This window comes from Sorex araneus, chromosome 1 (assembly GCF_027595985.1).
Source record: "Sorex araneus isolate mSorAra2 chromosome 1, mSorAra2.pri, whole genome shotgun sequence".
Lineage (NCBI taxonomy): Eukaryota > Metazoa > Chordata > Mammalia > Eulipotyphla > Soricidae > Sorex > Sorex araneus.
Window position 1 is genome coordinate 194,947,223 of NC_073302.1, and position 137,914 is coordinate 195,085,136.

The 137,914-nt window shown below is 60.8% G+C and overlaps 7 protein-coding genes across 15 annotated transcripts in view; 3 read left to right on the forward strand and 4 right to left on the reverse strand.

Annotated features, from left to right (window-relative positions):
* The first annotated feature begins 31,772 nt into the window (after window positions 1–31,772).
* On the forward strand, window positions 31,773–51,239 carry GAS6 (growth arrest specific 6). 2 transcript variants are annotated; one of them, XM_055147578.1, is made up of 15 exons: window positions 31,773–31,938; window positions 32,253–32,419; window positions 37,537–37,561; window positions 38,218–38,280; window positions 40,940–41,062; window positions 41,396–41,518; window positions 42,144–42,266; window positions 43,024–43,145; window positions 43,437–43,555; window positions 43,943–44,132; window positions 44,468–44,632; window positions 45,380–45,548; window positions 48,869–49,041; window positions 50,324–50,552; window positions 50,920–51,239. In XM_055147578.1, exons 1-15 carry the CDS (start codon window positions 31,869–31,871, stop codon window positions 51,072–51,074), a joined length of 2,016 nt encoding a protein of 671 aa, XP_055003553.1. In that variant the 5' UTR covers window positions 31,773–31,868; the 3' UTR covers window positions 51,075–51,239. The 2 variants fall into 2 exon arrangements, with proteins under 2 accessions (XP_055003553.1, XP_055003559.1); XM_055147584.1 differs by lacking the exon at window positions 31,773–31,938 and adding an exon at window positions 31,967–32,027.
* Window positions 32,456–37,529, forward strand: LOC129399114 (serine-aspartate repeat-containing protein I-like). Of its 2 annotated transcripts, none has more exons than XM_055118087.1 (2): window positions 32,456–35,537; window positions 37,020–37,529. In XM_055118087.1, the coding sequence occupies exon 1, from the start codon at window positions 33,129–33,131 to the stop codon at window positions 33,852–33,854; it is 726 nt and encodes a 241-aa protein (XP_054974062.1). In that variant the 5' UTR covers window positions 32,456–33,128; the 3' UTR covers window positions 33,855–35,537; window positions 37,020–37,529. The 2 variants fall into 2 exon arrangements, with proteins under 2 accessions (XP_054974062.1, XP_054974068.1); XM_055118093.1 differs by having other exon boundaries at window positions 37,191–37,529.
* Window positions 51,240–55,361: 4,122 nt separating the features above from the next.
* On the reverse strand, window positions 55,362–69,766 carry TMEM255B (transmembrane protein 255B). The gene is made up of 9 exons (XM_004621378.1): window positions 69,706–69,766; window positions 67,589–67,731; window positions 66,441–66,503; window positions 64,076–64,165; window positions 61,747–61,827; window positions 60,805–60,890; window positions 60,044–60,203; window positions 59,142–59,282; window positions 55,362–55,523 (listed from the first exon to the last, which is right to left on the reverse strand). Exons 1-9 carry the CDS (start codon window positions 69,764–69,766, stop codon window positions 55,362–55,364), a joined length of 987 nt encoding a protein of 328 aa, XP_004621435.1.
* Window positions 69,767–74,390: 4,624 nt separating this feature from the next.
* On the reverse strand, window positions 74,391–84,541 carry GRK1 (G protein-coupled receptor kinase 1). Its single transcript, XM_004621404.2, has 7 exons — window positions 83,843–84,541; window positions 80,697–80,824; window positions 78,241–78,398; window positions 77,553–77,636; window positions 76,090–76,214; window positions 75,576–75,777; window positions 74,391–74,809 (listed from the first exon to the last, which is right to left on the reverse strand). Exons 1-7 carry the CDS (start codon window positions 84,539–84,541, stop codon window positions 74,511–74,513), a joined length of 1,695 nt encoding a protein of 564 aa, XP_004621461.2. The 3' UTR covers window positions 74,391–74,510.
* A 3,497-nt stretch (window positions 84,542–88,038) lies between these two features.
* Window positions 88,039–90,098, forward strand: ATP4B (ATPase H+/K+ transporting subunit beta). Its single transcript, XM_004621379.1, has 7 exons — window positions 88,039–88,150; window positions 88,237–88,365; window positions 88,462–88,575; window positions 88,643–88,842; window positions 89,136–89,192; window positions 89,518–89,619; window positions 89,910–90,098. The coding sequence occupies exons 1-7, from the start codon at window positions 88,039–88,041 to the stop codon at window positions 90,096–90,098; spliced, it is 903 nt and encodes a 300-aa protein (XP_004621436.1).
* A 704-nt stretch (window positions 90,099–90,802) lies between these two features.
* On the reverse strand, window positions 90,803–105,127 carry TFDP1 (transcription factor Dp-1). Of its 7 annotated transcripts, none has more exons than XM_055117924.1 (12): window positions 105,061–105,127; window positions 104,256–104,327; window positions 99,583–99,649; window positions 96,107–96,213; window positions 95,316–95,437; window positions 94,639–94,804; window positions 94,031–94,174; window positions 93,864–93,932; window positions 93,313–93,464; window positions 92,987–93,153; window positions 92,704–92,779; window positions 90,803–91,510 (listed from the first exon to the last, which is right to left on the reverse strand). In XM_055117924.1, exons 2-12 carry the CDS (start codon window positions 104,265–104,267, stop codon window positions 91,360–91,362), a joined length of 1,233 nt encoding a protein of 410 aa, XP_054973899.1. In that variant the 5' UTR covers window positions 104,268–104,327; window positions 105,061–105,127; the 3' UTR covers window positions 90,803–91,359. The 7 variants fall into 7 exon arrangements, with proteins under 7 accessions (XP_054973899.1, XP_054973917.1, XP_054973900.1 ...); XM_055117942.1 differs by having other exon boundaries at window positions 104,256–104,330; window positions 105,061–105,075; XM_055117925.1 differs by lacking the exon at window positions 105,061–105,127 and adding an exon at window positions 104,909–104,974.
* Window positions 105,128–112,383: 7,256 nt separating this feature from the next.
* Window positions 112,384–137,914, reverse strand: part of TMCO3 (transmembrane and coiled-coil domains 3) — a 28,687-nt gene continuing 3,156 nt past the window's right edge. Inside the window, exons 2-13 of the mRNA XM_055147570.1 lie at window positions 133,846–134,345; window positions 129,047–129,226; window positions 127,845–128,036; window positions 126,447–126,575; window positions 125,179–125,271; window positions 123,706–123,892; window positions 122,021–122,138; window positions 118,923–119,118; window positions 114,334–114,484; window positions 113,929–114,008; window positions 113,690–113,839; window positions 112,384–112,931 (exon numbers count right to left, since the gene is read on the reverse strand). Of these exons, the coding sequence (XP_055003545.1) occupies window positions 112,818–112,931; window positions 113,690–113,839; window positions 113,929–114,008; window positions 114,334–114,484; window positions 118,923–119,118; window positions 122,021–122,138; window positions 123,706–123,892; window positions 125,179–125,271; window positions 126,447–126,575; window positions 127,845–128,036; window positions 129,047–129,226; window positions 133,846–134,289 (2,034 nt within the window). The 5' untranslated portion in view covers window positions 134,290–134,345 and the 3' untranslated portion in view covers window positions 112,384–112,817. The remainder of the gene's footprint in view (window positions 112,932–113,689; window positions 113,840–113,928; window positions 114,009–114,333; window positions 114,485–118,922; window positions 119,119–122,020; window positions 122,139–123,705; window positions 123,893–125,178; window positions 125,272–126,446; window positions 126,576–127,844; window positions 128,037–129,046; window positions 129,227–133,845; window positions 134,346–137,914) is intronic.

Consider the following 137,914-nt stretch of genomic DNA (forward strand, 5'->3'; position numbering starts at 1 on the left):
TGGCCACACGAGGGGCAGACGCCAAGGGGGAAGCCTGCTTTCCTGGAGTGCTGCGAGGACAGAAAACCGACAAAAGCACGGGGTTTGGCACGGGAAAGGCGGCCCAGCCCAGCGTGTGCCCAGGCCTGGGCAGGGGTGTTCTGTAATGGGAAGGTTTCCAGAGGCCAGGGAGAGGACGCGCAGCCACCATGGGTGGGTGCCCCGAGCCACAGAGGGTCTCCCAGAGGCTCCCCCAGCTGCTGAGACCTGGCTGAGGTGCCACAGACAGGACTGGGCGGCCCAGGAGGAGGAAAGGCGCTTGCAGGGAGGGAGCCCCCCGAGGGAGGGGGCCCGCAGCAGGGGTGCTGGAAGCCGCTTCCCTCAGGCGCTCACAGGGGGGCTGCCTGGGCTCCCAGCCCTCCCCAGGCCGCTGCAGCAGAACTCTTCCTGCTGTCCTGCTGCTTCTGCTGCTTCAGAAGCTCCACCCGGGCTCCAAGACAAAGACCTGTCCCCGCTGGTGGTGAAGTAGCGCGTGTGGGAGAGCCCAGGAGGGAACTGAGGCCCACCAGGAGGCCCAGCTGAGGGCAGAGGGCTGGGGTGAGAGGCACAGCAGGGCTAACTGGACGGTCAGTCCCTGAGAGCAGTGGGTAGGACCACAGAGTCACTGCAGGAGGGGGGCGGGTGGCAGAGCAGCCCTCAGCCTAGCCATGATGTCAGGGGCACCAGTGGACAGTGTCCATGGGACCTCATCTCCAGGTGACTGCTGGGCCGAGAGTGGCCAGCGGGAGCCATGCGTGTGTGCCCCCCAGGCGGGACTTTTCCCTCAGGTCTGAATTGGCTCAGAAAAACTGTAGCTGGACACGATGTCTGGATTTCAGCAGCTGGGGACACATGTAGGCCACAACATCTAATCAAGTGTCCCTTCCTGAGGCAGCCGTTGCCCCGTCACACCGGCCACTTCTCAGAGCCTGGGCAGGGACTTGCCTTGTCTTTTGCTGTCCCAGCCCCTGCGTGGCCTCTTGGAAAAGCCCTCGAGGCTGCTTTCTGGGAGGCAGGTGGGCTCACACCCCAGACCACACCGGGACACCATGGGCACCAGCCTTGAAGGGCAGAACCACCGCCAACATGACCGGTGGTGGCAGAGACTCTGCTGTGTGGCAGGGAACAGTGCAGAGTACAGTGCAACAGAGAGGGCGCTGGCTTGTATGGGCAGAGGTGAGCTTGATCCCTGGCACCACGTATGGACCCCACGTACCACCAGGACTGATCTCTAAGCACAGAGCCAGCGGCAGCCTCTGAGCACTACTGGATAGGTGCAAGACACTGAAGCAACATTACAGTGTCAACCTCCCAATACTAATCTCTGAAACTCAACCCAACCAACTCCGTGTAGGGTTGGTGTGTTTATATGTGTACAGAAATTGACAGGATCAATGTAAAGTTCGGTTTGTTTTGTTCTTGCTTTTTTTTTCTTTTTGGGTCACTCCTGGCTCTGCACTCAGGAATTACCCCTGGGGGTGCTCAGGGGACCATATGGGATGCTTGGAATCAAACCTGGGTCAGCCGCGTGCAAGGCAAATGCCCTCCCCACTGTGTTATTACTCCAGCCCCCAAGTTTTTTAATATAAACATTTAAAAATAAAAATTAAAAGTTGAAGTAATTGAAACAAACCTGAGAAAGAACAAAGCCAGAGGATTTATATTGCTTCTTTTCAAGGCAATTGAGCAATCAATCACAATCCAGTGTGAAATCACTATATACTGGTGGTCCAGGCAGAGGCAGGAAGAGACACCTCAGGTACAGCCAACTGCCTTCTAACTTAAGAGCCAAGGAAATTTGCTGGGGAAGGAAGGATCTTTTAACCAAAATTATGGATTGTTTGGACACTCGTTGCTGACAAAACAAAGATCCTCACCTGTTCAGCTCCATGCCACATACAACAAATTAAATTAAAACATATCAAGATTTACTGTGATAAAGCTAAGATCTCTTAGAAGAAATATAAGATATGGTCATAGTGATCTTAGTTTGGGAAATATTTTATAAACGCCAAAGTTAAAATATACGTTATGGGAAGCATCATAAATTTCATCCACCTTAAAATTTGCCTTTTGAGGGCCCAGAGAGAGCACGGTAGGTATGGCACTAGCGTGCATCCCTGGCTCCCATCTGGTTCCCCAGTGCCTGCCCACAATGACCCCAGAGCACAGAGCTAGGAGTAAGCCCTGAGCACCACTGGGTGTGACCCTAAAACAAAACAAAACATTGCCTTTTGAAATAAAAGGAAATAGAAAGAGTAGTTACAGAAAGGGGGCAGAGGGGTCTTATCTGTCCGACAAACCAAAGCATGACTCAATCTGGGATGCATAGAGCACAGTGGGAGTGAGTCGATGTAGTTAAAAATAGGCAGGGAGCTGAGGAGATTGTATGTCAGTGAGGGCATCTGCACACAGCAGACCCAGGTTCGGTCACTGGCACTGCACATGGTCCCTGGAGACCACCAGGGGTGATCCTTGAGGGCAGAGCCAGGAGTAAGCCCTGAGTATCGCCAGGTGTGGCCCAAAACAAAATGAAAAATAGGCAAACTTTTAAAATAGGTATTAACCAAAGAAGATGTACTGATGAGAGGTGGTCCCGAAGAGCTGGGTGGCACCAGTTGGATGATACAAAGAAGAGCCATAGGCGCTGTTGCCAGGTGGCAAAGTCACCCCCGGGCCAGGCTGAGAGCCTCGGGCTGCCGGGAGGGAGTGCCAGCCCCCGGAGAGTAGTCACAGTATCTGCAAGGCAGCACACCCCAAGCAGCGCCCGCCCGCAAGCCCCTACGCTGGCCGCCTGGCCTGAGCATCCCCACGAGTGACCCTGAGTGGCCCCTGCGCACTGCTTGGGAGCCCCCAAACCGACCCGTCTGTCCAGCCCCTCAGGCTCTGCGTCTCTTCCCGCCCCACTGAGAAGGACTCAGCAGGAAACGCCACATTGTTGCGGTGAACCCTGGTGATCTGATCTGCGCAGCTGGCCGGAGGGTCCCGGCTGCCCATCCAGCTCACACAGCTGCAGCCTGTCCCCGAGCCCTCGGGCCCCCTGCACACCCCAGCCTGCTCACCCTCGCCGGGCGCCTCTCCAGGGTCCTGGAGACGGGGACAGGAGGTGTGCTCTGTGCCGACGGCAGCCTCCTGCCTTCTCCTGCACGGCAGCCTCCTGCCTTCTCCTGCCTGTGTGGAAGTGTGGGCCTCTGATGCCCAGACCCGGGCACCTGCCAGGCACCTGCCAGGCAGTGAGCATCTCCAGCTTTAGGGGAAATAGACTGTTAGAAGCCCCCAGATGTCCACCTACCAACACCAAGCAGGTCCGGCCGGTATGTGCGCATGTGCGTGTATGTGTGTGTGTGTGTGCGTGTGTGTGTACATGTGTGTGTTGCTATGTAGCGGTGATGTGTGTGCATGTGTGTGTGGTGCTATGTACTGGTATTTTGTGTGTTGTACTGGTGATGTGTCCGTGTGTGCACGTGCGTGTGTCTGTACATGTGTGTGTTGCTATGTACTGGTGATGTGTGGATGTGCATGTGCCTGTGCATGTGTGTGTGTTGGGGTGGAATGTGGGGCCATGTGACTGCCTCGAGAGAGACCGGAAGGAGCGGCCTGGTGGAACTTGCCCTGGCCCTGGCCCCGGCCCGTGTGACTCCCACCTCCGGGCTCTTGGATGCTTCAGAGACCAACGAGGCTCATTTTCTCTGACCTTGGCTCTCCCCAGCCCCAGAGGAAGGCTCTGGGTTTCTCCCTGACCAGGCTTGGCCGTGTCCCTGGCCAGCCCTCATCCTTCTGGAAGGAACAGCGGGGCCCAGGGACCAGGAACACGGCGTCCAGAACTCAGCAGCAGGCGCGGGAGGGAAGGGCGAGAGGAGACAGGTGCTGGCCGTGGGCCCCTCGGGAGAAGCTGGGGGCCTGGAGGCTCAAGCACTGGACCCGGAGCCCACGGCTTCTTTCCTTGAAACTGGCCCTGGCCTCACCCTGGCCACACCTGTGGGAGCCACTGAGCCTGTGGCCGGCTCCCATCCCTTGTCCATGCTCGTTCCTAGGGAGGGTGGGCTGACCGCTCCCACCCTGACCCCTCGAACAGTTCAGTCTGCACAGACTTCCTCGGGCCCCCCCGGGCCCCGCCCCTAATGCTTGCCCCCAGCGGGTGGGACTGCTGCCCCACGCAGACGTCCTTGGAAACCAGCCCTAGGAGCCCTGGGAAGGGGCGTGCCCTCGGACCCTCACGGGACCTGGAGCTGGGCACAGGCACCCTGGCAGAGTGGCCGAGTCGTGGGGCTAGAGCACCCAGGCAGAGGGCGGGGGAGAGAGGCAGCCCGGGCCACCAGTGCGGGTGAGCAAGTGGCCGGCCGTCCTCAGGCAGGGGTGTGGCTGTACAGGGTCCGTCTCCCCCAGTGCAGGCCCCACAGGGGAGGGGGAGCTGGGGGGAGCTGGCAGGAAGAGCCTGGGCGGACTCCAGCGGCCTTTCCTGTGTTCCCCAGGACGCCTGGGGGGGCGGGACCCCGCCAGCTGGGCCTGCTGGACAGGCCGGGGGTCACATTTTCCTCCAGGTGAGCGAGACAGTCCCGGACTGGCCACAGACGGCAGTGGGGCCTTGCGCGGCGGTCTCTGGCTTGGCGGGACAGGGCTTCAGATGCTGCTGCCTCGTCCCGCGGCCGGCCTGGGGCAGGTCTGCTTCCTGGGGAACAGTCTGCTCGAGGCAGAGATAACCCTCGCAGTGTGGGGTCCCTGGGGAGTAAGCCTCCACAGGCTGTGGGCGGAGCACAGGCAAGCCCCCCGCCCCCAGCAGCTCTGGAGAAAGTGACAGCTCAGCAGCCTCCGGTATTGTGCAACCGACTCTCACTCTGGTTTCAAAACATTGTCAAAACACTCACCCAGAAAACACCCAGACCACGAGGCGGCCCGTCCTCCCGCCCGCCCCTCCCTGGCACTGCCGACAGGCCTCTGTCTCAGCAGGTCTGTGCTCCGCTCGCTCCCTGAGAGGAAGGCACAGGCCGCGGGGGCCTGTTTGGGCGGCTCGCTCGCTGCCGCGTGAGCACGAGCCTCTGGTGTAAGGAGCCCCGGCCCCTCACCAGCCCTGTCTGCGTGCGGCTGCTCCCACCTTGGCTGAGGGTCCCGGACGCAGCTGTGGACACTCATGAACAGGAGGGGGGTGGTGCTGCTCTTCTTCATGTCTGCCCTGACTGCAGGGCGGGTCGCGTGGGCGTGTCCCTGCCATCCCTCTGGGGACCACCAGGCTCTCCGACCGTAGCTGTGCCTCTGCATCACTAAATACTGCGAAGGGCCCTAAGGGGCTATTTTTAAGCCTTTCCTACTGGAAACAAAAGAAAACAGAACCAGTCACGCTCATGGGTTTGAAGCCACGTGAGGTTGTGGCTGGATTTCATTTACTTAACGACCAGTGAAGTGAGCCCCTTTCCGTGTGCGTGTGGCCACCCAAATATCTCCCTGGGGAACAGTCTGTTTGAATCCTCTGGCAACTGAACGCCTTTTGGTGGTTAAATCAGAAGAATTCTTTAAGATTCTCTGGACCAACATCCTTATCAGATAAGAGCGCAAATGTTTCCACCATCCTGAGGGCCATCTTTACTTGTTCCTGATAATGTCTTTTAATGTTTTAATTTTTGTGAAGTCCAGTGCATCTAGCTTTTTTTTTTTCTCCTTTTTCTTGCCTGTCTTTAGGTGTCAAATCTAAGAATCTAAGACAAATCCCTATTTTTCTCTTTATTGTAGCTTTATCTCTTTTGTTTGAGCCACTGGCCACTCTGAATTCTTCTAGTGTGTGGTGTGAGTTTGGTGTCTGAGCTTGTTCCTCTGCATGTGATTACCCACCGATGGAAAAAACCGGAGAAGTCCTTGTCTCAGTGGGTCCTAGATGTCTGGATTATTTCTGGGCACCAGTTTGAGTCCACTACTCTGAGTGCCTAACTTTACGCCACAATACACTGTTTTGATCACTGTAGCTTTGTTCAAAGTTATGAAGTTGGGAAGTGTGAATTTCCTAGTGCTGAGCTTTCTCAATATGATTTTGGATGTTTAAGACCTTGTACGAAGATGAGGGCTGACTTTTCCATTTCTAAAAAAAAAAAACAAAAACAACCTTCTGGAATTTCAGTAATGTGTGCATGTAAGAGGGGGGCCGTGCGACACAGTCCATCTCGCCAGTACTGCCTTCCCGTCCTTCCAGAGCACAGATGTTTCCCTTACTCATTATTTCAGGAACAAACTAGTTTTCAGTACAAGTCTTTCAACTCTTTGGTTAAATTTATTTCCGGGTAACTAATTTTTATTTTGGATTATTCATGGAATGTGTGCAGAAACACAATTCATTTTTGTGGGCTGACTCTGCACCCTAAGGCTTTGCTGAATCTATTAGCTCTAGGTTTCTGAGGGTTGTTTTGGATAGACAGCTATCCTGAAGGTAGAGGTAGCTTCACTCATTCTAATTTTCGGTGTGTTTCACTTTTCTTGTCTGATTGCTCTGGCGAGGACTTCTGGCCCCTCTGGGAGAGCGCCCAACCCTCGTACTGAGCTACGATCTGTTGTGGACAGCTGGGCACCACCACTCCCCTGCCTTCTGGCGGTCATCTCTCCTGTGCTGTGAGTGTCACGGAGGACACGGACTTCTGTCCACTGCCTCATTGCACGGAGACGCCCGGGAGCCCTTCGCTCACTGACAAGGTGCAGCCTGGCTGGTTTCCTGGGGTGGTGGCCCTGATGCTCGACCAGCTCCACCTGGTGTGGCTGTGATTCCTCCTAGCCAGCGAGCTATAGGCATGGCTGGTTAGCGTCTCCTCTGGGTTCTGCCCTCACATAAAGGAAGGGGCATTGGTCAGAGTTGCCCTCGTCGACCAACCACTTCTGATGCTGAGGAAGCGGGTCCTCTTCTCCTTTGTGCAGTTTGAGAACCAGGATTCCTTGTGTCTAAACGTTTGGTAGAAGCACCAGGGAGCCCCTGGTCTTGTGAGGAGAGCTTGGTTGGAGACCCAGTGTCTCTTATTGGGGGCGGGGGTGGAGCTGGCAGAGCCACACCTGGTGGTCCCGGAGGCTACTCCCAGCTCAGTGCTTGGGGCTGCCCATCGCTGGGACTAAACCCACCAGGCCACTAAATAAAGGGGCACCAAGGCCTGACAGAACAGCTGGAGAGTCGGAAATAGGCGTGTGTGGAAAAAGGAAAACCCAGCTTGGCAGCGGGCGTGGGCTCACGTGGCTTCCAGACCGAGGGCCGAGGGCCTGACTCTGCTGGGCAAACAGCATCTTGGCTTTGGACTCAGCAGAAAGAATCCAATCCCAAGTTCCTGAAAAATGACTTTCAACTTTGAAATCCATTCCAGAAAAATTGTGAGTTGAGTGTGGAGGTAGAATAATGATGTTCTGACATCCTTAAAATACTCATTCCTCCACGCTTCCTGAGCAGGCCACCTGGGCAGGGGAGACGCGGGAGGACTGGAAGGAGAAGCACACTCAGAGAGGTGCGGCCAGTCCTGGAGGAGGCCCGGGGAGTCCTGAGCGGCTGCTGGAGCAGGACCAAGGCAGCCCGGGGGCAGGTCTGGGGGCAGGAGAGCTGGAGCCAGAGATGGGCCTCCAAAGGTGCCAACTGGAAAGCCCAGAACCATTTCCGGGTTTCCCTGGAAGCAGCCAGGGAGCAGGCATCTGCGTGGAGCTCCACCTGCCACAGCAGGGGGCAAGCAGGCACGTCCATCGGTCAGTCAGAGGGGAGACGGGGAGAGCAGGAGCCTCAAACACGAGCGGAGCCACGGGCCCCTCCCTGGACGCTGCAGTGGCTGAGCCCACACACCACAGCCAGCGTGCAGCAGCTCACGGCTCAGACACGGCTGCAGCAGAGCAGGACGTGGCTCCCCCTGCGCCATGGACAGCACTGGCCAGCCCCACGTGCACAGGTGGGCGTCTCTGCACCACCCCCACAGGGCATGGCACAGCGGGCTCAGCGGTGCCACACACTGCCAGCCCCGACGAGGCCCCAGACTCAGGGGGCCGCTGTTGGTGTGGCCTGGAAACTCCTTCCCAGGGCTGAGCTAGGACCTATGCCAGGGGCTGCGCTGGGGGCCACAGTCTGGAGTGATTTCGTCCAGGGCTGCACTGTCCGAGACGGAGCTGACCAGGGCTGACCAGGGCTCCAGTGACGGGATTGGTTCTGCCTGGGGTGTTTCTGGGCCGGGGTGGTTCTGGCTGGCGTGGTACTGCCTGCAGTGGTTCTGGCCTGGGCGGTTCTGGCCGGTGCTTCTGGCCGGGACCCTGCTGGTGGGGCTGTGCCCGCTCCCCAAGTCTCCCTGGAGAATTCCTCCAATCTCAGGGAGGGGGCGGTGCGTGCTGGTCCCTAGCGGGCTGTTTCCCTTCCCAGAGGGGTCACTCGCCTAAAACATTCACGTGGACAAAACTGACATCCACCTCATCTCCCACTGTACATGGATCAACCTGGAAACGGGCCATGGCTTCAGATATTCCGGGAGAAGCAGAAGGAGGCTCCCTGGGGACCAGGAAAGAGAACAGCACTGAATCAGAGGAGTAAGGCCGGGAAAGCGTCCCTCAGGAAACAGAGGAAGTGGCTCGGGAAGGAGCTTCCCTTTTGGCCTGGGCGCAGGTGCTGACGGGACTGGGCAGGTGTGTCCGGCTCACACCAAGGGCTAGAGTGAAGGGGGCACTGACACGTGACTTCCCTCAGGGAAGGCGCTCGGGACACGCCAGCACCAGCTCTTTCTCCTCAGCAGCTACAGAGCCGGTGTGCTCGGCCCCTCCTGCCCAGGTGCTCATGAGCAGGACAGGCTGGGACAGGCAGAGAGAGGCCAGTGCTGCGTGTTAGCAGACACGCCTCCTGCGGGGACCAGGGAGAGTCAGGGGAGGGAACCAAGCTGAGAGCACCAGCAGGCGTGTGCTCCATGGGGGGGGGGGGAGGAGGAGGAGGAGGAGAGCATGGAGATAGGAGGAGGTAGAGGAAAAGGGGGAAGAGCAGGTGTAGATGGAGGAGGAGGGGGAGGAGAGAGAGCAGTACACGGTGGAGATGGTGGGCGTGAGGTACAGGGGAGAAGCTCACAGCACAGTCTGATTCTGCCTCTGCGGGATGCGGGATGCGGGGTTAGCAGCCGTGTTCCAGGAACGGGAATCTGAGTGTTGAGGACTATGAGCGTCCTGGAAACGGCACATCGGGGTGCAAGAGAACGATATGGGTGCGTTAGTCCCACAAACACTCGCTGCTGGTGCGTTCAAGGTCCAACACAAGACTTCCCAAGGAAGCCAGGGAAAGCTCCTCGCACGCCCGGCAACCCTGCGGACTCGACACCAAAAGCAAAAACTACAAAACAAGCAAAAAAGCAAAAATGAAGAGGCAGAAATTAATCAAAGAGGAAAGTTCTGCTCAGGCTAGAAATGATTCACATCGTGAAATGCAGAGCATGGAAGAGGGCTAGCATCCAGGACAGGCCGGAGAGAAGCGACGGGGTTAAGGTCCTTGCTTGCCAGGCTTGGTTCCGGGCCCTGCACGTGGCCCAGAGCACTGACCAGAAGTAAGTCCTTCAAAACAATCCAGAACAGATGAGGAGCGCATCACTCTAAAAGAAAGAACCCCATCTGCGGGGACAGAAACAGGCACCCACGGCACTGCAAGTGGCCACAGCCCCACGCTGTGTTCTGGCACTTCCCAGAGATGAGACGATGTCTGGGGGTCCCTGAGAGCTCTCTGTGGAGCAGCTCCCAGGGAAAAAAGACGAAGCTTTTCTGTTTTGTTTTGTTTTGTTTTGTTTTGTTGGGGGAGTCACACCTGGCTCTGCACAGGGGTTACTCCTGGTTCTGCACTCAGGAATTATCCCTGGCGGCCCTCAGGGGACCATATGGGATGCTGGGAATCGAACCCGGGCCGGCCACGTGCAAGGCAAATGCCCTATCCACTGTGCTATTGCTCCAGCCCCCCCAAAAAAAGACGAAGCTTTTCTAATCGCCTTTACCGTGTTCCCAGCCCACCGAATGTAAGCTCTCGGTCCGCTGTGACGTTGTGACATCTGCACACTGACAAACACGCACCTGCCTGCGTCTCTGGGCAGCACCTGTGGCATCTGCGACCTCAGGTCGGTCTCCTCGAGGTGGGTGGAGTGCACCCGGAGGTTGCTGAGCAGCTGGCAGGGAGGGTCTGTGCCAGGCCACCCAGCAGCTGGCTGGCAGCACCCACAGTGGATGAGCCTCTGTGTGCACTGCTGCCTCGGCGCTGCGTCCCAAGGCGCTGGATCATGTACATTATGTACATTGAAAACCCTAAAGACTATCAAACACTCTTAGAGACAATAAGCCAATATAATAAGGTAGCGGGTGACAGAATTAATAGGCAAAAATCTGTCACATTTCTGTATGCAAACAATGAACAAAGAAAAGTGAATTAAAACAATCCTTTGAAAGACAGTTCAAAAAGTTATCTAAGAATCAACTTAACAGAGGAGGTGAAATATTTATACACTGAAAACTATAAATCACTGCTAATAATCGAAAACAGTGTAGGGTAGCATTGGCTCACCCTTCCTCCTCCACGCGAGAAGCTCAGGTTGACTGGTAACCCCGTCACGATGCTCCCGAAACGCTCCCATTTTCTCGGTATTCATGAACTTCTCCTTTGTGCTCTGCTTCCCCTATCTGCTAATCGTTCATTTCCCCCTAATCAGATCCTGTGACTTATAAAGCCAGATTCCTCAGAGATCTCTGGAATTTGTGTTTGTAAGTGAAATACTGCTTTTCTCTTTTCCTTATGTCCTTTGCAGTTTGCTTTAGAGCAACGTCCTTTTTGTACAGACACAGGAAGACAGTTGATGCTGTGCTCTTGTAATTTGGGAGTTAATTGACTCCAAATAATATTTACTCCTGGGAATCTCTCATATTTACTTGACGTAAGCCTCAGTTGCCCGTAGTTCCTAGCACCCCAAAATGAGGGTCCCGACGAAGGGACTGGATGAACCCAGGGCAAGTTGTGAGCTACTCTGGCATCAAAAAGGGACAGGCCAAGCACCATAAAACTTTTAAGTTAGGATCATGGTTGTGGGCGAATTCTGTCATGACCCAAGGAGAAGTGACTGGACAAGGACCCTGCAGGAATTAGGAAGGACTAATCTGGCCTGAGGACTGCAGTCTGGGATCTAGAGCGAGATGTCCCCAGGAGAGCCATTCTATAAGCTTATATATCTCCTACTGTGTCATACAAAATGACCAGAAATATTATTAAGAAGTAAATTTAAGGTGACTGTTTAAATGGACATGAGCTAAGGAAAGGAGAAATGCCCCTTTAGATAAAATTCCCCCCCCAGCAGATCTCCTAGCAGGATGAGATCTTTGTCTTAGAGCTTCCCTGAAGGAAGGGCTTTCTATATGATTGTGCTGTTCTCTATAACTAAGGCTGTGGTAGGGGAATAGAGGCAGGGTGAGACTAGCACAAGGGTTGGTGGGAGACGGGAATGAGGAGATGGGGGAACTGGGATGGGGCATTCAGTGAGGGTAGAGCAGGCACACAGGGAGAATGGCATAGAGGGCTGGACGGAGATTGGAATAAACAGCGACTGATCACCAACCAGCCTGGCGGCCCTGTTCCCTCCTTCTTGCATCTGTGGCCAGGGTGGGGAAGCGTCTCATGGCCACTGAATGCACACGGCGAATGCCCACAAACACACTTATGTGAACTCACACCTGGGGTCCCTGGGTGAGTCCTGGGCGTGGGCCTGAGCCGCCAACTGGTGGGCCCCTAAAGGCAAGGACAGCGTTCGGTGGACCCTCGCTCTAGGAAGTGGGTGGGAGAGCAGGCTTCGTGGTGCAGTGAGTCAGAGTTCAGCCGCACGCCCCACGGAGATGGGGCAGAAACACAGCCGTCCAGGCTCTTTCAGTGCGTCTCGAGCCAGGCTGAGAGGGCCAGGCCACTCACGGATTTGCTTCAGCATCTCTCCCACGGAGCAGGAGACCCCCTGTCCCGAGACCAACTCTGGGCCTGCTCTAAAACTGTTTACGAAACAAAGTGTGTTTCCTCTAGAAGTCAGGGTTTAGAGAAAAGCCAGGGACAGTGCCTACATGGCACCTAGGGAGGGGACTCCACCCCCTCAGAATTCTGGGTTACATGGGAGATCATGAATTCCATTCTCCAGTCTTGGGAAAGTCAGGTTGAGAGGGAAGAGAACATTAACGATAAGAGAGGAGATTTTTCTCAGGAACAGGAATTCAGCAAACAGATCTTTAAGAAGACTCTAGGTGAGACCAAGCAAGTTCCCTCTGCTGTGATGGCTATGCCCTGGCTCCTCCCTTACCCAAAGCCCTAAAGACGGTTAGGGCTTTCCCAGTGAAAATGCGCTCAGGACTGGGATTCCTCTAATGATGTGGGCTCGGCATTTCCTAGCACCGGCACCGGGCCAGAGAGACCCCCGGCCCCACCGTATACTCCATTTCCAAGTGATGTGGATGACGGCCCACTGCCTCTTCCCCAGACTCTGAGTCTGGGAGCTGCTCGGTAGAAGAGGCACGTGTCTTAGCCCAACGGCCTCCAGGACATGCTCCCGATAGACGCTTACAGCTGAGACCTCGAGACTGTTAGTGGTCGATCCCACCCAGACCACATGAGTTCTGTCTGTTTTCTCCATTCAGCTGGAGGAAGATCAACCCCCATCTTATAAAGGGTTAAGGATGGACTCACTCAGCCATTTCAAAAAGGCCTGTGCCTCGTTTGGACCTACATCTCCGTACTATAGGGAGGACCTTAGGGGCTGGAGTAAAAGTGCCTATTGAGTACCCCAAAATTTTCACGTGGTCGCTAAGACGTGCTTAAGCCCTTCTCGGAAACATGCAGTGGAGGATGTGGTTCAGTGATGAGGCCAAGGCAAAACTTCATGACTTAGGTCATTCTAGGTGAACATTTTCAGGGTTTAAATTGACTTATGGGATGTTAATAGGTGAAGAGAAATGGCATGACCCAAAAGAAGTGAGTGACTTTGCCTTGTGCCATTTTTGCTCATGTCCTGCGGGCCTGCCCTGTGGGCCTGGGAGAAGTTTGATGCAAATGCTGAATTTAAAGGAATCTCTAAAAGGATTGTTTAGGGGCCTCGAACCATATGCAGACTTCATAGGGAGTTTGACCCATGCTACTGAGAGGCAGGTTAAGTATAAAGTGACTCAGCAAAACCCGCTGAAACAATTGGCCTTTGAAAATGCCAAGGAGGATTGCCAGGCTGTTCTGCGTCCCAGTAAGGAGAAGGAGGACTTAACGGGGTACTTGAAGGCGTGTCGGAACGTCGGGTCTGTCAAGCATCAGGCACGTATCAATGCTGTTGAGGCCTACGCAGTACGGAGGCAAGATCAGGGCAAATGTTTCAGTTGTGGGAAACCAGGCCACTTCTGTAGGGGCTGCAGGGCACCCCCCGACCCTGCCACTGTGAGACCACCTGGACCTTGTCCACAACACTGTAAGGGAAACCATTGGGCCAGAGATTGTCGCTTCCATTTTGATATAGCTGGTGACCCAAATTCGGGAAACTAGCAGGGGGCAGCCCCAGCCCCACCAGATCAGGGGATGTTCCCACTGCAGCCCTTCCCCCAGTGGAGCTTCAGAGCTCCAGTCAGGAGATTCACTGCACCAGCACCGCAGGGAGCACTGCCTTGGATATTCCCTGCCCTGATACAGTTACCGTCTCTCCCACCCAGAGTCCCTACAGATTAAATTCTGGGGTAAAGGGACAAGATCTGAGCCCCCAGGTAGAAAGGGAGCTTGCTCTCGTGACCCTTACAAGCAGCACATCAGGTTTCCATGGTTGTCTAGAGGATTCCCTGATAGTGAAGTTAAAGGCGTCTCCGATCCCTGACTCCGTTCCTCAAAGAGAGCACCTAGAGGCTCACCGACAAGCAGCTGAGTTCAGGGGACAAGAAGCTCTCCCGCGTATGGGATATGCGGAGCTGAGTGCTGTACCTGATGGGCATCAGGTTTTGAGCGAGGACAAAAGTGAGGAACTTTGGAATAAAAGAGTGGTGTTTACTGGCAATTTTTTTTTTTTTGCTTTTGGGGTCACACCTGGCGATGCACAGGGGTTACTCCTGGCTCTGCACTCAGGAATTACCCCTGGCCGTGCTCAGGGGACCATATGGGATGCTGGGATTTGAACCCGGGTCGGCCGCGTGCAAGGCAAACGCCCTACCCACTGTGCTATCTCTCCAGCCCCTTACTGGCAAATTTGCACTGGCAAACCAAGCAGAAATTCGTGTGAAAGGGCTCAGCTACCCCGAGAGCCGGAGAAAGCCTTGTCTAGTTTCTTTCTCAAATCCCAAGACCATCTGCCAGGAACTCAATCTGGACAACCGACTCTCAGACTTTTTCTCAGACACAGTGGTGATGTGCTAGTTCCAAGGAAGGTTATTCAAAGGCTCAGGCTGGTAGTTTTATTTTGGGGAAGTGAACTTCCACTTCTAGTTCATGAGATGCCACCTCTGGGAAAACAGCTTCAGGGCCAGTGGATACGTGCTTATTCTCCCACTCAGCACTTGCTTACTGATGCCTCTTTCCTGGGTGCTCACCCACTCAGCCACTACAGATGCTGAGTCTGGTGAGGTACAAAAGGCATTGTCACCAGGATACTTCTGCCCGTGTGTGTGCATGGTCATGAAGCAGGTTATTTCTGATATCAGGAAACAGCTTCCAGTGAAGGCTGTAACTTGCCACACTGGTTTCTTCATTCACCCCTGTGCCAGGGCCTGCTAATATCATCTCAGACCCAGCTTATGTGGTTGGACTCTTCCCTGGTATTGAGATGGCTTCTCTAAATGCCCCCAATCCTATAGTTCAATAATTGCTTCAGCAGCTACAGTCTCTTTAACAAGAGCACTCTGAACCTGTTTTTATTACTCACATCAGATCTCATTCTGGTCTTCCTGGACCTATGACTTGGGTACAATTATTGTAGTCCCACTTGATCTTCGATTTGCTCAAGCGGGCACCAGTAACGTCTCCACTTGTCTCTGTTGGGAGCTAGTGCAGCCCAATGATACCTGCTCGCTCCAGGAACAGGAAGAGCCTCAAATCGTTCATTCAGGGATTTGACGAAGAAGTCTGACCATTTAATTGGTGGGCGGCCACGAGGTCTTCTGACGTCCCGTGGAATCCAGTCGGTAACAGCTCTAGTCCAGTGGTTGTCTCTGAATCACATTACATGACCGGCCCATCTAATTTTTGATGCCTTGGCAAACGAGACAGCATCCCTGATTTTTGACTGTCGACGGAGGTCAGAACTCCGGATTCCTTCTCTCACTTGAGTGAGACATGATATTCCCAGCATAGCTCTTTTGATTCCTCTTTGGGATACCATAATAGCATTCTCATCCTGTTTGAGTAGGGCCCAGGTCTCTGAGGCATATGAGGAATCAAAAAGATGTGCCCGGAGTCGGAGGTTCTTCGTTGTCTTAACCACCTCTTAGATGCCCTTGAATGCATTCCACGCTGCTCTCTTCCTCCTGCGCAGTTCTGACGCCAAGTCATTCCTCATGTTGATTTCTTGACCCAGGTACACATAGCTGCTGCATTCGGAGATGTTCGTTCCATTGAGAGCAAATGGAGCTTCAGGGACCAGTTCGTTTTTCATGAACATCATCTTATTGAGATTCAGCTGCAATCCGACCTTTCCACACTCGTGGTTGAAGTTGGCCAGCATTTGTGCCTCTTGGCTAATGTTTGGTGTTATGAGAACGATGTCATCAGCGAAGCGGAGGTGGTGTAATTGCTGACAATCTATCTTCACTCCAATTCCTTCCCATTCCAGTCGTCGCATGATGTTCTCAAGGGCAGCACTGAAGAGTTTCTGTGAAATGGTATCACCCTGCTGCACCCCTCTCTTTACATCAATGATCACTTCCCTGTAGAATGATGAGATCCTGGTGGTGAATCCACAATACAGCTCGAGGAGGATTTTGATATACTGAGTTTGAACGCCCTGTTTGGCCAGGGCTTCGATGACCGCCTCAGTCTCAAAAGAATCGAAGGCCTTCTTTAAGTCGATGAATGTTAGACAGAGCAGCATCTTGAACTCTCGCAAAACATCAATGAGTTTGGTCACTGTGTGGATATGGTCTTTCGTGCTGAATCCCCTTCAGAACCCGGCTTGCTAGCATGGTTGTCCTTCGTCTAGTGTTCTGCCTATTCTATTCAGGATGACACGAGTGAACAATTTGTAGACCACAGACAGCAGGCAGATTGGGCGATAGTTGCTGATGTCGTGGATGTCTCCCTTCTTGTACAACAGAACGGTCCTACTGGTTTTCCACTGGAATGGAACCTTGCATTCAGACAGGTAGTGTGTGAAGAGTCAAGCCAGTGTATTGATGAGTACTGGTGGCAGATTCTTCAGGTGTTTGGGTCTGACCTTGTCCGGACCAGGTGCTGTTTGCATCTTTACCAGCAAAATGTTGTGTCGGATTTCAGAAGGGAGAATGTTGGGAACGACATATCCATCCTGCAGAATTTGGTATGTGGGCAGGTGGACATGGCTGTCAAAGAGATCCGAGTAGAAGTTGTGAATAATTTTCTTCATTGCCTTTCTGAAGGATGTGATAGATCCATCGGGACGTTGGAGGGCAGTCATCTTGGTCTTGTAGTTGGCGAAGGACAGGCGAGTGTTGCGAATACTTTTCCCGGCTTCTGCTGCACTGGCCAACACTGCTGCTCTTCTCTCTTTGAGGTCTTCCTTTATCGCTTCTCTGCACAGCTTTGTGAGCTCGGACGTTAGCTTGCGGTTGCCTGAGGCTCACGCCAAACCACGTTGACAAATGAGCTCGAGAGTTTCCAAAGACAGGCGTCTGTTTGTGGCTTTCTCACTCTCAGCATTCTTCGCACAGAAATGGAGGTGCTGGACCAGTCAATCATATTCCTCGTCAATGTTGTCAAGGATGGCATCTTCCCACGTTGCTGCAGTAGTGCCAAAGAGCTCCCAGTTGGTGGTCATTCTGGGAGTTGTCTTCTTAGACTTAAATTTTGCAGACTTTTCTCCTTGCTCTGTGAAGTAGAATTTCGCACGAAGGAGACGGTGGTCCGATCCCGTTTGGAATTTTGGAACAACAGCGACATCGGTCAGGCAAAACCTTCAATTGAATATGATGTGGTCAATTTCATTGTGGAACTGTCCACCGGGAGACTCCCATGTCCAGCGTTTAGATTCGGCCTTCTGGAACTGTGACTTACCATAGATGGTCTTGGTCGACATGATGAATTCAGACAATCTCTCACCTTGATCGTTCCACTCCAGGCCATGTGTCCCAATGTGGAGTTCTTCGGGTGACCTTCTCGGACCTATTTTGGCATTAAAATCACCAACAGTGATCTTGTAGAAGGTGTGATCTTCTTTATAGAACTTCTCCAGTTCCATGTAGAACCTCTCAATTTCATCTTCATCATAGTTGGAAGTTGGTGCGTAGACGACGAAGATAGAAACTGCAGGCAGTGAGCCACATCTATTCCAGCGTAATAGTCCGATTCGGGTTGTTAGGCATTCGCCACCCTCCAGACACTTGGGCCGAGCCTCATGCACGAGTGAAGCCCCGCAAAGCCAGGCTGCTCTCTGGACACTTGGGCCGAACCTCACGCATGAGTGAAGCCCCAAAAGCCAGGTAAGCAGAGCTTTGCGACCTTAGCTCTAGGTTCAACTGAAACCTGGAAACAAGATCCTCTGTCTGCATCCTCCAATCTCCGGCATCTGAGGGAGGGGTCCAACCCAGACACCCCACCCCACCCAAGATAAATACCTCACTGGCCGACCCCACTACATCCACTACCCAGCCACCGCCACCCTCCAGGCTGCTCTCTGGACCGCACGGCCGCAAAGCGGCAGTGGCAGCGTGACACACCGTAAAACACTTAATACCTATTATTCCCACACCATATTTGATAGGGTTCAAATTTGGTGTGAACCATGGTAACACCTCTGGGGGTGATCGGAGGCCGCCCTAAAAGCCTCCGCCCCTCTCGGAGAGCCCGGCAAGCTACCGAGAGTATCTCGCCCACATAGCAGAGCCTAGCAAGCTACCTGTCACTTCGATACGCCAACAACAGTAACAACAATTGGCCTCATTCACCTGTCACCAAAAGAGCCCCCCAATATGGCAGCATTAAGAAAGATGAGCAAAGAGAGGCTGAAAAAAATCTCGGGGACGAACTAGACTGCCAAAACGAAGAAAGACTAAAATAATTGTCTGTACTTTCAATGCATGAACACTGGCATCAGAAGCATCCATCGAGAACCTGATGGTGCAAGCGCAGAAGATCAAGTACGACATCATTGGTCTGACCGAAAAGAGGAAACATCAATCACATCACACCATTTTCAACAATGGAGAAGAATTGTTCCTCGGAACATGCGACAACAGAGGCGTTGGTGGCAGATAGTGTCCTTGTGAACACAAACTTGGCCATGAGCATTGATTCATTCGAATGCCTAACAATTATTTAAAATAAAAAATGAGGGGCTGAAGCGATAGCACAGCGGGTAGGGCGTTTGCCTTGCATGCGGCCGACCCGGGTTCGAATCCCAGCATCTCATATGGTTCCCTGAGCACCGCCAGGAGTAATTCCTGAGTGTAGAACCAGGAGTAACCTCTGTGCATCTCCGGGTGTGACCCAAAAAGCAAAATATATATATATATATGAGGTATGCTGTGTGTTCACAAAAGAAGACGGGCGCAGGGAGGGGCTATATCTCTCCTGCCTCCCGCGTTTGATGGTCTCACGCCGATTCCCCCATCCCGGGAGGCTGATGGAGATGGGCAAGCAAGCAGGCGAAGGAAGGAATGAGTGCTTGCTGGTCGGTATCAGTTGCAGTTTATTCCAGTTCATTCCAGTTCCCATTCTGCTTCTCTCTCTCTCTCTCTTTCTCTCTCTCTCTCTCTCTCTCCCTCTCTCTCCCTCTCTCTCTCCCTCCCTCTCTCTCTCTCTCTTTCTCTCTCTCTCACTTCTTTCACCTTGTGCTCTGCTTCTGTGTCTTCCCTGCTTCTGTCTCTTCCCCTGTGCTTCTGTAGTGTCCTCTCATGTGTCTCCTTCTCTGTCTCCTCTGTCTTCTTCCTCTGTCTTCTCCTGTCTCCCTTCAGTGCCCCACAGTCTTAGTTTATATAGCAATCACATAGGGTAGTGACAAAACGGTGGGTTGAACATTAACAAATCAACAAAGAAGGGTAAGACCATTTCTAGAGGAGATTAACAAAATCTCATCTAAGGAAATTATTAAGAGATCCATTCAAGGGTGGGATCCAAACAAGGCTGTGTCGCTTTCTCCTTTCCTAAGCTAGTAATCCACTTACATAGTTGTAGTAAACCTACTTCTAATATTTCTGGCAATGTCATTCTGTATGAGCACAGTCACAGTCACTGTCACTGTCACTGTCATCCCGTTGCTCATCGATTTGTTCGAGCGGGCACCAGTAACGTCTCTCATTGAGAGACTTATTGTTACTGTTTTTGGCATATCCAATACGCACGAGTAGCTTGCCGGGCTCTGCCTCGGGCTTGATACTCTCGGTAGCTTGCCGGGCTCTCCGAGAGGGGCAGAGGAATAGAACTCGGGTCGGCCGCATGAAAGGCGAAAGCCCAACTGCTGTGCTATAGCTCCAGCCCATGAGCAAAGTAAGAGATATAAAGTTTGGTTCTTCCTGAGGACATCTCACTATACATTCCGGACCACAGTCCCCGGGCCAGATTAATCTCCTAACCCCAGCAGGGTCCTAGTGTCATCATTACCTTTGGATCATGACAGCAGTAAGAACATTGCGTATACCCTTCTTCTACAGGTTGTGGATTGGGCAATGCCAGGACCCCGTGTTTGGACTCACAATTCCTTCCTTTTACCCTGTCCTTGGAACTGACAAGCGCCTCAGTTCCAAAGAGGAAGGAATGACTTTTAACAGGAATACCTTTTCATTTCTCTCTAGGATATCTGATTGTATTGGAGCTCCCCCTGTCTCTTTCTCGGCCCCCAGACATGGAGATGTACAAACCCCGATGCTCAAAGTCTCTGATAACTTACAAAAAGTGTTTTTTCTCACACATATGCTAGGTCACATGTAGAATTACATAGCCTCAGGTAGGTTTATTGGGTTACTCCCATTACAGTGCTCCCATTCCTCTGTGTTTATTCGTAGCTTCTTTCTTTTTTTTTTTAAATAGAAGAGCTATTTATTTATTTATTCATTTATTTATGTTTTTGGGTCACACCTGGCGATGCACAGGGGTTACTCCTGGCTCTGCACTCAGGAATTACTCCTGGCGGTGCTCAGGGGACCATATGGGATGCTGGGGTTTGAACCCGGGTTGGCCGCGTGCAAGGCAAACGCCCTACCCGCTATGCTATCACTCCAGCCCCTGTAGCTTCTTTCTTAGTGTTCTGTTGACTTGTAAATGTTGTTTTTCTCTTCTCCTTGAGTCCTTTGCATAGTTTATTCAGAGTCAAGTCCTTTTGTATGGACACAGGAAGACTTAGCAAATGCTATGCTTTTGTAACCTGGGAGTCATTTGACTCTACATGATATTTTCCTCCTGGACATCTGTTCTCTCGACCTAAGCCTCAGCTGCCCTTACTTCCTAGTGCGCCCAAAAGCAGGGTCCCGACGAGGGACGAGACGGACCCAGGGCAAGCGGTGAGCTGTGTGCTACTCTGGCATCAAGATGGGCCTGGCCAAAGTGCCTAATGCTTAACTATAAGTTAAGAGCTTGATCATGGACAAATGTTGTCATGATCCAAACAATGATAACTAGATTTGTACCCTGCTAGGGTTAGGAATGATTAATCTGGTCTGAGCGCTGTAGTCTGAGTCTGTGGCAAGATGTTGCCAGGAGAGCTGCCTTGCCAGCCTCAATGTATCTCTTGCTATGTCCGTACAAAAATAACTAATATTAAGATGTTAATGAGTGTTTGGACTAAGGAAAGGAGAAAAGCACCGTAAGAGTCAGGAAGGGCTTTCTTATGATGATTTTGCTGCCTGGCTCTGTGTAGCCTAGGGGAAAGGGGGAGAGAGAAAGAGGGAGGAGAGAGATAAGAGAATCCAGAGATGCTGCAGTAGATCCAGAGAGAGGACGGAGCTGGGAGTGCGGGAGAGGAGAAAGATGAAAGATTGAATAAACGGTAACTAATCAGCAACCAGCTTGGTCCTTGGTCTTCCTTTGCCTGTCCTTGGCCAATGGCCGTCCCGATCCAGTCCACACACAGCGGCTCCAGAGCACCGAACAAGGGTGGTGAGACAGAGACACCCGGAGAGCCCTCGAGTGCTCATGCCCTTCGGCGTGCCTTAGTTTTTTACAGTCACACATCTATGGCTGCCAGTGAACCTGACCAGAGAATGGCAATGCTCCCCTGCTGAATGACTCCTGACGGAAGTCGTGATGCTCCTGTTCCAGTGCTCCCTGAAGTTCACTGGACACCTGCTAGCTGCTCCCCTGGGACTCATTGTTTTATTGCTGTTGCAAGAACAACTCTTCAAACCCGATCCAGACACATGATTTCTTCAAAATGTGACTACATAATTCTCATCATCTCTGGACAATGCAGGAAAATTGAACACTTTACATCAAGCACTGCTCTCGGTTCAGGAGCAGATTGAAGTTCTAGGACAACAAATGAGACTGTTTTGTGACTGGAATTGTTCCTCTTTCTATTTCAATTTTTTGTAATTTTGTAAACAGGAGACTAGGACATCAGGAAATAGAAAGATAGTTGCTATTCATGAACTGGAAGAATCAATATTGTTAAAATGACCTTTCTAACTAAAGCGTTACCCAGATTCAAAGTATTAAAATTCTAATGATGTTCTTCAGAGACTTAGAACAAACTCTAAAGTTTGTATGAAATCATAAAATCTCCTGATTGTATAAAAAATGTTAAGGGGGTAGGGGAAATGGGAGGTATTGTATTTACCAACTTTGAATTGTACTATAAAGCCACCATTATCAAAACTGCACAGTACAAGAATAAAGATAGACCCATAGAACAGAACTGGTAGCCCCGAGCTAAGCCTCTAGGCTTGAAGGCAGTTAATCTCAGACAAAAGAGCTAATACATGAAGTGGAACAAATAAAGCCTCTTCAACAAATGGTGCTGGGAAAATAAGATAGCACATGGGGAAAATGAAATTGGTACCATATCTCACACCATTCACAAATGTTAATTCAAAGTTGGGGCTGGTGTGGGGCTGGAGTGATAGCACAGCGGGGAGGGCGTTTGCTTTGCACTCGGCTGACCCGGGTTCGATTCCCAGCATCCCATATGGTCCCCTGAGCACCTCCAGGAGTAATTCCTGAGTGCAGAGCCAGGAGTAACCCCTGTGCATCGCAGGGTGTGACCCAAAAAGCAAAAGAAAACCAAACAAACAAAAAAACAAAGTTGGGGCTGGCGAGATGGTACAGCAGGTCAGACGCGTGCCTGGCATACATCCCATATGGGCCCCGAGCCACAGAGGTAAAAACAACAAAACCAAAAATCAACACCGGCTCAGTTCCCCTGGGAGACAGAGCAGACGGGAGGGACAGGAGCTAGAGACATCTCACCTCACCTTGGGTCAGGGGTCTGAGCTGCAGGAAGTAGGAGGAAGGAGGAAGTGTGGGGGAGGAGCACTGCCAAGCCAGTCCCCAGAGAGGGCTGGGCGGGCTTCCCGGCGGAGAGGTAGCTTTCTCCCTCCAGGGTCCAGGTGAGGACTGTCGGTACTTGCTCTCTCCCCACTGTTGTTGGGTGACCCTGCGAGGGGCTCGCAGTGGGGTGCTGGGGTCAGTAGAGCCCCGGGTCAGCTGCCCTGGGACACCCGCCCCAACACTTTGCTCCTTTTTTCTGTTACAGTTCAGAACAGGGCCCTGCTACTTTCTTCTTCGATTTTTATTGAGTCACCATGAGATACAGTTACAACTTGTTCATGGTTATACAAGTTCGGTCCCTGCACCAGCGCACATATCCCAGCACCAGCGTCCCCAGCTCCCTCCTGCCCACCCCCCCACCCCAGTGTGCCTCTGCAGACACCCCCTCTCCCTCTCTCTCTCCCTCTGTCTTCTTCTCCCTCTCTCTCTCCCCCCTCTCTCCTTCTCCCTCTCTCCCTCCCTCTCTCCCTCCCTCTCTCTCTCCCTCCCCGTCTCCCCCCTCTCCCTCTCTCCCTTTCTCTCCCTCTCTCCTTCTCTCTCCTACCCCTCTCTCCCTCGTTCCCTCCCTGTCTCCCTGCCTCTCTCCCTGCCTCTCTCCCTCTCTCCCCGTCTCTCCCTCTCCCTGCTTCTGGGACATGCTCATGTTTGTCTGACCTTGCGCCTCGTGAAGAATCCTCTAACCCGCACCATCTCTATTCACAGGAGGGAATGTGTCGCTTCTGGACAAATGTGGGTTTTCAGGGCTGAGCTGCCACCAGAGAACGGTGACATGTCACAGAGACAGTGATGTGTCCTTCAAAGGGCATTCGGGCGCAGAGACCTGTCGTCTCTGAACTGAGCTCCTCTTGGGGAGACCGGCACGGTCTCTGCTCTCCCGCCAGGTCCCGGGCGTGCACAGTTGCCAACTCCCCGTCAGACGTGGTGCCGATCGCTTGCGCAATGTGGGGGGCAAAGGGGCCTGAGCGTGCCCCCTGGGAGCTGACGGGCTTCAGGAGGAGCACGGCTGCTCTCCACTTGGAGTGACACTGAGAGTCGAGAAGGAAGAGCGAGGGAGAAGCATCCTGAGTGGCTGAGGGCCTGCGGGTCCCTGAGAGAGGCGTGGGCAGCACCTGCGTCTGCCTGCCGAGCCCTTGGGAAGGGTGGCCAGCCTCCCCTGCAGCCCCTGCCCAGTGCTCCTGCACTGGTGTTCCTGGGGCCCTGCACCCCCTGCCCTCTATGGGTGGCTCTAGGGGCCTTGGCCGGGAGCAGTACAGACCTGAAGCGTGAGGTGTGGTTTCCTCACCTGCCTGCTGTGGATGCTGGGCCTCAGGCTGTGGGTGCTGATGCTATAGGCTGTGGGTATTGATATCCCAGGAAATGGCATGGAATTCCTGGGCTGTGGTATGGAATTCCAAGGCTGCGGTATTAATACTCCCGGGCTGTGGTATTGATACTCCCAGGCTGTGGGTATTGATACTCCCAGGCTGTGGTATTGATACTCCCAGGCTGTGGTATTGATACTCCCAGTCTGTGGTATTGATACTCCCAGGCTGTGGTATTGAATTCCCAGGCTGTGGTATTGATACTCCCGGGCTGTGGCATTGATGCTCCCGGGCTGTGGTATTGATACTCCCGGGCTGTGGTATTGATGGTCCCGGGCTGTGGTATTGATGCTCTCGGGCTGTGGTATTGATATCCCAGGCTGTGGTATTGAATTCCCAGGGTGTGGTATTGATACTCCCGGGCTGTGGGTATTGATATCCCAGGCTGTGGTATTGAACTCCCAGGCTGTGGTATTGATACTCCCAGGCTGTGGTATTGAATTCCCAGGCTGTGGTATTGAATTCCCAGGCTGTGGTATTGATACTCCCGGGCTGTGGTATTGAATTCCCAGGCTGTGGTATTGATACTCCCAGGCTGTGGTATTGAATTCCCAGGCTGTGGTATTGAATTCCCAGGCTGTGGTATTGATACTCCCAGGCTGTGGGTATTGAACTCCCAGGCTGTGGTATTGAACTCCCAGGCTGTGGTATTGATACTCCCAGGCTGTAGTATTGATACTCCCAGGCTGTGGTATTGATGCTCCCGGGCTGTGGTATTGATACTCCCGGGCTGTGGTATTGATACTGCCGGGCTGTGGCATTGATGCTCCCAGGCTGTGGCATTGATACTCCCGGGGTGTGGTATTGATACTCCCGGGCTGTGGTATTGATACTCCTGGGCTGTGGGCTGTGTACTCCAGGTCACTCCTGCTCTGACAGGGAGACTAAGCCAGTGTCTGCTGAAGATCTAGGGCTGAGTCCTCAGCATGTTCTATCCCAGGCCATTTGCAGCTGTCTCTGCTGGCAGAGCTGAGAAGCCCCGCCCCTGGACAGTGAGCTCTGACCCCTCTTGCTCCCAGAGTGGGACCAGCTCGGACGTCACTTGCCTGGGCCGTGGCATGGAGAGTCCCCCTGACTTGTCACCCCAGCGGTTGGCACTGGGTGGTATGGTGTGCTGGTGGCTGTTCTGCGCCCCACACCCCCTTCTATCCGTGTGCTCATGCAGGGGCACAGCGTGTCACGGCCATGTCATGGTCCTCAGAACTGTTCCAGGACACAGCCAGTCTCTCATCCTGCCTCTGCCACAGGGCAGACACACGAGACACGGAGCCACATGGAAACCAGTGACTGTGTGTGCTGGATGCGTTGGTGGTGTGCGAACTGTGTGCACAGGCACCTCCACATGGCACATGTGGGGCTTCCAGGTGCGCACAGCACACCACACAGCACACCAGCGCGCCCCTCACCCACAGGGTGCTCGTGGATCGGTGGGTCCCCTGAGGAGTGTGAAGCGCATAAGGCTGGGCACTCTGTCTCCTCCTGGCCACCCCCGTGATTGCCTCTCTGTCGCAGCCATGGGATCACGTGAACCTCTTCCCTGGGGCGGACCTGTGGGCTGCAGTGCTACTGGTAATGGACACCGTGGCCCTTCTGCCCCGTGGACGCAGGAATCCGTCATCACGCACTCTAGCTCCCATGAAGCGTGTGTGGGGTTGCTCAGCACTCCAGGGCAAGGCTCCCCTGCCTGTGCACCCACTGGAGGCGGCCCCCACGCTCTGGGTACGCTGCTCTGCCCCACAGAGACGCCTCTAAGCTTCCTTCCTCCACCTGGTGGGCACAGACGCCGTGGTTCTGGTGGAGGCACAGCCTGCCGCCCCGAGAGAGCCTGGGAAGTGCCCGGTGCAAAGGGTGGGTCCAGCAGCCCCCCGCCACCCCCAGTCAGCCGTGCAGCCTCTCTCACCGTCAACAATCACTAGCTAGTAGGGGACGGCCCTACATGTGGCAGGAAGTACTCTCGAGCATCGTGTTCAGAACCAGAAATTGCTCAACCCAGGAAGTGCGAGGCAGCTGGCCAAGGTGCGAGGGGGGGCAGGTCCCCAGAGACTCCAAGGAATCGCACCATGACCTGCACAGCGGGAAGGCAGCCAGGCCACCATCAGCCCCACACATGACCCACAGGGCCATCACGAATTCCATCATTAATCCCACGTGTGGGCCACTTTATTCCTCACATGTGCCACCACCAGTCCACATGTGTACCACATTAATCCACATGGGATCCACCCTAATTCGCATGTGTTCCACCGTCAATTCACACATGCTCCACAGTAATCCACATCAATCCACATAGGATCCACATTCACCCACAGTAGCACCATCTCTAATCCCATGTGTGGTCCATGTCAATCCACATGTGCACCACAGTAATCCACATGTGTTCTACCGTCAACCTACATGTGTTCCACGCTAAAACACATATTACAGTGTCAATCTACACGTGTTCCACACTAAAACATGTGTTCTACCATAAATCTACATGTGTTCCACACTAAAACATGTTTCACCATCAATATTCACATGTTCCACACTAATCCACATGTGTTTCACCATCAATACACACGTGTTCCACACTAATCCACATGTGTTCCACCATCAATCTACACATATTCCACACTAAAACACATGTGTTCCACCACCAATCCATACGTGCTCCACCATTAGTCCACATTTCCCGCCATCAGTATGCATGTGATCCACATTTATTCACATAAGCATCATAATTAATCCTATGTGATCAACATTGATCTACATGTGCTCCACACTAATTCATGTGTGTTCTACCATGAATCCTCAAGTGATCCATTTTAATCCATGTTGACGCCACATGTGATCCACACTGATCATGTATGTTCTGATGTTAACCCCACGAGCCACACTAACCTACCTACCGAGAGCCAGGTAGTACCAGGCCTCGGGAGCAGCAAGTGTGCGGACATGCCCCACTCAGTGCCCGTGCCTTTCCCCTGGGCGGAAACGCTCCTCGTCCTGCACGGCTGCCCTGCGTGGATCCGGAGGCCACAAGACACATCCTTCCCTCAGGGGTCTCTGTCCTTCTACTAAGCCAACGACTCTCCCTCCGCCTCCTATCTTGGCAGAGCACTTCGCCCGCGAGCTGCAGGAAGAAGGGAGGAATGCAGCCCTGCAGCCAGCTCCATCTCGGCTCTGCTGAAGCATGTGGTCTCGTCTCTGCCCAAGTTCCCCAGTTGAATCGCTGAGGAGAAGCTCCACCCCCAGGAAGCCCCTGGGGTGGCTGGCTCCTGAGGGTCTTCTGGGTAGGATGCAGGGAGAAGACTGTCTCTCCGCACCGCAGGACCTCCCGGAGGCAGGTGCAACTCTGGGGTCTGAGCACTTGTGCAAAGGCAACTGGAACTGCCTCTGGGGTCCGAGGGGCCAGGCTGCTGTCTTTCCACAGTGTCCCCAGTTGTAGGGCCAGGGGATGAGGACACGTCCTAGGAGGGTCCCCGCTGCTGCTGCCTGCACTCCCGGTGCCTCCTCCACTGGCCTCTTCACCCCGGTCACAGCAGGTGTCCCCAGCCACCCAACCTGTGGGGGAGTCTGCCCCATCCTGAGTGGCCCTGCCTAAGTGGTCATGTGAGTGCATGCGCATGCACACACACACACACACACGGGAAGGTGCCTATGGGTCAGGGCCTTGGACCTGGGAGGAGGTCTGCAGGAAGACACAAGGGAGCTTGTGCATGACTCCACATGCTGGCCAAGAAGCAAGAGGGTGCAATGTCCCCCAGGAGGAAGTGACACTAGGATGGAGTGACCCTAGGAGGAGGTGACACCCAGGAGGGGTAACACTCAGGAGGGATGACACCGAAGAGGGGTGACAGACAGGAGGGTGGCACTCAAGAGGGGGTGATGCCCAGGAGGGGTGACACCCAGGAGGGGTGACAGACAAGAGGAAGTGACGTCCAAGAGGGCTGACACTACAGTGGGGCCCTTTTGGACCAGAGGTTCAGGGGCTCCACAAGCAAGTCCTGGTCTGGACTCTGACAGGTTCTGGTGCCCTGGAGCTGAGGTTTGAGCAAGGAAACTCAGGGCCGAGAGGTGGGAGGCCCAGAAGGCTGCCAGCCAGGCTCCACGCTGCCCCTGGCCCTGGGTGACCTTCACCTCTAACAATGCGGAGTCAACAGCCTGAGGCTTAGACTCGGAACTGGAAGCCTATATGGAAAGGAGCTTAAAGGAGCCCCAGGCGAGGTGGCAGTTCAGTGGGAAGATCTCTCCAGGGAAGATCAGACAAGCTGGGTCCAGGCCCACAACCTGAGCATTGTGACCTCTCGGTCCCAGCTGGACACCGACTGCCAGAAGTGGCCCTGTGGTCCCGAGGACTGCTCAGGAGACCTCCAATAATGAACTAGATGAGATCTGTTGTAACAGCTGTCTTATGCATTTGCTTTCTTTTGGGGCCGCACCAGGCAGTGCTCAGGGGCTGCTCCGGGCTCAGGGGACGTGTCCAGCAGTGCTTAGGGACCATGCGGTGCCAGAGATGGAATCCAACCTCCTGCCTGCCGAGTGTCTCCAGCCCACTGGGCATCTCTCCAGCTCTTACAGCATGGGGTGCAAGTTCAGGCTTGTTACAAGAATCGAAAAGTTTAAAAACGAGGTTTGTCGAGTTAAAACATGGCAGTTCACTGAGGTGAACAACGGTCGACAAAAAAGAGATGGTGGAATGAGCGGTCAGGGTCCAGACGCTGTACAGCAGCAGCGGGTGCACGCAGGCCCTCGGTCCCACAGCCCCCGCCAGAGCCACTGCTTTGCACACTGTGCTTCTGTCCCCTTCTCGGCCAGCCCTGCAGGGACACAGGTGCCTGATCACAAGAGCCCACAGTGTCCAACATGGCAGTTCACCACACGAGGGACAGGACAGCCCCAGAGCACAGGACAAGTCGGTCCCCAGAGTACAAGGGATAACAGTCCTCAGAGTGAGGACAGTCCCCAGAGCACGGGACAGTCCCCAGAGTATGAAACAGTCCTCAGAGTATGGGACAGTCCCCAGAGTATGAAACAGTCCTCAGACTATGGGACAGTCCTCAGAGTATGAAGCAGTACTCAGAGTATGGGACAGTCCCCAGAGTATGAAACAGTCCTCAGACTATGGGACAGTCCTCAGAGTATGAAACAGTCCTCAGAGTATGGGACAGTCCCCAGAGTATGGGACAGTCCCCAGAGTATGAAGCAGTCCTCAGACTATGGGAGAGTCCCCAGAGTATGAAGCAGTCCTTAGACTATGGGACAGTCCCCAGAGTATGAAGCAGTCCTCAGAGTATGAAGCAGTCCTCAGACTATGGGACAGTCCCCAGAGTATGAAGCAGTCCTCAGACTATGGGACAGTCCCCAGAGTATGAAACAGTGCTCAGAGTATGGGACAGTCCCCAGAGTATGGGACAGTCCCCAGAGTATGAAACAGTCCTCAGAGTATGGGACAGTCCCCAGAGTATGAAACAGTCCTCAGACTATGGGACAGTCCTCAGAGTATGAAGCAGTCCTCAGAGTATGGGACAGTCCCCAGAGTATGAAGCAGTCCCCAGAGTGCTGGACCGTCCCCAGAGCACGGGACAGTCCCCAGAGTGCTGGACTGTCTCCAGAGTACGGGACAGTTCCCAGAGTATGGGACAGTCCCCAGAGTATGAAACAGTCCTCAGACTATGGGACAGTCCCCAGAGTATGAAGCAGTCCTCAGAGTGTGGGACAGTCCCCAGAGTATGAAGCAGTCCTCAGAGTATGGGACAGTCCCCAGAGTATGAAACAGTACTGAGAGTATGGGACAGCCCCCAGAGTACGGTATAGTCCCCAGAGCGCGGGACAGTCCCCAGAGTGCGGGACCGTCTCCAGAGTATGTGACCGTCCCCAGAGTATGGGACAGCCCCCAGAACGAGGGACAGTCCCCCGAACGCGGGACTGTCCACAGAGCGTGGGACCGTCCACAGGGCGCTGGACAGTCCCCAAAGTTAGGGACAGTCCCCGAGCATGGGACAGTCCCCAGAGCATGGGAGAGTCCCCGAGCATGGGTCAGTCCTCAGTGTACAGGACACAACATCCCCCAGAGTGCAGGACAGGACTGTGCTGGTTCAGCGGTGGCTGATGAACTTGCTCCATGAATGAAGTCATCAATTTCCAACTGCTCCTAAGTCCAGGCTGTACAGGACCCCACAGGCCAGTGGCGGAAAGTGACCACCTGGGTGACCAGGGGTAAGGGGCCCTGAGGACCCTGGACTTCTGATTTCCATGTGGGAAGGTCCTGAGGGAGCCTGGACAAGCTGACCCCAGTCAGGAAGACACCTTTTACAGACGGAGCAGCAAGCATGCAGCAAGCAGCAGTGTCCAGGGCTGACCGGGGCCCACTACACAGCCACTGCACACTCGGAGCAGACCTGGGGGTGGCGGGATGCCTTCCACCCCTCACAGAGCACACCGATTCCAAGGCCTGCCAGAGATTGCAAATGTGGTTCCCAAAAAGCAGCATCAGGGGACTGGAGAGAGAATACAGCAAGGAAGCACCTTCCTGCACACATCCAACTCGGGTTCGATCCCAGGTCCCTGAGTCCTACCAGGAGTGATTCCTGAGCTCAGAGCCCGGAGTCAGTCCTGAGCTGGCCCCAAACCATACCCAAACAAAAGTTGTATTAAAACTTGGCGGGCAAAAAAAAAAAAAAAACTTGGCGGGCAGGCCTTGTGGGGTGGGGCAGGGGGCAGGGCAGGAAGCTTAGGTGTGAGCAGCTCCCAGTCTGGGGAAGGAGGCCCCGCCCACACGGCTCAGATGATTGATGGGTGAAGCCCAACCTGACCATCCAGGAGCTGGACACCAGCCCCCAGCACATCTGTGGAAGGGCCTGGCTCTCTGGGAGAGAAGTAGAGGCAGAGCTGGCTTTGCTCCGAGGACACAGAGCCTGCAAGCCTCCAGCCCACAGCAGAGTGGGAAGATTTCCTGGACATCTGCCCCAGGAAAGGCACCTCCGGAGGTCACGCGCCTGCTGAGCAGGGCAGCCTCTATCTGGGGATCAATTGCTAAAGATGGGGGCCGCCCACCGCCAGGACCCACAAGCGGCAGAGCTGGTAGGGCGAGCTAGGCGCCCCACCTGCCCGCCCTGCTCCGGATGGCAGGAAGACAGCCAGGACATCACTAATTCTCTTTGAACATTCTTCTGCACATTCATCTCCCCAATCCGACCTCATCAAGCTCCTTGGCTCCACCCTCAAGCCAGTGACCTCAAAGACTCCTGCCCTCCCCCACCTGGCGCTCCCTGCCCAGCCCTCTGCCTGCTCCAGGCTCCAGCCAGGTCCTGGGAAGCCCCCGGGGGTGCCTCTCCCCCGCCAGATGCTGGGGGCTTTGCTCTGGTCTGGCCCCTCCGTTTGGGCGCTTTGCCTGTGGTTTTGCGAAAGATCTGGGCGCAGAGGCCGAAAGCGATGGGGTGCGGGGGCAGCCCCGCGCCCGGACGGCGGGCCACCCGGCCAGGTCACCGCGAGGACAGGCGGCGGGGGAAGCCCCTGGTTCTCACGGCCCCACGGCTTCGCAGGACCCGAGCGTCCGCGCCCTCGGGCGGGCTCTGCGTCCGGAGAGAGCGGCCGGCGAAAGCAGCGCCCCCGCGGCGGTCCTCCGGGACGGCCCCGCGCCCCGCCCGCCTTTGATCCTGGCCCCGCGCCCCGCGCCCCGCGCCCCGCCCGCGACGCCGCCCCGCGCGGCCCCCGCGCCCCGCCCGCGCCCGCCCCGCGCGCCTCCCCCGGACGGGCCCGGGCGCAGAGGTGCCGCGGCCGTCGGGATGTGACCTTCAGCGCCGCCCGCTCGGGATGACCGGCGCCCCCGCCCCGCGGCGCCCGCGGCTCGCCACGGCCTCCCGGGCGCGCTGACCGCGCTCCCGGCCCTGCCCGCCCGCCGCGCCATGCCGCCCGCGCCCGCCGCCGCCCTGGGCGCGGCGCTGCTGCTGCTGCTGGCCTCGGAGTGCGCGCACGGTGAGGCGGGCGGGCGCGGGGGGCGCGGGCGGGCAGGACGCGGGGCGGGCAGGACGCGGGGCGGGAAGGGGCGCGGGAGCGCGCGCACGGTGAGTGCCGGGCCGGGCAGGGCGCGGGCGGCGAGTGCCGGCCGGGCAGGGGCGCGGACGGGGGCGCGGACGGGGGCGCGGGCGGCGAGTGCCGGCCGGGCAGGGGCGCGGACGGGGGCGCGGGCAGGGCGCGGGCGGCGAGTGCCGGCCGGGCAGGGCGCGGGCGGCGAGTGCCCAGCCGGGCAGGGCCGGGCAGCGGCCGCCGCTCACCCGCTCTCCCTGCAGCCGTGATGCTGCGGGCGCGCGAGGCGGCGCAGTTCCTGCGGCCCCGGCAGCGACGCGCCTTCCAGGTCTTCGAGGAGACCAAGCAAGGCCATCTGGAGCGCGAGTGCATCGAGGAGCTGTGCAGCCAGGAGGAGGCCCGTGAGGTGTTCGAGAACAACCCTGAGACGGTGAGCGCGGGGCGCGGGGCGGGGCGGGCGCGCGCGCTCACCTGCCGGCCGGTCCTCCCCTTGGCCACGTCCTGGCCTGGGAGCGCGCGAGACTCAGTGCGGAGCGGGCTGCAAAGGACGTGACCCCAGTGCCGCGTGCAGGGGCAGCTATGATCCCGGTCTTCGTGGCCGCGGGCTCTGGTGACCCAGGACCTCAGGACCAGCCACGGGCAAGTGTGTGGGGGATGCTCCCTAGGAGCCGCCGCCCCCCCCCCCCCCGCCGGGCGGGCCACCCTGCCCCTAGCACAGGGTCCCACACCCCAACGAAGGGGCAGTGCAGAGCAGGGCAGGAAGCAGCCCCTGGCCTTCAGCTCCTTTCTTGGGCATCAGCTGCCCCCCCCCCCGCCCCGCCCAGAGCATCCTCTAAGGTGGCGGTACCCGATGCGCCTCTGCAGGGGCCTTGCTGTCCCCAAGGGGTTGCGCTGGGGGACAGCCTCCTAGGCCTGGGAGTCCACATACTTGGCACCAGAGGGCCGTCTGCAGGGAGTTCGGAGCTCCTGGCACACAGGATCCGAGGGGGCTTCCGTCACTTCTGAGGTGCGGCCTCATTGGTACGTCAGTGTGGCCACTGTGGAGTCCCCTCTGGAGCACTTTCCTAACTCGGGTTTTCTCTCCATCCCTGGCACTGCAGGTGGGGGGCGGGCAGGGAAATCAGAGACAGAGACACTGTATGGGGCAGCAGCCCATTTCCCCGTCCCCACCTGTTCTCTGCTGCCCTTGGCTGCAATTTCCCTTCCTCGGGCTGCCGCTGCCCACAGAGGATGAGGCCATAGAGCAGGAGGCCACGGAGGAGGAGCCCACAGAGGAGAACCCCACAGAGGAGGAGGCCACGGAGGAGGACCCCACAGAGGAGGAGGTCACGGAGGAGGCCATGGAAGAGGAGACCACAGAGGAAGCCACAGAGGAGGAGGCTGCCACAGAAGAGGAGCCCAAAAAGGAGGAGACCACAGAGGAAACCATAAAGGAAGAGCCTATGGAGGAGGCCACGGAGGAGGAGGCCACGGAGGAGGAGGCCACAGAGGAGGAGCTCACAGAGGAGGAGACCATGGAGAAGGAGGCCACGGAGGAGGAGGCCACGGAGGAGGAGGCCACAGAGGAGGAGACCACGGAGAAGGAAGCCACAGAGGAGGAGACTGCGGAGAAGGAGGCCACAGAGAAGGAGGCCACAGAGGAGGAGGCCACAGAGGAGGAGTTCACAGAGGAGGAGCTTACAGAGGAGGAGGCCACAGAGGAGGAGGCCACGGAGAAACCCCCAGAGGAAGCCACAGAGGAAGAGCCCACATATGAGAAGTCCACAGAGAAAGAGCTTGTGGAGGAGGCCACAGAGGAGCCCAAAGAGGAGACTACAGAGGAGGCCACGGAGGAGGAGGCCACGGAGTGGTCACAGTGTGCTTAGGCAGGCTCTGTGCCCCATGCACTGGACCCTCAGGCACTGGTGTCCACTGCTGACTGGCACACAGGGGCTATTTCATGTGAATAAGGGGCTTGACGGACCGGAGCTGCGAGCTGCCTTGGGCCCTTTCCTGAGGCGGAAAGGGCTGCCACCTGTCCTGCCGCTCGCGTTCGTGGGAAGCTCTGGCAGGGGCTGCGCGGGGGCTGAGGGCTTCAGGCCTCGGGTCAGACTTGGGCTCGGGGCTGGCGTCCAGGGTGGGGTGGTCAGGCCTGGACTCCTGCCGCCTGGCATGTCAGCTGCTCTAGCCGCTTTACCCGGAACCGTTTCTGCTTGTTTAGCACTTGCTGTTGCTGGGCTGCTCTGGCCTCTTCCTGCTTAATCTAGACCTTCCCCAGTCGGGTTCTGTTCCTCTTTGGGGGGAGGGGCGCGGGCGCCTGACCTCCGAGCCGTGTCCTCCAGGGAGCAGCCACCTCCCCTCTCAGCCGTGCACCTGTGCGGTGGCCCTGTGCTGCCGGCCACTCCCCCACATTCCTCGGCCCGAGTGGCCAGGCCGCCTGCTGTTGCCACTTCTAATCTGAGTTCCTGCCAAGCCCTCCCGCCGGGGGTCCTTAACCCTGTTCAGGGCTGAGTCCGCAGGGACCCTGTGCCAGCCCTCCCGCTCTCGCAGGACAGGCCAGTCCATCCCCTTTCACTCGCCCTGGCAGGCGGGCGGCAGCCTGACGCCGATGCCTTGCTCTAATCCCCCGCAGCTCCCGGAAGGAAGCACGCAGGCCGTGGCGTGGCCGCTCCTCCCGCTCCCGCTCCCAGACAACGCTGCCGCCTCGTGCCAGTGCCTGCTGAGTGTGCTGAGCGCGGCCCCCGGGCCAGCTGTGCCGTGGACACCCTGTGCCCGTCTCTGCTTCCTCTGAGCATCCTCCCCGCCCCCTCACACCCGGCTCCTGCAGATGTGGGCAGTGGGTGCTCTGGGGCTGCACAGGAGGCGGGTGCAGTGGCCGTCCATCCCTGTCACTGTGGCTGAGCACCCGTGTGCCCACCCTGCCTCTGCCTTGCCAGCGGCCGCCATCCCAGACACACACGGGCACAAACTCAGAACCAGACATGGGATTTACATATGGGCACACATGCACACACAGGCGCCCGTAGATGTATGTGCACAACATAGTCACGTGTGTGAAGGAGTCCTTGTGTGTGCATGCACAGCACAGGTCACACGTGTGTATGCACTCGCAGCCACCAGAGGGACACACCCTTGGCTCACTCTCAACCCTGGGCATTGAGACCAAGGACAGGGCCTGCGGGCAGAGACCTGGGCACAATGAGAGGCCCTGTGTGCTTCCCGGGCCCCTCCCAGGTGCCCACTGCCCTCGGCCCAGGGACTTCCCTCTGGGGACCAGCGGTGTGAGGTCAAGGGTCTGAGGCCACCTCCTGGGGCCCTGCAGCCGGGGCCCAGCCGGGGCCCAGCCGGGCCAGGTGAAGATGCTGTGCGCCTGGCACCAGGCTGCTGGCTCCGTGTCTTGGTCCCGGAGCAGGGAGCAGAGGGGCTCTCGGGAGTAAACGCCAGCGTCCGGCCACGCCTCAGATTGTGGAAACACGAAGGGCACTTTGACAGCACTGAATGTGCGCCTTTGTTTGGGGAACAAAACTCCCCTTTCAGAAGCTAAAGCTCTGGCCTGTCCCAGACTCCAGGTGAGGGCCCCTGAGGCTGCTCTCTGACCCTCACCCCCCTGTGTCCTCCTGACCCGGAGCCGCCTGGGGTTGCGGCCTCGGGCTCCAGCACCACGCCTTTCCCAGGGCCCCGGGGCCCTGTGGGCGCCCACCCTGGGCAGCCCTCGCTGGTGCCCACTGTGCCCCCGGAGGGAACTTGTCCCTGGTGGCACCGTTGGGGTGAGGGTGTTCCTGTGGCCCCTCCTGCCTGGGAGCAGGGCCGGCCTGGACTGGCCCTGTGGGCCGGCGGGAGAGTGGACAGAGGCCACGTGGCCACGCGGGAGCCCTGCAGGGCTGCCTCACTGACTCCGCAGTGAGCTGTGTGGCCCCCGCGAGGCCCCTCCCCGGGCTCAGAGGGCGCAGTCTGCATCCACTCAGCCCCCCTGCCGGGTACTGTCACCAGCTCTGCTTGTTCCCAGCAGAAACCCACGGGCGAAGGGAGGCCTGGCCACTCTGGAGACGGGGTGGACGGTTCTCGAGCAGAGGCACGAGCACTTCCTCCCTGGGCTGTGGGGCGTACCCGTCCCGTGCTGGATCACGCCGGGGCCGGGAGGAGGTGCTGCTGGACCTTCGGGGGTGGGCCACAGACCCGCCGCCCTGTCCCCAGGGGCACCGCCAGGCTCCACGAGCAAGGGCGTCTTCCTGCCTGCCAGGACGCCCTGCTGAGCCCGGACCCTTCTCGGGAGGCAGGCCCATGTCCCGAGCCCTCCGCTGGCCACAGGACGACGTGGGGGCCCAGCCCTGGAGCCGGCGTGGGGGCTCACGACCCCTCTGGCCCCAGCGCCGCGGTGGGCGGGGAGTCCTCAGGGCTCCGCGGCCCGTGCTCGGCTGCTCCCCTGGGGGCGGCCGTGGGGGTGTCCTGTGGCCCAGAGCACACACGCCCTGTGTTGGGAGCTCGGGGCCCACAGCTGGGTGCTGCACACTCCCAGCCCCCGTGACTGGGGCCGCCGCTGGCCGACCCCCGGGCCCTGGACGATGCCCTGGGAAGAGACAGCATCGATGTTGATCTTCCCAGGCCAGTCCCGCCTGCCGTTAGGACTGAGAGCTCAGAGCTCTGTCCAGCTGTCAGTGTCCACCTTGTGCCTGCTCATCCGCCCACCTCATTCCTCCATCCATCTGGGCAGCAGCCCACCCGCTCAGTCCCCCAGCCATCCCTCCTGCTCTCTGCCCACCCCCCCGATCTCTGCATCCACTGCCCTCCCATCCCCCACTCTGTCTCCCACCCACCTGCCCTCCCATCCCCCACTCTGTCTCCCACCCATCGCCCACCCACCCTCGCTCTGCTCACGCACACATCCCCTTCCTTATCTGTTCCCCAGCCGCTGTTCATCCCTGTGGCAGTGGCTGTCCAGTGCTTCTGGGGTCCTCCTCAGGGTGGGTGCTGTTCGGGTGGTGCCGTCCTGCCTGGCTCAGACCTTAGCTCAGGTTGGTGGTCTCAGACTTCGCTTCCTTCTTTCTGCTTAGCTTTTCCGGCAGCGGGGAAGTCGGGCCGAGAATGGCTGCCACGTGTGCTCATGGCCTGTGTCCTGGCTCCGGCAGGGTCCCTGCCCTGTCTCAGGCCGTTTCCCAGCACCCGCAGACTGCTGGGTCCGTCACCTCTGACTCAGGGGTGCACGTGGCCTTTTTCACACACAGCCGGACACACTTAAGAAGTGACGCCGTGCAGTTCCTGAACAGGGCGTGCCCAGAGGCAGGACAGCCCTGTGACTAGCCCCATCGGCGCGTGCTCAGGACTCGCTCCTGCCAGGACTGTGTCTGAGGCCGCCTTTGGCTCACGTGTCGGGGCCGCTACTGGACGGGCTGTGTGGAAGGGGCCGCACGTGGCCGGCTGTGCTGGGGAGGAGAGGGACAGCCCGGCAGCCTGCAGGCCTGGTCGTCTCCTCGCTCGCCGAGAGCACTGCCCGTGCCTGCCCCGGCGCCTCTGCCAGCAGCTCCTGTGTCGGCCGTGGCACCAACGGTGCTTCTCTCCCTCTCTCTGCAGGACTATTTCTACCCTCGATACCTGGGTGAGTTGAGCGCGCCCCCTGCCCCGTTGTCACGGAGGCCTAGCTGGGGAGAGTGTCCCCGCTGCAGACGGTGGGTCAGTCTCGGTCCCGCTCCTCCCGTGGGAAGGGGCCCCCCAGCACGGTGAGTCTGGCACCGCGGGGCGTGCAGGACACGCCAGCCGTGCCCACACGCGGCGGCGTGGCCCCCGCCCAGAGCCGTGGCCGGCCCCTGAGGCCCTGGCCCCCGTGGCCCGCCCTGTGTGGTCTTGGCCCCGTGGTCTGCCCCGAGCTTCCCGGATCCCGGCCAGCTCCTGACTGGGCAGGATTTGGCGGTCAGTAGGGCTTCAGTGGCTGTTGGTCAGCAGATTGGGCTAGACCCACGGCCAGCATGCCCGGTGCATCACCGCCACTGAGCTGCGGGACGGGGCTCCCCTCAGCACGGCACGGCACTGCCCAGAGAGCCTCCGTCCGTGTCCTGCCCTGGGAAGGGGCGGCCCCGGGGCTCTGCTGCTCCCCAGAGGGGGACGCGCGCGCCCCTCAGCCCGGCAGCGTGGATAGAGGCCGTGGGCAGGGAGCTGCTCACAGCCTCTGCTCCAGCCCACCTCGGGGTACCCCATCAGCCCCCGGGTCCCAGGGCGGTGGGCCAGCGGCCGTCTGAGCCCGTCCCTCTCTCGCAGAGTGCATCAGCAGGTACGGGTCTCCGTACGTGAAGAGCCCGGCCTTCGTGACCTGCGTGCAGAGTAAGTCTGTCGGCTTGTCCAGAGGGAGCGGCCAGCGGGCAGCCACAGTCTCACGGCCGATCCCGCGGGCTCCCTGCGTGCGGTGGCACGCTGTCTCCCGAGTCTCACTGATGCAGCAGGTGTCCCGGTGTCGCGCCCACCACGCGCTCATCTGCAGGATGACCCCAGCCCCGTTGCGGCCCACTGAGGACCCGCTCAGAGTCGGTCCCCCGCCCTCCGCCCCACACAGACAGGCCAGGTTTCCACAGTGCCACTGACGTCAGGACCCTGTGACATGAAGTGCACCCTGCCCTCCCTGCGCCTGTCCCTGCCCTCCCTCCCCCATCCCTGCCCTCCCTCTGCCGTCCCTGCCCTCCCTTCCCCCTGTCCCTGCCCTCCCTGCCCCTGTCCCTGCCCTTCCTCCCCCATCCCTGCCCTCCCTCCCCCCATCCCAGCACTCCCTCTCCTGTCCCTGTCCTCCCTCCCCCTGTCCCTGCCCTCCCCGCCCCTGTCCCTGCCCTCCCTGCCCCTGTCCCTGCCCTCCCTCCCCCTGTCCCAGCCCTCCCTCCTCCTGTCCCAGCCCTCCCTCCCCATCTCTGCCCTCCCTGCCCCTGTCCCTGCCCTCCCTCCCCCGTCCCTGCTCTCCCTCCCCATCGCTGCTCTCCCTCCTCCTGTCCCTGCCCTCCCTCTCCCGTCCCTGCCCTCCCTCCCCCATCCCTGCCCTCCCTTCCCCATCCCTGCTCTCCCTCCCCCGTCTCTGCCCTCCCTCCCCCGTCCCTGCTCTCCCTCCCCATCGCTGCTCTCCCTCCCCCTGTCCCTGCCCTCCCTCTCCCGTCCCTGCCCTCCCTCCCCCATTCCTGCCCTCCCTTCCCCATCCCTGCTCTCCCTCCCCCCGTCCCTGCCCTCCCTCCCCCGTCCCTGCTCTCCCTCCCCATCGCTGCTCTCCCTCCCCCTGTCCCTGCCCTCCCTCCCCCGTCCCTGCCCTCCTTCTCCATCCCTGCCCTCCCTCCCCCATCCCTGCTCTCCCTCCCCCCGTCCCTGCCCTCCCTCCCCTGTCCCTGCCCTCCCTCCCCCATCTCTGCCCTCCCACCCCCATCCCTGCCTGCCCTCCCCCATTCCTGCCCTCCCCCATCCTTGCCCTCCCTCCCCGTCCCTGCTCTCCCTCCCCCATCCCTGCCCTCCCTCCCCTGGCTCCATTTAGCGGCCAGGGAGGTTGTTTCTTGGCTAGTGTCCACACTCACCCAGTCACCTGCAGCTCTGTGCCCTGCACACAGCACATCTCCTCACACAAACTCACCCCTGAAGTGACCACCTGGTCTCCTCCCTGTGTGGCCTCGGGAGAGTGGGCAGCCTGTGGCCCAGTCCCAGGGGTGTGGATCTCGCCCCCTTTCCCCGGGGTAGGACAAGTCAGTGGCTGTGTCAGCGCCCCAGAGCTCCCAACCCTATGGCTGGGACGGACGCCCAGCCCTCGGCACCCCACGCTGCCCCGACCCAGAGATTCAGCCCTGCCCAGCTTTGCGCTGGCCCTGCTTCCCGCACCCCTACCCGAGAGCTGCAGGTCTGCGGGCACGTTCCTCTCACGGCCTGGGCTCCGGCCTACTGGCCCCAGACACGCCCTCTGCTGTGGGGTTGTCGGGGACCCCGGGGTCTGTGCATGTCGGGGACCCCGGGGGTCTGTGCGTGTCGGGGACCCCGGGGGTCTGTGCGTGTCGGGGACCCCGGGGGTCTGTGCATGTTGGGGACCCCGGGGGTCTGTGTCGGGACCCCGGGGGGCGCTGTCAGGACCCCGGGCATGTGTGTGTCAGGAACCCAGAGCAGTTTCTTATGCTGGGGGTCTCAACCCTATGTGGTCTTAGAGGCCAGGACTCTTTGGCCAGAGTAAAGGACTGTGAGGAGGTGGCCTGGGACATCGCAGCCTGACCTGGCTGCTCTGCCGTTCTGGAAAGGCCAGGACAAGTGCCCGGGGCAGGACTGACCCGCTAGCCAGGCCCAGCAGCCCGGTGCCTTCCACATGCCAGTTTCTGGGGCCCAGCAGCCCTCTCAGGGGTGGCTGTTGGGGGCTCGGCCTGAGCACGCTGCTCGCGGCCCCGCCTGAGGTGCCCGCAGCCCTCCGGGTGGCGGGGGTCTGTGCTGTGACCTTGGAGGGGCTCGGCGCCCCGCCCTGTGCTGACGGTGTGCCTACCTCGTGCTCTGAGGTGGGTGGCCGGCCTCCCACTCGCTCTCGGCCTGCGAAGGGGCTGCGTGTCTGCAGAGGTGGGCAGCTGCCCTGGCCTGTGCCCTGGGCTGGGGGGAAGTGACCCCCGATGGGTGTGTGAGCACAGCTCTGAGGAGTCCAACCCCTTCTCTCTCTGCCCACGGCCCAGAGGGGCAGCTGAGGAGCTGCTGGACTCTGGGGGAGTGGCGGGGGCAGGCGCCGGGTGTGTCCATGTCTGCGGGCAGCTGGACATCTCTGCACAGGCCTGAGCTGCAGGGCGGCCCCGCGAGGGTCAGCTCCCCAGCCCCAGGACAGCCCCAGTCCTGGGGCACACTGCCCGGGGGCCAGGAGGAGGCTCTCCGCTGCCCCTCCCAGGGGCCCCCACCCGAGAGGGCGCCCTGTGGCCAGCCCAGCCTGGACTGTGTCTGGGTGAAGGTCGGCCACTCACTGCAGTTTCCTCTTCCTCCTTCCCTCCCTGCCCTGCAGACCTCCCTAACCAGTGCTCTCCGGACCCCTGTGTTGCTGAGCGGACTCTGCTGTGCCAGGACCTCAAGGGCAACTTCTACTGCCAGTGCCATGCGGGCTGGGGCGGGCAGCTGTGTGACTCAGGTGCGGGGTCTGGGCGGGCAGCTCTCCGCCGTGACCACCGGGCCCGGCCTCCTCCCTCCCTCCCCGGGGACTGCACAGACAGCTCAGCTCCTGGCTCCTGGGGTCAGGAGTGGCGGGCGGGAGGGACGTGGACCCTGCACGTGGCCTGTGCCCCGGCTGCGGGGGGGTGGCCTCTGCCCCCACCTCTGCAGCTGTGCCAGACCAGGCCGCCTGCTCCTGGACACGGCCACGTGGGCCAGCGGGCCGAGCGCAGGGCCGTCCTGGGTCTCCCCCGGCTCTCAGGGCAGCGTCCGTGGGTGACCCAGCCCGCTGCCCCCCGTGTCCCGTGCCCAGATGTCAACGAGTGTGCTCAGCAGAACGGGGGCTGCTCGCAGATCTGCCACAACCAGCCCGGGAGCTTCCACTGCGCCTGCAACAGCGGCTACGTGCTGGGGCCAGACAGCAGCAGCTGCCAAGGTGGGCCCCACGCCCCGCGCCCAGCCAGGGCTGCTGCATCCGTGTGCCGGGACAGCGCCGGCCGCCGCGTCTGCCCAGGGCACCAGCTCCGGGCGGGGCAGGGGGGGCAGCCTTCCCGCCTGGAGCCTGGTGGGCAGGGCCGGGGGGCAGCGTCTCTCCCCCGCCCACCCCCACACTCTGGCCTGACTGAGTCGGCTGTGCAGGGCGGGGGCAGTGTCTCTCCCCCGCCCACCCCACACTCTGGCCTGGCTGAGTCGGCTGTGCGGGGGGGGGGGGTAGTGTCTCTCCCCCGCCCACCCCCACACTCTGGCCTGGCTGAGTCGGCTGTGCGGGGGGGGGGCAGCGTCTCTCCCCCGCCCACCCCCACACTCTGGCCTGGCTGAGTCGGCTGTGCGGGGGGGGGGGGGCAGCGTCTCTCCCCCGCCCACCCCCACACTCTGGCCTGGCTGAGTCGGCTGTGCGGGGGGGGGGGGGCAGCGTCTCTCCCCCGCCCACCCCACACTCTCTGGCCTGGCTGTGCGGGAGCAGGGAGAGGACCCTCGTCCTGCACTGAGCCGGGGGCACAGACTGGACGTGCTCCGGCCCCTGGTCCTGACGTGCGGGTCCTGTTCTGGGTGCCCTGCAGACGTGGACGAGTGTGCAGACGCGGGCACGTGCGGGAGCGCCCACTGCAGGAACCTGCCCGGCTCCTACTCCTGTCTCTGCGAGGACGGCTACATGTTCAGCGCCCAGGAGAAGGCTTGCCGAGGTGCCTCTCCGGACCACAGGGGGAGGAGCCCCTGGGCAGGCCCCCAGAGACACATGTCACACGCACAAACATGTAGGCAGTGTGTGCATGCTAGGCGCACACGCATGCTGTGGGCAAGCACCCAGGGCATATGCACGTACACACCTCCATGTGCACACTCCATGACATGCACCCTTGTGTGCACACTCCATGGCACACACATGCACACACCCTCGTGTGCACGCCCCATGGCATATACACGCACACACCCTCTCGTATGCACACTCCATGACACACACAGTCACTCAGGCCCCTTGATGGGGTGGTACTACCCCTCTCATCTCACCTCCCCTCTCAGGCCCCTTCTCAGCCCCTCAGGACTAGGCACTGCCCCAGAGTCTTGTCCAGACCCTCAGGCTGACGCTGGGTAGACCTGTGGGCTGCAGCCTGCCCTGCCCTTCCCCCTCCACTCGGGGGTCTGGTGACTCCGTCCCCCAGCAGGGGGAACAGATGCAGGCTCTGAGACTGATGCCAGGTCCAGTGGGGGCAGGCAGGAGGATGGGCTGCTAGGGACATGTGCGTGGAGGTCAGGTGCAGCATGTGGGGGGGTCAGGCATGGACAGAGGGCCAGGGCAGCGTGTGGCAGGGTCAGGCATGTCCATGCACATGTGTCACAGTGCAGTGACACACACATGCACATGCAGATGCACACACACGTGGACAGAGGGCCGGGTGCAATGTGTGGGGGTCGGTGCTGACCCCAGTCCCTCCTGCGCAGATGTGGACGAGTGTGCCCAGGGCCTCTGCGAGCAGTCCTGCACCAACAGCCCTGGGAGCTACACGTGCCACTGTGACGGCCGCGGGGGCCTCAAGCTGTCCCCAGACATGAGCACCTGTGAGGTAGTGTCCTGGCGCCAGCTCAGGGCCGGGCTCCGTGTGCCCTGGGTGGGGATGGGCGGGACAGACGAGCCTGTGTGGGTGGGACGGTGCCGGCCGGCTGACCCCAGACGGGCCGGCCCCTCTGGTCACAGGGCAGGCGCGGCCTCGGGCGACACCGGGCACCACGTACTGTTGGCGTGTGCCGTGTGCTCCCCGTGCCTCTGGACAGACGTCTGGCTGGGCAGGAGGGTGGGGGGCTCCTGGGTGGGAGAGAGTCGCGGCACCCGGCGGCAGCCCCGCCCTGCTCCCCAGGACATCCTGCCATGCGTGTCCTTCGCCGTGGCCAGAAGCGCCAAGTCCCTGTACCTGGGCCGCATGTTCAGCGGGACGCCCGTCATCCGCCTGCGCTTCAAGCGGCTGCAGCCCACACGGTGAGCGGCGGCTCCAGACACGTGACAATAGTGCCAACATGCATGCAACATGCCACACGCAGCACCAGATACATGCATACCACACAGCACTACACACATGGACAGCATGTGTGCACAGAGCACTGACTTGCACACGTGCAGATGCACACATACACGCACACACGTGTATACACCACACATGCATGCCCACAGATGCACACATATGCATCTATGCACACACACTTGCATGCGCACATATGCATATACATACACGCACGCATGCACACAGACACCACATGCCTGTGCTATGCACTGGCTCAGCCCCAGGGCCTGGGTCCGGCAGGTGGGCAGGGCCCCAGCCTCTCCCCTGGCCAGTTTGTGCCTTCAGTGAGGCTTTGTGCTCCCCAGGTTCATGGCCGAGTTTGAGTTCAGGACCTTTGACCCCGAGGGCGTGCTCTTCTTTGCGGGGGGCCAGAGGGACAGCAGCTGGATCGTCCTGGGCCTGCGGGCCGGCCGGCTGGAGCTGCAGCTGCACTACCAGGGCGTGGGCCGCGTCACGAGCAGCGGGCCCTTCATCAGCCATGGGGCATGGCTGACGGTGAGTGCTGCGGCCAGCGTGGCCATGCCCACAGCCAGCGTCCCCCAGCCCATCGGGCACCTCACCAGGAGCACACCGCCCGGCTGGGGGCGAGGTGGTGGTCCCCGCCCCTGTGCGGCACCTCAGAGCAGGACAGCCGGGCCCGGCCCCGTCCACAGCTGCTCTGGGTCGCCCGTGGAGAGCAGCCGCAGTCCCAGGGGCCGCCCGGGCACGGCCCTTGCACAGGTGCCTCTGGCTGGACGGCGAGGGCCGTGCCCGGCAGGCTGAGGGCGGTGTGTGGCCCTCGCAGTCCCGAGGGCGGGGCTGGCCGCCGGCCCTGAGTGCAGCTGTCGCAGATCTCGGTGGAGGAGCTGGAGCGCAGCCTGGTGGTGAAGGTGGACCAGGACGCCGTGATGAGGCTCGCCGTGTCCGGGGGCCTGTTCCAGCTGCACCGGGGGCTCTACCACCTCAACCTGACCGTGGGCGGCATCCCCTTCAGCGACAGGGACCTGGTCCAGCCCGTGAGTCGCCGTCCTCCCCAGCACACGGGGCGCAGTGGTGACATCTCTGCCAGCACCAAGGCTCAGCCCACGCCTGGAGGCCGTGTGCAGAGGCTCCTGTCACGGACACACACATGCCAGAGCCTCGTGCACACACGCACAGACATGGACACATATGGACACGCACATGCCAGAGGCTCCTACATGCATGCACAGACATGGACACGCATAGACACACAGTGCCCAGAGTCTCCTGCACACAGACACACACACACACACACACACGGACACACACATGCCAGAGCCTCGTGCACACATGCACAGATATGGACACACACAAACACGCACAGTGCCCAGAGTCTCCTGCACACACAGGCACACACACACGGACACGCACTTGCCAGAGCCTCATGCACACACAAACATGGACACACACGGACATGCACATGCCAGAGCCTTGTGCACACATGCACAGACATGGACACACACATGGACACGCACATGCCAAGAGCCTCGTGTACACATGCAAAGACATGGGCACACACGGACACACAGTGCCAGAGCCTCGTGTGCATGTGCACAAATACGACACACACAGAGACGCACAGAGGCCAGCAGCCCCTGTCTCTTGGGGGGCCCAGGTGCCCACAGTAGTTGGCCCCCACGTGACACCCGTGTGGTCAGGGAGGACCCTGAGATCACCCGCAGAGCCAGCCTGGTCGTGAGTCGGCCGCTGGGTGCTGACCGACCCACGTGGTCCCGTTGCAGATGAACCCGAGGCTGGACGGCTGCTTGCGGAGCTGGAACTGGGTAAACGGGGAGGACACGGCCATCCAGGAGACCGTGCGGGCCAACAGCCGCATGCAGTGCCTCTCGGCCGCTGAGCCCGGCTCCTTCTTCCCGGGCAGCGGCTTCGCCTTCTACCGTCTGGACTACGGTGAGTCCACGGCCCCCTCGGGCTGACCTCACAGGCACCTCTGTCATGCTGGGGGTACGTGCTGAGTCTGGGCAGGCGGAGCCATGTCCAGCAGGGCCAGGAGACAGCGTGCGAGGGGCCAGGCCTGGCGCTGCCCCCCCCCGGGCAGGTCCCTGAGGCGGGGGCCAGCAAGCCCACTGCCCAGCGTCTAGGGACCGTGGCTGCAGGAGGGAGGGTCTGGTCAGCACCCCTCTCCCGCACACCCGCAACAGCCCCAGGACAGACGCTTCTGGTGTGACTGAACAGGACACACGCGTGCCAGGATAGACCCACGGCCAGGCCTGAGCCATTGTGTGGTTTGCCCACGCGTGCAGCTCAGTCCCTGGTGCTCAGCCCGGCTGTGCAGGCCCGCGCTGGTCCCCAGCTCTGCGCAGCCACACACCCGGGTCCCTCAGTTCAGACTTGCGCCTCTCACCTGCTCCTGCCCATGTGCCACCCAGCCCACCTTCCTTCTGCTGCACCCACCCCAGCTTCCACAAGGACGTGCAGACACGGGTCTCATTTTGCCGTCCGTGTTCACATGGGCAGGCTTCGGGGTGGGTGCCTGGGAAGTTAGGCCCCACGGGGGCTTGGCAGGACATCTGGTCCTCAGCCTCCCCAGCTCGAGGTCCCGAGAGACCCCTCGACGAGGGGGCCCTGCCGCACGGGCCAGAGCAGGGAGCACCCTGGCCCGTCTGGGCCCACACCTCGGAGGCCACCTGACCCCAGTAATTGCACCTGGGGCCCACACGAGCAGTCCCCATGGACGAGAGAAATGCACCCCAGGGAGAAGGCTGGGCTGGGGTCAGGGTTTCCCGTTGAGCAGAGTGTGGAAAACTGACCAGGGGTCCAGCCAGCAGGAGGGGGACTGGGGACCAGCACCCAGCACTGGTCTCGCCGGCAGCTTCCGCAGCACAGGAGGGAAACGCAAGGTGGAGGCCCAGCCCTTCCCCCTGCTCCTGGCCTGGCCTCTCCCCGTGGGCTGCGGCCCCCCGTGAGGGCGAATGGTCTGTGCTGGTCAGCAGCATCCCCTCCTGGCCCTCCCACTCTCTCTGACCTACCTGTTACAATAGCCCTGACCTGAGGCACCGGGAGGCCGTGGGCTTGTCCACGGGCCGTTCCGGAAACCACTTCTCTGACAGCAGAGTCTGTCTAGCCCACACCTATGCCAGACCACACCTGTCTCCGACCTACACCTGTGTTGCGCTTACACCTGCACCGGACAACTCCTGTATCTAGTCTACACCTGTGTGTGACCTACTCCTGTATCTGACCTACACCTGTATCTAGTCTACACTGCATCTGACCTACACCTGTATCTGACATACCCCTGTATGTGTCCTACATCTGTATCTAATCTACACTGTGTCTGACCTACACCAGTATGTGAACTACACCTGAATGTCACCTACACCTGTACCTAGTCTATACCTGCATCCAGACTACACCTGTGATCTATACCTATATCTGATCTACACCTATATCTGACCTGCACCTGTATCTTGTCTACACCTCTATGTCACTTACACCTGATTCTAGTCTATACCTGTACCTGACCTCTGCCTGTATGTGACCTACTTCCCTATCTACTAACCACCTGTATTTGACTTAGACTCCTGTATCAAGTCTACAACTGTATCTGATCGATACCTCTGTCTAGTCTACACCTGTATCTGATCTACACCTCACCTGTATCTCACCTACATCTATTTTTGATCTACTCATGTAGTCTATACCTGTATCTGACCTACGCATATATCTGACTTATTTTTCTCTCTACCTATACTTGTGTCTGATTTATACTTATATTTAACCTACACCTATATCTGACCTGCATCTCTACACCTGTAGCTAACCTGCATCTGACCTACACCTGTATCTAGACTTCATCTGTATGTGACCCACATCTGATTTTGACCTATCCTGGTATCTCACCTATTCCTGTATCTCACTTACACCATAACTGACCTACACTTGTATGTTGTCTACACCTGTATCTAACGTACTCCTATATCTGACCTACACCCTATATCTAATGAATTGAGATGATAACAAGCACATATTCACCCGATCTGTATGGGATATGGGTCATGCATGTATGTGCATGTGTACAACCACCCTACACAGAACATGATGTGTGTACATGCATGTGTACCCCTAACCAGTATAAGATATGGCATGTGTACACATGCACATGTACCCCTACCCTCTACAGGATATGACATGCTTGTATGTGTACATGTACCCCACCCTGTACAGCATATGAAATGTGCATATATGTGCATATGTTTACCTATCCTATACAGGATATGATGTGTATACACATGTATATTCACCTTGTACAAATATGATGTGTATATGCACATGTATACTCACCCTGTACAGGATACATGTGCATGTATATGCATGTGTACACCCACACTGTGCAGGATATGACATGTGTGTATATGCATGCACATGTACCCTGTATGGGATTATGTCAAGTGTGTACATGCACATGTATCCTACCCTGTACAGGATATGACGTATGTGTACATGCACATGTATATCCAACCTGTGCAGGATCTGATTGTGTATGTGCACGTGTATACTCACCCTGTATGGGACGTGGAGCTTGCAGATATGTGCAGATGTACGCCCGTCCTATAAGGATATGGTGTGTGTGGCAGGAGCACATGTATCCCCACTTGTATGGGATATGAAACGTGCAGGCCAGAGCACCTGCACCACCCCCTGTTCTGGACTTGGAGCACAAGCGTGTGCCAGCTCTGAGAGTCGCCTCACTGGCTCTGCGTGGTCAGGGGTTGGTGTCATGGAGTCGCCTCGCCCTGGGCCCAGAGCTCCCCGCCTCACAGCTGTGAGTCTTGTGCCTGTGCCTGTCTGTGGCCTTCACAGGCCCACAGGGGAGTGGGGCTGGCTTTGTGGGAGGAGGGGTCCCGCCCGAGGAGAGCTCAGGCAGTGGCCGGCGTGGTCCGGGAGCAGGGCACCCCAGCCCTGTGGGCTAGGCCTCATGTCCCCGGGCACCCCCAGCCCCGTGGGCTATGCCTCGTGTCCCCGGGCACCCCCAGCCCCATGGGCTAGGCCTCGTGTCCCTGGGCACCCCAGCCCTGTGGGCTAGGCCTCGTGTCCCGGAGGGGTGCTGTGAACTGGCCGCCGCGTGGCCACTGCGGGGCTGGTCGCCGCGGCCCAGGCCCAGGCCAGCTGTCCGCTGGGCTTGTGGGCTGTGGGGCGCGTGCCGCGGGCCGCTCACTCCTGCCTCTGCTCGGCCCGGATGGCCTGGTGATGCGCCGCCTTCTTCGCAGCTCGGACCTCCCCGGAGGTCGGCACGGAGACCACCTGGGGAATAGAGATCGTGGCTCGGATCCGCCCTGCGGCCGACACGGGGGTGCTGCTTGCGCTGGTGGGCGAGGACCGCACCGTGGCCCTGTCCGTGGCCCTCGTGGACTACCACTCCACCAGGAAGCTCAAGAAGCAGGTACCCGCCCCCGGCCGCCGTCTGTCTCGGGGCCGTGAGTGAGTGCTGTCAGGGTCCATGCTGCCCCCTCACCCCTCGGCCAGCAGCTGCTCCCAGCACAGCCCGGAGCTCTCACAGTCTCCGGGACACAGTGCTCATTCCCACCAGCACTGGCCCCAGCCCACAGGGAGCACTCGGGAGTCTGCACCCAACAGCCATCTCTCAGCAGGGGGGCAGGCCTGCCAGTGTTGGCATGACCCCATTCCATGTCAGAGCGTGACCCTGTTCCATGTCAGAGCATGATCCTGTCCCGTGCCAGAGCATGATCCTGTCCCATGTCAGAGTGTGATCCTGTTCTGTGTTTTAGCATGATCCTATTCCATGTCATTGCATGATCCTGTCCCAGGCAAGATCATGATCCTGTTCCATGTCAGAGCATGGCCCTGTTCCATGTCAGAGCATGGCCCTGTTCCATGGGTTGGAGCACGGTTCTGTGTCCACGTGTGTTGTCAGAGCATATGCCTGGCCCTGGAGTGCAGCGGTGTGTTCTGTGGCACAAACACACTGGCTGTCTCCGGCTGGTGACACGCCTGGCTGGGCTTGGTGCCAGAGTCGCATGTGGCCGGTTCTCTGGCAAGAAGCTCCACATCTTTGTTCTTGGTCCCAGAACACCCGTGTTCTGTGACCCGTGACTTTGGTCTGCTGGGCCTCGGTGAGAGGAGCTCTCCGCAGCCTCCCGTGGAGCCCCCAGGCTCCCTCTCTCGCGGCCCTTGTGGGACACCTAGAGAGAGCCAAGCTCCTTGTCCACAGGGAACAGGTCACTCTCCTCCTGCGACAGACTCCTCCCACACCCGAGTGCTCACAGCCCCCACCCTAGTGCTCACAGCCCCACCCGAGTGCTCATAGCCCCCCACCCGAGTGCTCACAACCCCCACCCGAGTGCTCACAGCCCCCCACTCGAGTGCTCACAGTCCCCCACCTGAGTGCTCACAGCCCCGACCCCAGTGCTCACAGCCCCCCACCCGAGTGCTCACAGCCCCGACCCCAGTGCTCACAGCCTCCCACCCGAGTGCTCACAACCTCCCACCCGAGTGCTCACAGCCCCCCACTCGAGTGCTCACAGCCCCCCACCCGAGTGCTCACGGCCCCCACCCCAGTGCTCACAGCCCCCACCCCAGTGCTCACAGCCCCCACCCGAGCACTCAAAGCCCCCCGAGTGCTCACAGCCCCCACCCGAGTGCTCACAGCCCCCCCACCTGAGTGCTCACAGCCCCCACCCCAGTGCTCACAGCCTCCCCCACAGCTGGTGGTGCTGGCTGTGGAGAATGTCCCCCTAGTGCTGATGGAGATCAAGGTCTGTGACGGCCAGGAGCACGTGCTGGCTGTGTCCATGAACAGCAGCCTGGCCTCCCTGGAGGTGGACGGCACGTGCGGCCAGCGTGAGGTGAGCCCTGCGGGGCTGCAGGAGAGACTGGCCGTCCTCGGGAGACACCTGCAGGGCCCTGTGCTCACCTTCGTCGGGGGACTGCCAGGTAGGACGGGGCCGCCCGTGTGTGCGTTTCGCGTTTCTGAGCCCACCGGGCCCACATGCGCGGAGCTGGCCCGGGTTCGCCACCCCAGGGGGACGGTCCCTGAGCTCCAGGGCGCCGTGCCACCAGTGGGGGCTAGCCTCAGGTGCAGGCGGGCGGGGGGTCCCAGGAGTCCAGGGCAGGGTCCCCCGGGCTCCCGCAGTGTGGCGTGGTGTGTGTCCCTCCTCCTTCTCTGGGGGAGGGCACTGACCAAGCCGGCCCGCAGTGCTCGACACCAGCCCCCGTGCTGGGGTGGGACGGAGGAGGCAGGCCGAGGGCTCAGCGGGCAGCGCCACGAGGGGCTCTGACGTGGCCTTGTTCCCCCGCCCAGAGGTGCCGGTGACCTCAGTGCCCGTCACCGCCTTCTTCCGCGGCTGCATGACGCTGGAGATCAACCAGAGGACACTGGACCTGGACGAGGCTGCCCACAAGCACAGCGACATCCTGTCCCACTCCTGCCCCCCGGCCACCCCCACGGGCACCTAGCCCGGGGAGGGAGAGGACCCAACCCACCGCGCCCAGCACCTGAGCAGCTCAGCAGCACCCACAGACACAAGAGACCGTGGGAAAGAAGTCTGTTATTTTTATTACCAAATGCTTCTTTCTGATTGAAACTACGGGGAAATTAAATATTTACAGCCACCTTTTTAACTCTGGGCGGTCTCTGCTCCCGCCCCCTCAGCACCCGGAAATGGGACCGGGGCGGCAGACAGGATGGGAGGTGGGGAAGCCTAAGGTCACAAAGGCCAGGGGTCAAGGACTGAGGTCGAGGGAGGGGGTTGGGGGCACCCGGGGGTCACAGAGGCCAGGGTCAGGGGTCAGGGGGCTGAGGGTGATGGGGGCTGGTGTCGGGAGGCCCTGGGGGTCATCGAGTCTAGGCCATGGGGTTACAGGAGCTGGGGTCATGCAGGCCAGGGGGGTGGGGCTGGGGGCGTGGGGGCGGGGCTGAGCTGGGCACCCGTGGGACACTCAGGCCAAGCCTGGCCCACGGTGGCACAGGCCTCGGAGCAGAGGGTTCCAGAGACGGTTCCAGTGTCGAGACCGGTGCCCTATGTCCTGTCAGCAGCAGGGGACAGCAGGGAGACTGACTGCTCGGCCCAGCAGCCACGTGGCAAACGCCTGCGTGTGAACTGCGGGTGCAGGTGTGCGCGTGTGTGTGTGTGTGTGAGCTGCGGGGGAAGGTGTCTGTGTGAGGTGCGGGTGCAGGTGTGCACGTGTGTGTGAGCTGCGGGGGAAGGTGTGTGTGTGTGTGAGCTGCGGGGGAAGGTGTGTGTGTGTGTGAGCTTCAGGTGCAGGTGTGTGTGTGTGTGAGCTGCGGGTGCAGGTGTGTGTGTGTGTGAGCTGCAGGTGCAGGTGTGTGAGTATGTGTAAGCTGCGGGTGCAGGTGTGTGTATGAGCTGTGGGTGCAGGTGTGTGAGCTGCGGGTGCAGCTGTGTGTGTGTGAGAGCTGCGGGTGCAGGTGTGTGTGTGTGTGTGAGCTGAGGGTGCAGGTGTGTGTGTGAGCTGCGGGTGCAGGTGTGTGTGTGTGTGTGTGAGCTGCGGGTGCAGGTGTGCGTGTGTGTGTGCTGCGGGTGCAGGTGTGTGTGTGTGTGAGCTGCGGGTGCAGGTGTGCGCATGTGTGAGCTGTGGGTGCAGGTGTGTGTGTGTGTGTGAGCTGCGGGTGCAGGTGTGTGTGTGAGCTGCGGGTGCAGGTGTGTGTGTGAGCTGCGGGTGCAGGTGTGTGTGTGAGCTGCGGGTGCAGGTGTGTGTGTGTGTGTGAGCTGCGGGTGCAGGTGTGTGTGTGTGTGAGCTGCGGGTGCAGGTGTGTGTGTGTGTGAGCTGCGGGGGAAGGTGTGTGTGTGTGTGTGTGTGAGCTTCAGGTGCAGGTATGTGTGTGTGAGCTGCGGGTGCAGGTGTGTGTGTGTGTGAGCTGCGGGTGCAGGTGTGTGTGTGTGTGTGAGCTGCGGGGGAAGGTGTGTGTGTGTGTGTGTGTGTGTGTGAGCTTCAGGTGCAGGTATGTGTGTGTGTGAGCTGCGGGTGCAGGTGTGTGTGTGTGTGTGAGCTGCGGGGGAAGGTGTGTGTGTGTGTGAGCTGCGGGGGAAGGTGTGTGTGTGTGTGTGTGTGAGCTTCAGGTGCAGGTATGTGTGTGTGTGAGCTGCGGGTGCAGGTGTGTGTGTGTGTGTGAGCTGCGGGGGAAGGTGTGTGTGTGTGTGAGCTGCGGGGGAAGGTGTGTGTGTGTGTGAGCTGCGGGGGAAGGTGTGTGTGTGTGAGCTGCGGGGGAAGGTGTGTGTGTGAGCTGCGGGGGAAGGTGTGTGTGTGTGAGCTTCAGGTGCAGGTGTGTGTGTGTGTGTGAGCTGCGGGTGCAGGTGTGTGAGTGTATGTGAGCTGCGGGTGCAGGTGTGTGAGTGTGTGTGAGCTGCGGGTGCAGGTGTGTGTGTGAGCTGTGGGTGCAGGTGTGTGAGTGTGTGTGAGCTTTGGGTGCAGGTATGTGTGTGTGAGCTTTGGGTGCAGGTATGTGAGTGTGTGTGAGCTGTGGTGCAGGTGTATGAGTGTGTATGTGAGCTGTGGGTGAGCTGCAGTGCAGGTGTGTTTGTGTGTGTGTGAGCTGCGGGTGCAGGTGTGCGAATGTGTGAGCTGAAGATGCAGGTGTGAGTGTGTAAGCTGTGGGTGCAGGTGTGTGAGCTGCGAGTGCAGGTGTGTGAGTGTGAGTTGCGGGTGCAGGTGTGCTAGTGTGTGTGAGCTGTGAGCTGTGGGTGCAGGAGTGTTAGTGTGTGTGAGCTGAAGGTGCAGGTGTGTGTGTGAGCTGTGGGTGCAGGTGTGAGTGTGTGAGCAGTGGGTGCAGGAGTGTGAGTGTGTTTGTGTGTGAGCTTCAGGTGCAGGTGTGTGTGTGTGAGAGCTGTGGATGCAGGTATGCAAATGCGTGTGAGCTGTGGGTGCAGATGTGTGTGTGTGAGCTGCGGGTGCAGGTGTGCAAGTGTACACGTCTGTGTGTGTGTGAGGTGCATATGTGTGAGCTGCGAGGTTCGAGTGTGCACGTGCGTGAGGTGCAGTGTGTGCGTGTGAGCCGTGGGGTGCAAGTGTGCACGTCTGTGTGCGTGTGAGCTGCAGAGTGTGAGTACACGTCTGTGTGTACATGTGTGCATGAGGTGCAGTGTGTACATGTGAGCTGTGTGTGCAGGAGTGTGTACACGTGTGTGTGTGCACGCGTGTATCAGTGTACATGTGGGTCTGTGTGCCCTGGGTGGGCCATGTTGTGCGGGGTGTCTTGTGCGTGCTCAGACACCTACACACCCTGGTTGCAGGTGTGCGTGCACCTCCCACACCCTGGCCGGCCGCTGCCGCATCAGGGGCTCCGAGAGGCTCTTGGTGAGGGGAGGGGAACAGGGGCGTGGGGCTGGGAGCCTCGTGAGACCCTCACAGGTGCATGGGGGACCCCGCGACCAGCTGGTCTTGCCGGCACCTTGGGACTCTCCCCAGGCCCTTGGCACACAGCGTCCCACTTCCCGGGACTCGGTGGCTGTGTGCTGGGTCCCGACTATGGGCTGGCCCGGCGTGGCCGGCAGCCGGTGTGTGTGTGGCGGGCAGGGACCCCTCAGCTGTCGTGCCCAGGGCCGGGAGGGCCCAGGGTCCCGGGCTGAGCGGACGGTTCTGCTTCCCCGGCCCCTGGGGCTCACTTGGAGCCTGGTCCTCCCTGCAGCCTGCTGTCCTGCTCGGAGGCGGCTCCGGAATGTTCTGTGGAATGCATCCCTGGCTGCCGGGAGCGTCTTTGCAGCCAGCCCCATCTCTCGAGTCAGTGGGTGGCCGAGAGCAGCGGACACAGGCGGTCCGGAACCCGGGACCCCTGGGGTCAGAGTCGGGGGAGGGACCCTGACACTCTGGGCAGGCAGGGACCCTCCCCGAGGGCAGAGATGGAGCCCCACGGGGCTGCACCAGGGCAGAGGGCAGAGGGGAGCCGAGCTTCCTGCCGGGGGAGGGGTGGGCTGCGGGTCTGACTGCAGGTGGGAGGGGAGGAGAGCGGGTCTGACTGCAGGTGGAGGGGGAGGAGAGCGGCTGCAGCCTGGGAGAGGGGCAGGCGCCCAGAGCACAGGCAGGGGCTGGTGGAGGGCGTGTCTGCCCGGTGCTGCCACCCAGTGGTGTGTCCAAGGAAGAGTGCCTGGCCACCCGCCTCACACAGCAGCCCCCACTTCCGCGGCCCCTCCCTCCCCTGGACTCTGCAGCGGCCCCCGGGGACCCAGGGGCCAGCAGGCTCCCAGCCTCGGGGAGGGTGGCGGCTGGCCCAGGACGGCTAGCCAGCCCGGGGCTCCTCTGGGTGCACCCGTGCCCAGGCCGAGAGACGGAGGCTCTCCTCCCCGTTTCAGGTCCTGTCATCTGCCTACCAGGGGTGGGGGGCAGAGGCCAGCCCCGGCAGAAGTGGGGGAACGGGGGGGCCCACAGGATGAGACGCGCACAGCCCTGGGGACAGGCGGGAACAGCGGGTTCGAGCAACGGTGAAACCCGGGCAGCAGCTCCAGGGGGCGGGGAGCTGCCTCTGGCCCGCACGGGCACTCATGGGCAGTCGCAGGGGCTGTGCCCGGGAGCAGTGGCCGGGAGGGCCAGCTGGACACCAGGCTCCCCCGCTGGCCCCCCTCAGACTTCAGTCAGTGGGACCGGCTCCTGCCTCCCTGCCTCCCCGACGGGCGAGGAGGGGTGCGACAGGGGCTTCTGGAACTCGGGGCTGCTCAGAAGGGCGTGCCAGATGCTGCTTCATCCCCCAAGGGGTCAGCTGGGTCAGCCGTCTCTCCCACCCACCCCGTGTCACGGTGCGTAGGGCGGGGGCTTCTCCCCCGGGAGAAGGCGGGCCGGAGCATAGAAGGGGGGGGCGTCTGGTGGAAGCCCGCAGCTGGAACTGGACGGACGTGGCATATTCTCGGACAGGGAGAGGCCAGGGGCCAGCGAGACTGGGCAGTGGCCAGAGGGCTGCAACCAAACAGAGAGGTGTCCTCAGACGCCGAGCCCGCTGCTGTGGGCACGGGCCTCAGACATGCCCGGCTCAGCTCCTGGGTCCTCCTGCACCCGCAGGGCCCGAGCCGGAGCCCCGCCCGCTACATCTGACAGACACCAGCCCCCAGCGCCCACACTGGGGCCACTCCTGGGGGCCCACTGGACCCAGAGCACCGGGAGGGAGGCCCAGGTCCAGCTCCCTGGACCTCCTGGGAAAACTGTGAACTTGGCCCCGGGCTCAGCTCTCCTGACACCTGTCTGGGCACCCTGGGGGGCAGCACGGCTGACTCTAAACCCACCAGTCCACGTCAGAAGACACCCTGCACCTTGGTGGGGCTCATCCAGCCAGATGAAAGAACTAAGGTGGACGGGCCCCCTGACCACGCCTTTGCCCTGGCCTTGGGCTGGCCACAGGTAGGCTTGGACTCTGCCACCTCACAGCACCCTCCGGCCACCCCCCCCCCACCATCTGCACGTCCCACCGTCCAGCTTCCCGCGTGTTCTCTCTGCCATCTGCAGCCCCGGGGTCTCTCGCCAGCCTGCCGCCCACCCGCAGCCGTCCCTCTGTCCCCCCTCTCTCTGCCCACTGGCCTCCCGTCTGCTCGCTCTGCCAGTCACCCCCCAACCCGCCTCTTATTCACCCCCATCCCTGGGCGGCCGCGCCTCACTGTGTGAGTCCACCTGTCACATTGGCACTCTGGGTGAGCTGCAGGCACCTTGACTGGGCTGAAGTGACGTCAGTTTTCAGGGCACAGGTTGTGGGTCAGTACAGTTCTAGTTTTCCCCATGTGCCAACGACTCCGTAGTGTTTTCCTTGCGTCTCAGTGTCTGGGTAAGAGTTGCCTTCGTGAAGCTGGTGTCAGAGCAGTCAGACACGCCTTCCCACAGTCCAGGCGAGCCTCCCGGGCCTGTCAGCGAGAACCTTCTCTCTGCCCGAGTCCCCCGTATTCAGAGCCAGCAACGCCAGCCTGTGGCCACTCCATCCCCCCAGCCCGTCCCCACCAGGGTGCGGTATTCCGAAAGGACCATCACAAGCTGTAGATAAGCCAGGAACACCACCTGCTCAGTTCCAGGGCCCACGGTCCCCGAACTTTCTGTTTCTCCTAACCTACTGCCCTTTCTGATCACAAAAGGCACATCTGACCCCACGAGTGCAAGCACCAGTGAGCTAGCAGCTTCCGGCTCCAACCACACAGTAGCTACTCAGTCCTGGCCGGAAATGAGAAAGGCCACTGTGGTGTATACAACAGACACGAGGAGTTGGCCATAAGCAAGGCTCAGTCACCGGGAGACACAGAGTGGGCGCCACAGGCCCCAGAGGATGCCACAAATGACCCTGGGTGGCCACACGGACCATGGAGTAGGTCATCATGGGCCACGTCATAAGGACCACTGAGAGTGAACGAAACCACCACATGTCAGCCACCACGGGGGACAGGGTAAGCGTCCTTGGCCCAAACTAAACCCCTGAGGGCTACAGAATGGAAGCCGCAGGCCACAGAGTAAGTGACCACACACAGGCTCTAGGCCACCAACAACCACCGAGTGTGCCAGCACAGCCAGAGCCAACCGCCACCGACGATGTAGTAAATGGTCATGGAAGATGGGGACACCATAGACCACAGGTGACACCACCACAGCACACCAGGGAGTGAAGAGCCACAGGCCACAGGGTGGGCCGCCATGGACCACATGGAGTTAACTGCCCGCCAGGCCGCACCGGGCAGGCTGTCCCCACGGTCACCTATCACAGATGCCCGGTCACGGGTCTGAGCCAAGTCTCTCACTGGTGCTGAGTCCTGAAATCAGGCCATGCAGTAAGCTTCCGGAAGGTTCTCTTCTGACTGACAATGCAACCGGCAGTAACCCTCCCCCTCCCGGCACGGGGAGACTTCCCTGCTGAGCGTGGGGGTCTCCCCCATGGCGGGGGTGGTCTCTCCCCCTACCACGTGTGTGGAGCTGACCCTTTCCTCCCTGCTGTGGGCAGGATGGGCGCGTCTGAGGGCCCTCGGGGCCTGGTGTCTGCCGTGAGGAAAGGGGGCTGCGGGCCAGCAGAGCGCCCAGGGCCTGGCCGGGGAAGCGCTCTGAGGGGAGTCGTGGGTGAAGACTGGCCCAGCCAGTCGCTCCCCGGCTCTGTCGCTCGGGACAGGAGACCCGGCCCTCCCCAAGAAGAACTACACCTGTGAGCACTCTTCACAGGACCTCCGCGACCCGCCCGAGCAGCACGAGGGGCCCCCACAACGCCCCCACAACCCAGCACAGGCTCTGCTTCCTCGCGGTACTGTTGGTCCTCTCCTGCCCTGACAGCACTTCCTCCTGTGTGAGCATCGCGTCCCCCCCACACGCATGGTAGTTCCTGCTATGGTAGCACCACTTCCTCTCACACTGACATCACTTCTCCCTTCCACGGCCGTCATTCCTCCTCACGTGATGTCCCTTCCTCTGGTGTAGCGTCATTTCCTCCGTTCAGTGATGCCACTTCCGCCTTGCCCAGACATCACTTCCGCCTTGCTCTGATATCACTTCCCTCTCGCACTGGCACCTCTTCCTCTCTCCGAGGTGCTGTTTCCTCCTTGTGCTGGATGCCTCCCCGGTGTACAGCTGGCTCTCGCAGGGGCATCACTTCCTCCTCGTAGGACCTCGTTTCCTCTTTGTCGTGTCTCGCTTCCTCCCTCTGGCTCCCAGCAGGAGCACTGGGATGAGGGCGGCCACAGCCTGCCCTGCATAGCGGTGGTTCACCTCGGGGCCAGCTCCCGTAGCTGGGCGCCCTGGGGGTTAGCTGAGGTCCGGGACGGGTCGTGGCCGTGCCAAGGTGGCCAGAGGCTGCCGCTGGAGAGGGAGTGCCCTGCGCCCAGCCCAACTCCTGCCCCATCTCAGGAGACTGTCCCACAGGGCAGGGGCAGAGACCATGGCAAGATGCTGCTCAGGGCAAGATGTGGCTGAGGTTGGGAGAGCACCGGAAACTGAGGCAGGGGTGGCTGCCCATACACTCAGTTCCACAGACCTTGTAGCACCTGGCCCCACCGCCATCTAGTGTGTGTGCCCCCCCCCCGACCCAGGACCCCTCAGAGGCTGCACTTTTTTTTTTTTGCTTATTGGGTCACACGGCGATGCTCAGGGGCTACTCCTGGCTCTGCCCTCAGGAACTGCTCCAGGTGCAGGGCAGAGGTGCTCCCGCCATCCTGTCGTGCCCCCCCCCCCAGAGGCTTCGCCTTGGCCTCTGCCAGGTGCAGTCCCCGAGCCACAAGCAACCTCCCACGGGCCCAGCTCCCTGCAGACTCAGAGCCCGAAGGGGAGCCCAGGGCTGGTGGCGGGGCAGGAGCAGGCCTCGGGGGCCCCCACAGGACTGCAGAGCAGGGCCCCCGGCCATCACCGGGCGCTTCCTACAATGCGGAAGGGCCGGGTGGAGCCCTGTGACCCGAGCCAGAGGCAGAGCGAGCAGGTCTGTGGCCTAGGTCGACGGACACAGTGCGGGAGCAGCAGTGGGGTGAGGGGCCCCTGCCGGCCCCCCAGGAGTCTACATCTGTCCAGCTGCCAGCCCCTCTCTGGAAGGGCCCGGGTGGGCCGCCCCGGCACTCAGCCCTGGGTGCCTACCTGGAGGGGCAGCGGGTAGGATGAACAGGTGGGCAGTGCAGGTGCCGGGCAGAGGTCCGGGTGGGCCAGAACCTGGCGGGAAGGGCCATGGAGGGCCTGCAGGGAGCAGGCCAGGCCAGAGGCCAGCTGGTTCCAGGGCACCTGCCAAGAGGAAGTCAGGCTGGAGACCCCGCCCCTGCCGTCCCCAGAGCCAGCCCTAGCCTGTGGTATGCCCCAGTCCCCCCACCCAGCCCGCCTGGGGCTGCCTGGCCCCCTCCCAGCAGCCGAGCCCCCACACACACTGGGCAGCAGGGGCCATGGAGACCCCAGGGCACAGCCTTGGCCCCAGCTCCGGACCCCTCTCTGCGGCCAGCGAGCACCTCCTCAGCAATTCCGAAGGCCAGGCCTCAGGCTGTGGTCAGTCCCCAGGCCAGGACTGGGCCCGAGCGGGGAGTACGTGCAGAACTTGGTGTCCCTGCCACTGGGGCTGGGCTAGCGGGGGCCTCAGGGCAGAGCTCCCCCTGGGCCTGGGACTGTAGCCCTGGAGTGACTCACCCCACCAGCCACCTCCTGGGGCACCCCTGGGACCACCAAGGCAGCCGGGGCAGGACCCTCCTGAGCTGAGCTTCAGGGGAGTCCAGGTCCGGACTTGGGGGTCCATGGCAGGCCCTGGGGAGCCCTGCCCGCCCCAGAGAGCACGCAGCGCTCGGAGCCCCTCGGGCCCAGAGGGCTGTGCCAGCCTGTCCACATCTCTGGACAGGCCACAGGACGTTTGCCGGGGGTGCTGCCGTCGGGGCCTCTCCGGGTGTGCTGAGACAGAGCCAGCCCCACGCTGCCGGACCCTCAGCCCGCCGGGGCAAGTCCACAGGCCCCGGGCGAGGGCCAGCAGCTGGGCCCTGGCTCCGAGGCCCACAGCCACTCACCATGTCCTTGAAGGCGCCCAGCACGGCGGCAGTGGCGGCGCCCAGGAGCAGGCCCAGCGCGTTGAGCACGGTCGAGGCCCAGAGCAGCCGGTAGAGGTGGAGGGCGTCCCCACAGCCGCGCACACCCACAAACTCGTAGTAGGGGAGGGGGAGCTCCGTGCTGCAAGGATGGCCTGGTCACTGCAGCCCGCCTGGGCCATGCAGGCCATGGCCGGGAGGGTGGGGGCTGAGCTGGCGAGTGGTCTCGGGCCAGAAGCACCGGCTCTACCTGGGCTCCCTGGGGCAGAGCGTGACCCAGACCTGCACCCCAGCAGTCGGCTGGGACTGGGCTCTGGCCTGAGCCACCCAAGGAATGTGAGGGCTTGTGGGTGGTGGGACATGTACCTGGCACAGGTGAGTGTCATGTTCCTGTCCCAGGTGAGGGGGATGTACCTATGACAGGTGAGGGGGTGTACCTGCCCCAGGTGAGGGGGGTGTACCTGTCCCGGGTGAGGGGGGTGTACCTGTCCCAGGTGAGGGGGTGTACCTGTCCCAGGTGAGGGGCATGTACCTGTCCCAGGTGAGGGGGTGTACCTGTCCCAGGTGAGGGGGTGTACCTGTCCCAGGTGAGGGGCATGTACCTATGACAGGTGAGGGGGTGTACCTGTCCCAGGTGAGGGGAGTGTACCTATGACAGGTGAGGGGATGTACCTGTCCCAGGTGAGGGGGTGTACCTGTCCCAGGTGAGGGGCATGTACCTATGGCGGGTGAGGGCTCTGTACCTGTGGCAGGCGTAGAGGTCACAGCAGTAGCAGGTGTTGCTCTTCACCTTCAGTTGGCACTTGCCATTGGAGGAGTGGCAGGTGACCTGTGACAGAGGACACAGGCCTCATGAGCCCTGTCCTGTCTCAGCCCAGAGTGGGCGCTGCCCTGGGCCAACCCAGCAGCTCGGCCATGCCAAGCCTGTGCCAGGCCTGTCCCTGCCCCCCCCCCCGCCCTGCATGCCTCGCGCCCGTCCCCGAGACTAGAGGACCTGACTCAGCCTCCCAGGGAGCCCTGCGGCCAGCACCCATAACGGAAGGGGGTGTCTGGCAATGTGCTGCCCTGGGCAAACCCTCATGGGTTCGTGTGGAGACTCTCCAGGCGCGTCCCTCAGCTGCCCTGACTCAGAGCGCCAGGCCCCGTGCCTTGGGGGCATGGTTCTCTCTCCCCACTGCTCTTCAGCAGCAAGCAAGTGTGTGCCCGTGTCTGGGACAGTGGCACTGGCCTCGGGGACCTGGGAGGGTGGTACAGAGAGGGAGGGCTCCCCAGACTCTGGGCTCTGGCTCCAAAAGGTCCCAAGGGCAGAGCACCCTCGAAGGCCAGGAGCAGGGTCTCGGGGCCCCCAGGGGCCCCAGGGAGCCGGGAAGCTTGTGGGGACCCAGCCCCTCTCTACAGAACTTTCGCCAGGAGCCTTGGCACAGGGTCTCCTGGACGCCCAAACTGGCAGTGAGCTTGCAGGGGAGGGACAGAGAGATGAGACGGGGCCCACAGGCCAGCAGGGCTGAGAGCACAGGGTCCCAGACTGGCCGGAGGACGGACAGCTGGCCAAGCAGGGCAAGGGATTATGGTCATGCCAGGACAGGGCAGGAGGGGAAACTGAGGAAGTGTGGGCTCAAAGAACCCAGGTTGGGGGGGGCACGGAAGCCTCATGGACCCAGAATGCCAGCCACGGCGGTGCTCACCTCTGTCTGGTACACACCCGGCAAGGGCCCTGCCCCACTGGAGTAAAACTGGCACCTTCCCGCAGTGAGGGGGCGTGGGTCCTAGAGACAAGGAGACACAGAAGGGAAGGACACGGCCACCCTCCCACCCAGCCAGCGTGAGCCCTCGCACTCAGCAGGCACCTAGACCCCAGGTCATGGCTGGGCAGCTAACGGGCAGTCCTTGCACAGCCAGCCTCGGGGGGGCACTCCTGCAGCTCTTGACAAAGAGACCCCTAAGAGCGAACTCTGCTAGAGAGAGAGCAGAGATTTCAGACTAATTCACGCACCTCATCCATCCTTCCCAGATGGCCATCCAACTAACGTCTGACCGCTCGGCCATTCACGCACACCCACCCACCCAGACCCTCTGACCCTGTCCCAGCCCCAGCCCACCCTCCGTCGCTCTGATGTCACCAGCCCACCCTCAGCGAGCTGTCTGCTCGCCCTGCAACTCCCCTCCTCCCGTTCACGCCTCTCCCCAACCCCTTTCCAGACATCGTCCTTTTCTCCCAGCCCTCCACCTCCACCCAGTTCTTCCTGCTCTGCCCATCCTGTGTCATCTCTGCGACATGCCCATCCCTCCATCTGCGGCTTTACACACCGTTGGCTCAGCCCTCCTCTGGCCCTCCATCACCCCAGAACCCACTGCCACATTCAGCTCCCCCTCCCTGGGCCGTCCCCACCTGGTCCCCTCCACGGGCTGTCCCCACCCTGGTCCCCTCCACGGGCCGTCCCCACCTGCCCCTCTCCACGGGCCGTCCCCACCTGGTCCCCTCCATGGCTGTCCCCACCTGGTTCCCTCCAAGGCTGGCCCCACCCTGGTCCCCTCCACGGGCTGTCCCCACCTGGTCCCCTCCAAGGCTGTCCCCACCCTGGTCCCCTCCACGAGCTGTCCCCACCTGGCCCCCTCCACAGGCTGTCCCCACCTGGTCCCCTCCACGGGCTGTCCCCACCCTGGTCCCCTCCACGGGCCGTCCCCACCTGCCCCTCTCCACGGGCTGTCCCCACCTGGTCCCCTCCAGGGCTGTCCCCACCTGGTCCCCTCCATGGCTGTCCCCACCCTGGTCCCCTCCTCGGGCTGTCCCCACCTGGTCCCCTCCACGGCTGTCCCCACCTGCCCCCCTCCACGGGCCGTCCCGACCAGGTCCCCTCCATGGCTGTCCCCACCTGGTCCCCTCCAAGGCTGTCCCCACCTGGTCCCCTCCATGGCTGTCCCCACCGGGTCCCCTCCACGGGCTGTCCCCACCTGCCCCCCTCCATGGGCCGTCCCGACCAGGTCCCCTCCCCAGGCTGTCCCCACCTGGTCCCCTCCACGGGCTGTCCCCACCTGGTCCCCTCCATGGCTGTCCCCACCTGGTCCCCTCCACGGGGTGTCCCCACCCTGGGTCACTAGGGTGTCCAGCCCTCAGGCTGAGGTGAGTGAAGGAGCAGACCCATCAAGGGACCGTCCAGTCTCAAGTGGCCTCTGCAGGGCTGCTGCCCATTGAGACCTGACCCCAGGCCCCTCCTCTGCTGGCTCTCCCCGCACCCCCCTGCCCTGCACTGCTGCTCTGGCCCTCGGGGTGTGAGAGGCCTGGTGACATCCTCAGTTTGGCAGGAGGCGGCTCCCAGAGTCTTCCTGCACAGACCGTGTGGAGAGAAGTCGGAGCAGGGCCGAGGGCGGCGTGCACGGCTCCCCCTTGGCAGGACCGTACGAGGGCCGGCCTGAGTCTGTGAATCCACTGCCATTCTCCGAGTGGGCGTGTGTGAGAGCGCGGGAGCCCTGTGCGCATGACACGTTTGCTCTGTGTCTGTGCGTGTGTCCTGGGTGCTATGTGTGTGGGTCCCACACGCACGTGTCTTTGTATAGGCATGCTCACGTGTAGGCATATGTGAGCATGTGTGGGCGTGTGTGAACATGTGTGGCCATGAGTGAGCATGTGTGAGCTTGTGTGGGCATGTGTGAGTGTGTGAGTGTGTTGGCATGTGTGAGCATGTGTGAGCATGTGTGCGCATGTTCGAGGGTGTGTGAGTGTGTGTGGGCATATGTGGGCATGTGTGAGCGTGTCTGAGCTTGTGTGGGCATATGTGGGCATGTGTGAGCATGTGTGAGCATGTGCGAGCGTGTCTGAGCGTGTGTGGGCATATGTGGGCATGTGTGAGCGTGTGTGAGCATGTGTGAGCATGTGTGAGCGTGTGTGAGCGTGTGTGAGCGTGTGTGAGCGTGTGGGGAATCCTGCAGGAATCAGAACAGGGCACGAGGGGAAAGGTCCAGGCCTGTGCTGGCCAGGTCGGGCGGGGAAGGCTCCAGCGGGTGCCTCAGACTCACCATGTGCCGAGCAGCGAACACGCCATCCACAACAGCACAGCAGAAGGCGGCCACCATGCCAAAGCTGATGAAGACGATCGCAGCGACCAGCTGGGGGGACCAGAGCAGTGTGGGTGCCGCCCCCCGGGCCCCCCGGAGGGGCAGGCGGCGCTGTGCCCCACACCCAGCTGGTCTGGAGTCCCTGCGTGGCCCCTGGTTCCACCCTCTTTTGCCCCCTGTCCCCCAGGCCAGCCGTCCCCTGTGGAGCAGACGAGAGTGGACGGCTTGACTGGCCACTGTCCGCAGCCTGAGGGGAGGCCGCTGTCCCGTCCTCTGCCTGTTCTGCACTGACCCTCAGGGAGAGGACCCCAGGGCGGAGAGCAGACACCGCGCACTCCCCTCAGGGCTCCGTGGCCTCCTTCACTCCTTTCCTCTAGAAGACTGCCCTCTGGTAAAGGCTCTCTGCCGGACAAGGGCAGAGTCCCGCCCAGACCCTGAACTGCTGCGCCCGGTGGCCATGCTCACCTCCCAAGTGCTCGGGCACCGGGAAGTGACAGGTTGGTGCTGGCCCCCGTGGGCCCCAGCTGCCAGCTGCTCAGGGTCATCAGCCCAGAAGGTGGGTGGTCAGGCCCAGGCTGCCCACACTGTCCCGGCCAGTGAGTGGGAAGGTCCTGGCCAGCCCCCCGGAGCCAGCCACCCCCGCGCCCGGGCCGGAGCAGCTCCCCGAGCTGGCAGGAGACTGGGTGGCTCAGGGCCCTCCATGGCAACAGACCCGCACTGAGGAGAGCGGCCCCCGGTGGGACCCCAAACCGTCCCTGACGACAGCTGGGCCTCTCTGGTGACGGGGGAGACCCCCAGTGCCACACTCCAGGCTGGGGCACAGGCGCTGACCCAGCCCTGGGAGAAGACCCCGCGGGGCCCCAGGAAAGGGTCTGCGGTGGGCCGCCTCCCTGAGAGCCTCCAGCAGAGCCACCGCCGGCTCCGGACGCCCACCAGCCTGCCAATCGGCGCCTGCCAAAGGACGTCGAAACAGGTGACGGTGCAAGGGCAGCCGACACTTGGGGTCTGGGGGGACCTGCAGGGACCACCCGGGGCAGGTAGGAGGGGTGGCGGCTCTGGGCTCTCGTGGGCTAAGCTCAGGAGCTGTGTGGGGCTGGCTGCCGGGGCCAGCACAGGTGCAGTGAGTGGACACACGCACTGCAGGGCCCCCGGGCACAGGGAGGGGCTGCATTCTGGCCACTCGTGGCACGGATGGACAGAGGGGAGTGGTGGTCTCTGTCCCGCCCAGCCAGTCTGGGGTCTCTGTCCCGCCCAGCCAGTCTGGGGTCTGTATCCCGCCCAGCCAGTCTGGGATCTGTGTCCCGCCCAGGGCAGTCTGGGGTCTGTGTCCCGCCCAGGGCAGTCTGGGGTCTGTGTCCCGCCCAGCCAGTCTGGGGTCTGTGTCCCGCCCAGCCAGTCTGGGGTCTGTGTCCCGCCCAGGGCAGTCTGGGGTCTGTGTCCCGCCCAGGGCAGTTACGTGTCTGTGTCCTGTCCTTCTCAGGAGGAGGCCCCAGGTCACCTTGCACTCAGCCACCAACCCACAAATGAAATCTCTGGTTCCAAACAGCAAAGGGCGTCCTGATAAGCAAAGGTGGGGGTGGGGGGCCGGGTCCCATGCCTCATGATTCCCCCGCCCCCTGCCTCCTGTCCAGACCTGGACCACAAGGTCACGGCCGTCCTGACCAGGATGGGACACGGGGCTCCTCTGTCCCTTCCCCAAGGACCCCAGGTGGAGACGGGCTCTGGCGGAGCTCCAGGCCCCTGTGGCAGATGCAGGTACACAAGGGCCACCTCCTGTGCCCGTCCACAGCACGGGGCAGACCCACCGCCTGTGCCCGTCCACACAGCACGGACAGAGCCAGGAAGGGGAGCCAGTGGGAGAGGGAGAGAGGGGCGGGGTGGGAGGGGAGAGGGGTGTAAGCTAGGGAAGACGCTCCTCTTTCCTCTTCTCTCTCCACCCAGTGTCCCCACGGAAGACCCCCACCTCTGCCCCCAGCTCAGGGTTACTGGGACTCAGAGGAGGGACGAGGCTTCCCAGGTGCAGTGGAAGCCCCTCCCCCTCTGCCCCTGTGTGCCCTCCCCCTCCCCTCTGCCCCTGTGTGCCCTCCCCCTCCCCTCTGCCCCTGTGTGCCCTCCCCCTCCCCCTCAGCCCTTGTGTGCCCTCCCCCTCCCCCTCTACCCGTGTGTGCCCTCCCCCTCCCCCTCCCCTTCCCTCTCTGCCCCTGTGTGCCCTCCCCCTCCCCCTCTGCTCCTGTGTGCCCTCCCCCTCCCCCTCTGCCCGTGTGTGTGCCTCAGCCCCTCCCCCTCTGCCCGTGTGCCCTTGGCGCCCCCCCCAGCCCTTCCTTACCACCTGCCTTCTGTTCTCCACCAGGTGGATGCCGAGGATCCCCAGGAAAGAGCCAAAGCCCAGCTAGAGGGAGGAGACGAGCACCATGAGGGGTCAGCCCCTCGTGTCCTGCGGGGGTCTCTGCACACACAGGCATGGGCCAGGGTCACAGTGGGTAAGACCCCAATACCCAGAGGGCCCCGGAGGGACTGGTGAGCCTCAGCCCTCATGCCTTCTCCGGGCCCCGCCTGCGTCCCCACGCCCGCCTCCCCACAGCCACCAGACAAGGCACTACATCAGATGTCCCAAGTGGCCCCTGGGGAAGACCCCTCCCCCGAGAGCAGTGTGTGCCACCTGTGGGTCCTGTCACCCAAGCGTCTGTGTCCTGCCCTTCAAGTGTCTGTGTCCTGTCACCTGAATGCTCCAGCGCCCACGTGTACGAGTGTCCCGTCACCCAGTGTCCTGCCACCCAGTGTCCTGCCACCCAGAGTCCATGTGTCCCGTCACCCAGTGTCCGTGTGTCCCGTCACCCAGAGTCCGTGTGTCCTGTCACCCAGTGTCTGTCTGTCCTGTCACCCAGAGTCCGTGTGTCCCGTCACCCAGTGTCCTGCCACCCAGAGTCCATGTGTCCCGTCACCCAGAGTCCGTATGTCCCGTCGCCCAGCGTCCGTGTGTCCCGTCACCCAGAGTCCGTGTGTCCCGTCACCCAGTGTCCGTGTGTCCCGTCACCCAGTGTCCGTGTGTCCCGTCACCCAGAGTCCGTGTGTCCTGTCACCCAGTGTCTGTCTGTCCTGTCACCCAGCATCCGTGTGTCCTGTCACCCAGTGTCTGTCTGTCCTGTCACCCAGTGTCTGTCTGTCCTGTCACCCAGAGTCCGTGTGTCCCGTCGCCCAGCGTCCGTGTGTCCCATCACCCAGTGTCTGTCTGTCCTGTCACCCAGTGTCCGTGTGTCCCGTCACCCAGCGTCTGTGTGTCTTTGGGGAGCAGACTGAGGCACCGTGTGTGGGGACAGTGGCTCTGCTGCCCCCAAGCCCCTCGGGCCTCCTTCCAAGCAGGGAGGTGGCACTCCTGAAAGACAGCCCAGCCCTTGCCGGAGGACCTGGCAGTTTCAGGGTCCCCGGCCCCTCATGGCCCCACTGGCCCACACCCGTCCCTCTGGCCTCACTCACGATGATGCCCGGGTAGTAGCCCCCCACAGACACGTTCTCCGTGCGGGATGTGGCAGCGAGGCCGATGGTCAGGATGAGAGTGGACAGGGCCAGCAGGGCCAGCACAGACCACAGGGCTACCTTCCTCCTGCCAGCAAACCCTCCTGGAAGCACAGAGGGGCACAGAGGGGGTGCCCGGCGCCCGGTGCCCGTCCCGGGAGCAGCCGGAGGAGCACCCCAGCCTCAGCCAGGCGCCACCGCCAAATCGGACCCACGGCCCTCCCCTCCCGCTGCCTGGCGAGATGCGGCCCCACGAGGGACAGACCCTGAGGCACGACCTGCAGCGCTGCTGGGCAGAAAGTGGGCGGGAGGGGTCCCTTCCCAGAAGGCCGCGCCCGCCTCTGCCCGTGCGGGGCCAGACACACCCGCTCCTTCCTGCTGAGGACAGCCGCAGTGACAGGAGGTGGAGGGGGGCGGGCAGGCCACACGCCACACGCCCGGGCCGCTGGGCTCCGTGTGCCCTGGGCTCCAGCAGCACAGCGGTGGAAGGCAACAGACGCTCCCCCGTGTCGAGTCTCCGGCCAACACCACAGGCGTGCACGCGTGCTCTTGTGTGCCCATGCCCATGTGTGTCCTCATGTGTGTTACATGCACATTCTGGCATGAATGTGCCCACTGTGTGTGTTGTGTGACTACCTGTGCCCAGTGTAAACACATGTGCAAGATGTGTGTGTTCTGTGTACACGTGTGTGCTCACACGTGTACATGAGTGTTTCCTTTCATGTGAATGCAGTCTTGCACGTGTGAACATGCATGCCAAGTGCAGTTTGTGTGCGTGGATGGCTGTGTGGTAGCGGTTGTATGGATGTGCTGGTGTGTGTCATGTGGAGAGGTGGGACACTGGCCCCGCCTGGCTCAATGGCCAGACCAGCCACACGCACCGTCACCCTCGGGTTGCCCGTCCTGCTGACTCACGGCCCCAGGGCTCTTGGCCCCTCAAGGTCAGGCCAGGACAGAGGGCGGCACTGCGGGAGAGCGCGGCCCCTCTGGGGCCACACGTCCACTGCAGGCTGGAGGACGCAGCTGCCCAGTGCCCTCGGCTCTACCCTTTCCCCGGAAGGCCCCTGAGCCTCTGACTCCCCACCTGGGGACACGAGTCAGGCTGTTGGCCCCCAGGAGACCCCAGCCCCATCTCCGGGTCAGGAAGGTCCTGGCACGAACCCTGCACCCTGCAAGGGCTGCTCCTGGCCCTGCCCCCGTCTCAGTGCCCGTCCCCACCTCCCTCCTGAGACGGCCGAGCCCAGAGAGCAACACCCGGCCGTGCCTGCGGGGCAGAGCAGGTCCTGGGAACCACAGGGCCCTGACCTCTGCTTCTTCGCTGTTGTCGTTTCTCTGGGAACCAAACCTGCTGATGCTCAGCGAGCTCCTGGCCCTGCACTCAGGGGTCACTCCCGGTGGGCTCAGGAGACCACGGGGGATGCTGGGAACCAAACCCGAGCCAGCGCGCGCAAGGCCGGTGCCCTCCCCTCTGCCATGCTCCAGTCCCAGGGCCAGTCTCTGGAGCCCCCGGGCACAGCTCTGTGTCGCTGCGGGCACCGCGGGCAGCAGGCCTGAGCTGATTCCGTGCGCACCCGCACCCACATACGGAGCCCGTCCCCGGGGTCCTGGAGGGGCGGCCCTCCCGGCACAGGTGAGGGCCGAGCACAGGGGGCCTCGCACGCCAGGCCAGGCCCCGGAGGACAAGCGGCGCAGCCAACCTGCTGGCAGACGGGGCTGCCGGGGCGTTGGACGGTCACCAGGGACACGGCCGCCTGCCCGTCCCACAGGGAGCTCCTGCCAGCTCCAGCCTGCAGTCGGCACCTGCTGGGTGGGGGCCGCGGGGGGCTCGGTGGAGAGGGCGGCCACTGCTCTGTGCTCGCCCGTCAGACGTGGGCGAGCCTTGGCGAAACTGAGGCTTCCAGGTCCAGGCTGGGCCTCGAGGCTGGACCCCGGCAGCCCTCCCGACCCGGGCCCATACCCCCTCGGCCAGTGCTCCCGGCCAGCGCTGCCCCCAGCGCCAAGACTAAGGCTGCAGCTCCCGGGGCGGGGGGAGGGGTCCCTTCCTGGGGGTAGGCCAGGCGGCCTGCACAGAGCCTCACCTGTCCTGTCCAGCAGGGCCGAGGGTCCCGGCTCCGGCCGTGGCACCGCGGGGCACTGCATCCCCTGGCTGGGGCGGGCGCCTGCACCGGGCAGCTCAGCTGTCCTGCCGCAGCAGCCTGGGCTGTGGTGACAGTCTGGCAGACGGCCCCGCCTCTCGCTGCCACCACCCTCCCCTGCACCCCTCCCGCCCTGGCCCTGCACCTGCTCACCACGCCCGGGCGCCCCCACCTGTGCCTGCAGAGGGCAGGTCCCTGTCTCCACTGGGGCCGCCCCCACCTTCCTGTCAGAGGCAACACAGCACTGCACCGCATGCTCCATGGAGCCACACGCGTGTCGTGAGCCTCTGCCCCATGGGGACGTACGCATGAGCCTCTGCCTCACGGAGCTGCACGCGTGTCATGAGCCTCTGCCCCACGGAGCTGCACGCGTGTCATGAGCCTCTGCCCCATGGAGCTACAGCTCAAGACGAAGTGGGCTGGCTGTGGGGGCAGGACAGGGGTCTGGGGCAGGTGGGTTTGAGACCGCCAGTGCTCAGGCTGAGCAAGGCTGCCCTACCTCTGCAGGCATTCTGCAGACGGCCCCCAGGCAAGCTGCAGGGTCCGGCCCAGAACACACACACACACACACACACACACACACACACACACACACACACACACACATACACGTGGACTCTGGGCATCAGCTATGGGAGAAAGCAGAGCCCCCACTGGCCGGCAGCAGCGAGCCCACGGCCCCCACACCGTGTCGGGCGGAGTGGCCTCGGGCCCCACCTGCAGTGTTGGGCACATGGGCCCTGGCGCCATGGGGAGGCCACAGGGCAGGGCCCGAGTCCCCACCCTGGCCTGAGCTGGCCCCCCGTGGCCTGCGGGGACTGTGGAGAGGCCCCACGCAGCCTGTCGGGCCCTGACACAGGCCAGGAGCAGCGGAGAAGCCGCCTGAGACAGGGCCCAGGGCAGGACGGAGGGGGCCTCAGGCTGGGGTCAGCAGGGCTGCGTCCGGGGGCTCCACGTGGCCTGAGGGGCTGGGGCTTGTCAGCAGAACTGGGTGGGCTTGTGGATAGGACCCTGCCAGCTGGACCCTCACCTGCCCTGGCGTCTCTGGGCTTCACGAGGAGAGGGGCAGGGCGGGGAGAGGGGCAGGGCGGGGAGAGCCGGGCCGTGGGCCTCCCCGTAGCAGCATCCACGCTGACCGCACACGGCAGACGCAGGCACGTGTTGCCACGGCAGGGACCTGGTGCCGAGGTCTGACCCCAGAGCTGGGCCCTGTGACTGGCTGAGGCCTGTCGCGCCACTAAATCTGCGTCTTTGTAGAGAGAAACTACTAGAATGTTCACATAACAGTGCAAGCACAGGACTGCCCGTGTCCCTCCCAGGGAGAGTCCAGGGCTGGCTGCATGCAAGTCTGGTGGGTGAGGAGGGGCCAAAGTCCCTCAGAGCGGCAGAAATTTGGTTCACTCTGTGCGCATGCACTGTCCAGCCCCACATGTCTGCACTGCCCAGCCCCACGTGTGTACCTTCACTGTCCAGCCCCACATGTGTACCCACACTGTCCAGCCCCATGTGTGCACCTGCACTGTCCAGCCGTAACGCAGCATTCCTCTTACTGGGAACCAGTCCAGGCTCAGCGACGCTCTCAGCTCTCCCAGCTCTGTGTTGCCCGCTGAGCGCCAGCCCTGCCCCCCTTCCCGGCCCCAGCACATGCCCGCTGCAGGCCTGTGTGATGACATTGCCACCAGGCAGGAGTCTGCCTGCCGCCATGCAGCTGCCACTGAGGGCTCCAGGGCTCAGAGCTGGTGCCTGGGGCGGCTGATGGCTCGGATACTCACCTACTGCCTGTGGAAATGACATCCCTTGAGGACCCTACGCCACAGCCAGAGCAGACCAGGTGCCCAGCCCACCCCTGCCGCAGCTTCCAGGACCTCAGACCTGCATCCAGCTCCAAAGATTAGCCTAGAACCTGTTCAAATGTATGCACGTGTGCGTGTACACGTGGGTACACGAGTGTGTGCATGTGTGTGAACGTGTGTGCACACGTGTGTGCTTGTTTATCTGGTATGCACGCAGTGTATCTATGAGCACAGGTGATGTCGGTAATGGCCTTCCTTTTTCAACTTTGAATGACAGTGTGAAATGGACAGGCCTTGGCAAAGCATTCGCCACTGTGTGAGCACGCTAGAGTGACAGGGCGATGACAGAGAAGTCACATGACAGGGACACATATGGACTCAATCCTCTTGGTATGCACAGAACACAGGTGAGTTTGATCATGCGTACACATGTCATCACACACAGCCACATACTCAATCATGTCAGTGCACACGTGTCAACCCATGTGGCCATTGCATGCATGTGCACACACGACACACATGGTTACACACATCATCATGCACTGACACGTGTGTATCAGATCATGTTGGCACATATGAGACGTACACACACATGTAAGCATGTGCTTTGCTCACTGGCAGTGCACATGCAGGCATGCCCTGGCACACATATGACTTGCATTTACTCATGTGCACAGTCCCCAGAGGGTCCTGAGTGAAAGTCTATGTGATGCCATGCCCAAGAGACAGTGTGGGTGGGCAGGGCCTTCTGGTTCTTAAACATCACTGCTGCCCGGCACTCACACAGCACGGGCTGTCTCAGTGGCCAGTGGCCCTTTGCTATTTTGATACAGATTTGGGGGACATGGGAAGCATTTGAGGCAAGTACAGGGACTGACTAGCCTCTACTCTCCCCAGAGCCCATCCTGATCTGGGGCCCTTCCTGATTTGGAATCACTTTCTGACCTGCAGATCCCTTCCTGATCTGGGATCTCTTCCTGATCTGGGGATCCCTTCCTGATCTGGGGATCCCTTCCTGATCTGGGATCCCTTCCTGATCTGGGATCCCTTCCTGGTCTGGAATCCCTTCCTGGTCTGGAAAATCCTTCTGATCTGGGATACATTCCTGGTCTGGGAAATCCTTCTGATCTGGGTTACATTCCTGGCCTGGGGAATCCCTTTCTGATCCGAGATCCCTCCCTGGTCTGGGAAATCCTTCTGATCTGGGAAAAATTCCTGGTCTGGGGAATCCTTTCCTGATCTGGGGACCCTTTCCTGATCTGGGATCCCTTCCTGATCTGGAGACCCCTTTCTGATCTGGGACCCCTTTCTTATCTAGGACCCCTTCCTGATCTAAGGACTCCTTCCTGATCTAGGGACCCCTTCTGATCTAGGGACCCCTTCCTGATCTGGGGACCCCTTCCTGATCTGGGATCCCTTCCTGAGCAGAGTCCTTCCTCTTTTCTGAGGCCCCCCTCTCCTTGTTGCCTGCTTGGGATCAGATCATGTGTGCTCTCTTGTTCCCTGAGCAATCACATGAACATGTGCCAGTGAACATACATGCACATGCATACTTGAACACACATGCACGCACATACATGTGCACACATGAGCACATGTACACATATATAAACTGCACACATATATGTGTGCATACATGTACATGCACACATGCACACCATGCCCATGCACAGGTGCACACACGGCTTTCTGCCCTCCACAACAAACACTGACAGAATGAACAATCTCCTCCCAGGCAAACAGTGAGGGAAGCCCTGCCCGGACCAGGGCACCAAATGCCGGCAGGTCTGTCCTTGTTTGGACCCTGCACCCATTGCTAGAGATTCAGCACATGGCTGCCAGCCTGGCCACGCGTGAGCAGAGCTCAGCCCCGGGGGGCACCAGTGGGAACCAGTGAGGACATGCCTGTGGGGACCGTGTCTGTGAGGACATATAGGAGTGACCTGGACTCGGGGAGCTATGATGTCTCGACCAACTGGGCAGAAAAGATCAGCCTTGTCAGGATCAGGATCCCAGATTCCGTAACAACTCTACTTAGGATGAAAATTCGGGGTACACCAGCCAGCCCCAGGGGCTTCCAGCCCAGAGCGTTGATCTTTCTGATGAGGGGAGTGGGCCCGAGGTCCACACCTGGCCCATCAGGATGTTCTTGGAGGATGAGTCTGGGCCTTCTTTGCAGTGGCCTGAGCTGGCCTCAGACAGAGAGTGGGCCCCTGGCCCCAGTATCTGTCCTGCACTCAGGCCCAGTGCCTGGCCTGTGCTCGGGGCTCTGGGGCTGGCCTGTGACCGAGCCAGAACTGGCGTGCCCGAGAGACCAGGGTCCCGGGCTGTGGCTCGCTGGCCCTCACATGGCCACCAAGGGCTCGGCCCACCCAGGGCCCTGCCCCGTGACATCCAGGACTCGTCCTGGCGCAGAGCACAAACAGAAGCAGACTCCGGGGCCGAATGTGATCCCTGAAATAATCCCAGTCATGAATAATGCAGGCGGCCAGCGCGCCCACGCGGGGAAACAGATGCTGGGCGGCAGGCGGCCCGGCCACTCGTTCCAGGAATCCAGCAGGGGTGGGGCCGGACTCAGTCCCGGGTTGTAACGTGCCCCTCCTGCGAGAGCGAGTGTCTCCAGGCCCAGCCTGGGGTCCCCGTGGGTGGGACCTGCTGCGGAGGTGCGGCTGAAAGGGGAGCCACACTCCTGAAATATTGATGTGCGGGAGGCGTCTGGAGCACAGGGACAGGGAGGCGGAGGGTGAGACCCAGCTGACAGGCACAAAGCCCCGACGGAGTGGGGCCGAGTGGGAGACACCCTCTCGCTGGTGGGGCGGGGAGCTCCAGGGAGGGAGAGGCCGGAGGGACCCCCGGCCTGTGGGCGCCTGCCTGGGGCCCAGCTCTCCGGCCCAGGCAAGTGGCCGCATGGGCCCGGCCATCACGGCGGCCAGCCTTGCAGCCCACTGCCTCTGCCTAGGACAGCAGGCACAGCCCTGACTTGGAGGCGGGGGACGCCTCCTCCGCCCCCACCCCCGTCATGTCGTCGGGCATCTGCCCGTCTGCCCGCCATACGTTCAGCTCCCCGAAGACGCCCGTCTCGATCATCTCCTCCTGCCAGGGGATGCAGCAGCTGCCCGTGGCAAACTCCTGGAAGAACTCCACGTCGCTGGAGTCCAGAGCCACCCCTTTGACGGTGGAGAAGGCACCGACGTCCTGGATGTTCTTGGCATAGACAGTCCTGGAGTCTGGGACGAAGGGCGGCTCCAGAATCCCTGTGATGAGACCCAGGGACACACAGGCGTGACGACGGCCCGGCAGGACGCGCCCCTGCCCCACGGCCCGCGGCACGGCCTCTGCTCCTGACCCTGGGCCGGGGCCTGATGGAAGGCACGTGCAGACACATGCACTGTCACCTGTGTACACGTAGGAGCACATGGGTGTGTGCGCACATATGCACAGAAGGTGTGGTTATGTGCACATGCACAGGTCACACCTGCAGGAGCACACATGTCTACACAAACTCAGGGGTGTGCACAATGCACTGTGTGCAGATTTACACACGAAAACACAGACATGTACATGAACCGGTGAACACACATGCAAATGCACACTTGAACAAATGCACGTGCACACATGAGCACATGTACACATACATGCATATACATGCACACATGCACACCATGCACAGGTGCACACACGGCTCTCTGCCCTCCACCACAAACACTGACAGAATGAACAATCTCCTCCCAGGCAAACAGTGAGGGAAGCCCTGCCCGGACCAGGGCACCAAATGCCGGCAGGTCTGTCCTGGTTTGGACCCTGCACCCATTGCCAGAAGATTCAGCACATGGCTGCCAGCCTGGCCACGCGTGAGCAGAGCTCAGCCCTGGGGGGCACCAGTGGGAAGGGGACTGTGGACATGCCTGTGGGGACCGTGTGTGGATGGCCAGGGCCCTGCCCAGGCCTGTGGCCGCACTGCCACAGGAGCCCAGGGGCTAGGAGGTCTGCGCCCGCCCGCCCCGCCCCCGCCAACGGTACCGGCCTCCAGCTGCCTCCAGCGGATATCCCGGAAGAAGGGGTGGCCGCGCAGCGCGTCACAGCTGCCGTCGCGGAAGCCGGGCCGCTGGACCGGCTCCTTGCCCAGCAGTGCCGCACACAGGTCCCTGCTGGCAGGGCTGAACGCGTCGGGGAACTGCACGGCCGCTCCCAGCACCCGCTGCTTCAGCTCCTTGTTGTCCACCTGCATGTCCGGCGGCGCTGGCGTCACGTCGGCCCCCCGCCCTCCCTGGGCGCCTGAGAGCCCAGGGGACCCCCAGGGAGACACTGGCATGAGGATCCCCCGCCCTGGAAGTAAGTGTGGAAAGACTCGGGGTCCCAGGCCGGCCAGAGCCGGGGCCGGGACACCTCCCCCACGGCAGGGAGACAGACACAGGACAGGGGCTCGGGGGGACGGCAGACAGGGCCTCCCTCTCTGCTACCCCCCTGGGCACCAGGCCCCGGCACCCGCTCTGCTGGTGACCAGCCTGCTCAGGGTCACCCAGGGCCCACCCACCTTCTCTCCACGGGCCCGAAAAGGCCCCCTGGCCGCCATCATCTCGTACAGGGTGACCCCCAAGGCGAAGTAATCCACAGAGAAGTCGTATTCCTCGCCCAGCAGCAGCTCGGGGGCCATGAACCCTGCAGGCACAGAGCGCGGAGCACTGGGGGTCAGCACACAGACCGGGGTGGCCTCACCAGAGAGGGTGTTTGTAAAGCACCAACGGAGAGACCCAGAAGCACAGGCCACCGGAATGTAGGGAGGGGCCGGAGCGACAGCACCCCGGGGAGGGCGCTGGCCTTGCGTGCGGCCGACCCGGGTTCCGTCCGGCATCCCATATGGCCCCAGAGCACGGCCAGAGGTAATTCCTGGTGCAGAGTCAGGAGTCACCCCTGAGCATCACTGGGTGTGACCCAAAAAATCACCACCCCGCCCCAAAAATAGGACATAGGGCAGAGAAGACTGCCAGGGCCCTGTCTGGGGGTGCAAACAGCTCGCCTGGGTGCAGGTGAGTCCAGGTGGCCGTCACATGGGCAGGCACGGCCCCGACTCCCGCTGCTCTACTGTGACCCCCCCCCCAGTAACCTCCTCCCTCCACACCAGAGTGAGAGCAACGGCAGGAGGTGGGGTTGTAGAATGCTGTATGCACACTCATGCACGGACACAAATTGTATATGCACTCTGTGTGCACACGCAGACATACACACACTCATACACAGGCATACAGGCCCATGCATGCTCAGACATGTGCACACACTCATATCCAGGCACAATCAGACACATGCACACATTCATACACACACAGACATGTGCATTCACTCATGCACAGGCACACAGATGCTTGCACATGCAGACACATGCACACACTCATGCGCACACACAGGCACATGCACATATTCTTACACAGAGACACATGCACATAGTCATACATAAGCACAGACACATGCACACACTCATGCACATGCAGACACATGCACACACAGACACATGCACACACTCATGCACACACAGGCACATGCACATACACTTACACAGAGACACATGCACACAGTCATACACATGCACACAGACATGCACACGCAGACATGTACACACAGATATGTGCCCACACACATGCACAGTAGCACCTGCTGCACACACACACTTGTTCAGGGGCAGCCCCTCTCCCGGGAAGGCCTCTCTCCTGCTCCACCCAGGCCCAGCAGTGGCTCCGGGTCACACTGGAGGACAAGCAGCCCTGTGTCCTCAGGTCGGCCTCGCAGTGCACTGGCCACCGTGGGCCGTGGCCAGCAGCCACACTGGCCTGAGTGCCCGCTCAGCACTGATGTCGAGGCTCAGGCTCGGGACAGACCTGCTGCTGGCCTGACACCAGGACGTGGGCGTCCCTGTCGGACATAGGCGGGACCAACATGGGCTGCACACCTGGCCCGGCTCCCGTTTCCACCTGGGCCCTGTGGCCAGGGAGTCCCAGCCCATACCTGGGGTCCCGGCGTAGCCCCTGGTCTTGGTCTGCCCGTCCTTCAGCTCCACGGCCAGCCCAAGGTCTGAAATACGAATGTTGCCTGGGAAGCAAACAGGGCTCAGGTCTCAAGCAGCTCCAAGAAGCAAAGGCACCGGCGTCTGAGCCACAGGGCATGGACACACACGTATGACACCTGCCCACACGCATGCACGCCTGGTGCGCCCGGCCCACGGGACAGGGCTGCACCATCACACATACAACTCACAGCCTCACCCAGTGGGACGCAGCCCACCCATGCCGGCCCGTGGGGTCCCCAGCGCCCAGCGCCAGAGCCAGCGCGTCCACACAGCTTCCAGAGGACGGACGCTGTCCCTCACACACCCTTTCCTCTCTGCTCCCCCCCTCTGAGGCCCACAGCAGGGGAGGGGGCAGGGGAGGGCGAGGGAGGGGAGAGATGTAAGGGAGAGGAAGGGATGGGAGAAGGGGAGGAGGGTGAGAGGAGGGGGTGGGAAGGAGGGGAGGGAGGAGATGGAGGGAGTCAGGAGGCAGGAGGAAGGGGGGTGGGCATTCGAGGAAAGAGAAGAAGGAGAAGAGGGGCAGGAGGGTGGCAGGGGAGGGGAGAGGTGGGAGAAGGGAGGGGCGGGGCAGGAGGGGAGGGGCAGGAGTGAGGGAGGGGGCGGGGAGGGGCGTGGGGCCGGGCCCACCGTCGTCGTCCAGGAGCACGTTCTCGGGCTTGAGGTCTCGGTAGACGATGGCCCTCTGGTGCAGGTGCTCCAGGCCGCAGAGGATCTGGGCCGTGTAGAAGGCGGCACGCGGCTCGGGGAAGCCGGGCTGCTCCTCGTTCACGTTGTAGATGTGGTACCTGGTGGGAGAGAGGAAGCCGTGAGTGTCCTGCCCGCACTGATCGCTCGGCCCGGTCCTGCCTGTGCGGCCGGTGGGGACGGCACCTTCCCACCGAGCACTGCAGGGCAGACCCAGAGCCCTCGGCCCTGCAGCCCCCTCGCCCCGGGAACCGCCTCCTGGCTGCCCCACGGAGCCAGGACAGCAGGAAGGCAGGGGAGCACCAGCCCGCTGGGGAGGACCGGCCAGGCGCTGGGCTCTCCCGTCACGGCCAGTGCAGCGCAGAGAGCAGAGAGCAGAGCAGAGAGCAGAGAGCAGAGATCAGAGCAGAGAGCAGAGCAGAGAGCAGAGCAGAGAGCAGAGAGCAGAGAGCAGAGAGCAGAGAGCAGAGCAGAGAGCAGAGCAGAGAGCAGAGAGCAGAGAGCAGAGAGCAGAGCAGAGAGCAGAGAGCAGAGAGCAGAGCAGAGAGCAGAGAGCAGAGAGCAGAGCAGAGAGCAGAGCAGAGAGCAGAGAGCAGAGCAGAGAGCAGAGCAGAGAGCAGAGCAGAGAGCAGAGAGCAGAGCAGAGAGCAGAGCAGAGAGCAGAGCAGAGAGCAGAGCAGAGAGCAGAGAGCAGAGCAGAGAGCAGAGCAGAGAGCAGAGAGCAGAGAGCAGAGCATAGAGCATAGAGCAGAGAGCAGAGAGCAGAGAGCAGAGAGCAGAGAGCAGAGCAGAGAGCAGAGAGCAGAGAGCAGAGCAGAGAGCAGAGCAGAGAGCAGAGAGCAGAGAGCAGAGCAGAGAGCAGAGAGCAGAGCAGAGAGCAGAGCAGAGAGCAGAGAGCAGAGCAGAGAGCAGAGCAGAGAGCAGAGCAGAGAGCAGAGAGCAGAGCAGAGAGCAGAGCAGAGAGCAGAGAGCAGAGAGCAGAGCAGAGAGCAGAGAGCAGAGCAGAGAGCAGAGCAGAGAGCAGAGCAGAGAGCAGAGCAGAGAGCAGAGAGCAGAGCAGAGAGCAGAGCAGAGAGCAGAGAGCAGAGAGCAGAGCAGAGAGCAGAGAGCAGAGCAGAGAGCAGAGCAGAGAGCAGAGAGCAGAGCAGAGAGCAGAGCAGAGAGCAGAGCAGAGAGCAGAGAGCAGAGCAGAGAGCAGAGCAGAGAGCAGAGAGCAGAGAGCAGAGCAGAGAGCAGAGAGCAGAGCAGAGAGCAGAGCAGAGAGCAGAGCAGAGAGCAGAGAGCAGAGCAGAGAGCAGAGCAGAGAGCAGAGAGCAGAGAGCAGAGAGCAGAGCAGAGAGCAGAGAGCAGAGAGCAGAGAGCAGAGCAGAGAGCAGAGCAGAGAGCAGAGAGCAGAGCAGAGAGCAGAGAGCAGAGAGCAGAGCAGAGAGCAGAGAGCAGAGCAGAGAGCAGAGAGCAGAGCAGAGAGCAGAGAGCAGAGCAGAGAGCAGAGCAGAGAGCAGAGCAGAGAGCAGAGAGCAGAGCAGAGAGCAGAGCAGAGAGCAGAGAGCAGAGAGCAGAGCAGAGAGCAGAGAGCAGAGAGCAGAGAGCAGAGCAGAGAGCAGAGAGCAGAGCAGAGAGCAGAGAGCAGAGCAGAGAGCAGAGAGCAGAGAGCAGAGAGCAGAGCAGAGAGCAGAGAGCAGAGAGCAGAGAGCAGAGCAGAGAGCAGAGAGCAGAGAGCAGAGCAGAGAGCAGAGAGCAGAGAGCAGAGCAGAGAGCACAGCAGAGAGCAGAGAGCAGAGCAGAGAGCAGAGAGCAGAGAGCACAGCAGAGAGCAGAGAGCAGAGCAGAGAGCAGAGAGCAGAGCAGAGAGCAGAGCAGAGAGCAGAGCAGAGAGCAGAGAGCAGAGAGCAGAGCAGAGAGCAGAGAGCAGAGAGCAGAGAGCAGAGAGCAGAGCAGAGAGCAGAGCAGAGAGCAGAGAGCAGAGCATAGAGCATAGAGCATAGAGCAGAGAGCAGAGCAGAGAGCAGAGCAGAGAGCAGAGCAGAAAGCAGAGAGCAGAGAGCAGAGAGCAGAGAGCAGATCTTGTGAGGCGATATGTGTCTCTGGGGTGAGCCCGTCGTGCCCCTGAGCCCCAGGGTGCTCCTGATCTGTGTCCTGTTGGCAGGATATGGACAATTGACCAGGTAGCTGAGCTGGCAGGAGTACTCCCTACCTGGGAGGGTGGCGGCACCCCCAGAGGGGCAGTGGACGATGCTGGTCCACCTCTGTGCCTGCCCTCCCCCACTGCTCCCCCTTCAGGGCGTGTGCCTTCTCGGGCTCGTGGCTGTAGGCTGCCTGCACAGAGCGGCCCAAGGCCTCGGCCACGCCTCATGCTCTCGCGGACAGAGCCCCGGCTGGCAGCGCCTCCCAGACCTCACCTGAGGTCACCGCCGTTCATGAGGGTCATCACCAGACAGAGGTCGGTCTTGGTTTCAAAGGCGTAGGCCAGGGAGACGATGAACCTGCTGTTCACCTTCTCTAGGATCTTCTTCTCCACCATGGCGCCCTGGGGAGCAAGGGTGCCGGCAGGCTGGTCAGCAGGGGACGACGCCGTGGACACAGCCCAGGCCCCACACGCCTCCCTGCCCGAGCAACACACGCACAGGGGATCTCACGCAGCATGAACCGAGAAACACAGCCCACACACAAGCACAAACACAGCCTCACATGCAGAGTATAAGCCTGAACCTAGGCTCGGTCCCACAAAAGCACACGTGTACTTGTACAAGCCCAACGTGTCTCCTGCGTGCTGCACGTGTGTGGGCCCACACCACACGCTTGTGCATGGATGCGAGGAGACAACCGCAGTCCGAGGAACTCGCACACGCCCACATGCACTCCATGAAGCCGAAGGCTGCGCGTGGCGGCTGCCAGTGACCCTCTTGGTGAGGGAGTCACTGTGGTCGTGAGGACTGAGGCCAGGAGCATGTCGGGACCGGTGGTCTTCCCGGTCTAGCCCGCCCACTGAGCCCGCGGCCGCCTGAAGGGCCAGCACCTACTGTGCGTGGGCTGAGACGGGCCTGGTGGCAGGCGGGCTCTGGGCCGGAGGGGCCACACAGGATCGGGGGGCCGATCTGCCTGGGGAGGGCTCGGAGGGCTGTGGGGGAGGGGCAGGCACCCTGCCGGGGAGCCGGGCAGATGCAGGGAGGGGGCGCCCAGGGGACGAGCAGCCGGGGTCCAGAGGCGGCCGTCTGCCCTGCCTGGGCCCGGCCTGGACAGCATAGGCCAGGCTTTGGGAAGGCCCCCCAAGTTGTGAGGACTCTGGAGAACCAGACCCTCCCAGCTCCCCAACACTCACTCCCGAGACTCAGGGTCTGAGGTGAGGCTGGTCCCCGCACCCCTCCGGGTGCAGCCACTGCGCGGGCCTGGCTCATGCAGAGCAGGGGGCATGCCCACCCAGATGGGCACCACGCAGGGCCCTCGAGGCTGACCGACTGCAGGTGCCAGCCATCAGGAGGGAGCAGAGGCCACAAGGAGAGGTCAGCCCAGTCCAGCACGCATGAGCATCCCTGGTACATGTACCACATACACTGTATAGACTATGCACAAAACAAATATCTCACACACTGCAAATGCTATGTATACTACAGACCAGGTATACTGTATATACTTCATCTTTTCTACATACTATGTATACAATATATGCAACATATACTATGCACCGTACACATACTATGTATACTATATGTGCTATGGTAATATTATTGCTACACATGCATATACTATGTGTGGTATTATATTATGTATACTATATATACTGTGTATACAGTTTATGTTATATGTACTATGTATATTAGGATATTGCACATACTATTTATATGATATATACTATGTATAGTGTCCCGCCTGCACAGCAGAGCTTGGCAAGCTACCCGTGGCGTATTTGGTATGCCAAAAACAGTAACAATAGGTCTCATGATGGAGAAGTTACTGGTGCCCACTCGAGCAAATCGATGAACAACAGGACAACAGTGCTACAGTGCTATACTATGTATACTATATACAATATATACTATGTAAATAATATGCATAAAATAGATACACTATAGACATGCATATTATTTACACATTTTATGTACTATGCAGACTATGTATACAGTGTATACTACACATACAATATATAGATAGTATCGCAGTCACAGTCACAGTCATCCAGTTGCTCATTGATTTGCTCAAGCAGGCACCAGTAACATTTCATTGTGAGATTTATTGTTACTGTTTCTGGCATAACGAATACACGAATACACCATGAGTAACTTGCCAGGCTCTGCCATGTGGGCGCAATACTCTCAGTAGCTTGCCGGGCTCTCCGAGAAGGGCGGAGGAATTGAACACGAGTTGGCTGCGTGAAAGGTGAATGCCCTACTGCTGTGCTATCGCTCCAGTCCATAGATAGTATATTACATATAAAATACCATGTATACTACATATGCCATATATAGTATACATGCTATGTATACACTGTATTTACTTAATATAATATAAACATGCATACCACATACACATTATATATACTATCTATATGATAAACACCATGCATGTATATGAAACATACAATATATATACGACGCATGCCATGCAAACACTATATACTATGTATAATATATATTATACATACTATAGATACACTCTATATGCATGCATACTATATACACATTATTTATACTATGTATACTATATATATACTATGTATGTCTATCTATATGACATATACTACATATACTACATATGCCATATATACTTATGCATGCTATGATACACTATATATACTATGTATAATATATATTAGCATACTATAGATACATTGTATGTACATACATTATATATACTATATGTACTAGGTATACTACGCATAAAGTGTATAGTATGTATACCACATACACTATCTATATGATATATACTGGGCTGGAGTGATAGCACAGCAGGTAGGGCATTTGCCTTGCATGCAGCTGACCCACGTTTGATTCCTCCATCCCTCTCAGAGAGCCCGGCAAGCTACCGAGAGAATCTCGCCCTCACAGCAGAACCTGACAAGCTACCCATGGCGTATTCAGTATGCCAAAAATAGTAACAAGAAGCTTCACAATGGAGATGCTACTGGTGACCACTTGAGCAAATTGATGAGCAACGGGATGGCAGTGATAGAGTGATACAGTGATGATATATACTATGTATGCTACATATACAACATATACCATACTTGTTAGGCATACCATATATACTATGTACAATATAAACATGCATACTACATACACATTCTACATATAATATATACTGAATACACTATATGCCATATATAGTGTGCATCCTATGCATACACTACATACTATGTATAATGTATATTGTGCATACTATAGGTACACTATATATACATGCATACTAGATATGCTATGTGTACTACATATACCATGTGCAGTATGCATGCAACACAATAATGCATGCATTCTGTGTGGACTACTATGTCCCGCCTCCAACATGTCCACACTTCGTGTGCACAGTGCTCTCGCAGACGCAGGCCGCCCACCTGGTAGCCCTTCCTCTTCTTCAGCCTCTTCTTGTTCAGCTTCTTGCAGGCGTACAGCTTGCCGGTGGCCTTCATCTGGCAGGCGGACACCTCCCCGAAGCCGCCCTTGCCCAGCACGCGGAAGTCCAGGAACCAGTCGTGCGCCACGGGCTGCGCCTCCAGCCACTTCCACTGCAGGAAGCGCAGGAAGTGGAGGCTGCTCAGGTACTCCTGGAAGGGCGCCTGGCTCAGGTGGGCCAGCGTGGCCCTCAGCACTGGCCCGAAGCGCCCGTCCCCGCCCTCCGGTTGCCCCGCCCGGGCCTGTGCCACCGTCTCCTCGTCCAGGTAGCCGCAGAAGAGCTGAGCCCGGGGGTCCAGGAACTCGGCCAGGATGGCCTGGGCCTTCTGCGGCCGCAGCTCATCGTCGGCTGTGTCGTAATCCTCGACATCCTTCCAGAGGCCCAGGGCGGGCGCGTGCCGCCCCTCGCCCTGCAGGAACTGCCTGAAGAGCCGCTTGCCGATGGGCTGCTCCGTGCACAGGCTCTCGAAGGTCAGGTCCAGGCTGTCCCGCAGAGACTCACACTTGGACAGCGGCGGCAGCCGGAGCCGGGCCAAATACTTCCTGTCCCGGGAGGACGGGCCACCGCTGCCATCGAAGCTGCCCCTAGCTGCGATGAAGGCGGAGTTGGCCACCACCGTCTCCAGAGACCCGAAGTCCATCCCGCACCAGCGAGAGAGGCCGGGAGTCGGCCCCCGGGGACCACCCTTGGCCCAAGGCCAGGCCTGCCGTCTTGGGACGAGGAGGCGTCCAGCCACTGCAGGGCTGGCTGGGGCAGCGCCAGGAGTGGGCAGGACAGGGCTGACCCAGTTCAGGCAAGTCCAGGAGGTCAGGGAGGACGCCAGCCAGCACCAGAAAAACCAATCCCCTAAGCCGCTCCCCAGGATTAAGCTGCCCGCTCCTTCCACCAGGCTGCACGTGCCCGGCCCTGCGGACACACAGCCCCACACGCCCAGAGTGCCCGGCCCCGGCCCTGCGGACACACAGCCCCACACACCCAGAGTGCCCGGCCTGGGCCCTGCGGACACACAGCCCCACACGCCCAGAGTGCCCGGCCTGGGCCCTGCGGACACACAGCCCCACACGCCCAGAGTGCCCGGCCCTGCGGACACACAGCCCCACACGCCCAGAGTGCCCGGCCCTGCGGACACACAGCCCCATGCGCCCAGAGTGCCTGGCCCCGGCCCTGCGGACACACAGCCCCACACACCCAGAGTGCCCGGCCCCGGCCCTGCGGTGGGTACACAGCCCCACACACCCAGAGTGCCCGGCCCTGCAGGCACACAGCCCCACGCGCCCAGAGTGCCCGGCCCCGGCCCTGCGGTGGGTACACAGCCCCACACACCCAGAGTGCCCGGCCCTGCGGGCACACGGCCCCACACGCCCAGAGTGCCCGGCCCCGGCCCTGCGGTGTGTACACAGCCCCACACACCCAGAGTGCCCGGCCCTGCGGGCACACGGCCCCACACGCCCAGAGTGCCCGGCCCCGGCCCTGCGGTGTGTACACAGCCCCACACACCCAGAGTGCCCGGCCCTGCGGGCACACAGCCCCACACGCCCAGAGTGCCCGGCCCCGGCCCTGCGGACACACAGCCCCACGCGCCCAGAGTGCCCGGCCCCGGCCCTGCGGACACACAGCCCCACGCGCCCAGAGTGCCCAGCCCTGCGGACACACAGCCCCACGCGCCCAGAGTGCCCGGCCCCGGCCCTGTGGTACACAGCCCCACACACCCGGAGTGCCCGGTCTGTGCCCTGCGGACACACAGCCCCACGCGCCCGGAGTGCCCGGCCCAGGCCCTGCGCAAGGGGAGGGGGCCCGCCTGTGTCCCTGGGGGGCAGGCCCAGGACAGGCTAGTCGGGCTAACGGAGAGGAGGACAGTGAGGAGGTCAAGGGCAGAATGGGGGAGCCCAGTGCAGGGGCATCTCCAGGGGTCCACAGGGAAGGCAGGGCCACGACAGCCTGGCCATTGTGTCTGCTCCTGCAGAGGGCGGGGCCCTAAAAGGCCTCCAGGTACGAAGAGTGGAGGGTAGAGGCCGCAGACACGGCAGGTGCGGAGAGGCCCCTGACACATGTGGGCCGCTCTCCCTCACACCTGCACTCACCGGGGCCACACCTGAGCACACCTGGGATTCACCTGGACTCACCTGGGGCATATGTGACACACACCTGGGAGACACCTGAGAATGCTGGAGCACACCTGAGAACACCTGGGACTCACCTGAACACACCTGGGGCACATGTGGCACACGCCTGTCAGATACCTGGCGTCCCGGAGACCCACCTGGGCCATACCCAGGCCGCAGCTGAACCTACCTGCGACCTACGGGCACACTGTGCACGGGTGGCACACTGAGGGACTGAGACATCAGCTTCACGCAGGCACGGACACATCTGCCCGGCTCCAGGGGGTCTGTCGGGGTGGAGGGCAAGGCCCTGAGAGGGAAGGCGCCAAGGCCACACGAGGGAGGATGTGGGTGCCAGGGAGGCCCCCGAGACCCCGGCTGGCTGTGGGAGGCTGGCAGCCCGAGGCCCGGGGGGGGGCGTGAAGGAGAAGCAGATGTGGGCCCCAAGGGGCCAGGGCGCCCCTTCCCACACGGCTCGCAGGCCCAGGGCCAGGGCCGTCCTGCACCGAGTCGAGAGACCTGCTGGGGTCAGGGGGTCTGAAGGCACACGGGGCCAGGGGCCAGCCCAATCCCTGAGGGAGCAGCACGTGGGGGCCTCGGGGGGGGGGGGCCGAGCAGTGTCCACACGGCCCCTCGGCGCAGCCCTCTGGGGCCCGCCCAGACGCCTGCCACACACACCCCTGTGAGGAATGCCCGGCAGACCCGGAGCCCGCACCCCTCCCCCCCTGGTGCCCGCACCCCTCCCCCCCTGGCGCCCGCACCCCTCCCCTCCTGGCGCCCGCACCCCTCCCCCCCTGGCGCCCGCACCCCTCCCCTCCCGGCGCCCGCACCCCTCCCCTCCCGGCGCCCGCACCCCTCCCCCCCGTGCCCGCACACCTCCCCCCCGGTGCCCGCACCCCTCCCCCCCCGGTGCCCGCACCCCTCCCCCCCCGGTGCCCGCACCCCTCCCCCCCCGGTGCCCGCACACCTCCCCCCCCGGTGCCCGCACCCCTCCCCCCCTGGTGCCCGCACCCCTCCCCCCTGGTGCCCGCACCCCTCCCCCCCTGGTGCCCGCACCCCTCCCCCCCTGGTGCCCGCACCCCTCCCCCCCTGGTGCCCGCACCCCTCCCCTCCTGGCGCCCGCACCCCCCTCCCCACACCCACCCCCCACCCCTCTCCCCTCCTAGTACCTGCACCCACCATCCCCACCCTCCTCCCCACCCCCCCTACACCCGCCCCCCACGTCCCCTCCCTACAACCCCTCCCCTCCTAGTACCCGCACCTCCTCCCCACACCCCCTCCACAACCCCTTCCCCACACGCCCCTCCCCACACCCGCCCCCCCATGCCCCCTCCCTACACCCCCTCCCCACATGCCACTCCCCACACCCACCCCCCATGCCCCCTCCCTACACCCCCTCCCCACATGCTCCTCCCCACACCTGCCCCCCTAAATCCCCTCCCTACACCCACCCTTCCCACACCTGCCCTCCCCATGCTCCCCTCCCCTCCTGGTGCCCACACCTGTCCTCCCCACACACCCCTCCCCACAACCCCCTGGATGCCACACCTGCTCTCTACACCATCCAGGGCTGCCCTGGAGACCACACAGTTGCCCCAGGGAGGACAGATCAAGGCCGCAGGGACCCGAAGTGAGGGCCTGGGGCGGCATGGTGGTGCTCCCGGCCCCACAGTGGGGGGTGAGTGGCCCCAGGCCCTGCAATGAAGGCAGAGGCAGAGTGTTCAGGTGCTGGCCCCTGGCCAACCGAGCCGGGCACCTCGGCCAGGCCCGAGCACTGGGACCCCCAGGGCTCGAGAAGCACCGGCAGGGCATGGAGGTGGAACCCCGGGACAGGAGCCAGGTGGGCCGGGCTGCACCTCCTCGGCAGGGCAAGGGCACGGGCTCCCCAGGGGCACGCGATAGCACAGAAGCTTCCAGAAGGCGCGGAGCCGCCCGTGTTTGCCCAGAGGCTGATAAGGGCCTGCGGGGCCCGGCCGTGCTGCCCTCCCGGGGGAGACTATAAAGCCGGGCTGGGCCGGACCGGGCCGACGGCACCATGGCGGCTCTGCAGGAGAAGAAGACGTGCGGCCAGCGCATGGCCGAGTTTCGGCGCTACTGCTGGAACCCCGACACCGGGCAGATGCTGGGCCGCACCCCGGCCCGCTGGGGTAGGCACGGGACCCTGCACCCGGGAGGCTGCCGCGGCCGGGGGGGCGGGGTGGCACCGCCAGCGGGCACTGACCCTCTGCCACAGTGTGGATCAGCCTGTACTACGTGGGCTTCTACGTGGTGATGACCGGGCTGTTCCTCCTGAGCATGTACACGCTGATGTGGACGCTCGACCCCTACACGCCCGACTACCAGGACCAGCTGAAGTCTCCGGGTACGTGGGCGGGCGGGCACCCTCCAGCCGCTGGCCCTGTCCAGGCTCAGCCCCTGCGGCGGGGACGGGCCAGCGACATGTGGACGGTCTCTCCAGGGGTGACCTTGAGGCCAGACGTGTACGGGGAGCGCGGCCTGGACATCTCCTACAACGTCTCAGAGCCCGAGTCCTGGGCCGTCCTGGTCCACATGCTGCAGGACTTCCTGAAGCGTAGGTGACGGCTGCGGGGGTGGGGGGGGCCCCTCGCCGTCCCCAGCCCTGAGTCTGTGCCCCGCAGGCTACTCACCCGAGGCGCAGCAGGCCAACCGGGACTGCACGGGGGACAGCTACTACATCCAGCACAGCTTCCAGGCGCCGGGACACACCAAGTACTCGTGCCGCTTCACCAGCGACATGCTGGGGGCCTGCTCGGGCCTCGCCGACCCCAGCTTCGGCTTCGCAGAGGGGCAGCCCTGCTTCCTCATCAAGATGAACCGGGTGAGCACCACAGGCCGAGCCAGCACCGACCCTCCCGCTCGGGAGCAGACCCTGCCCAGGGCCCCATCCAGGAACGGCCCCCATGGCAGGGCCCAGTGCAGTGCAGGGCCCGTCTCCTTGGAGGCTCCGGGCACCCGGCAGGTCCCGGGCCTGGCAGCCCAGGGGCACACGGGCACACGGGGACACGGGGACACGGGGACAGGCGGGGGCCGGGAGGGCAGACACGTGGGGGGCGGGCGTCTGCCCCTGGGACCCTCCCCCACGACACCCAGACACCGTCTGTCCCTCAGCAGATTGTGAACTTCCTCCCTGGCAATAAAACGGTGCCCAGAGTGAAATGTGACTTTGTGGTGAGTCCCGGGGCTCCGTGGGACCCCCAACGTCCGCACGGCGCTGCTCCAGCCCCCGGCCCTTTGCCCCGGGGCGGGAGGTGACAGGAGGGAGCACCACGGCGCGCGGCGGCCACGGAGCCACGCGGGGCACAGGCCACCCTCAGCCTTGCCGCAGCCACGGCCCGTTCGCCTCTTCGGACCGACGGATTCCCACCCCCACGGGGCTCCCTGCGCCCTGGACTCGCCCACTTGCCGCCTGCCCGCGGGCCCCGAGAGGGAGTGCTCAGTGCCCAGTGCCCAGCCACACGCCCACAGCGCCCCCCGTGCCGCCCGCCTCCCCCAGGGGCAGCCCCACGAGGCGCTGCAGCCGCTGCAGGTCACCTACTTCCCGGCCGGCGGCACCTTCAGTCTCCACTACTTCCCCTACTACGGGAGCAAGGCCCAGGTAGGAGCCCCGCCCCGCCCCGCCCCGCCCCGCCCCGTCCACTCCCTGCCCCGCCCCGCCCCGCCCACTCCCCGCCCCACCCCTGCCCCAGGCTCACGGCCCCGGCCCCGCCCCGCCCACTCCCCCGCCCCAGGCTCACGGCCCCTCCCCCGCCCCGCCCACTCCCCGCCCCGGCCCTGCCCCAGGCTCACGGCCCCGCCCCGCCCGCCCCCGCCCCGCCTGCCCCTGCCCCGCCCCCTCTCCGCCCCGCCCCGCCCCGGCCCCGCCCCAGGCTCACGGCCCCTCCCCAGCCCAACTACAGCAATCCCCTGGTGGCCGCCAAGCTCCTCAACGTGCCCCGGAACAAGGAGGTCGTCATCGTGTGCAAGGTGCTGGCGGAGCATGTGACGTTCGACAACCCCCACGACCCCTACGAGGGGAAGGTGGAGTTCAAGCTGACGATCCAGCAGGGGGCCGCCCCCGCCACGCCGGCGCTCTAGCCGGGACACGCCACCCCACACCCCGTGGCCCGCACACGCCCCACAAGCAGATAAAACCGTGTGACCCGGCCTGAAAGCCTCTTTCTCTGTCCTCGGCGAGGTGGGGCCACAGAGCTGCCCGAGGGGCACCCCCGGCTCTGGGGAACACGTGGGGGTCGGCGGGCAGCAGCGCTGAGCCACACACCAGACCTGGCGGCTGCCAGGAAGAGCCGGGCCGAGGGAAGGTCAAAACCCTGCCCACGGGGACCCCAGAAACGGCAAGAGCGGGCCCCCAGGGAGACCCACTACAGGCGCAGCTAGGTCTGCCCGAGGGAGAGGGTGTGGCGAAGGGGGGCGCAGAGGGGGCCCGGAAGGGGCAGCGGCTAGGGGCAGTGGGGGGCAGTGACAAGGGGCAGTGAGACGGGGAAGCTGGTCCCACGGCCTTGCCCACCTGCACAGGCCAGCTGGAGGGACAGTCCACAGTGAGACAGAACGGCCAGCTGCTCTCCCGCCCGAGACCACCAAGGGGGCCCCTGGGGAGCAGCCCCGGACACACACTGGGGTCCAGAGGCCCCAAAGCCTGGGAGGGCAGGGGGTGGTGTGTCCCCCCCCCCTGCTAACAGTCACCCCCAGATGGCGGCCCGGACAGACCCCGGCTGGGGGTCACCTCGACCCCGGCCGCTGTCCCCAACAGCAGCACCAGAGAACAGTCACAGCCCCTCCAGTCATAAAATACGACAAACTTTATTGGTTTGGTAAAAAGGCTCTCGGCGGGCCGAGCGCGCTGGCCTCAGCGGCCGCCTCGTTCCCGCGGCTGCTCTCATAAAAAAGAACTATTAAAAATTATCAACGAATTTTGCGTTAAAAAACTGTTAAAACATTCTCTATATTTAATTCCGACTTTATAATAGAATACAGGGAGATGCGTACACAGAGACGTGCGTCTCCGCGCGCTGGCGGCTCGGGGCCTGTAAACAGCCAGTCGAGTCTCGGTGCCGCGAGGCCTGTGAGCGGCCAGGCGTGTGCCCGCGGGCGCCTCGGCATGCCAGCCCAGCTCTCGCCGGACGGCGGTCAGCAGCAGCCGGCGAGGAGCCCGGCCAGGGCCCCGCGGGGCAGCCCCTCCTCTCCAGCAGGTCCGGCAGGTCCCCGAGCAGAGCCGGGCGCCGGGCGGCTCTTGAAACTAGGAAACGGGGGCGGGGCCCCGCGGGCGTGCGAGTGTCCCGCGGCCGGCTCACCCCGAGCGTCTCTCCGGCCGGGAGCTGAAGCGGGGGCTGGGCCACCATCAATCCTCGTCCTCGTCGTTCTCGTTGAAGTCGTCCTCGTCCTCGTCGTCCTCGCCGACGCAGGACACGGGCGTCTCCACGCGGGACCCGCTGTGCTGCGAGCCGCTCGAGCTGGTGGCCAGGGTCCCCTCCCCCCCGTTGGCCAGGGCGCTGCAGGGCGGGGCGGGCAGTCAGCAGGGGGCACCCACGGCACACGAGCGCCCAGGTGACCCCTGTCAGGGTAGGAGCAAGGGGCAGCGTGGGGTGCACACGCGTGTGCAGGGACAAGCTGCACGGCTGCTGTGCGTGACGTGTGAGTACGAGTGACAAGAGGCGCAAGTGCACTGTGTGCATGACACGTGTGCACGAGAGGCTATACGTGTACACTGTGTGTCGTGTGCACACAAGTGACAGGCTGCACATGTGCATGTGATGTGTGCATGTGTGCTGTGTGACAAAGAAGTGCATGAGACTGTGCATGTGATGTGTATGCATGTGTGCACAAGCAATGGACTGTATGTTTCATGTATGTGACATGTACAAGTGCACCCAGTGCCTGGAGGTGTGCCGGGCTGCATGCATGTTTGTGCCGTGTGCATGTAAGGGTTCAACCCACCCGGGGTTAGGACGTGCTTTTTAACCGTCAGTCTCTGGGTGGCAATAGAGAAGGGTGAGCCCACTCCTGAAGCCACAGGGGAACCTTGCCACACCTCCACACACCTCACACGCCTCCCCACGCCTCTCCACATCCCACACACCTCACATGCCTCCCCACATCCCACACACCTCACACGCCTCCCCACATCCCACACACGTCCCCCAAGGCCTCTCTACACCTCCCACACACCTCACATGCCTCCCCACGCCTCCACACACCTCCCACACACCTTCCACGCCTCCCCATGCCTCCACACACCTCACACGCCTCTCCATGCCTCCACACACCTCACACGCCTCTCCATGCCTCCACACACCTCACACGCCTCTCCACATCCCACACACCTCACATGCCTCCTCACGCCTCCACACACCTCACACGCCTCCCCACACCTCCCACACACCTCACATGTCTTCCATACATCTCACATGCCTCCCCACGCCTCCCCACGCCTCCCACAGCTCCCCTCTGACACTGCAGGAGGGCGGGAGCGAGCTGGGAAGCAGCCCCACAGCACCGAGGGGACCCGCCAACACCCGCCTCCAGCAGGGACTCCAACAGGCTGCGAGGCAGAGGGTGCAAGGAAGGGGCAGGGCCGGGGGGGGGGGTCACGCGTGGACCCCAGGGGTGGCCCCTGGCTGCCTGGGAGGAAGGCCCATACGTGCTGAGACGTGTGTGGAAGCACCACCCGCCCTGGCCCCGTCACCTGGCAGAGACCCGCGTGCCGTTGGCCGTGGAGATGGACGTGAGGAAGATGCTGCCCAGCGACCCCTGGGCCATTTCTGGAGGGAGAGACATTGGGAGAGCCTCAGAGACCCCCGCCAGCCCAGGGCAGAGCCAGCCGGGGCACGGCCATGGACGGGGCAGGCCACGTGTGGGCGTGGACAGGGCAGGGCCATGTGTTGTGGGTGTGGGCGTGACCACGTGTGGGTGTGGGTGTGGGCAGGACAGGATCACGTGTGGGCATGGGGGGAGTGGCCATGCCTGACCTGTGACGTAGGGCTCCAGTGCTTTGGGCACCAGGCTGCGGGCCACTTTGAGGTCCTCGGCCGAGCAGCTGCCCGACTCCAGCCCGCAGGCCATGCCCATCCGTTTTAACACCTCGATGTCATCATGGATCTCAAACGTGTTGTCGAAGTTGAACAGGTACTCGAACCTGCAAGCAGGACCCAGCAGGGGCCGTGGGCAACAGCGCCCGACCCGTCCCCACCCCCTGCAGGGAACAGCCCGCATGACCCTGACCGCTGCAGCTGACCCCGGAGTCTGCCCCCCGCCCCCCGAGTGTGCCCGCGCCCCCCGCTGCCCCCGCCCGCACTTGTCGTTGGAGATGCTGCAGTCGATGACGGTCTTCTTGCTGGTGTTGACGATGATGAAGGGCAGGTGGATGAGGGAGTTCGGGGGCGGCGGCCGGCTGGCCCGCTGCTCCGCCTGCCGGTTCCTCTGCACCAGGTTCTTGAAGGCGATTTGCTGCAGACACCAGGGCACGGTCAGCCCTGCCCCTGCCCTCAGCGGGCCGAGCACCTGAGGGGCACGGCTGAGGGGGGGGTCAGGGAGGGGTGCGGCTGGGGGTAGAGGGGCAGAAAGGGAAGAGGAGGGTGGGGAAAGGTGGCAAACGGAGAGAAAGGGGGAGGCAAGGAGAGGGAAGGGTGAGAAGGAGTGGGGCGGGCAGGTGGGGAGGCAGGGAAGAGGTGAGGAGAGAAGGGCTGGGAGGGGAGCGGAGAGACGGGGACCTCAAGTGCCACCAAGCTGGGAGGTGAGTGGGGGCACGGCGCAGGGGTGCAGGGTCCACACTGGGGGCACGCCCAGGGCATTCCCGAGCCCTGCAGCTCACCCCCCCACCCCTGCCCGCCCTCCCACCCGCCGCACCTGCAGGATGAGCTCCTGGAGCTGAGACTGCTTCTGCTTGATCCGCTCCAGCCGCCGCTGCCTCTCTACCTTCAGACAAACGCCCGAGGCCTCGCGCGAGTCCACCCCGCAGCCGCCCCGCCGCCCCAGGGGGCCCGGGCACACGGACGGGCGGCGAGCGGCAGTACCTCCAGGTTCTGGCACTCCTGGGCCGAGTTGGTGGGCAGCCCGATCCAGCGGATCTCCTTCTTCTCCTTGGAGATGATGTTCATGGCCATGAGCACGTTCAGGGCGTCGTACACGCGCCGCCGGATGTTCTTCTGGTCGTAGGCCTGGGGACGGCGTGTCCACCACGCGGACATAGGGCCCGGCACAGCACGGCACAGCACGGCGGGGGGGGGGGGGCAAGGGTGAGCCGAGGGGCGGGCCCACGGTGGCCGCTGCTGGTCACCCACACGGGGACAGTGACCGCTGCTGGTCACCCACAGAGGAGGGACAGGCCCAGAGCCCACTGCTGGTCGCTCACACGGGGACAGTCCCAGTCCCACAGTGACTATTGCTGGTCACTCACAGAGGAGGGACAGGCCCAGTGCCCACTGCTGGTCGCTCACACGGGGACAGTCCCAGTCCCACAGTGACTATTGCTGGTCACCCACAGAGGAGGGACAGGCCCAGTGCCCACTGCTGGTCACTCACACGGGGACAGTGACCGCTGCTGGGCGCCCACACGGGGACAGGACCACAGTGACAGCCGCTGGGTCACACCTGGGGGACGGTGACCCTGCTGGGCACTCACCGACTCGCTGGGCAGGATGTGGCTGTCGGCGGCGCTGAACTCGGCCACCAGCTCGTCGGCCACCTCGTTGTAGGACGTGGTGCCCTTGCGTTGCACCTTCTCGCAGACCTTCATGGAGAAGTGCCGCAGCCCCTTCCCGTTCTTCTCGCCCTTCCGGTTCCGCTTCCTGCCGGCCAGTGCAACCCTCAGCTCCCCCACCCGGCTCGGAGCAGGGCCAGGGTCACGCGTGTGGTGTCAGCGCTGCAGGGGGGAGGCCACCCGCCCACCCGCTCCTCCAGAGACGCAGACACGTGAGCAGCCACGGAGCCCAGGGCGAGCGTGAGTGCGGCCCATGTGACGCCATGTGACACCATGTGACACCCGTGTGACACCATGTGACACCTGTGTGATGCCCGTGTGACGCCGTGTGACACCCGTGTGACGCTGTGACACCATGTGACGCCGTATGACACCTGTGTGACACCATGTGACACCCGTGACACCGTGTGACACCATGTGACACCCGTGTGACGCCGTGTGACACCATGTGATGCCCATGTGACGCCGTGTGACACCCGTGTGACGCCATGTGACGCCCAGACGCTCTGCCCGGGACCCAGGGCAGTGAGTGAGCCCACAGCCCCCTGGAGCGGGCAGGACGCACGCAGGGACCCTGTGCCCACCCTCCGCAAGCTCACCCAGCCGACCACGGGGAGGGCTCCGACGGCTGGTTCTGGGAGAGAAAGTGGCTGTTGGGGGTGTGTGGGCTGCCCACCACGAGTGTGCTGGCCGGGGCGGGCCTCTGCGGGGTCCCGATCACCTGCAGGGGGCAGGGCCCGGGCTCAGGGATGCCCACCCCAGGCTCCAGCCCTGCCACCTGCCGCCCAGTCGCCGCCCAGACCCCGCAGAGGTGCCTCGGGGCCCAGCAGGCTCCAGGACAACAGGCCCCGGGGACCGAGTGGCCTCGGGCACAGCAGGGACTGGGTCCTGCTGGGGACACCTGGCACCCAGGCGGGGCCACACGCGACCTTGGCCAGACCTGCTGGCAGCAAGGCCTGCAGCCCGGTGGCCGGTGACCTGGCCCCGTGACCGCGCTGTGTCCTGGCCAGGCTATTTCGAGCCGGGCTGAGAGGCCGGTGTCCTGCTTAGCGGCTCAGGGCTCCAGACAGCTGAGCAGGCGCTTTGCAGATCAGCCTGAGCCCGGATCTCGGCCACGGGCAGCCCGGCCCAGCCTCCCGCCCACGGCACACACAGGCCGAGGGAGCACAGGACAGGGAGGCGTCCCGAGGGCCGGAGCAGGGCAGGCAGCGTGAGGGCTGATGGGGCCACCTCGTGGGCGGAGGGGGACCCCCTGAGGCGGGCTGGGCTGGCGCCAGGAACGTCGAGTCGCCCTGAGCCGACCCCCCCGTGGGGCCTACAGCATGGGGGGCTCGTCCCGGGAGCACGTGCCCCTGTCTGTGCCCCCCGGCCCTGCCCCGCGCAGCCTCACCACTTGCTGTGCGATGCTGACATTGGGGTGCCCGAAGGTCTTCGGCAGCAGCTGCTTCCCAAGGGCGCTCACGGACGAGGGGTGCACGGCGACCAGAGACACCACACCTGCGAGGGCCGAGGCATCAGGCCGGGCCCTGGGGCCCCGGGGCCCCGCCCTGGGAGCCACACCTGCTCCTCCCCCGGCTCTCTGGGGCTCGCACCCCACCAGAGCCACCCAGCAGAGGGGGGAGAGGAGCCCGGGACCCCCGGGGTGGCACGAGCCCACGGACCCCCCCACCGGGAACCTGCCAGCACCGGGCGGAGCGCAGGAGGCGCAGCTGGGCGGGGACGTGCGCTGCCCGGGGCTGCCCGGGCCGAGCACTGTCACCGCAGCAGGCGGCCTCGCAGCCTGGCCTTCCTCCCACCGCCCGGGCCGCGCCCGGCCACGGTCAGCGCCTCGCGCAGGGCTGGGGTCGGACCCGTCTCCCACACGCGGCCCGCGCAGCCCCGGCGGGACCCAGGCCCAGGGACAGACAGCCCTGCCCGCCCTGCCCGGGGTCCCCCTCAGGCTCCCACTGAGTGGACAGCACCTGAGGCTGCGTCAGCCGGGCCCGGGCAGCAACCCAGCAGCCCCCACCCTCTCCTGCTCACCGTGCTCCCCCCACCATGTCTCGGCCCGCACAGCCCCACACCCAGATGCTCTGGTGGCTGCTGGTGCCCTGCACCCCGTGACACGCGAGGCCCTGCAGGCAGGAGCTCCTGTGTGCACATGGGAACCCACGGGGGGCTTCACCAGGACCTCTTGTGGCCCACAGTGCCACGGCTGGGTCCATGACCGGTTCTGCAGGACCCCGCCCCCCCGAGTGCTGGCAGACGGGCACATACATCAGGCAGGCACACGGCAGAGAGCACGGGCACCCAAGCACAGGCAAACACACATACAGCACACGTGTGCAGACACCGCCACACGGGCTTACAAACATAAGATCACATACATGCCTATAGACACTTACACATGGGTCATATACGTGTAAGCATGTATGTACACACAAACCAACATAGACACACACTCAGACACATAAAGATGTACACAAGCATGGGTACACGTGTGGGCACACACACAGGCCAGGTACCCAGACAGGGACATACATGGGCACACATGGGCATGGGTACCAGACACGAACACACCTACAGACACGTGCGCACACGGGCACAGGTACCCAGAAAGGGATATACATGGGCACACACATGCACACATGGGCACAGGTACCCAGACAGGGACATACACGGCACACACATGCACACACGGGTACAGGTACCCAGACAGGGACATACACGGCACACACATGCACACACGGGCACAGGTACCCAGACAGGGACACACCCACACAGGCACAGGTACACGCGGTCTCTCGCTGCTGCCCCTTCTTGTCCATCTAAGAGGCCCTTCCCTGGGGCCCAGCAGAGACCGTGGGGCACTGACAGACAGACAAACAGACGCTCACTCCCAGGGCCCCGAGACCCACTCATGACACACGGGCCGTTTTCCTGGGAAAGGTGCCACGGTGGCTTCTTAGAGAACCATGAAGTGGAGAATTTACAAGCATGACATTTCAGAACGGATGTTTCCTTTCCTGGCAAAGACGTGACCCAGGGGCCGGAGCGACAGCACAGCGGGGAGAGTGTTCGCCTGGCACACGGCTGACTCGGGTCCGATCCCCGGCACCCCATATGGCCCCCGAGCACCGCCAGGAGGGATTCCTGAGTGCAAAGCAGGAGTCAGCCCTGAGCATCGCCGGGTGTGCCCAAACTGCTACCACGCTACCAGCAGGGGGTGGGCGACGCCTCAGCCAGCAGCTCTCACGGGTGCGCGAGGACCGAGGGGCGCGGGAGCTGTGGTCGGGCCCCCGACACCTTAACCAGGGCCCTGACCCTGTGTGAGCCGACGCTGCTGGAGGAGTCTCCCGCAACCACGCACAGCGGAGGCAGGTGGGCCCGGGGGCAGCTCAGCTTCCCTACGCGTGCTGGTGCGTGAGCCCACCTGAGGCCCCTCCCTCTGGCCACGGATGCCGGGCAATCCCATGACCAGGACACGGAGGGGGCACGCCAGGTGTTCTGAGCACCAGCCCACACTCCCCAGCCAGCGCCCACCACCCTGCCCACTCGGGGTGGCCGTGCCCCGGACACCTGGCATGAGGGCACCGTGAGCCCAGAGAGGCGCCGAGAGGGACACACGCTGCTCGCTCACTCCGGACTCCCCACACAGTGTTCCCCGACAGACCAGCTGGACTGAGAGGCACGGGGCAGTAGGGACCGAGACAACGGGGCCAGGGTCAGAGGTCACACCGGCCGGTGGGGGCACGGGGCCCATGCGCACCGGGTCCCTCGGCTCCTACAGAGCGGCCACGTGGGCCAGTGCAAGGCCAGGCAGCGACAGGGATTCCCTGCGGTGAATCTGGCAGGCCCAGGGCCCGGCCCACACCCATCACCCTCCTGGGCAGACCAGGCCTCCGGGGCTGAGACGGCCACACAGCAGCATGTGGACAGGAGGGACGGAGGCAGCCACGGACAGGCCCTTTCTGTAGCTGCCCCATGTCCCATGTCAGAGCACCACAGGTTGGGACATAGAGCTGGTGTGGGGCCTCTCCTAAAGCCCCCGGAGGCCACACAGGGGACACATATGACATGCACATTTGTGCTGCACTGTGTGCACTGCACTGTGTATGCACGAGTGCAGAGTAGTATGTGTGCAGTGCACTGTGAGTGTATGCAGTGCACATATGGCACTGCATGTCTTGAGTACTGTGCATGCACATGTGTATACAGTGTGTGTCCTGTGCTGTATACGCATGAATACACTACAGAGTGCTGCACTGTGCATTGCCACGTGTGTGCTACACTGTGTGTGCACTGCATGGATGTGTGCTGCAGTGTATGCACGTGTGCACACCGCACATGTGCTGTGTATCCATGTGTGCACTGCATAGATGTGCGCTGCAGTGTATGCATGTGTGCGCACTGTATGTATGTGCACTGCATGTATATGTGTGCTGCAATGTATCCACGTGTACAGCACTGTGCATATGCGTGCTGCACTGTCTGCATGTGTACACTATGTGTGTGACACACATTTGTGCACTGTGTAATGTGCATGATGTGCTGTATGTGTATGTGTACTCACGTGTACTACATCTACGTATGTACATGTGCATGCAGAGAGCAGGCAGGGGACAGGGAGGGGACACGGCCAGTGACCTGGAGAACCTGGGGGGGTGTCACAGGCACCCCCGCAGGGTAAGGAGAGGGCTGGGGGGCCCCACACTGCGTCCCACCCCCGCTCCTGCCCCCACATGGCACAAAGCCTCGCCCCAAGGGTCTCTGTCCTGTGCGGCCGGCAGAGCCCTCCCAGCCAGACTCTGGAGCCGTGTCCACGTCCACTCAGGGACCCGCGCAGGCCCAGGACCCACGTGCCCGCCCACCCGGCCGGGGCCTTACCTTTGCCGGGACTGAGGCTCTGGTCAATGAAGACTTTCAGTTCTCCGTTGGCTTCCAGCAGGCCGGCCTGCGGACAACACCAAGTGAGTCCCGTGCCACGGCCCACAGCTGCCCGACAGCTGGCCACAGGAGAGGCCAGGAGCTCCTCGGAGCCACGGCCCAGCTGGTATGACCAGGAGCCTGTGGCGTGGGGGGTCTGACCCCAGGGCCTCCCCCCTCAGACATGCACCAGGCGGGGCCCAGCACATGCACAGAGGCAGGGGTGCGTGAGCACAGCTGAGGGAGGAGCCTCACGTGGTCCTGCACCCCAACACGTGGCACAGGACGCCTGTCCAGCCCTGCTGGAGGCCCGGCAGGGGTGGAGCCTGGACACGGGACACACCCTGCTCGAAGCCCAGGGGCAGGGGGGCACTCATCACTCACATGGACACTCAGCTCAGACGGACACCACTGTCCAGGTCTGCAGGACGGAGATCGGACCACAGCACCCTGGCACCCCACACACACTCCCAGCCACACACACTCCCAGCCACGCACGCTCCCAGCCACACGGGCTCCCAGCCACGCACACTCCCAGCCATGCACGCTCCCAGCCACGCACGCTCCCAGCCACGCACACTCCCAGCCACGTACGCTCCCAGCCACGCACACTCCCAGCCACTCGGGCTCCCAGCCACACACGCTCCCAGCCACGCGGGCTCCCAGCCACACTACCCAGCCACGCGGGCTCACGCTTTTCAACAGTTGCCACCAGCCAGAGAGCAAGTCCCCCTGCGGCTTTCCCGCCCAGAGGGCGCAGACCCCACACCTGCCAACACAAAAGCTCATGCTCAGAGAACGAGGGCTGGGTCTTGCCTCACAATCTCACACGAGGGGTTCTCCAAAGGGCTCTAGTCCTAGCGACAGGCTTCACCCAGCTGCTGACAGGCCACGGGGTGGGGGGGGGCTGGGCCTGAACCCAGCAGGGCATGGGGCCAACGCCCCCACTCCACCCTGGACGAGCAGCCAGTGCAGGGGCGAGAGCCTTGCTCAAACCCAGGGCCCTGAAGGGCTCCGAGGGACCCGCACCCAGCAGGCTGGCAGAGCCATCTCTCCCTGCCGGCTGGCCCAAGAAGCCGGCACGAGTGGACAGGAAACATGGCGTTGGGCACCAGTGAGGGGGAGACGTGCCACCTGGGCTACAAACAAGCCACTCCTTGCGACTATCACTGAAAGGGAAAGCAAAGGAATGTCCACTGTCCCTGGACAAAGGGCCGCGACCCTGCCCTTATCAAGGGTGACAGGAAGGAGCACTCGGGGAAACACTTTTTCAGAGTAACTTGCAACGTTCCCATCAAGGACGGGCAGAGCTCGCAGGTGGGTCCCAGGTCTGACCCCAGCACCACAGGGTCCCCAAAGCCTCGCCCAGCGGGACCCTGAGCAGAGCCCGAGCCAGGTGGGAGCCGGGAGGGGAGGACTCGAGCAAAAAGCACTCCAGGAGGTCAGCCTTGGAGCGAGGCTGGAACACCGTCGACGCAGCACTGAAAAGGCCCCTGCAAGGCTCCTTCCCACAGGGTGTCACGTCAGAGAGGCCCTACTGCCACCCCACAGCCTGGTCTCCCACGCACACGCATGCAGCAGACATGCATGCTCACAGCACAGGCACACACACGCAGGAATGCACATGGCACATGCACACACAGATGTGGACATGGGCACATGCATATGCAGCAGACCTGAACACAGTACATGCATATGTAGCAGATGTGCACATGGCACACGTACACACATGCAGCTGAAATGCACACAGCACACACAGTAGCCATGCACACACATGCAGCAGACATGCACACAGCACATGTACACAGCACACGCAGCAGACGTGCACACGCAGCAAATGTGCGCATAGCATATGCACAGCAGACATGTGCACATTGCACATGCATGCACGAGGCAGACATGCACAGCGCACATACATGCACTGGACACGGTTACACGGCACAGTGCATACACAGTACCCAGGTGTACCCATGTACATGGCACACACAGCACAAAGCCCCACGCATGGATGAGTTACGTTGCAGACACGTGGGCAGCCTGGCTGGAAGCCAGAAGCTACGGCCCACGGCTGACGGGCCGAGCACTCCAGGAAGGGGCCCCATCCGTGCCGCCCTGCTTGGTGCACACGTCCCACACCCCCAGTCTCTCCTCGGCGGGCCCGTGTGTGCGGGCTCGATGTTCTCCAGGCCTGGGCAGAGTGCCCACCGGGATCTGCTGTACCCTCCCAGCAAGCCCACCCGCACGAGGGGCCTGGGCCTTGCTGGCCTGGCCACACAGCAGGCAGGCACGAGGCCCACGGCTGGGAGGAAGCGGCCCAGAGACAGGCCGAAGCCACAGCCCCCATGCCTGGCCCACGCGCTCTGGACATGTCTGCCTCTGAGCTCTGCTCGGCGAACAGTGTTCTCAGAGTCGGTCAGACTGCCGAGCACCCACGTTTCCTGTGGAAACTCCCGAGGCAACCCCCCGCTGGTCAGCAGAGCGGGTCGGCGAGGGGCACCTCGAGCCCCCTTGGGCCCTGGTGCACGCCGGGCACCCGGCTCTGGGCCCCGCTGGGCCCTGCTCTGGCTGGACTCCCCCAGCTGCGGGCCAGCTGTGCAGCCCACACACGCCCCCCGCATGCGGACACACGTGTTGAAGGAACTGGCCGGTGGGACGCAGGGACACACCCGGGGCAGCCCCCAACTGTCCTCTGGAGACGGGGTCAGAGCGAGTGCGAGGGGCCGTGCGGAGACCAGCGGGTCAGACCGAGGCCCGTGGCCGCGCGAGCTCCGGCAGACGCCATGCTGCTCTCCTCTCCCGCACGAGCCTGTGGGAGACGCTGGTGCCCAGCCACCACGCGGTCCCCACCGGCTGTCCGGCTGTCCTCGGCCTTCTCGTGCCGCTTCGGTCCCCAGGCCCACGGCCAACTCTGCCGGGCAACCCCTCCGCCACCTCCCCACAGTGCTCACGCCAATGACATGCAGAGCACGTGAGGGTCACACGTGTGCACACAAGTGAGAAGCCTGGAGGGCAGGGTGGGGCCCAGAAGGGCCCCCCACGTCCCACCTCACAGAACAGGCCCAGCAGAAGCCACCCCTCCTGTCCCTCCCCAGGCCCCACACAAGGCGGCGTGGGCACAGGTGCGATGCACTGGGGTCCCGGAGAAAGTTCTGCTCCTGCCAGCAGAGCTTGTGGGGGCCATCCCGGTCCAGCCCTCAAGGAACACAGCAAAGGGTCCTCCGCGCCCCACACCCACGGGCAACAGCTCAAAGGATGAGGGAGGAGCCCTGACAGGTTCACAGATGCCCACACACTCCCTGTACACACACCAGACACACCCACACGTGCACACACATGTGCACATAAACCCAAGTTTATAAATACACATGTCCACATGCACATCCCCACCTGCACATGTGCGCATGAGCACATATACACATATACGTGTACACATGCCCACACGCACAGAACCACATGTGCATACACCCACATACCCACAATCACATCCAAATATGAAGACATGCCCATAGACATACCCGCACATGTGCACACCCACATATGAACACATGTGCCCACACATGTACTCACATACCCACACATGTGCATACCCACATAGCCATGTGCACCACCCTAACGAGCTGAACACATGTACACACCATACCCATACACCACTTGCATACACACATGCACACACATGCATGCACACAGCCCACACACATGGACACATGCGTGTGCACCACTGGGTTTTCAGACAAGGGTACACTAAGTGTGAGCGCCTCTGGGCCGGGGGGCACCCTCTACTGTGCCAAGTCTGGAGTGGGGCTGCTGGGCTGTGGGTGGGCATCGAAACACGGTCCCCGGCCGAGAGCCCGCACAGGCACCAGCAGCAGCCAGGGCACGGCTCGAGGTGCCCCTGCAGGTCGGCTGGCCTCCCCAGCACCTCAGGGGGCTCTGCACCCTCCCAGGAGAGAGCCCGGCGGGACAGCGGGCAACATGAGGGGGCTTCTGGGAGCACGGCTTGCAACAGGAGTTCCAGCATCCACCCGGAGGTTCTCAGCACACAAATGTTTATTTGTGTTCTAGAAACGGAGGCACACGGAGCCAGGTCCTCACAGCCTCCACGTGCTCTGGGCGGTCGCGGTGGCCACACCTCCTCCCAACAGCCCAGGGGAGCCGGGCTGTTCCGACAGATGTCCCCAGCCACGCAGCAGGGCGGGAGCAAGTGTGCGGAGACTGGGTGACAGGAGGCTGGCGCTCACCTCCTCCCGAGTCCCTCGGGCCCTTTATACCCATCCACGTCCATCCCCACCGCAGGGGCTGCCCCCAAACCTCCAGAGCCAGGACTGTCCCCGGAGGTCAGACAGATGCTTCAGGCACCCTCCTCGGGCTTTGAGCTAACCCCCATGTGGACCCCCAGAGCCCAGTGCAGCCCCTCCAGCCTTCGGCCCCCAGGTCAGCAAAGCTTCAGCCCCAGGGGGGCAACTCCCAGGGGTCCCCCAGGGCTCCCTCCTGCCCCACCAGTCCTGGGACACCCAGTCCCGGGCTACCCTCGCACCAGGCTCGCCTCCAGCAGCTGACCGCGACCCCATGCCCGCGGGAGTCCCGGCCACCCCCACCCACGGCCCCCGGGAAGCGCGCGGACGCGCCATACGTACATCTTTTGCCATGTTACCAGATCCGGGAAGTGGACGCTCTGACTGTTCACCCTCCAGAGAAGAAAACCGGAGCTGCTGGCGAGGAAGGGAACGGGCTTGAGCAGAGGGAGAAGGGGAGAAAGCGACCCCCGCCCGCTCCCGGTGCGCGCTCCGGCCCCGCCGGCGAAGCCCCCCGCCCGCCGGGGAATGCACCGGGTCGGGGGCGCCGGCCCGGCCTCACCGCGCACCCGGCGCCACGCAGGGGCTCCCGCTCGCCGGCGCGACCCCCGCCCGGCCGACCGGTAACTCTGACAGGTGGGCTACGGCCCCCGGGCTCCCGCCTGTCACTAGGCCGCGGGCCGCTCCCGCGTGCGCCTCCCGCGCCCGCACGCGCGCCGGGCCGGGGTCCGCGCGCCCCGCGCCTCGCGCCCCGCGCCCCGCGCCCCGCGCGCGCCACCCCGACCCGGCCCGGGTAGGTCCGCGGGACCCCGGCCCGGACCCCCCGGCGGGTCACCTGCGGAGCCCGCGACGGCGATGCGGCCGGGGCCCCGCGGCCAGGGTGGCGCGGCGGGGCTGCGGGGCGCGCGTGCCAGGCGCCCACCCACGCCCCCGCGCCCCCCGGCCCGCCGTGCCCGGCGCAAAGCCCGGTCCCGGGGCCGCGCCGGTGGCCGCACCTGGTCCCGGGGCTGCGCGCGCGGGGGGCGCGGGGGGCGCGGGGCGCGAGGCGCGCGGGGCGCGGGAGGCGCGGGGGGCGCGGGGCGCGCGCGGGCCTGCTCCGGCCCCCCGGGGTCCCAGGCTGGGAGCGGCGCCGGGACGCGGGGCTCACCCTGCGAGCCAGCGTCGGCGGCGTGACGTGCGCGGCGCGGTGACGTGCGCGGGCCTGGGCAGCGCGCCTGCGCGCCTTTTCGCGCCTTCGCCGCCCTCCTCCTCCTCCTCCTCCTTCTCCTCCTCCTCCTCCTCGTCCCGCCGGGCCGGCCCGCGCTCTGCGCGCGGGGGATGGGCTGCGCGTGCGCCGCCGGGCGCGTGTGCGCGCGGGGCCGGGCGCGGGGTCGGGGGTCCGCAGCGGGGAGAGGGAGCCGGGGGCGGCTCGGCCGCGAGGACGGGGCGGGGGTGCGCGAGGCGTGCGCTGTTGAAGGAGGGGCCGGGTGACACATGGGCCGTTCAGGCGGCGCCTCTGCGCCTCTGCACTGGAGCGGGGTGTGCGCACGTGGGCGCGTGTACGGTGAGGAGAGCCGGTGGGTGTCACGTGGGCGTGTGCACGTGGGAGGCGAGTGGACGGGTGTGCGCAGGTGAGGTGTCTACACAGTGGTAAGTGTGCACTGGGATGAGTGTACACAGGAGAGTGGGTGAGTGGGCACAGGTGCATGTGCACACAAGGGAGTAGGTGGGTTGCACAGGTGGGTGTGTGCATAGTGGTAAGGTGGCACTGGTGTGTGTGTATGTGTAAATGGGAAGAATGCGTGGGTGTGCACAGGTGTATGTGTGGGCGTGTGCACATGGAAAGAGTGGGTGGGTGCGCACAGGTGTGCGGGTGTGCATGTGTAAGTGGGAGGAGAGTGGGCGAGTGTGCACGTGGCAGGTGCCCACATTGAGGGGCAGGCTGGTGTGCACACAGGTGTGAGGTGTGGGCTGTGTGTGCGTGGAGGTGCAGGCAGTCTTTGTGTGGCAGAGCGTGGACAGTGGGTGGCAGCGACAGCTGCCCGGGAGCTACGGGCCGGGGGCTGACCCCCTGACCAGGCGTCCTCTGCGTGGCGCCTTCCGAGGAGCAGGTCACTGCGGCCGTGTGGGCCTCTGTGGGCTCAGCGGGCCTGCCAGCCCGCCAGGAGTGCAGAGTCCAGGCTGTGTGCGGCCGAGAGCGAGTGCCCAGCTGACGGCCATCTGGAAGGCTGGGCACCGGCCCGGCCTCGGCACGGGCACCACTGAGCCAGTCCCGCACACCCCCACGCGGGTTTCCCAATCGCCCCTTTTCAAGTGCCGGCCCACGCAGCCCTGCCCGGTGACGCTGTGATTGGCCGGCCAGAGGACTTTGATGGGGGAGAAGCCCCAGCAGCTGTGGGCAGGTGACCTAGTTTCTCTCGGCCCGGAGGGTGGCGGGTGCCCTGGGGCCAGGCCAGCCGCCTCGCTGCCTTCCTAGACTCCACTGTGTGGGCAGCCCGCGCCCCAGGACAGCCAGCCGGGGGAGGAGCTCAGGGTCCCCAACAGATTCGGGAGGGGTCATCAGCTGGCATCTGTGGGCACCGCCCCGTCTGGCCAGGCTGGGTGGCAGGAAAGGCCGGACAGGAGCAGAACCATCCCTCGGGCTGGACAAAGGCATGAAGGTCCCCCGTCCACTGGGCCCCTTTCTGCATGGCCTCCGGTGGTGGACAGCCCGTGTGTCTCTGGCCGGGACCCCGGAGTGGGGGCTTGTGCCTAAACGGGGTGGTCGGCCCTCACCTGGCAGACACCGTGGAGCCCATGCCGTCCCCTCTGTGTCTGCTCAGCGTCCACCCGGCTCTGCACGGCCCCCGCCCGCCTCAGGGACGTTGTTTTCACTCTTGGGTGAGGAACAGGTAAAGGTGTTTGGGAAGCCGTGTTGGTCTCCGAGTGTGTCCTGCGTGAGCTCGGGTCTGAGACAGGCCCTGCCCCGTCCCCGCCACCGGCTAGTGCCGGAGGGTGGGGGGGAGGCGGCAGCCTCTGCAGCCCTCTAAGAGACTAGACCTGGCCCTCCCCGTTGCTGTCACCAGCCCACTGCCCTGAAGCTCCTCTGCTGAGAAGCCCCCACCCCAGGGCATATCTAGACCCCAAATACCGCCCTATGTGCAGACCTTAGTCGGAGAGAGTTGCCCTCTTCAGATAAAAGGCAGACACTCAGGGAGGGCTGCCTGAAGGAGGTGGCCTTTCAGATGAGCACTGAGAGCAGAGCACCATGCGATTGTGTGGAAGCACACCCCCCTGAGAGTGTGTTGGAAAACATTCACCTCTGCTTATGTGCCTGTCATACCTGGCTGCGGCAAAGTATTGCAGGCCAGGGAGTCAGAAATGAAGACGTCTCGTGGGTCTGGAGGCTGGAGTCCAAAACCAGGGCTCCTGCCCGGCCCAGCCTGCTCCCCTCACGGGTCTCGGGGCTCCTGGCCTGGCCCCACGGCAGCTGAGGACAGCCCTGTGCTGAGGGCTTCCCAGTGCCCGGCCTCAGGCTCCAGGGGACTCCAAGCCTTCCGTGGAATTCCCGGGGGTCCAGGGCCCCCTGCACCGTCCAGGGGGTCACAGGACCCTCCACCCCGAGCATCACCGGGTGTGACCCAAAAAACAAAGGTTTCACTTTATTTTATGTACATTGTACCGTAATTTTAAAAGTCAATATATTTTCCAAACCTTGAATTAGACATTCAAGACTACCTTGAGAGTCGTGCAAAAAGGCAATTGATCTAGTGCACCGCATGCTCTGAATTATGCATTTAAGTTGCATGGCCGGCCGAACCCCCAGCCCCACCGGGAGCTCCTGCAGCTGTGCCCTGCTGGGGAGGCCGGGCAGGCCTGCTTCCTGTTTCCAAAAGGCACGAAAGGTGTTTGGGTGCAGGTAGGGCAGACGGTCCCAGCCCTTGGGTCTGGGCAGGAACACACACATGGTTCACTTCCCGGCCCCCAGAATCTGGCCCTGTCCAAGGAGGGGACGGGGACGGCCAGTCAGGGGCACCCAGGCCGTGTGGCTGAGCCCGCGGCCCGTGCTGGGCCCGTAGTGGTGGGTTCTGGGTCTCAGGAAGGGTCCGGTGGGGACTCGCCACAGACTGTTTTCCCAAGGGAGGACAAGACACGTGAAAGCACATTCCTTCCATTCCCGGAGGCCCCACCCCGGGCTCCTGGCCGGCTTCACTTCTTGGGGCTGGGTGCAGTGTGTGTGACTTTTGTGTTGTTTTCAGTGATGGGGAGGGAACAGCCATGCTCAGTGACCCCGACTAGTGCGTGTCCGTGGTGTGTCTTGCTGGATGGCCCCGACTGTTGCGTGCCTATGGTGTGTCTTGCTGGGTGACCCCGATTGTTGCATGTCCACGGTGTGTCTTGCCGGGTGACCCCAATTTTTGTGTGTCTGCTGTCTTGCTGGGTGACCCCGACTGTTGCGTGTCCATGGTGTGTCTTGCCAGGTGACCCTGACTGTTGCATGTCTGGTGTCTTGCTGTATGATCCCGACTGTTGCGTGTCTGCTGTCTTGCTGGGTGACCCCGGTTGTTGTGTGTTCGTGGTGTGTCTTGCCGAGTGACCCTGACTGTTGCGTGTCCTTGGTGTGTCTTGCTGGGTGACCCCGACTGTTGCATGTCTGGTGTCTTGCTGTATGATCCCAACTGTTGCGTGTCTGCTGTCTTGCTGGGTAACCCCGGCTGTTGTGTGTTCGTGGTGTCTTGCTGAGTGACCCCGACTGTTGCGTGTCCTTGGTGTGTCTTGCTGGGTGACCCCAACTGTGGAGTGCTTGGTATTTTACTGCCTGCCCCACAGCAGTGCACTGTGAATTTTTTCAGTAGTTCAAAGAAAATTCCATTTCTAGTCAACATAATCAGGATATCTGAACCAGTGAATTAAAACAAGAATAAAGTGAAAGAATTAAGTATAAAAAGTTCACGTGTCTTTGTTCCTAACAAACACCACCAGAGAATGTACTAGAACTCATCAATAATTAGCAGATTTTCTAGCAATGAGATCTGTGCAATAAAACGAGCACATCTGCACAGACCAACAAGTACTGGCGAGATAACTTTAAAGTGTTATTTTGAGGACCGGAGAGATAGTACAGTGGGGAGGGCATTTGCCTTGCACATGGCGACCCAGGTTCGATCCCCGGCATTCCATATGATCCCCCAAGCATCACCAGGAATAATTCCTGAGTGCAGAACCAGGAGTAACCCCTGAGCATCACTGGTGTGGCCCCAAAAGCAAAAAAATAAAAATAATGAAAGTTATTTGGGAGCTGTGGAGTCTCCGGGACCCGGAGTACAAACTGCATTCGAGAGCCCAGGATCTTCCCCTGTGGCCCCCAGAACCACAGGGAGTGGGTCCCAGAACTGCAGAGCCCAAAGGGTCCTCAGAAATGTCAACCACTGTGGGGCCAGAGCCATAGCGTGGCAGGGAGGGCGCCTGCCTGCACGTGGCCCACCCAGATTTCATCCCTGGCACCCCAGGGTCCCCTGAGCACCACCAGGCATACGCCCTGAGCACTGCTGGCCAAAGAAACAAGCAAGAGAAACAAAAATACCAGCTGCTAAGAATGAATTCACAAAGTCGTAGAGAGACAGAACCCACGACATCGCCCACTGTGCTCCGGCTGCCCGCCCAGAGCCGCAGCCTCCCACGGGCCCCTGGGCGCCAACAGCACACGCTTCGTCTCAGCATCTGAGGGTCTGGTGGGGCCGGGCAGAGCTGTGAAGTCCTGTGACTCGCTGCCCTTCTCCCGAACCCCTACGTAACCCTTGTACGCCACCCCCACAGCCCACGTGCACGCTGCACCCTACTCCCCCATACACACACTCCACACACAACCCCACTCCCTTGTGCACCCACACACACACTTCCCCATGCACACAGACTTCCCCATGCACACACACACCCACACTCCCATGCACACCCACACTCCCTCATGCACCCACACACATTCCACACACGCACCCCCCCACATCCCATGCACACGCACACTCCCCCATGCACACACACACATTCCACACACACCCCCACATCCCATGCACACGCACACACTCCCCCATGCACACACACATACTCCCATGCATACGCACACACACTCCCTCATGCACCCACACATTCCACACACACCCACACCCCCATCCCACGCACCCTCATGCAGCCTCACTCCCATACACACCCTACACCTCTACACACCCCACCCCACACACATACCCCACACGTACCCCACACTCCCTCACATGCCCTCACACACACCTCCCTGTGCACCCACACACATACCCTGCAGTACACACAATCCATGAACCCAACACACACACCTTGCACCTGCATACACCCCACACACCCTCACGCCCTCACCCACTCCCCACGCACCAACACCCCATTCACCCCCCACCACATACACATACCTTACACTCCCGCACACTCCATGCACACACATACCCCACCACATACACCCCCATTCACCCACATCCCCTCATTCACCCACACACACACACACACCCCTACGCATGCCCCACACGTCACACCCCACTCACCCCCTACCCAAAACTGTGTAGTCTCCTGTGTGTGGATCTTGCACATAGTCTGTCAGACCCACACCCATCAGCATCAGCAGAAAGGGCGTTTCCATTCCGCCTGCTGGTTGCCCATGGATGTACACGTGTGTGCGTGAGTGTACGTGTGTGTGGTCTGCAGTCCTGCTGTGGCTTCTGTCAGTGCAGGGACATTGAGACAGTTCATGTTGAGGCATTCCACCCAGGAGACTGCATCACATTTTCACTGCCCCAATCACAAGCCCCAGCACGGCACTGGCAGGCGTGTGGCAGACGTGTGGCAGGCATGTGGCAGGCAGCCCCCTGGGTAGCCCGGTCTTGGGTCAAGCACCCATTCTGTGGCAGCTTTGTCCTGTTCTTCACAAGCTGAGGGATTCTGAGGCTGTGGAAGCAGTGGGTCCTGCTGAGGGCTGGTCCTATCTGCAGAGGGAAGCACGTAACGGGTTCTGGGCCTCCTGCAGATGTAGTGGTGCCCTCCGTAGATGTGGTGAACCTTCAGGGGCCCATCTGGAGTGGTGCTTCTGGGCTTGGAAGATCATTACTGAGTCCATTGGTTCCATAGATTTGTCCATTTAGCTGTTCCTGTGTGTGACTTCTGGCAGTGTCTGTGCACGCATATGTACACGCTTGTGCTATATGCGTGCTTGTGTGCATGCATCTGTGTGCTGATGTGTGTACATGTATATCCTGGTGTGTGTGCATGTGTGCACACTTGTGTGCATGTGTGCGCTGGTGTGTGTACATGTGTCGGTGTGTGCGTGCATCTGTACATGTGTGTCTGTGTATGTGTGTGCATGTTTGTGTATCTGTGCTGGTGTGTGTACGTGTTGGTGTGTGCATGTATCTGTGCATATGCATCTGTGTATGTATCTGCATATTTGTGCATGTGTATGCTAGTGTGTGTAAATGTATGTGTTGGTATGTGCGTGCATCTGTGCATGTGCATTTGTGCATGTGTGTGCATGTTTGTGCATTTGTGCTGGTGTGTGTACATGTGTTGGTGTGTGTATCTGTGCATGTGTGTGCTGGTGTGTGTACATGTATGTGTTGGTGTGTGCATGCTTCTGTGCATATGCATCTGTGCGTGTGTGTGCATGTTTGTGCATCTGTGTGCTTGTGGGTGTACATGTATGTGTTGGTGTGTGCATGCATCTGTACATGTGCATCTGTGCATGTGTGTGCATGTTTGTGTATTTGTGCTGGTGTGTACATGTGTTGGTGTGTGCATGTATCTGTGCATGTGCATCTGTGCATGTGTGTGCATGTTTGTGCATGTGTATGCTAGTGTGTGTACACGTATGTACATTTGGAAGTCAGTTCATTTCTATGCTCCATTAAGACACTGACGTGACAGCAGAAACAGGCAGGCAAATGACGGAATGGACTGGAAACCCCAACCTGGGCCTCCACCGGCTTAGCTCCGGAGCGGAGCACCTTCTGCCGAACAGCACGAATGAACTGACTTCCAAATGGAGCCGCATTGACTCTAGACCACTTCCCACTATCATTTCGGAAGCTAGATTTTAATTTTCCCAAAGAAAAGTGAACCCTGATAAGCAGCTTTTAAAAAATGTGCCTTTGTGTTTCCCACTCATTCACCTTCCTGCCCACTGAGTCAACAGGGAGGATCAGTCAAACTGAACCAATTTTTGGGGGGGTCACACCCAGTGATGCTCAGGGGTTACTCCTGGCTCTACACTCAGGAATTACTCCTGGAGGTTCTCGGGGGACTGTATGGGATGCCAGGGATTAAACCTGAGTCGGCCGTGTGCAAGGTAAATGCCCTACCCGCTGTACTACCACTCCGGCCCCTGAACCAAATTTAAAAGATACTCAACAGATTTCAACTATATGCCAATAAAAATGACCTTTATTAAAGCATATTCTTGGGATTTAAAACTAAGTGCCTTAGAGGAATGATATACTTAATAAAAATGGACATAAAGTTTTATTTAAAATTGTTATGATTAAAAGCAAATCCACATTTATAAAATATTTGTCTCAGTTTAGAAAACATCAGCTAAGAGAATCAAAAGAACCATGAAACTCAGTGCCTGCATGGAAATATCACATCATGAAATGTTCAACAACAAACATGGACCGGCAACGTTCTTCAATAAATAAACACTTTCTGATTCCCGGGGCAATGGTGGATGGACAGGAGTGCGACAGCCGCAGCGTCTCAGGAGAGAGCGGAGAACCAGCACTGAGCTCAGAAGGCACATCCAGGCCGGGAGCCCACGGCCACCAGCAGCACTGCGGCAGGGCCGGGCAGCCGGGCACGGGCCCCCTGGAAGGTCCTGGCCACAGGAGCGGCACGGTGGCCCTGGGCGGAGTCCCAGCCTTGCAGGGGTTCCGAGGGCGCTCACAGGCTGCACCGGCGCTCGGGGCGGGGCACGCACTTGGAGATGGCGAGTCTCCACAGCACGGGGGCCAGCAGCTGGCTCAGCGTGGTCACGCTCAGGATCAGGAGGTACACCTGCAGGAGGGCAGTGTCACCGCCTGGGGCCCGGCCAGAGGGGCAGGTGGGCGGGCACAGAGCTCCCAGGAACAGCGTCACCGCCAGGGCTACAGTCGGCTGGGAGCGGACAGAGCTGGGGTCAGGTCACAGGTCACTCGCCTGCTGCGTGTCTGCTCCCGGCCCAAGTCTGCATGGTAACTGCACTCGGGCCAAGGAATCTCCAAGCTGTGGCATCCTGCACACCAGGTCTGTGTGCCAATGGCTCCTGGCCCCACAGGGCTCCCGTCCCCTGGCACCGGCCCATCCTGGCTCTCCTCTGAGGGGCTCCACTCCCACCTGACAGCGACTCCCACGTCCGCCTGACACGGGCTCACGGCCCTGTTAGGGACCCTCACCCCAGGGCCACAGCACACACGGCCGCCACAGCCGCCACGTTCCCATCAGGCAGCACCGCACAGGTCCCCGAGCCAGAGCCAGGCGCCAGCCCCGGGCACTGCCAGAGGTGGGCCCACACCACATGAAAGAGACACAGCATTCGAGACGAGGCACGTGTGCTCCAGCAGGTGGGCACACACGCCTTACCCAACAGGCTCCCCGACACGCGTGAGCCCAAACCCGTGTGCACACGCATGGCACACACAAACCTGCACAGCTACACACCCATGCACCCACACGCCTGTACCACCGAGGTGCGAGGGGAAAGCGGGAGGGACGGCACGAGCGGGGCGGGTGCGCGGGGAGGGGGGAGGCCTGCGGCGCGGCCGGCCGGGACTCACCTCCCGGGAGATGATGCGGGCTCGGCGCGCCCTGCTGCCCAGGACGAAGGAGAACTCGCTGACCTGCGCCAGCCCGGCCGCCACCACCCACTTGATGTGCTGGCTGGGCCTCGGCAGGAGCAGAAACAGCACCAGTGCTGCCAGGACAAACTGCGAGAGGGGGGTCACGCCAGGCGGAGCCCGAGGGACGCGCAGCTGGGCACGGGCAGGCCCCACCCCCACGGGGCCCCGGGAGGTACCTTCATGAGGACCACGGACAGAGTCAGGACCACCAGGACGCTGAGCTCGTAGAGCACGAAGGTGGGGAACACGTGCAGGCCTGTGGGGGGAAGGCCGCTGTCAGCCACGGAGGCCTCGGGCGCCGCGCAGACCCAGGGCACGAGCCCAGGGCTGGGCACGCGCTGTCCACGCTGGATCCCAGCCGGGGCCTCTGCGGGCACCCCCCAGCGTCAGGCAGTTGGGACCCAGGACGGAGGCCCGCCCTGGGCCACAGCTCCGGAGCCGGAGGCAGACACTGCCAACGGCGCTTCCCAACCCTGACTCGGGTAGCTCCCGCCCCGCACCGCTGCCCCCGCTGCCCACCAGCGAGGGTGCCCCACGCCTGCACGGAACGGCGCGTCGCACAGAGGGAGACGCTCACCCACCTATGGACGCAAAAAAGATGATGGCCAGGAAGTCTCGGATGGGCTCGATATAGGACACGATCTCTTCAGTGACCATGTGCCCCTGGGAGGACATGAGCGCCCCCGCCAGGAAGCAGCCCAGCTCCATGGACACGTCGAGCAGCTCTGTGACCTGCAGGAAGAGGGAGAGGTGTCACACACCTGGCAACACAGACCCATGTTCACGCACACATGTGCACACCCCACCCATGCATGCTCACACTGATGCATACGTGTGCACCTCCGGATATGTGCATCCTACACTCATACATGTACTCACTCGTACACATATGTGCACACCCTCACACATGCACACTATGCTTATACATACAAGTGCACACCCTCAAAATACATACACGTATATACAGGTGTGCATATCCTCACACATGCATACTATGCTCATACACGTGTGCACATCCTCACAATACATACATGCATACAAAGGACATATGTACACACCCTCACACGTATGTTCACACTCATGCACACACCCTCATAATGCATACTCAGGCTCATAACGTGTGAACACCCTCACCATATTCAAACACATGACATGTGTGCACACCTTCACACTTGTGCTCATGCTCACACACACACGACATCCTCACACATGCAAAATTACTGCAAAATTACTCATATACATGTGCACACCCTCACACATGCATACATCTGTGAGCACACACGTACACATGTGTGCGCACATATACACATGCTGGCTTGCATGGTCACATGCATGTGCATATATGCACAGGTGTATATCCTTGCTCGTGTATGCATTCACTCACATGCAAACCCTCATACATGTATACACGTGTGCACACCCTTAGAGATGTGTGTTCATGCTAATGCACATGTGTGCACTCACACATGCACACACGTGTGTACACACTCTCACATGAATACATATACTCACACCTCTGCACACCTGTGCACAATGCTCTTACACGAGTGCACTCTGGAACATATGCATACGTGCACTCAAGCGTGCACACTCTCACACATGCACACAGCATCAGCACTGCCCCATCTCTTGCTAGCAGTGGGAACCCGGGGCCCAGGTGTGACATGTGAGTGCAGGTGACAGGATCTGGGTCTAACAGCGCTAAGGGGCAGGGCCCCCGGGCAGGCAGGTCTGGGGGCCCACATGGGGCACTGTGCACAGTCCTGGACCGGCCGGATGCTGCAGTTTCTGAGCACACTCTGCCCTCAGGGCCGTGACACCACCCTCCCCTGAGGCCCGAGGCGCCTGATCTGGGGGGAAAGCCCAGGATGAGGATTTACAGGAAAGCATTCCCGCACAATGGGCAGCCTCAGGGGCCAGGACGGAGTGGCCAAGGCTTGATGCAGCGCCCTCAGCCCCGTCCTCCTGGGCAGCACCTGCACGTCCACAGCCCTCAGCCATGCCGCAGACACGGCGATGACCACTCAGCACCCCCAGTATGGGGCGGCGGCCAGGGAGAGGACAGGGAGTCGAAAGGGGACAAATACAGAGGGAAGGGGCTAACAGCAGGCAGTGACCGTCACCGAACGCCCATGCCAGGAGGCCACCAGCACCTGCCCAGACCAGTGGGGACTGGACTCGCAGGCAGGAAGGGCTGCTCTGGTGGGGACATGGGAGCTTTCCCGAGAGGCAAAGCCTCACGCAGGACAAGGGCTACCTGCCTCCAATGGCACCACAGGCCTGCCGAGGGCGCACATGGGTGCCCGCAGCACCCAGCTCCCACCCAAGAGTCAGCACAAATGCCCACAGTGCCCAGCACCCGAGGGTCAGCACAGGAGCCCGCAGTGCCCAGCACCCAAGGGTCAGCGCAGGAGCCCGCAATGCGTAGCACTCGGGGGTCAGTACAAGTGCCCGCAGTGCCCAGCACCCGAGGGTCAGCACAGGAGCCCGAAGTGCCCAGCACTCGGGGGTCAGCACAGGAGCCCGCACCAAGCAACTGCACAGCGGAGAGGGTGTTTGTACGCAACCCAGCCAGGTTCGGTCCCTGGTGTCCCATATGGTCCCCGAGCACTGCCAGGAGTGATTCCTGAGAGCCAGGCGGAACCTGAGCATCCCTGGTGGTGCCCCCCACCCCAATGAAGAGGCTCCGGAGCTGGGTGGGGGTGACGGGTTTGCAGCCCGAAGACCCTCATGCCACTGACACTCGTATACCAACGAAATGCTCAATTGTACATGAATTTCGTTTCTGTAAAAAATGTAAAACCCAACAATTAGCTTAAGACTGAAACGGCTGTTGGGGTCAGAGCAACAGTCCAGCGAGTGGGGCATCTGCTTGCCAGTGGCCAGGCGGGCCCAGGCCCCGGCCCCACCGAGCCCCCCAAGCCTGCCTTCAGTGAGGCCTTAGCGCAGAGCCCAGCAATAACCTGAGCACCACTGGATGTGTCTCTAAACAACATCAGAGCAGCTGCTGAAATGGGTAAGAGACAGGCGCGGGGGGTCACGAGGAGGAAGCCGGTCTAGGAAACACTCCCACGCGAGAGGCAGCTCCACACCCGCCCGGAGCCCCAGAGGGGGCAGGCAGTGGAGGCGGAACTCGTGCGGAGGCTACTGACCTGGGCAGGAGACGCAGACACACCAAGTGACCACAAGAAGGGACACAGCAGTCTACAGCACAGAGACCCCGCTGCAGGCAGACACACACAGACACACACAGAGACCCCGCCGCAACACACACACACACACACACACACACACACACACAGACCCCGCTGCAGGCAGACACACACAGACACACACAGAGAACCCGCCGCAGGCAGACATACACACACACAAACAGAGACCCCGCCGCAGGCAGACACACACACACACACACACACACACACACACACAGACCCCGCTGCAGGCAGACACACACAGACACACAGAGAGACCCCGCTGCAGGCAGACACACACAGACACAGCTGCAGGCAGACACACACAGACACACACAGAGACCCCGCTGCAGGCAGACACACACACACACACACAGACCCCACCGCAGGCAGACACACACAGCAGGCAGACGCACACACAGACACACACGGCAGGCAGAGACACACACACACACACACACACAGACCCCGCCGCAGGCAGACACACACAGCAGGCAGACGCACACACAGACACACACGGCAGGCAGAGACACACACACACACACACACACACAGACCCCGCCGCAGGCAGACGCACACACAGACACACACAGCAGGCAGAGACACACACAGATACACACGGCAGGCAGACACACACAGAGATTCACACAGCAGGCAGACACACACACACACACACACACACACACACACACACACACACACAGGCCCTGCGGCAGGCAGGAGTGGGGTGCCGGCACTGCAGGCAAGTACAGCAGGTGAAACAGGCGAAGGAGAGCCAGGGAACGAATGTGGGTCAGCTCCACGCCGCAGCGAGAGTCACCCAGATGGGACAGCTGCTGGTATCACTGTCAGAGAAAAACACTCCCATGGGTAAAGCAACGTGAAAAGGCTTGGGACAGCTGAAATCACCCAGCGGCCTGGGGCGGAAACCACGCCTGTCTTCCTCTAGGCGTGAGATCCTGGTGGGCAAGGGGTCGTGGGGGCAGCCCAGCCCAGGTAGGGGGCCCACAGCCTATCTGAAGCCACACGCCTCATGCCCACCACCCAGCCCCAAGCACCAGAGGTGGGGAAGCCGTCTCACGAGTGGAGCTGTCCCCCGCAGACCACATACTGCTGAGGGGCTCTGCTCGTCCCCTCCAGGTCCCTCACGGTTCAGTGGGCTCTCTCAGCCCTGAGTGACCCAACCCTTCCACCAGTCATGCTGACATCAGTCACTGAGCCGCTCATGGGTAGACACAGAAGCTCCGCACGAGCCCCAAGAAAGTAGATCTGAAGGGAAACGACATGAGACTCTATGCAGCCAGGGAGCAGCAGACGCTCATCAGGCCGGAGATTCTGTCTGCTGCCACCTCAGAATGAGAGTGACCCCTCAGAGATGGTGTCATCGCAGGGAGTGAAGTGACCCCTCATGGGTCTGCCTACCATCACCTCAGAGTGAGAAGTGACCCCTCACAGGGTCTACCCATTGTCACCTCAGTGTGAGGAGAAGTGACCCCTCACAAGGTCTGTCCACTGTCACCTCAGTGTGAGGAGAAGTGACCCCTCAGAGGGTCTGCCCACTGTCACCTCAGTATGAGAAGTGACCCCTTACACAGCATCTGTCCACTACCCTCTTGGGTGGGGAAGTGACCTCTCACCAGGTTTGTCCATTGTCACCTCAGGGGGTGGAGAAATGACCTTTCACAGGGTCTGCCCAGTAACCTCAGGGTGAGAAGTGACCCCTCATGTGTCTGTCTACTATCACCTTAGGTGGAAAAGTGATCCCTCAGAGGGTCACCTCAGTGCGAGGAGAAGTGACTCCTCACAGGGTCTGTCCACTGTCACCCTAGGTAGAGAAGTGACCCCTTACGGGGTCTGTCCACTGTCACCTCAGCAGGTTGTGACCCCTCACGGACTGTCCACTGTCACTTCAGGGGGTGGAGCAGTGACCCCGCACGGGGGCTAGAGAAATGCTCACAGCTTGTACCCGGCGGAATTACCATCAGCATTGAGAAGATGAAAGCAGAGACCCCCAGGACAAGGATTTCTCTCTTCCCTTTGCTCTCCCCGTGCAGTTTCCGGTAATAGGGTCCCACGAGGTAGGTCTTTAAGAGCAGACACAGAAGGAAAACGGCCGCGAGCGAGAGCAGGATTTGCCCCATCAGAGCCAGGATCCGCAGCACCTCCAGCAGGACGCTGGGGAGAGAGAGGCACGTCAGTGTCTGCCCGCCACCCGGGGGCGCCGTGAGCCCAGGGGTGCCGTGTTCCCGTGGCCCGAGCTAGAGCAGGGGCGCAGCTCACCCCACAGTCTGGGAGAGATGGGCGGGGAGGCAGCCGCTGACTCTGCCCCCGGGGCAGCCGTGAGGGCGGCAGCAGGAGCCGAGGCCCACGGGAGGGTGGGACAGCGAGCAGGGAAGAGGAGCTGTGCAGGGACACTCGGCAGAGATGCGCCACCCCAGCCCCAGCCCCCAGTGGGTGTGCTGGGGGGGAGACCCCGGCTGGGCGGCAGGACAGGTGGGAGCAGCCGATGGCAGAGCCGCAGGACACGTATGTGGGGACACGGAGGAGGCAGGGCCCCGCGTCAGCCACAGCACGGCCCAGAGGCAGGACTGCGGGAGCCAAGTCCTACGAGAACAGACACTGAGGAAAACTCCAGGCAGCAGAGAATAAAATCCCCAAGCGGGAAGGATGGACAGTGGGACGGAGGGGAGACATGGCTTACCAGGAGCACGGCGGGGCCCCAGCACTGCAGAGGGCAAGGGGGACAAAGGACAAGGACGGGCAAGGCGGGACCTCCAGCAGTGGCACGGACCACCGCCTCAGGTAGCAGCGACCGTCACCGTCCTCCTGGCCAACCAGCAGTGCAGCACCCAGAAAACCCGCCTGAGAGAAGGCGCGACCCCCGGTCCTCGCCCGACAGCCCAAGGGGACGTGCAGCCTCGGACAATGTCCCCAAAGCAAAGTCTGAAGAAACACGTCCCAGGTGATTTCCTGGATCCGGTACTAGGGATGCCAGAGCCAGGCCGGGGAGAGGCACGCCGGCCCCTCTCCCACACCAACCACAACGCACACAAGGAACTCAGAGCACGGCAGAAGCAGCCAGGTGACAACTCTGGGTGTCTGTGGTGAAGTCTGGGTGAAGAACGTCGAGCTCTTCTGCTCTGGGCTGAGCTGCCCCACGCAGAGTTCCACCCAGCCTGGGGGAGGGCGGGCAGCAGCGCAGGAAAAGGGGCCGGGGCTGGAGTAAGTGCACAGCGGGGACGGCGCTTGCCCTGCACGCGGCCAACCCAGGGTGCGTCCCCGGCATCCCACCGGCATCCCAGCACTGCAGGAGTGACTCCTGAGTGCAGAGCCAGGAGTAAGCCCTGACCCTCAGGTGTGACCCAAAAAGCCAAAAAGGGGGTAGGAAGATTTGGGGGTACAAAGGGTCATCAAGCCAACAAGACCCGTTCCAGAGTCGCCCCAGACCGCAGAGGCCCTGACTTCTGACCAACTTCTCTCAGAGACGAGACGAGGGGAGTTCTTACACAGAATTCCAGCACGACATCCACGCGCGTCTAAACTCGAACACAGGCCCCTCACACCCAGCCAGCCTCGGTCCCCGAAGCCCCCAGCTCCCAGTGTCTCCCAGCTAGACCTGCTCTACGTGCTGCAGGTGTGAGAGAAGGGAGGCTGAAGGGGAGATGGCAGAAGTGACACAGCTAGTGGCCACAACAGCTTACACACACCAATGACACTGCCGGTGACCGACCCCCCCACACACACTCCAGTGACCACAAGAGCTCTCTCACTCTCGCTCAGAGCATTATGACTCACAGTCCACAGGCTCACACACTGCCAGTGATCACAACTTATGACATATATGCACACTCACATGGCACCGAGACCACGACAGCCCACACGGGCACATGGGGCACACACTCACAGCACACACTCATGGGCACACACAGCACATACTCACGGGCACACTGGGTCATATACACACTGCAGTGATCAGGCAGCCCACACTCACGGGCACACAATAACAGGTACACACTCATGGGCACACACAGGAGCACTGGGGCATACACACACTGCAGCAATCACAACAGCTCACACTCACAGCTCATACTCATAGGCACACACTCACAGGCACACACTCACAGGTACACACTGAGGCACACATGGGTGCACACTCACATCATACACTCATGGGTGCACCGGGACATACACACACTACAGAGATCACGATAGCTCACTCTCACAGCCCACACTCACGGGCACACACTCATGGGCACACACGGGCGCACACTCACAGGTACACACTCATGGGCACACACAGCCCATACTCACAGGCACACACTCACGGGCACACACGAGCGCACACTCACAGGTACACACTCATGGGCACACACTCACAGCCCATACTCATGGGCACACACGGGCACACATGGGCACACACGGGCACACAGCACACACTCACGGGCGCACACTCACGGGCACACATCACAGGCATACACAGGTACACACTCACAGGCACACATGGGCACACACTCACAGGCGCACACTCACAGGTACACGCTCAGGCATACATGGGTGCACACTCACATCATACACTCATGGGTGCACCGGGACATACACACACTACAGTGATCAAGATAGCTCACTCTCACAGCCCACACTCATGGGCACACACTCATGGGCACACACGGGCGCACACTCACAGGTCCACACTCATGGGCACAAACACACTCACGGGCACACACTCACAGGTACACACTCATGGGCACACACAGCACATACTCACGGGCGCACACTCATGGGCACACATCACAGGCATACACAGGTACGCACTCACAGGCACACATGGGTCACAGGTACACACTCATGGGCACACACTCACAGCCCATACTCATGGGCACACACGGGCACACACGGGCACACAGCACACACTCACAGGCGCACACTCAGGGGCACATGGGGCCCACACAGCTGAGCCTCCCGGAGGGGAACCCCTGCCCCCGCACACAGGAGGCTGAGCAGCCGGCCCAGCCCCCACCCTGTGACAGAGACCCACCCGTCCTCTGACCCTGTGGCCAGTGGGGCGGTGCTCGCTTACCTGGAGCTGGTGGCAGCACCCGCCTGGAGGAGCGTGGGCAGGACGGCGATGAAGAGGCCCAGCTGCACGTCCTGCATCACCAGCATGCCCAGCAGGACCCCGCTGTAGTCCACGTCGCCTGGGACACACAAGGCAGTTCAGGGCGAGACCCTCAGGGAGAGCTCTGGGAGCTTCCCTCCCACCACATGCTGTGCCTACACAAGAAAAGCTGGTCAGCAGCTCTCCCCAGTGACCAGTGAGCTGACCACAGCAGACGGCCATGCACGTCCCCATCCTCACCTGCTGGACACAGCACCAGCCCCCACCAGCCTGGCCCGTGAGACGGTGCTGAACCAGGTGTCCAGCAGCTAAGTGCTCTGGTCAGCGGGGGCGGGGGAGGACCCAGGTAGCACTGAGGCCGGGGTCACTGCTGGCAAACTCATCTTTGTGGGGCTGGTCAGCTGGAGGCTCAGGCCAGCATGCGGGGACTGACCCGTGGGGGTGGGCACAGAGGTGCCAGGAATGGAGCCCGGGCCTCACACAGGCCCCAACCCTTTGAGCTTTATTCCTGGGCCATTGGTTAAGTCCTTCAGGTGTCCTAAGTATGTAACTACTTCCTGTTCTACACACATGCGCACACACATGCACATGTAACATCCTCCCAGTCTGCAGCTGTGTTAACACTCCCTGGGGGCTGAGAGACGGTACCCCTGGGACCCCCGAGCACCAACGAAAGGTAAAAAGCAGAGCGAGAGTGAAGTGGAAGACGGGGGCCTTGCACACCCCGTGCCCTCCCCCCACCTTCCCAGAGCCAGGAGCAGGCACCGAGCACTGCCAGGTGTGGCCCAGGAACTAAAAGATAAAGACTTTAAATAGGGAGCAGAGGGAGGCATGCTTCGGGGTTCCAGTTCATAAAAAAAAAAAAAAAAAATCAGTTCTATCTTGACCTAGACGTTCCTCCCGTGTATGAAAAATCTTTTCTGGTGTCAGCCGCAAAACTAGCATCCTCAGGATCTTGGAAACAAAACCTGCCATGTCAAAATAATAGCAATAATAATAATATTAATAATAATAATAATAATAAAGATTTTAAATAGGCAAAAAAGTTTTTAAGGGACTGGAGCAACAGCACAGCAGAGAGGGTGTTTGCCTTGCACATGGCAGACCCGGGTTCGATTCCCAGCATCTCATAGGGTCCCCTGAACACTCCCAGGAGTAATTCCTGAGTGCAGAGCCAGGAGTAACCCCTAAGCATGGCTGGGTGTGACCCAAAAAGAAAAAAAAAAAGTTTTTAATCACTGTCACTGTCATCCCGTTGCTCGTCGATTTGTTCGAGCGGGCACCAGTAATAGCTTTCAATAAAAATTACAAAGTTTAAACTGCCCACTCTTTCGTTCCCACCTGAATTGTGCATTTTGCATTTTCAAAAATTCTCTCTTACAGACCAGAATGCTAGCACAAGAATTAAGCATCTGTCCTGCACCCAGCTGACCCGAGTTTGGTGCTGGCACCAAATATTGTCCCCCAGCCCCGCCAGGAGTGACCCCTGAGCAGAGCCAAACCTGGTACCCCCCTGCAAAAAAAAAATACAGGAAAGAAAGGCAGAAGCCCCCTGACCTCCCCGACTCCGTCCTGCCCACCAGGTGTCAGGCACCCGCTCTCCCTCACCCACCCTCCAACCTCCCCCCTGCAGCTCCCTCACCCACCTTCTTTGTCGGCCCGGGCGCTGCCCACGAGGAACCTGGACACCAGGGGCGTGCTGGACAGCGACAGGCAGGTGGAGATGAAGACGCTCTGGGCAGGCCTGATGTGCAGCAGGTGTCCCCAGAGCAGGCCGAAGGCGGTCATGAGCAGCGTCATGTAGCAGGGCCCCTGCAGGGCCACCCTCCACACCTGCAAGAGAACACCCAGAAGGCCGTCGGGGTGACGGAGGACCACACCTCACCACCACCCAAAGGCCCAGCTCGCCCAGTGCCCCCGGGTGGGGTCGGGCCTCTCAGGCCAGCACATAGACAGACGCGGTCTGGGCACCGGGTGCTGCCCAGGCCGCCTAGGCTGGCCCGCAGCTGCCCCCGGAGGGGCTGCAGTCCCGGAGGGGGCCTGCGGCCCGCAGCTGCTGCCTGGACGGTGACCGAGGTGGCCCTGTCCCCAGGCGGCCACGCAGTGCTGGGACGCTCTGGGCGGGGCCAGGAGAGGTCGTGGGCGGGGCTTCGAGGGGCAGGGTGTGGGGCGGGGAAGGGGCGGGGCCAGAATGGGGAGGGGAGGATGTGGGGCAGGGGCGGAGCGCGGGGCGGGGCTGGGATGGGGCAGGGGCGGGGCGGAGCAGGGTGTGGTTGGGAGGGGGGCCAGAGGGGGGGGTGGGGGGGGTGGGCAGGGCCGGGATGGGGCTGGAGGGGGGGGGGTGGGGCGGGACCGGGATGGGGCGGGACGGAGCGGGGCAGAGGCTGAATGTGGGTGGAGCATGCGTGGGCGGGGCATGTTGGTGAGTGGGCGGGGCCTGGGCGGGGCCTGGAGCCAGGCTCTGCAGGGAAACAGGCGCGCAGGGAGGGAGGCAGCGCTGGGGGGGTCAGGCGGGCGCCCCCCCCTGTGCGGCCACTGCGGGAGGGAGCTCCGCGTCCCGTGAGAGGGGCAGCGGCTGCCCAGGCTGCGCGCCCGACCCCTCCCAGGAGCCGGCTGGCCCTTGCCGAGGGCGCACGCCCTGTTCAAACCGCTCGGGGTCCAACCTCCCCATCCAAGTAACAAACTGATCAGATGTTTCTGGACTGCTCCGAGGGACCACACGGTCCACCACTCCTGGAGCGGAACGGGCATTAGTCGTGGAAAACCCGATTCCAGTATCCGGGGAGTTTCGTGTTTTCAAACCCAATCTCCTTTTAGAACTTTTCCCCGGGAAATAATACTGGGCCAGGGCACCGGCCCACAGCACCCGCTGGCCCCTAACAAAACTGGTGTGGCCCTCGGGGTCCCCAGCAGCACAGTCCAAGCTCCACACGCTCAGCCTGGCATGCCGGCCTGGCTGGGCAAGAGTCCCAGCTGGGCACTGAGCAGTGGGCACTTCCCCCAGTAAATAAACAAAAACACTGTCAGACCAAAACGCTTCCTACTCCAGAAATAAGCACGGCCGGGCCAACACAAACCAAACCCTGTGCCGAGGGCGGCAAGAGACAAGCACACCTTACCTTTCTCAGTTTCTCTGGGGAAAATTCCAAGCCGACGAGAAAGAGAGTAAAGAACACGCTGAACTCCCCCAAAGTCTCCACTTGCACAATAGACTGGAAAACAGAGAAGCAGAATGGCTGGAGGGCCTGGTCGGGCGGACAGCTGCACCACACCACGGGGCTCCCTACAGACAGTGCTGATCTGTTTTAGCTGTCACGTCCAGCAGAGCTCGGGAAGGTGTGGACTGGGATTCCCACAGGCAAAGCCCCAGCACTCTGAGACACCTCTGCCCTGAAGCACTTATGTGAAAAAGTAGCCCAGGGTTTCAACTTCCAGGTCTTCAAGGGTTGGAGGAGGAGGTATCCTGTGGGGAGCTCGGCCTCACACACGCCTCACACATGCCTCACACAGACCTTACACGGGGCTCACAAAGACCTCACACAGACCTCACACGATCCTCTCACACATACCTGTCAAGGGCCCCAAGTGACTCACATACTTCACAAGGGCCTCAAACAAGCCTCACACAGACCTTACATGGGACTCACACATCTCACAAAGGCCTCACACATATCTCACATGGACCTCAACTTTCCCGGGTGCAGGAGTACTTGGCATGAAGCCCTCACTATGCCTCGTGACATATCAGCTTTCCAGTGCATGAAAAGTTTTGTGAACATTCATCTTGTGGGCCAGAGAGATAATATAGCGACCAGGCTGCTTGCCCTGCACACAGGGAACCCAGGTTCAATCCCTGGCACCACATGCGGTCCTGAGCCCTACTAGGAATGATCCCTGAACAGACTCAGGAGTAAGCCCTGAGAATCACCATATGTGACCCCAAAACAAAAACAAACAAAAAACACATTTATTTCATCTAGCAATCTGAGCTGCTTTCCTTGTGTGAAAAAAATCAGTTCACTCTATTGCCAAAAATAAAATCCTCAATGAATTAAATGATACTTCTAGCACAGAGATTTCTGTGGAATGTTCCAGGAACCCTTCTTTACTTTGGTCCATAATAACTGCTCTCTTCAGGGGGCTGGAGCGAAAGTACAGTAGGGAGGGTGTTTGTCTTGCACGCAGCCAATCCAAATCCGATCCACAGCATTCCATATGGTCCGCCAAGCCCACCAGGAGTGATCCCCTGAGTGCATGCCAGGAATTAGTCCTGAGCACTGCAGGTGGGGACCCAAAACAAAAAAAATTTTCTCTCTTTATGAGCATGCATTCAAATCACGTGTCAAGACACAAGTTAATCTGTAAGCTACTAAAGCTCTGCACTTACCTTGATGCTATTCAGCCCAGAGGGCCCCAAAAGCACACCACAAATAATGTAGCCAAACATGGTGGGCAGACCGATGGCTGTGCATAACCAGCCACAGGGCAGAGAGAGCATGCCAATGGTGACGATGTCCTGCAAAAGCAACGAAAACAGAGGGACCGTGAGGGAGCATGGTATACAAAAGCACCATGGAGAGCACATTCTCTCTTCAGAGAAGAAAAGTCACAGACCACGTTCTCTCCTGAGGGAGGACAGAGAACAGGGACACCTTCTCTCCTGTGGGAAGAAAGAGAACACAGACCCCTCCCCTCCAGAGGGAGGACAAGAGATGAAGACATCTTCTCTCCTGAGGGAAGAAGAGAACTCAGAGCCCCCTCTCTCCAGATGGAAGTCGGAGAGATGGAGACACCTTTTCTCCTGAGAGAAGAAGAGAATTCAGAGACACCTCTCTCCAGTGAGAAGACAGAGAGATGGAGATATTCTTCTCTCCTGAGGAAGACAGATGTAGACACCTTCCCTCCTGAGAGAGAACAGAGAACAGAGACACCTCTCCTGAGAGGAGAGAGATAGAGACACCTTCTCTCCTGAGAGGAGAGAGGTAGAGACACCTTCTCTTCTGAGGGAGGAAAATAAAATGGAGGCATCTTCTCTCCTGAGGGAAGACAGAGAGATGGAGACTTCTTTCCTGAGGGAAAAAAGAGAACACAGAGACACCTCTCTCCAGACGGAAGACAGAGATGGAGACACCTTCTCTCCTGAGAGAGGACAGAGATGGAGACACCTCTCCAGAGGGAGGACAGAGAGATGGAGACATCTTCTCTCCTGAGGGAAGAAAGAACACAAAGACACTTCTCTCCAGAGGAAGACAGAGAGATGGAAACACCTTCTCTCCTGTAGGAGGAAGAGAGATAGACATCTTCTCTCCGGAGGGAGGTCAGAAAGATGAACACACCTTCTCTCCTGAGGGAAGACAGAAATGGAGAAACCCCTCTCTCCTGAGGGAGGCAGAGCAGCGGAGACATCCTTCTCTCCTGAGAGAGGACAGAGAGCATGGAGACCCCTTTTTCCCTGATTGGAGGGTGAAACTGTTGAGATCCAGAGTGTGTCTCATCGGTGCACCAGGAAGAACGGAAGACAGTGGGAATTCTGAGTGGGGTTCAGTACTACCGACAGCGGGACCAGGCTGCTTCTGGCAGTACCAGACCAGAAACCCAAGGTGTGTCACAGGTTCTCACTCCCTTCCTTTCGGGGACGTTATGTGCTGTTCTCCTGCTTCACTGAGCATCAGGCTCTGCCCAACGCCATCAACTAACAGATGGGAACTCAGCGGGACCAGCAGAGGAAAATTCCTGAGGCAAGCGGAGACCAGATCCCACACCCACCACCCCCCAAGCCCCCCACCTTGATGAGATGGCGATCCGCCCGCGGGATGGTTGCGTCCCGAGGCTTGGTCAGGATGTACTGGTTGTTCTGGGAGTCGATCAGCATGCTGAGGCCCAGGTCATCCTCCACTTCCCGTTTTGTGAGATTTTGCTTAGGGTTGGCCTCTTCTTCCTCCACCCTCAGAACTGCCTCAAAGTTCACCCCTTTGACCTGTGAGAATGGCGACAGGATTACTGGCTGAGAGGCAGTACAAGGGCATAGATCAGCTGCTCAAGGGTGCGAGCACGTGCTGAGCCCTGTGGAGCGTGGCGAGAGATGCCGCAGCCCATCCGTGAGGAGCTGAGACCCGGAGCCGGGAGAGGCTGGGCCCAGGGCCCGGGGGCACTGGGACTCTGCGGCCTCCGAGAGCTGCCCCTGCGGGCCTGGGCACTCCCTCCTGAGCGGCGGCTCTGCACAGAGAGGCCCAGGAGCTCTGGAGCCTGCATCTGCGTCAACCCCGAAGAGTCAAAGGCTGCCGGCCAGCGCTGGGGCAGGAGAGGGGCCGGTCCCAGCCCCCATGACCCATCCCCAGGGACACCTGAGCGGGGTGGGGGGGGAGGGGGGGTGCCCAGAGTGCATTCGGGCTGCTGTGGGGCTCGGCGGGGGTGGCAGCGGGACGAAGGTCTGATGGCCCAGTCCTGAGGAGTCGGAAGGACAGAAGCGGGAGCGGGGAGGGGGAGCAGAGCGGGTACAGTGAGAGCCTGGTGGGGAAGCCAGGACCGGAGCTCTGGGGGCAGGCGGGCGGCAACAGAGGCCCAGACGCCCCTTTTTATTTTATTTATTTATTTACTTATTTTGCTTTTTTGGGTCACACCCGGCAGTGCTCAAGGTTACTCCTGGCTCTGCACTCAGGAATTACTCCTGGTGCTGCTTGGGGGACAGACTGGGGATCGGACCCAGGTCGGCCGCATGCAAGGCAAACGCCCTACCCGCTGTGCTATCGCTCCGGCCCCCCAACGGCCCTTTTTAGAACCCGCTCTTTTCCCCGTGGCTGCCCTGAACTTCCCCTGGCTCAGTGCTGGCCCTCCCCTCCCTGACGCCACGCGGGGCCCACACCCCATTCTGGGCAGCCCTGCGTCTGCCCGGGAGTGTGGAGCCGTGAAATCCAGCACGCTGACGCGGCTGCCCGGGCCAGCCCCACGCCGGCCACTCTGAGCACACGGCCCTCGGCCCCGACTCACGGACTTGTTGTCATCGAAAGCGTGCTCCTCGATCTCCTCCTCCAGGCGGTCTGCGGCCCGCCGCACGTCCTCCAGGATCTCGTCCAGCACCGACAGGCTCTTGTTCTGGTGCTGCGCGTGCTTCAGGGCTGCCGCCTGGTGCCTCTCGGCGGCAAGCAGCTCCACATACTCGGTCTCCTCCTGCGGGTTTGCAAGCAGCCGGAGAGAGGCTGGGAGGGGAGGCACTGGCACGGTCACAGCCCAGCCACCTGGCAGCTGCCCACAAACATCCCGCCGCAGCTCCAGCGGCCGGAGCCCCATCGGGCAGTGAGGACGACGCCGGGGCACGTGCCTGGTGACCCCCAGAGGGGCCGGGTGCCACTGGCCTTTCCCGACAGTGTGACACTTGGTTCTCTGGCCACAGGCTCTCACAGGATGCAGTCTGACCTCAAGAGACCCCAGGTCTCCCAGGACGGTGCCAGAGAGGCAGGAGACAGCTGCGCTCCTGCCCTGGACGCGGGTGAGGACAGTGGGGAAAGGAACCACCACCCACCTCTGGGTGTTCCGGGGGCCTCTGGGCCCACAGTGTAGACGTGTGGCCCTGGAGCTGGCGCCCAGAAACGCCACGTGCCCCTGCTGGCCCCTGCAGGCACCGCTCACACCCCAAGCCAAGGGCTCAGATTGTGAGCGAGGACGTGGGAAGCTGATGCCCACACCAAGCACACAGGCAGCGCCGAGACCCCACAGTACCCAGGACCCTCTGGCCCCAGCATCACTTACACCCCTGTCTACTTTCATTGTCATTTCTGGGTTTGGGGCAGACTCTCACCGGTGGGCTCGGGGGCCCTGGGGACTGAGCTAGGCAGGGCCTCCCCGCTCGACCACCCCGGCCTGCTTCTCTGCTTTTTCTTGTCTCTTTGTTCGGTTTCTGGGCAACGTCTAGGGGAGCTCAGGTCTAACTCCTGGCTCTGCACTCAGGATCATTCCTGAAAGTGCTCAGGGGGCTGTGAGGGTGCCGGAGATCGAACCTGGATTGGCCTTGGCAACGCAGCACCCAACCCACTGTACTGCCTCTCCGGCCCCTTGCTTCCCTACCTAACTGCATCAGAACACCAGAGCTTGGACGAAGGAAAGTTCTCATTCTTAAATTGCTTGGCACCCCAGAAAGGATTTATGCTACCTTAGAAACTACACTAATATCTCACAAGATATAGCAACCATTTCTCCCTGCCAGTTGAAACGGTTTCATCAGAAAATACTTAACTCAAACACACATCTTTGTTTAAGACCAATTTTAACGTTTCCAGCATGGTAAGAAGAAAGTAAACTTCACACCAAAAAAATTCTCAGAAACTCAAAATATTCACTATGATTAAAAATCTGTTTCCGGGGCTGGAGCAATAGCACAGCGGGTAGGGCGTTTGCCTTGCACGCGGCCGACCCGGGTTCGATTCCCAGCATCCCATATGGTCCCCTGAGCACCGCCAGGGGTGATTCCTGAGTGCAGAGCCAGGAGCAACCCCTGTGCATCGCCGGGTGTGACCCAAAAAGCAAAAAAAAAAAAAAAAAAAAAATCTGTGCAGCTCTACAGACCCTCCAGATTCCACGGATCTGACATCCCAGCAGAGCAGCCAGGGCAGACGGGAAAGGACAGAAAAGCCAGCTACACTCCACAAACAAAAACAGTAACACAGAGGCCAACTAGCAACAAAGAGCTAAGTAGTCCTCAGATAGGACTTAGTAACCCCAGGATGAGATATAACAATTTTCACACATTTTCTTTTTCTGAAGTATGTTTTGATAGTCCTATTATCTATTCAGTTGTAACACGCAATATGAAATAACCCTGTGTCTGCTAAGGGGCAGGCCTGGAGGGTGGCCGGGGAAACGGGACGCTGGTGGCGGGGAGGTCACCCTGCTGGTGGGATTGGGGCTGGAGCACTGAATGCCTCAATCCAAATCTGAACTCAGGCTGGAGCGATAGCACAGCGCGTAGGGCATTTGCCTCGCACGTGTCCGACCCAGGTTCGATCCACGATATCCCGTATGGTCCCCCGAGCACCACCAGCAGTAATTCCTGAGTGCAGAGCCAGGAGTAACCCCTAAGCATGGCTGGGTGTGACCCAAAAAGAAAAAACAAAGTCTGACCTCTGGAAAGAGAGCCTAAGAGATCTGCACTACAGGGCCACGGGTGCACCGCAGGAGGCTGTCTGCCTGTCCGTCTTTGGGAGGGCTCTGTCCATCCATGTGTAGGAGGCATCTGTCTCTCCGCCCATCTATGGGAGGAATCTATCTGTCCGTCTGTCTGCAGGGGGGTTCTGTCTGTACACCCATCTGAAGGAGGGAGTCTACCTGTCTGTCTGATGTAGGCAGGTAGATAGGGAAAGGCCCTTGGCAATGAAACAGATTAACAAAGTCTCTAGGAAGGAGAATCCTGAGACTGACCCACCTTGTGGATACAGAAAACAGACCTGATAAGACCTTCAGCAGACCCTGAGGAGGTTGGACCCCTTCCCATGAAGTTCCTCAATTCTGTCAACCTCTCCCTTAATCTGATTAAAATGTGATCCAGCCTAAGGAAGACCCAGCCTCCCTGGTAACCTCCTTAGCAACGGACTTTTACCTGGGAAGAAGCCCCCACGTGGGGGCAGGTTGGAGAAACCCTATAAAGGCCACCTTGAACAAAGGAAGTGCGCGCATATGCTGCCTGAGCCCATGTGCTGCTTGTGCCATGTGGCCGAGCACATGTGTCGCCCGCATCTCCCCCCTTGAGAAGTGTACTTTCATGCTTTCGTGTCCAGTGCTAGGATGTGTGTAGAGCTTCCTCCACCCTTGGAGAAGCCCGCGTTCTCTCTTGAGCGCGTTACTCCTACTGGTTTTTCTTTTCCACTTATCCCTTCCTCCCTCCCTCAGAAACCTCTGAATAAAATCTATTTACTTCACTGCTTGTCTACTCCTGAAATTCTTTTCCGCGAGCGAGACAAGAACCCAGTTACCGTGGGTCCCGGGTGTTTGAGGCGGTTGGAGAGAAAGTGACCGTCTTTCTCCTCCCCGCTTCACGAAAGTCACCCGTGGGGCCCACCGACATCATGTCCACCTGTCTGTCTGTCCATCTGTAGCAGAGAATCTGTCTGTCTGCCCGTCTATAAGAGGACCTGTCTGTCCATCTGTTGTAGGGTATCATTGGTTTGTCCTTTCTCCCTTGCCACAAAGAGTTTAGGTTTATCTGGTAATAATCTCTAAACATTTTAAGACAACACTGGTCTGTCCTGTCCCCCTTGCCACAGGGAGCTCAGGTTTATCACAGTGCTCCCGAGACACTTCCATTCCACTGCGTTTATCTGTAAACTCCTCTCCATGCTTTCTTCCCCAACCGGTCTATCACCTTTCCCCCTAATCAGACTCTGTTAACTTGTAAGGTCAGATTCCTCAGAAATCTATGATTTTTATATGTATGAGTGAAATATTGTCTTTCTCCTCCCCTTTTGTCTTTTGAATAGTTTACTTTAAAGCAATGTCCTTTTTGTATGGACAAAGGAAGGCAGTCAATATTATGCTTTTGTAATTTGGGATTTAATTGGCTTTGAATATTATTCGTTCCTGCGCATCTGCCTTCTCGACTTACGCCTCAGTTGCCCTTAGTTCCTAGCACCCCAAAAAGCAGGGTCCTGACAAGGGACTGAAGGGACCCAGGGCAATCTCTGAGCTACCCTGACATCGATAGGGCCAGGCCAAAGCACCACAATTCTTTTTTTTTTTTTTTTTTTTTGCTTTTTGGGTCACACCTGGCAATGCACAGGGGTCACTCCTGGCTCATGTACTCAGGAATCACCCCTGGCGGTGCTCAGGGGACCATATGAGATGCTGGGATTCGAACCCGGGTCGGCCGTGTGCAAGGCAAACGCCCTACCCGCTGTGCTATCGCTCCAGCCCCAGCACCACAATTCTTAACTGTAAGTTAAGAGTTTGATCATGGACAAATGCTGTCATCATCCAAAAGCAACGATGAGACTAGGACCCTGCTAGGGATAGGAAAGACTAATCTGGCCTGAGCACTGTAGTCTGAGATCGAGATGGCCCCAGGAGAGCAATTCTTAATGCATCTCTTACTATTATGTCCATACAAAATGATTAATATTATGAATGCTTATATGTTAGTTGGACAAGGAGAGGAGAAACACACCCATGGGATTCTGCTCTTGGGCGGGTGTCCTGCTGAAAGAGAATCTGTCCTGGAAGCAGCATCCCCTGAGGGAAAGAACTTTACCCCTGTTGATTGTGACCACACCTGTGTGTAAGCCCCAACCCCTCATGCTGGGGGATTTAACTAGGCTGAAAGAGTCGGCTGGGGGTTCCAGTGCGGATCTCGATCCAGATCCAGAGGAGGAGAATGAAGTAGCCTGGGGGAGGGAGAAGCAGGAGGAGACTCAGAGGAGAATGGAGATGGGAATGGAATAAACTGCAACTGAGACCAACCGGCCTGGCCCTCGTTCCTTCCTTTGCCTGCCCTTAGTCATCGGGAAGCAATGTGAGACTACCGAACGCGGGCGGCGGGAGAGAGACAGAGCACCGCGTGCCCCTTTTTTGTGTTTACACAGTCTGCAGGAGGGCTCTGTCCGTCTGTCCATCTGTCTGCAGGAGGGCTCTGTCCGTCTGTCCATCTGTCTGCAGGAGGGCTCTGTCCGTCTGTCCGTCCGTCTGCAGGAGGGCTCTGTCTGTCTGTCCATCCGTCTGCAGGAGGGCTCTGTCCGTCTGTCCGTCCGTCTGCAGGAGGGCTCTGTCCGTCTGTCCGTCCATCTGCAGGAGGCTGTGGCACCCACCTTGATGGCCGCCTCTCTCAGGGCCTCGAGGCGCTTCCTGCTGCTCTCCTTCATGCTCACCACGTCCTTGTAGTCCCCCTGCAGGGCCCGCTGCAGCCCGTGGATGGCCTGGAAGACTGACTTTTCACTCTCGTTCAGCTCCTTCTGGAAAATCTCGAACGTGTGCACCTGGAAGACCTTCTCTTCGGCCGACAGGCTGGCGTCCTGCTCCACGGCCCGGATGGCCATTCTCAGCTTGCTGAGGGCCACAGACTTCTGACGCAGCAGCCCGGACAGCTTCCTGCACCGGCCAAGCGTCCACTGCCGGCCGTGTGCCAAGGCCACCCCGCGGCCTCGGTGCAGCTCAATGGCGTGCTGGGCGATCTCGGCGTGCCTGGTGGCACTCCCGGCCCAGGGCAGCAGCGGCAGCAGCAGGCAGAAGCAGGCCCTCCACAGCGCCCTCATGGTCCCCGCGGGCGCCCTTGCGGGGGCCGGGCGGCATCGCAGACGCGCAGCCTCAGCTGGAAGAGAGAGAAACGCTTGCACGATCGACGGCCACTGGGCAGTGTGGAAGGGTCATGCCAAAGAAGGTTGGCTTTTCTGGAGAAAATGCCCTGTCCATGAGGTAACAGAACACGCTCCTTACCGCGCCCAGATTACAATCCCACCGTGAAAGGTCTAAGGTCTGGGGCCAGAAGACGGGAGTCAGTTACGTCGACACTTAAGGGAAGTCAGGCCCACGGCACCTGAGGCTGCGCACCAGGACCATCTCAGGGAGCAGCTCAGGGGAGGGACTGTCCGTCCTCCAGCAGCACAGAGTGACCAGCAGGCCCCGGTGAGGCGCCCGCCGGGCCAGCCACTGCAGCACCAGGACCTGGGGCACAGGCCCAGACAGACGCCCCTGAGGGTAGGGTCAGCCCCCAGGGGCCTACAGTGCCCCACTGTCCGGAGGGGTCTACACTGCAGTCACCTCCTCTGGGTCTGCCTGCCTCCCCAGTGTGAGACAGCGAGATCCCTGCACTAACCCTGTGTCCTGGGCTCAGGCGAGGGCCGGGCGTGGGGGAGGCCACACCACTGTCCCTGCCCTGAGCCCGGGGGTCTGCGGCCACCCTGCGCCTGCCCTGCCCTGGCCGCAGGACTGACCTGCTCCCAGGGCTGGGCACATCGTGGGCAGTGAGCCGTGGCGGAGCAGCGCTGTGTGTGGGCCGAGGTGCCCTGAGCAGGAGGGGGCGTCCACTACGCAACCATGTCACACCTGGCCGCCGGGCAGGGAGGAAAGCCTGACACTCAGCCTGACTTCTGGGGACTTGCTCTCCAAAGATGTTTCGTTTCCTTTCGCTTCATGTGTGGGATTCGACGCCCCGGCTCCCACACACAAGGCCTCACAGCCCAAACCCAAGAGCCTGTTTCCAACCTGAACAAACTGAAGTCTGTGACCCGTGTCTCAGAAGTCGGGGCACTGAGGACCAGTCAGTACAACCCACGGGGGTCAAAACAGATGCAGGCAGGTCCAGGAGTGGTCCCTGACCCCTCTGAGAAGGGAGGCTGAGGGGACAAGAGCACGTCCTGACGGCAAGGTTGCCCACTCTCGCCACTTCTATTCAGTCTAGTACTGGAAGTACCCGCCACGGCACCTGGGCAAGAGAAAGACACTAAGGAAAGGAAGGAAGGAGTCCAGCTCTCACTATTTGCACATGACACGATACTCTAAAACCTCTAACAAAAGCTCCTAGAAACAATAAGTTTGTATAGTAAAGTGGCAGGTTACAAAATCAATACCCAAAAGTCCATGGTCTTCCTATACACAAATAATGAAAGAGAAAAGAGTGATATTTTGAAAAACCAATCCTGTTCACAATCGTGCCCCAGGAAATCAAGTACCCTGGAATCAGCTTAACTAAAGAGGTGAAGGACCTGTATAAAGGAAACTACAAAACACTACTTCAAGAAATATAAGAGGGGGCTGGAGTGATAGCACAGCGGGTCGGGCATTTGCCTTGCACGTGGCTGACCTGGGTTCAATTCCCAGCATCCCATATGGCCCCACGAGAACCACCAGGAGTAATTCCTGAGTGCAGAGCCAGGAGTAACCCCTGAGCATTGCTGGCTGTGACCCAAAAAGAAAAAAAAAAAAAAGAAATAAAAGAGGACATGAGGAAATGGAGACACATCCCCTGCTCATGGATCAGGAGGATTAACACTGTTAAAAGGCAACACTCCCCAAAGCACTATACAGATTCAATGCGGTCCCTATAAGGATACCAAGACATTTTTAAAGAAATTGATCAAACACTCCTGAAATTCATATGGAACAATAAACCCCCATGAATAGCTAAAGCAATTCTTGGGGGAAAAGCTGACGGGAGGAGTCACCTTCCCCAACCTCAAACTGGACGACAAAGCAGTAGTAATCAGTGCTGGAATAAAGCATGGTGTTGGAATACGGACAGACCTGCAGACCAATGGAATAGGGTTGAATATCCTAACACAGGTCCTCAAATATGTGATCATTTAATCCTTGATAACAGGAGTAAGAAATAAGAAGTGGAGCAAGGAAAGCAGCTTTAACAAGTAGCGCTGGGAAAACTGGACAGTCATGTGCAAAAAACATGGACTCAGACCTCTATTTAATGCCAGGCACAAACATCAGATCAAAATGGATTAGAGACCTCAACATCAGACCCAAATCCAGAAGGTACATGGAAGAAAATGTAGGTAAAACCCTTCACGATATTGACGCTAAAGGTATCTTCAAAGATGAAATGTCACTGACCAAGCAAGTGGAAGCAAAGAAAAACAATGGGACTACCTTAAACCGAGAAGCCTCTGCACCTCAAATGAAACAGTGACCAGGATACAAAGACAGTCTCCAGAGTGGAAAAGGACAGTCAGTTAGACCCCGTGGGATAACATTGGGTTTGTCCCAATGTCAGAGAGAGACAGAGAGAGCCACCCTGAGAGCCCATGAACAACACACACACATCACCCCCCTCTGCACGTTCGCATTTTTATTTTTTACAAGAACCCATCTGATAAAGGGTTAATATAAAAGATATAGAGGGTACTGGTTGAACTCTACAAGGAAAACATCTCCAACACCATCAAAAAAATGGGAAGAAAAAATGAACAGAAACTTTCTCAAAGAAGAAATTTGAATGGCCAAAAGACACATGAAAAAATGCTCTTCATCGCTAATCATCAGGGAGATGCAAATCAGAACAACGAGATATCATCTCACACCAGAGACCGGCACACACCCAAAGGAACAAGAGCAGGGATCGGAGCGATAGTACAGTGGCAGGGCGTTTGCCTTGCACACGGCCGACCCAGATTCAACCCCCAGCATCCCATATGGTCCTCCACGCACCACCAAGAGTAATTCCTGAGTGCAGAGCCAGGAGTAACCCCTGAGCATCGCTGGGTGTGTCCCAAAAAGAGAGAAAAAAAAGAACAAGAGCGAGCAGTGCTGGTGTGGATGGGGGAGAAGGGCTCTCCTGCACTGCTGGTGGGAATGCCGACGGGTCCAGTTTCTTTTTGGGAAAACAACATGGACACTCCTCAAAAAACTAGAAATGGAGCTCGCATTTGACCCAGCAATACCACTCCTGGGGCTATGCCCTGGGGGCCCAAAAACACACAGCAGAAACACCGTCTGCACTCCTGTGTTCGTGCAGCACTGTTCACCAAGGCCAGAATCTGGAAGCAACCTGAGTGGCCAAGAACAGAAGAATGAATAAAGAAACTGGCACATCTACACAATGGAATACCACACAGCTATTCGGACACGTGAAGTCAAAATATCTGCCTTTAAATGGATGGACATGAGGGGGCTGGAGCAATAGCACAGCGGGTAGGGCGTTTGCCTTGCACGCGGCCAACCCAGGTTTGATTCCCAGCATCCCATATGGTCCCCTGAGCACCTCCAGGAGTAATTCCTGAGTGCAGAGCCAGGAGTAACCCCTGTGCATTGCCGGATGTGACCCAAAAAGCAAAAAAAAAAAAAAAAATGGATGGACATGGAGAGTATCATGTTGAAATGAGTCAGAGCAGAGGGACAGATATAGAGTGACTCATTCGTTTGCAGGATATA

What these genes read in the sequence shown, in the direction of transcription:
- GAS6 (XM_055147578.1), top strand. Translation starts at nt 31,869, where the DNA reads ATGCCGCCCGCGCCCGCCGCCGCCCTGGGCGCGGCGCTGCTGCTGCTG. An exon ending in CGGGCAGCTGTGTGACTCAG is followed by an intron (nt 41,063 to 41,395) that starts GTGCGGGGTCTG and finishes TCCCGTGCCCAG; the next exon opens with ATGTCAACGAGTGTGCTCAG. An exon ending in CTTCTACCGTCTGGACTACG is followed by an intron (nt 45,549 to 48,868) that starts GTGAGTCCACGG and finishes CCTTCTTCGCAG; the next exon opens with CTCGGACCTCCCCGGAGGTC.
- LOC129399114 (XM_055118087.1), top strand. Translation starts at nt 33,129, where the DNA reads ATGGGGCAGCAGCCCATTTCCCCGTCCCCACCTGTTCTCTGCTGCCCT.
- TMEM255B (XM_004621378.1), bottom strand. Translation starts at nt 69,766, where the DNA reads ATGCAGTGCCCCGCGGTGCCACGGCCGGAGCCGGGACCCTCGGCCCTG. An exon ending in TGGAGAACAGAAGGCAGGTG is followed by an intron (nt 64,166 to 66,440) that starts GTAAGGAAGGGC and finishes TGGTCCCCCCAG; the next exon opens with CTGGTCGCTGCGATCGTCTT. An exon ending in TGGGCGCCTTCAAGGACATG is followed by an intron (nt 59,283 to 60,043) that starts GTGAGTGGCTGT and finishes TCCTCTTGGCAG; the next exon opens with GTGCCCTGGAACCAGCTGGC.
- GRK1 (XM_004621404.2), bottom strand. Translation starts at nt 84,541, where the DNA reads ATGGACTTCGGGTCTCTGGAGACGGTGGTGGCCAACTCCGCCTTCATC. An exon ending in CGTGCTCCTGGACGACGACG is followed by an intron (nt 77,637 to 78,240) that starts GTGGGCCCGGCC and finishes TTTGCTTCCCAG; the next exon opens with GCAACATTCGTATTTCAGAC. An exon ending in GGGCTACGCCGGGACCCCAG is followed by an intron (nt 76,215 to 77,552) that starts GTATGGGCTGGG and finishes CTGTGCCTGCAG; the next exon opens with GGTTCATGGCCCCCGAGCTG.
- ATP4B (XM_004621379.1), top strand. Translation starts at nt 88,039, where the DNA reads ATGGCGGCTCTGCAGGAGAAGAAGACGTGCGGCCAGCGCATGGCCGAG. An exon ending in GAGTGAAATGTGACTTTGTG is followed by an intron (nt 89,193 to 89,517) that starts GTGAGTCCCGGG and finishes CGCCTCCCCCAG; the next exon opens with GGGCAGCCCCACGAGGCGCT. An exon ending in ACTACGGGAGCAAGGCCCAG is followed by an intron (nt 89,620 to 89,909) that starts GTAGGAGCCCCG and finishes GCCCCTCCCCAG; the next exon opens with CCCAACTACAGCAATCCCCT.
- TFDP1 (XM_055117924.1), bottom strand. An exon ending in GAGCCTCAGTCCCGGCAAAG is followed by an intron (nt 96,214 to 99,582) that starts GTAAGGCCCCGG and finishes CGGCCCTCGCAG; the next exon opens with GTGTGGTGTCTCTGGTCGCC. An exon ending in GGCACGCGGGTCTCTGCCAG is followed by an intron (nt 91,511 to 92,703) that starts GTGACGGGGCCA and finishes CCCGCCCTGCAG; the next exon opens with CGCCCTGGCCAACGGGGGGG.